Source organism: Bos javanicus, chromosome 19 (assembly GCF_032452875.1).
Source record: "Bos javanicus breed banteng chromosome 19, ARS-OSU_banteng_1.0, whole genome shotgun sequence".
Taxonomy (NCBI): domain Eukaryota; kingdom Metazoa; phylum Chordata; class Mammalia; order Artiodactyla; family Bovidae; genus Bos; species Bos javanicus.
In genome coordinates, this window is record NC_083886.1 from 35,353,603 (window position 1) to 35,456,360 (window position 102,758).

The 102,758-nt window shown below is 47.3% G+C and overlaps 1 protein-coding gene, 1 long non-coding RNA gene, 1 other non-coding gene and 1 pseudogene across 3 annotated transcripts; 1 reads left to right on the plus strand and 3 right to left on the minus strand.

Moving 5' to 3' along the window:
* Nucleotides 1-17,733: 17,733 nt before the first annotated feature.
* Nucleotides 17,734-37,619, minus strand: LOC133232147 (uncharacterized). The gene is made up of 3 exons (XR_009731321.1): nt 37,363-37,619; nt 19,486-19,571; nt 17,734-18,320 (listed from the first exon to the last, which is right to left on the minus strand). It is a non-coding gene; the product is annotated as an uncharacterized LOC133232147 (long non-coding RNA).
* Nucleotides 37,620-38,834: 1,215 nt separating this feature from the next.
* On the minus strand, nt 38,835-71,221 carry SLC47A1 (solute carrier family 47 member 1). Its single transcript, XM_061391166.1, has 17 exons — nt 70,646-71,221; nt 61,541-61,642; nt 59,905-59,973; nt 58,271-58,419; nt 56,880-56,922; nt 55,248-55,292; nt 52,343-52,440; nt 52,043-52,140; nt 51,823-51,936; nt 51,673-51,740; nt 50,735-50,843; nt 50,566-50,641; nt 46,944-47,013; nt 46,585-46,717; nt 43,345-43,439; nt 42,267-42,345; nt 38,835-41,328 (listed from the first exon to the last, which is right to left on the minus strand). Exons 1-17 carry the CDS (start codon nt 70,778-70,780, stop codon nt 41,102-41,104), a joined length of 1,710 nt encoding a protein of 569 aa, XP_061247150.1. The 5' UTR covers nt 70,781-71,221; the 3' UTR covers nt 38,835-41,101.
* A 12,114-nt stretch (nt 71,222-83,335) lies between these two features.
* Nucleotides 83,336-83,407, minus strand: TRNAW-CCA (transfer RNA tryptophan (anticodon CCA)). Its single transcript has one exon. It is a non-coding gene; the product is annotated as a tRNA-Trp (tRNA).
* Nucleotides 83,408-94,993: 11,586 nt separating this feature from the next.
* On the plus strand, nt 94,994-96,535 carry LOC133232148 (small integral membrane protein 15-like; annotated as a pseudogene).
* The last annotated feature ends 6,223 nt before the right edge of the window (nt 96,536-102,758 follow it).

Consider the following 102,758-nt stretch of genomic DNA (forward strand, 5'->3'; position numbering starts at 1 on the left):
TATTTCTTTGTATCATTTATTTCAGTTCAGTTCAGTCACTCAGTCGTATCTGACTCTTTGCGACCCCATGGATCGTTTATTTAATGCTTCCCTAATAATGGACATTTAAATTGCTCTTTTTTGAAATTTTTAAAGTAAACTATACTTGATTTAGTGTTATGTTAATTTTCCTGTACAGTTATGCATATATATATTGAGTTGGCCAGAAAGTTCATTCAGGTTTTTCCACACCATCTTATAGGAAAACCCGAACTAACTTTTGAGCCAACCCAATACATTCTTTTTAGTGTTCTTTTCCATGATGGTTTCTCCCCGGATATGGGATATGGATCCCCACGCTGTGCAGTAGAGCCTTGTTGTTTATCCGTCCTATACGTAACAGTTTACCTCTCCCAGTCCCAAGCTCCCAGCCTGTCCCTCCCCCACCTGCCTCGTCAACCACTGATGTGTTCTCTACGTCTGTGCTGCTTATGCACAGATAAGTTCGTGTCATATTTTAGATTCCACATAGAAGTGATATCATTTGCTCTTTGCCTTTCTCTCTCTGGCTTGCTTCACTCAGTATGTTAATCTTTAGCTGCATCCATGCTGCTGCAAATGGCATTATTGCGTTCTTCTTAGAGGCTGAGTCGTATTCCATTGTATATGTGTACCACACCTTCTTTATCCATTCCTCTGTTGATGGACCTTTAGGTTGTTTCAGTAGCTTGGCTGTTGTGAATAGTGCTGCTTTGGACATAGGGTTGCATGTGTCTTTGTGAATTAGAATTTTGCCCAGGAATGGGATTGCTGGATCATATGGCAACTCTAGTTTTTTGAAGAATCTCCTTAGATTCTTCTGCAGTGACTGCACTAATTTAGATGCCCACCAGCAGTGCTGGAGGGTTCCCTTCTCTCCACACCCTCTCCAGCATTTGTTATTTGTAGACTTTTTAATGATGGCCATCCTGATCGGTGTGAGGTGGTACCTCAGTGTCCTTTTGATTTGCTTTTCTCTAATAATTAGTGACGTTGAAAGTTTCCCCTCTCTTAAATAGCATTGTGATGAGCATCCAAGGTATATGAATTACTAATGACATTTCTGAATCTCTCCTTAGGATGTACTCCTAGGAATAGACTTAGTCCATCAAAGATATAAACTGTCTGTCCATCTGCTTCTGTCCACGCCCTGACCGCCTCGAGGCTCCAGGGCCTCAGGACTGCTCATAGGGACAGGTCACGTGTTCCCTCCTTTCATTGTGGTCTATAGAGACAGGATGTTAAGTTGGACCATAACCACCCCTTCGGTGATTGTACCATTTATCTTCAGACTTTAATCCTTTTATCTGGATTTAGGAACAGTAAAGGGCAGTGCAAAAAATACGTTAAGTTTGCAAATATGACAGGTAATTTTCCATTATGGAATCGCTTAAGCTGTTGATGTACTTTTAACATAAATTTTAATAAGAGTTTTCAAAGACTGTAACTAAAATAGAAGACTCGTGACCAGGCTACAAACTGGAAATGATAATCTTATACCGTTTTATGAAGCATGTTAACTAACCTTGTTATGGTTTTCTGTCAACTGCGGGTGGATAAATATTAGTAATGTTTTCTAAGTTATTTGAAAGGTCTATAGTATCCTATTGGTGATCAAGAAAGGAGCTACAGCTTTAAGTAAAAATTTCTCCAGGATGATACTTCATCATGGGTTGTAAATGTATAAATCTGATCATGGGTGTTCTTAACTTCTTATATTGAATATTTCTTCTTCCATGGCAGTAGGTCATTTTCCTATGAGATATTAATTGCTGATCTAGTTTTGTTTGTATTGACTATTTCTCTGTCAGTGGATTTAATCTTACCGTTATGTATTTAAAGGGCCTTTTCAAGCTCTATAACTGGTAATGCCATACCAGCTTTTCTGTTACTCAGTTTCTATGGTGGTAAAATACACACAACATGAAAATAACCCTCATCACCATTTTTCATGTGCAGTTCAGTGGATTAAATATGTTGATAATGTGCCACACCCCACCGTCCACCCCCACCACACAGTCAGCACGTACATCTGGAGCTCTGTCCCCATCACACATTCTCTCAGTCCCCCTCCTTCCAGCCCCTGGAAGTCTGCTTTCCCTGCTTCTGGTTCTTACTGCTCTAAGTACCTCATACAAGTGCAATCATACAGTATTTGTGTTTTTGTGACCAGATGATTTTACTTAGTGTAATATCCTCAAGGTTCATCCAGGTAGCATGTGTCAAGATGTCCTTCCTTTTTTAAGGCTGAATAGTATTCCAGTGTGAATACTTGCCGCATCTTGCTTTTCTGTTCATCTGTGGGCAGAGACTTAGGTGGCTCTCACATTTTAGCTGTTTTGAATAATGTTTCTGTGAACATGAGTTCTACAGATAGAGTTCATGCTTTTCATTCCTTTCAGTATGTGCCCAGAATTGGAACTGGTAGGCCATCTGGTAATCTGTTTTTAATTTTTTGAGGAACCACTATACTGTTTCCCATAGTGGGTGTACCATTTTACATTCTAACCAGCCTTGCACAGGAGACCATTTTTTCCACAATTTTTCTGAGTTTTGTTTTGTTTAATTGTAGCCTACCTAATTAATGGGTGTGAGGTAATTTCTCAATATAGTTTTGATTTGCATTTTCTTAATGGTCACTTGTGTTTAGTATCTCTTCCTGTACTTCTTGACCATTTGTGTGTATTCCTTGGAGATGTACCTGTTCAAGTCCTGTTTTCATTTTTTTTTTAAACAATGGTCTTTGGTTTTGTTTTTAGTATTTGTTTATTTGTCTGCACTGGGTCATAGTTGCATGTGGACTCTAGTTGCCTAAGCAGGGATTGAACCCTGGCCCCTGCACTGGGAGCTTTCATCTTAGCCACTGGGCCACCAGGGAAGTCCCCCTTGTACATTTTTTAGTCAGGTTGTTGTTGTTAAGTTTTTGGAGTTCTTTATATAGTCTGGGCAGTAGTCCCTTATCAGAAAAATAATTTAGAAATATTTTCTTCCATTCTGTGGGTTGCCTTTTTACTCTTGGATATTATCTTTTAATAAACAAAAGTTTTGAATTTTCTTGAAGTCTAATTTATCTATTTTTTTCTTTTATTGGTTGTACCTTTGGTGTCACATCCAAAAAGTCATTCCCAAATCCAGTGCCATAGAGGTTTTGCCTTATGTTTTCTTCTAAGAGGTTTATAGTTTTACGTCTTACGTTTAGGCTTAATCTACTTGGAGTTAATTTTTGTATGTGGTGTTAGGTAAGGGTCTAGCTTCATTGTTTGGCATGCAAATATCCAGTTTTTTCCAGAAACATTTGTTAAAAAGATGGTTCTTTCCCCACTGAATAATCTTGGATCCTTATCAAAAATCATTTGACACATATGCAAGGGTATTTTTTATTCAGGGGCCTTCCGTTATATTCCATTTTTCTATATATCTGTCTTTACACCAGTACCAAACTGTTATGGTTAGCTTTGCAGTAAGTTTTAAAATCATAAAGTATGATTCTCTAGCTTTGTTTTTCTTTTCCACAGTTGTTTTGGCTGTACCAGGCCCGTTGAGATTCCATGTGAATTGTAAGATGGATTTTTCTGTTTCTGCAAATAATGTCATTGAGATTTTTATAAGGATTGGCATTGAGTCTGTGGGTTGTTTTAAGTAGTGTTGCCATCTTAACAGTAAAAGGGCATCCAGTCCTTGAACATGAGATGTAATTCCATTTATTTATGTCTTTAATTTTTCTCTGCAGTATTTTGAAGTTTCCATTGTACTAGTTTTTTACCTCCTTGGCTAAATAAGTTAATTTCTAAATATTTATTCCTTTTGATGCTATTGTAAATGGGATTGTTTCATAATTTCCTTTTCAGATCGTTCGTTGTTACTGTATAGAATAGAAGTACAGCTTTTTGGTGTGTAGACATTCTATCCTGCCACAGTACTAAATTCCTTTATTAGCTCTAACAGTTTCTTTGTGGAATTATTAGGGTCTACTATATATAAGATATATTGTCTTTGAACAGAGATAATTCTTCATGTCCAATTTTATACCTTTTATTTTTCTTTTTCTTCCCTAACTGCTCTGGCTAGAACTCCCAGTACTATGTTAAATAGAAGTGGTTAATCTGAGCATCCTTGCCTTGCTCCTGAACTTAGAGGAAAAGCTTCTGGTCCTTCACCATTGAGTATTATGTTAGCTGTAGGTTTCTCATAGATGGGCTCTTATCACATGATGTACTATCCTTCTGTTTTTATTTTGTTAAGTGTTTTCGCCATGAAAGGGTGTTGTGTTTTGTCAGACGCTTTTTTTGCATCGGTTGAGATGATCATGGGGTTTTTTCCCCTTTATTTGTAACGTTGTCAGTGTCAATTACATTGACCTGTTTTCCTATGTTGAACCATCCTTGCACTTCTATAAATCCCACTTGGTCATAGTGTATAAACTTTTTGTATGCTGCTGAGTATTTTTTTTTTAAGATTGATTTATTTAGTTTTTGGCTGCACTGGGTCTTTGTTGCTGTGCCTGGGCTTTTTCTAGCTGTGGCGAGCAGGGCCTACTCCTGATCGCAGTGCGCAGGCTCCAGGGTGCATGGTCTTCAGTCGTTGCAGCACGTGGGCTCAGTAGTTGTGGTGGATGAGCTCAGTTGTCCCGCAGCACATGGAATCTTCCCAGGCTGGGCATCAAACCTGTGGTGCCTGCGTGGACGTCTAAGCACTGGACCACCAGGGATGTCCTGTGCTGGTGAGTTTGATTTGCTAGCATTTTGGTGAAGATTTTATCATCAGTGTTCACAGGGGATATCAGTCTGTAGTTTTGTTTTCTCCCAGTGTCTTTGTCTAGCTCTGGTGTCAGGTTCATGCTGGTTCCATAGAATGAATTAGAAAGTCCTCCTTCCTCAATTTTTGGGACAAGTATGTAAAGATTTGTTCCTCTTTATGTATGTGCTATATTGAGTTGCTGCACAAAAAGTTTTTTATTTTGATGAAACCCACCTTATCTATTTTTGTTACTGCTGGGCTTTTGATGTTATCTGAGAACCCATTCCCAAACTGTGAAAAAAAAATAAGTGGTGTTCGAATATAAAAATGCTATGGAAGGACTAATAATAATAAACTAAATAGAAGACTTGAGTTTTCAATCTGAAAACTGTAAGTAGCCCAGGAGTTATCATACCTGTAGGGGGAGGCAGAATTTTCCCTTCCCCTCTTAGGGTTTTTCAGCTGGACCTAATACAGGTTCACAGGTGAAAACATACGAACTTAATGTAAGGTCTGTGCGACATCAGAGCCCTCATAAGGAAATGAAGATGCAAAAATGTGGCAAAATCTACATGCTTTTCTACTAGTTTGAACAAAGAGGCAGTTGTAGAAAAGTAACTAAGCTCTGTAGAGAGGCTGAAGGAAGATGAGAGTTATTTTAACCAGGTCTGTGTAGAATCATTCACTTAGCTTTGACTCCTTTCCTGGAACAGGGATGGCATCTTTCACATGTGAAATTTTATGTCCTCTTTTCAAAAAGAGGAGCAGAGATTAAACTGCTCTTCAGTGCCTTTCTGACAAAAACATCTGCTGTTTTTTTCAGGTACCTTTAGTTCTGAATGATTCTTACGCCAAAGTCGCATATGCAGGGGTGGCATGTTCCGCCACCCTTCATTCCCCTTCAACTCACTTGGAAACTCCCCCAGCAGGTTTCACAGTCCTGAACTGAGTTGGTGGATTGCTTCACAGCTCACTAAACTAGTCTCCTAGTTTTGAGAACTAAGTCAGTGCAGTTAAACTCTTGTGTCTGTTTCAGGAGGCAGTGGTGCAGGTGGGAGTCCCTGTCCTAAGTTAGGTCTGTGTGTGGTGTGAGCAATCAGGCATTTATGAAAGGAGTGTCTGTGGAAACAAAAGAAAAAGATTCAGAGTTGGAAACCTAGTTTCTGAGTTCAGAGGGATCCAGTCAAGATTTCTCAATTTGAGCTTGAAGCAGCTTCAGATGGTGGAGTGAGGATGGCAGTTGTCATTAGGCTAATTTCCTGGTTTGCAGTTTGAATGGCTCTGTTTGTGAAATTGAGTATCCTGTGAATTTCCTTAGCAGCCTGGAGAAGAGCAGGTGAGAAGGTTGTCCACACATGACCTGTTGTGGCAATTCCTCTGAAGCTGACACCATGTCATGCAGCTTTAGCTTATGGTACTTCAGGGAGAGGATAGTTCTCATTCTCAGTGATTCCAAGTTAGAATGGTGGGACAGAAATTGCTGTTGTTAGTTTGAGTAGTTGTAGCTAGATATTGGAGGAGACTAAAATAATCAGGATCCAGTCCAGTTTACAGGTAGGTAATCTTGTTCATTTTCTTTGAAGTTTTGTTTTCTTATAATAACCAAGGGGGGTGTGTGGTCATTTTCCACTGAAGCCTAATTTTCTCTCTGTATTTACTCTGTTTTTCTCAAATATCATTATAGTAAGACTTGTTTATAAAATAAGTTTAGTCTTATCCTGACCTGATTGTTTATATAAATGCAGCAAGAATGGTGATTTTTCATTGGAATTATGACTGATTTATATAGAGTGAAAGTCACTCAGTCGTGTCTGACTCTTTGCGACCCCATGGACTATACAGTCCATAGAATTCTCCAGGCCAGAATACTGGAGTGGGTAGCCTTTCCCTTCTCCTGAGGATCTTCCCAATCCAGGGATCAAACCCAGGTCTTTCACATTGCAGGTGGATTCTTTACCAACTGAGCCACGAGGGAAGCCCAAGGACATTGCCAAATTGATCATTGAACTTCATTAAAAATTAAAAACTTCTGCTCTGCAATAAAAAACACTGTTAATAGAATGAAAAGATAAAATAGGGACTAGGGGGACTGCCCTGGCCATCCAGTGGTTAATGCTTGCAATGCAGGGAGTATGGGTTTGATCCCTGGTCAGGGAACTAAGGTCCCACATGCTTCACGCAGTGTGGCCAAAAAAAAATAGGGACTAGGAAAAAAATCTTTGTAAAAACATATCTGAAAGAGGACTGGTCTCCAAAGTGTACAGTAGAAAGAACAGTTTAAATTCAATAATAGGAAAATAACCCAGTTTAAAAACTGGGCAAAAGATCTAAGTAGACCTTTTCAAAGTATATACAGATGGCAAAGAAGCATATGAAGAGATGCTCAACACCATGAGTCATCCGGAGATTGCAGATTAAAACAACAATGAGCTCCCTTTACACACCTGTTAGAATGGCTAAAATCTGGAATGCTAACAACATCCAGTGTTAGCAAAGATGTGGAACAACAGGAATGTTCATACATTGTTGTTAGGAACCCGAAGTAGTAGAGCCACTTGGGGGAGTTTGACAGTTTCTTACAAAGCTAAGCGTAGGCTTGCTTCCTTGGTAGTTCAGATGGTAAAGAATCTGCCTGCAGTGAAGGCGACTTGGGTTCGATCCTTGGATTGGGAAGATCCCCTGGAGGAGGGCATGGCAACCCGCTCCAGTATTCTTGCCTGGAGAATCCCATGGACAGAGGAGCCTGGTGGGCCACAGTCCATGGGGTCGCAAAGAGTCGGACATGACTGAGTGACTAAGCACACACCCCCGAGTATAGGCTTACCATATTGTCCAGTGTTCGTGGTGCAGTTATTTACCCAAATGATTTGAAAACTTACACCTACACAGAAAACTGGAACACACATGTTAATGGCAGCTTTATTCTTCTTACTTGAGTTATTAACTTTGGCTGCATCGGGTCTTTGTTGCTGTGCAGGCTTTTCTGTAGTTGTGGAGTACAGACTGTACATTGTGGGCCCAGTGCTCGTGGCACATGGGCTTCCCACAGCATGTGGGATCTTCCCAGATCAGGGATCGAACCGGTGTCCCCTGCATTGGGAAACAGATTCTTAACCACTAGACCAGCAGGGAAGTCCAGCAGCTTTAATTGCCTAAACTTGGAAGTAGCCAAGAAAGTAGCCACTGATTGTTTATCAGTCAGTGACTAGATAAACAATCCCTTCTACATCCATACAGTGGAATTTTACTAGGCGGTGAAAAGAAGCCATGGAGGAGCCTTAGTGCGTATGGCTAAGAGAGAGCAGCCTGTCTGAAAAGACTGCATAGTGTATGATTCCAGCTTTATGACATGCTGGAGTTGGCAAAACTGTGGAAGGTTTATACAGATCAGTGGCTGCCAGGATCTTGGGTGTGGGGAGAGGTTAGTTCCTGAAGCAGAAGGCGTTTTTTGGCAGTGAAGCCAACTCTGTGATACTGTCATGATAGGTTCATGAAATACATCTGTCAGAGGAACCCATGGCTGACTGGGTGATAGCAAGAGTCAACCCCAGTGTGAACTATGGACTTTGGTTAATAATAATGTAGCAGTGGAAAATCCCATGGACAGAGGAGCCTGGTAGGCTGCAGTCCACGGGGTCGCTAAGAGTCAGGCACAACTGAGCGACTTCACTTCCACTTTTCACTTTCATGCATTGGAGAAGGAAATGGCAACCCACTCCAGTGTTCTTGCCTGGAGAATCCCAGGGACGGGGGAGCCTGGTGGGCTGCCGTCTATGGGGTCGCACAGAGTCGGACACGACTGAGGCAACTTAGCAGCAGCAGCAGCAGTGTTTATTCATCAGTTGCAACAAATTCATTAGTGCACAGTGTTAATAACAGGAGAAATTGTGTGGATGTGTAAGGAGCAGCATTTATGAGAACTCTGTACTTTCTGTGAAATTTTTCTCTAAACCCAAAACTGCTCTAAAAATTAAGTCAATTGTTTTAAATGGACAAAGGGTCTATTATACAGTTAAAAATAACATAAAAATGGACAATAAGCACTTAAAGATGCTCATATATTACTCTGTAGACTCATACAAATGAAAACACAGGCAGTACTGTGGGGAGCGAGCTCTGCCCGTGGCAAAGGTCATGAGGAAGGAGGCTTGGCATACAGTACCACATGCACTTGGTGGCAGTAATAAAAAGCAGATGACAAGTGTTGGCACAGGTTTGGAGAGATGTGCAGCCATCGTGGAAAACAATGTCACAGTTTCTCAGAGTGAGACCGAGTCACCACATGACTCAGCAGTTGTACTTTGAGAATGTACCCGAGAGAATTGAAAACACATGTCCACACAGAAACGTCTACATGAATACTCCTAGAAGCACTATTCAGAGTAGCCGAAAACTGCTTATTTCTGTCAGATCACTAGGTGACCACTCAATGTCCATACACAATAAAGAATACTGTTTTAACAACAATAAAAAAAAAAGTTTTAAAAAGTAAACAAACAACAGCAAAAACCCGGCAGTGGGAGTAGAACATATCTGACTCCAGAATTGCTGGACTGTAATAGTCAAAATTCCCAATTTTCAATACAAAGTTACTAGGCATGCAAGAATCAAAAATGTATGGCCCCCTCACAGGAGGAAAAGATAGTGAGCTTCCCTGAGAAACACTTTATTACATTTTAGAATGTCTGTGTATATATTTATTTGATTGTACCAGGTCTTAGTGTGGCAGGATCTTCCAACTTCAGTGAACGTGGGGTTCTAGTTCCCTAATCAAGCCTTGAACCCAGGGGCCCCAGTGTTGGGAGCATGGAGTCTTAGCCACTGGACCACCAAGGAAGTCCGCTCTGAGAAGTACTTTACATTAACAGACTCAAATATGCTGCTGCTGCTAAGGCGCCTCAGTCGTGTCCGGCTCTGTGCGACCCCATAGACGGCAGCCCACCAGGCTCCCCGTCCCTGGGATTCTCCAGGCAAGAACACTGGAGTGGGTTGCCATTTCCTTCTCCAATGCATGAAAGTGAAAAGTGAAAGGGAAGTCGCTCAGTCGTGTCTGAATCTTAGCGACCCCATGGACTGCAGCCTACCTGGCTCCTCCGTCCATGGGATTTTCCAGGCAAGAGTACTGGAGTGGGGTGCCGTTGCCTTCTCCGACTCAAATATGCACAGAGAGCTAAAGGAAACCAAGAGCCTGATATCTCAACAAGTAGAGAATTCTAGCAAACAAATGGGAAGTATAGGAACCAAGTAGAATTCCTAGGGGATCTGACACTGGCTGGGTGTCCACAACTTAGTTCTGCAGTTCTAATACCAGCTAACTGGAGTCAGCATCAGATGCCACCTGCTGGAGGGCAGTGTCCTCCACAGACTGTACTTCCTTCAGATGCCAGCCCACATGGGGGTTCCCAGGATACCCACACTTCCTGCCCAGGAGACTAGAAATTCATTTCCTGCAGTCCCCTCCCTTCTGTACTTGGCTGGAATGCATCACAGAACACACTGAAAATGCTACATTTATGACTGTGAATTTATGAAAGACACAACCCAGGAACTGCCAGATAAAGGACATACTTAAGACAGGGTCTGGGGGCCAGAGAGGATGCAGAGCTTCCGGGCCATCTCCTCTCAGAATCTGGGCCCATTGCCCTCCCAGCATATCAAGTGCTTACCAACCAGGAAGCTCCCTTGGGTTTTATAGTCCAGAGTTTTACATGGAGTTTTATTACATAGATATTATGATTGATTACACCATGAGCCACATGATCGACCGTGGTCTCTAGCCTCTCTCAGGGGGATCAGAGAGGTGAGGTTGAAATTTCCAGCCCTTTCTGTATGTGGTTGGTTTTTATAGTGACGGGCTCTTGTGCTGTAGCTGTCTACAGGCCCCTCCACGTGTCACCTCAGGGTACAAACACGCTTATCACTCAGGAAAGTCCAAGGGTTTTTAAAGTTCTGTGCCAGAAACTGGGGCCAAAGCCCGGGTTTACTGTCTTTATTCTGTCAGAGCAGATCAGTTGAGATTATCCAGCATGAGGAGCAGAAAGGAAAAAAGGATTGAGGATAAATAAGCAGAGACTAGAAGACCTGTAAGACAGCATCAAGCAGAGCAACATATCCATAGTGGGAGATATGGAGAGAGTAACATGGAAACATACTACCATATGTAAAATAGATAGCCAATGGGAATTTGCTGTATGACTCAGGGAACTCAAATCGGGGGTGTGGTAACAACCTAGAGGGGTGAGATGAGGAGAGAGGTAGAAGGGATGTTCAAGTGGGAAGGGACATAGGTAAACCTATGGCCGATTTGTGTTGGTATTTGGCAGAAACCAACACAATACTGTAAAGCAATTATCCATCAATTAAAAGTAAATTTTAAAAAATCAATTAAAAAGAACTTGGAAAGCTTAGGAAATGCCTGGAAACCCAACCTTTCCAAGGTTGTCGTTTTGAGATTAAGAACCACTAAGTAAAGGGAGAGAGTCTCTGGGGGGGAAAAAAAAAATATATATATATATATATAAATTGTATAACAAATACACAAATACACCCCACACATTAGTAGAATGAAGGGGTAAAAAGCCACACGAGCATCTCCACTGATGCAGAAAAGAAATTTGACAAAGTTCAATATCTTTTAATGATAAAAACATTAAACAGGGGCTTCCTTGGTGGCTCAGTGGTAAAGAATCCGCTGGGTTTGATCCCTGGTACAGAAGATCCCACATGCTGTGGGGCGACTAAGGTCGTGTGCCATGACTGCTAAGCCTGTGCTCTAGAGCCCATGGGCTGCAACTGAAGCTCACATGCCCTAGAGCCTGTGCTCCTCAACGAGAGAAGCCACCCCAATGAGAAACCAGCACACCGCAACTAGAGTAGCCCGCACTTGCCACTATTGGAGGAGACCGTGCACAACCATAAATGAGCAAATAAATCTTAACAAACAAGGAGCAGAAGGAAACGTCTTGATATGTTTCCCACCCTCAGGAATTCCCCCTACTTTGTTGTTGTTCAGTCTTTGCAACCCCATGGACTGCAGCCCGCCAGGCTTCTCTGTCCTTGGGATTTCCCAGGCAAGTGGGTTGCTATTTCCTTCTCCATGGGAGCTTCCCCACCCAGGGATCGAACCCCCATCTCCTGCATTGGCAGGTGAATTCTTTACTGCTGAGCCACCAGGGAATGCATTTTGTGTATTCAGTCTTTGAAATCTTATAGCACATGTCCTGAGTTAACCAAATTTGCTGACGTATTGAAGGCAGCACTTTAACAGCTTTATCTTTTAGGATTTTAAATAGCTCAGCTGGAATTCCATCACCTCCACTAGTTTTGTTTGTAGTGATGCTTCCTAAGGCCCACTTGACTTCCCACTCCAGGGTGTCTGGCTCTTTGCTCTCCTATAGAACTAGTGATCACAGACAGCTGCCCAAGCTCTGGGGGTGTGGGTGTGCATTTTGCCCTTTCTGCCCCAGGGACACCAGACTTCAAACATTTGTCCATTAAAAAAAAAAAAAACATTTTTAATAAAGAATGACCAAAATAATCATTGCTAACATTGATTTCTGCTTTGTGGTAAATAAGCCTTTTGCTAAAGAGCTTTCTATGACCGTCTCCTGTAATAGAGGCAGGGAATATGTTGTCCATACGTCACAGTTGGGCAAACTGAGGGCAGTGACTACCTTGTTTAAAGACGCAGAGTTAGATGGATGCTGGGGACCAGTCCCAGCTGATCCAGGGTATTCGAAGGGGAGACGGTGTCGGCGACCTATTCAAATAGGAATTAGAGATATAAAGAGTAATAGAATGAGGATAGCTCAGTAGGAAAATTCAGTGGAGAAAAGAGGCTGAGTAGCTTGGTTTACGCGGAAAATCAATATAACCCGTGACACCAGGTTAGCTCTGACCACGGAGGCCGCAGGCGCCCTCTCGAATAGCGGAAGGTGCCCCACCTTAGACACCTTCTCGAGTGGGTCTTAGAAGCCCAGGCAAATAAGTGGTCACAGAGGATATCCACGCTCCAGATGGAGACTTCAGCCGGAAGTTAAAGGAAAGAATGACATGGGGAGACCAAGCATTGGTGAGCAAGGCCCATAGCTTTATTTTTAACAGGGGCTTTTATACCCTAAGTTACACATAGAGGATAATAGGGGATGCAAAGTCAGCAGTCTTTGATTCTTATCAAAAACCAGGGTTTCTTTCCTGCAAATTTATTGTATACAAATGGTTTAGGTGATTTACATCATCTTCTGGCCAGAAGGCCTATTAACATTTTATGACTCTTGACAAGGACTTATCAACAAAGACTTATTTTCTCTAAGAGTAATTATTTTAAGGTTTGGCGCCATCTTCCGAAGATAAAATTGCATTCCTATAGGGCAGATGTGTAATGGGTTTACAACAAAGAAAAGAATTTATTACCTTAAGGGTCTAAAGTTACTAACACCAAGGCCACTACTTATTTTTTCTACATACCAACTATTAATACATATTCAAGGATACAATTCAGGGGATGTGAAAACTTGGCAACAAGCATTGGCTCATCAATGAAATCCTTTACTAGTTTATTCTGACAGTTTCTAACTCTCTGAGAGGCTCTAAGCTATTTGAATATCTTAAGCTTCCCGTGCCTCTCGAGGCTGGGAGACTGTAAACAATCATATGCATAGCTGCAGGAGTCCGGGTAAACTTGTCAGGCGAGTTAGAGAGCCATCTGAGGGGTTTGGATTTAAACACTCCTAATTGCCCAGGAACTTTATTAATTGGAGCTGTAAGTTAACTCTTTGACAGAGAGAGCGAGATGGTGGTAGGGGACAGCCCCCAGTAAAGTCAGAGGTGAGAGCACAAAGCAATAAAGTAGGCAGACTCTGGTTTTTTGGGGGAAGATACTCGAGAATATCCGGGGAGACTCCTGAGGCTCGATCCCGCCTTTGCGTATGCCGAGCCTCCTTCCTCATGACCTTTGTCACGAGCGGAATGTCTCTCGCCGGCTCCCGGCAGATGGAGTCAGTATTCTGAATCTTTGTGCAAGTTCCTAGTTCAGGATAAATCTTACTGTTTACTAAGTGACTGTACTAGCTGAGATAAAATAGAAAGGTGGGTGAGAGGAAGCTAACTCTTCAGGTAATTCTGCGCAGGCTATGAAATTAGAATATCAATACTTCTAATTCTGGAACAGCCGCTAAGACTAATCGAGACAAACATTTTCAGTAATTTTTCAAAAATCTATTTCTGGCTCTGTCGGGATCAGCTGTTTTCCTAAGAGCTTGCTTCAGCCCCAGTGGTGGGATTCGGTGTCTTCTGTGATGCTTGCATCAGTCAGGGTTCAGGCAGAGCAAAGCAGCAGCAGCTCATTTACCCTGAGGGGCTGGCTGGCACAGCTTGGCCACACAGCCCACGAGGTGTGACTGCACCTGCCGGGGAGCCCCAAGTGTGCAGGGCAGCTGTCAGAGAAGGAGACAGAAGGCAGGTTGGGGAGGAACGAGAACACATTTGACCCTGGGACAGAGAGCTGAGCACACACGCCTGGCTGTGGAGTCAGGGCCCCGGAGGCGGAGCCAAGGAAACGTGGGCAGCCGCCCCCTCCCAGGAGAGGAGGGCACAGCATCCACAAACGTGTCTTCTCGCGGATTTTACCTGCCAGGCCTTATTGGAGTTTGATTTTCTGTGGGTGTGTTTGTCTTCGCTGTTTTGAATGTGATCTTTAACCAGTTTCTACTTGGTAATTGATGACATATAGGAAAGCTGATGGTTTTTGAAAGCTGACCTCGTCTCTTAGGAGTTTTCTGAAACCTCTGATCTGCTCTAGTAATTTCTCAGCTTTTCTGTATTTTCTGGGTTGGTGATCTTGCCACCTGTAAACCATGGGGCTCTTGTTTCTTTCTTTCAACACGTGCACCTCACATTTCTTGCTTGTCTGACTGCACCGGAGAGGCTGGCAACTTTGGCTCCTGCTCCATTCATGCTATTACTCATTTAAATACTTTTTTCTTCCATTTGTTTCTTTTCCGAAGAACAACAGTATGTATATATTAGCATTAATTTTTCTGCCTTTCATATTTTCAATGTAGTACAATATATATAGCATAAAATGTCATTTTAGTAATTTTTAGTAGATTTCATTGGCATTAGATATGTTCAAAATGTTGTCTGGTTATCACCACTACCCATCTCCACATCTTTTTCATCCCAAACAGAAACCCTGTGCCCATTAAATAACAACTTGTATTTCCCCCTCCCCCAGCCCTGGTAGCTTTTATTCTACATCCTGTCTATGAATTTTCCTATTCCAGGAACCTCTTGAAAGTATAATCCTACAAATTTTGTCCTCTTGTATCTGGGTTGTTTCACTCAGCATAATGTTCTGAAGATCCATCCATGTTGTAGCAGGTGTCAGAACTTCATTCCTTTTTATAGCTAAATAATATTCCTTTGTATGAATATAAATCCGTTTTTCTCTGATGGACACTTGTGTTATTTCAGTCACCAATGGTGAGTGATGCTGTGACGAACACAGATGTACAGGCATTTGTTTTTTAAGTTTCTGCTTTTAATTCTTCGGGGTATAATCTAGTGGAATTGCTGAATAATGTGGTATTTCTGCATTTCAGTTTTTGAGGAACTGCCAAACTTTTCCACTGTAGCTGCACCACTTTACCTTCTTAGCAGCAGTGTGCAGGAGTTCCAGGTATCTCCGCGTCCTCACCAACACTTACTCTGAAAACATTTATCTCTGATTACAGCCACGGTGACAGGTGTGAGGTAGTATCTCATCGCGGTGTTCGTGTGCATTTCCTAAATGTCTGCTCACGCTGGGCATCTGAAGGGTCTTCTTGGAGACGAGGTTCTCACCTGTGGGGTAGGATGTTGACTCCCGTCAGCGTCAGACAGCTTCACTGAGCTGTGAATGCCCAGGTGGCTGCAGGTCCACTGGCTTCCTCCTGCTGCTCCCCTCTGCTGCCGTGACGCTTCCATTTCCGGTAGCGTGCTGTTCGGCGCCAGGCTTCCTTCTTGCTTCCTGTACTTTGTTTCTGTGTTGACATTTTCTCTCTTTGTTGAGACATCATGCCCTTTGGTCCCTTTACTTCTCTGGCCCTTGTCTGGGCACATTCGGGGATAATTTCTGTTATCTTTTCTTCCTGGTATACGGCCATACATTCTCAAGTCTTTGCATGAATAATTTTGTATTGAAAACTGGGGCATTTTGAATATTATAGTTTGCTCCTACAGTTTTTGGCTATTCTGAACATTCACGTAGAAGCTTCTGTGTGGACATGTGTGTTCGGTTCTCTGGGCGCACACCCAGGAGTGCAGTTGCTGAGTCACGTGGTAACTGTCTCACCTTCAGTGGTGGCTGCCCTGTTGAGGTTCCTCCCGCTAATGTCAGAGGGTCCAGTTTCTCCCTGTCTGCAGCAGTGCTTGTGTGTTTATTACAGCCGCCAAGCACACGCATACTCGTATCTCCTCGGGGTTTTCTTCTCCATTTGTGTAATGGTTGAAACAAGTGGAGAAGTAGACTGTACTTTGTAGAGCAGTTTGGGTTCAGGGTTTATGCTAATAAAGTGACTCTTGAGGGTAGCTACCCTAGGTAGCTTTAGGAGGGTGGGTAGTCATCAGAAAGACCACCAGAGCACCATCACCTCTGTACCTGCCCTATGCACTGCTTCCATGGAGCATATATTCCTAAGCCCTGTAAGCTGTTCCAGCCAACTGAAGGCAGGGGTCGCTGGAGGGGTGGTCACAGAAACCCCCTATTTATAGATGGTCTGTCAGGAGTATAGGTGGCCTGGACCTGCAGTGGCTTCTAAGTGGGGGCAGTCTTATGGGCCTGAGCCCTTGACCTGTGGGCCTGACACAAACCCCACATAGTGTCGGAGTCGAGTGGCTGGACGCCCCACTGGTGTGGGAAGGTCTAGAGCATCATTTGCGGTGTGTGTGAGCCCCGCACGTTTGGCGCCAGAAGAGACATGAATCCCGCTGCTCTTGTTTGAGGACAAGGTGATGCCTGCCAAGCTCCTTAAATGTCACACTAGAAACACAGAGTCTCTTACTCTTAAATTTCTTCTATTATATTCTATATTCCAACAGCACTTAAATCTTTTTCTGACAGCATGGCAATGGATTTTTAGATATGACAGCAAAAAGTGGAAGAAAAAATTAGGCTTCATCAAAATTAAAAACTTTTGTGCAAAGAGTAGACACTGTCAAGAAAGTGCATAGAAAGCTGGCAGAATTGGGAGATGGGGAGAATACTGCAAACCATACATCTGATAGGGGCCCAGTACCCAGAGGGTATGTCCCACAGCAGAAAGACAAGCCCATAGATGAATGGGCACATGTCTCCAAACCATCAGAGCCAGGCAGTAACCCTGCGAGAAGCTGAGGGATGTCATTAGTGACGTGCAGTGAAACTGTAATAAAGTGGCAGTGAGATACTGCACACTGTACTGGGTGGCATAATAATAAAGACCACAGACGCACTGGCTAATGTCGCTGAATTATACACGTGAAGGTTACTTTCCTTTTATGTGAATTTGACCTCAGAACTTTGTCTGTCCTGCTGCGTCATAGTCTGCAGCCTGCAGGTGACGTATCGGGGTTCTCCTGCCTCTCTCCTCCAGTGGGGTGAGGGGGGCAGGTGCGTGGCCCCGGGGAGGAGTGCTCTCTAGGTCAGCAGTGGGCTTCATGCTGGGGAAGTGCCAGTGTCAGTCATTTTTAGGACTTTCTGTTTGGTTGGTCAGATTCCCTATTAAAGGCTCTAAAAACCTCCAGCAGGCGCCGGGGCCATACCTGCCAGCACCTGGGAGCTCAGCAGCAGGACAGAACACAAGAGTCATCTTTTAATTAATACAAAAGTTTAACAAATTTCTTAAAAGGCAGTAAGCTACAAGTTAGCACTTAGAAATAGTCTGAGCACATATTTTAAAATGTTTATTTTATAAAAGCTTGCATGGCACTGCCCAAGGCAGGACTTCATGCACACTCACACACGAGGCTGGACGCACAAGAGGGCCACAAACACACCATGGCCAGCAGTTACTGTTGGAGGACCTGCTCTCCTGGAAGACAGAAGGTATTAAATGTAAGGTGGGATAAGGAACACAGCCAGCCAGGACACCAAATGTGCAGACTTAAAAACCACGGTAAGAGTTAACGTTTGGGAGAAAAGTGCACATAAAATTGTAACGCTTTTCTTGATGTCCAGAACGATAGTGTGAATCCTCAGAGTAAGAACATGAAGCTGGCATCCTCTCCCTGCTTGTCTGGGGCCGAAGCCACGGTCCAGGCAAAGAGCTCGCCTCCCATGCTGCACGTGTGGCATAGTGTTCTCACTGGTAGTTTGGGGCTGGGATGATTCCATTTCAGCCACGGTCGGTGAAGAGTCTTATTAAAATTCCCACTGCGAGGATAGCAACGGCCAAAACTGCAGCAGCCCTGCCCTACACAATCAGCTGGGTCCCCGCCAGGACGTCATGGCAGGGGCCGCCCTGATCAGCTGCGCAGTCTGGCTCTTGGGTCGGATGAGGTCCAGCAGGATGGCCCAGCCGGTGCTTCTTTCTCCAGGATGGACAGATCTGTTTGTGGAGAACAGGGAGATGATATTTACTTAGGTGGGAGTCTGAGTGAAGGCGTTCCTGGGTGTGACATGAGCCCGTGTGGTGGTTGGTCACTGGCTGTTAACACATGGGCCACAGTAGCCACACCCCATCGCGGGCCTGGAGCCCATCTCCTGGTCAGAGGGCAGGACGAGCCACATGGGCAGGCAGCAGGGGCTCCTGCACCAGCGACTCTGAGCTCCAGGTAGGAAAGACAAGTGAGAATACTGGAGGACACCCCCTCACCTATGGCACTGGATATGGCCTCTGTCCCCTCACATCCTGGCTCAAACCTGTGTCAGAGGTAAACGAAATACAGCCACGCTGGCCGGTTCCGTGGTCAGACTGTGGTTATGCTTCTGCGGGAGCTACGCCATAAGTTTCTGCTCCGAGCACAGTCTTGCTCAGTCCTGACAGTGAACACGACACTAGAGACCACTGTCATCCTCCCCAACATCAGCTCACGAAAATAACAACGCCCTCTACACTCACTGCCTCCGTGGACCACACCAAAGGGAGGGAGCACATGGCCTGTCCCCATGAGCAGTCACGAGGGCCCTGGCGGCGGTCAGGGCATGGACAGTGGTGGTCTGCGCCCCTCGGCTCCTCCTCATGTCCCCGTATCCGTGACATCTCTCCCCTCAGCCGACCTCCCACCATCTCACCCTGAACCTGACACAGTCGGCAGGGCTCACCCTTCAACCCAGAGACACCCCGAGTGTCAGGATCCCAGTCCTCCACCTGCAGGACAGGCTCTGCCCCCACAGACCTCCCTGACCACAGACACTTAGCATCTGCTTCTCAGGAAACCATGGACCAAAGATCCTTGAGACACTAGAACTAGACAGCAGATCAGGAAAAACGGGAGCACTACTGTTCTCCCAAGAGGACCTTACACACTAGTTTCTAAGCTAACTCTCTGGCTGTGCCTGCTTAGCAGAGGAGAAGTTAGCTCCGTATTAAGAGGACACAGGTTTCCTTTGGCCCTCACTCTCACGTCCGATGCCTCTTCACGAGTCACAGTGCGTCCTGCTGCCCATGGGCTTCTTACCATCCTCACCCTGGAAGAGTCCTCGCCTGCCCTGGAATCACAGCACGCACACACATGCACACTCCCCTCCTCCAGTGGCCCCTGTGCTAGTACCTGCGCTGCCACACGGTTCCAGTCGATGCTCCAGATGTACACCAGGTAGAGGAGGGTTTAGAAGACCATCAGCCCAGACCAGAGACCTGCGGGTGGGAATGAGCAGCCCATTTAGCTGTTCTGCACTTCTCCCTGCCACCATCGACATCCTTCTGTATCCACGATGGAAACTGCAGTTAATATAACTTCCCAAAAGTGAAAGTCACTCAGTTATGTCCAACTTTGTGACCCCGTGGACTATACAGTCCATGGAATTCTCCAGGCCAGAATACTGGAGTAGGTAGCCTATCCCTTCTCCAGCAGATCTTCCCGACCCAGGAATCAAACCGGAGTCTCCTGCATTGCTGGTGGAATTCTTTACCAACTGAGCTACCAGGGAAGCCCTTATAACGTCCCTAAAGTTTTAGATAATTACAGAACAGGATCAGACTCGGGCTTCCCACTGACCTGTCAATGGCATTCAGTCCATCAATAAACACGCCCAGAACTGTTGGCTACTCTACATGGGGATTTAACCAATATTTCCTGGCTTTGTTTGCGTCAGGTAGTGTATGAAGTGCTAGAAACAAAGAACTGAATTGACCACTGTTTGACATAAAGTGTAGCAATTTTTTTGGTCCAGCTCCTAAAACAAATAAGAGCAAAAAATAAACAAATGGGGTCTAATGAAACTTAAGAGCTTTCACACAGCCAAGGAAATTATCAACAAAATGTAAAGGAAAACCTACTGAATGGGAGACAATATTTACAAATGATGTGACTGATACAGGGTTAACATCCAACATATATAAATAGTTCATACAATTCAACATCAAAAAATGGGCAGAAATGAACAGAAATTTTTCCAGAGACGATCTGCAGATGGCCAACAGGCACAGAAAATAGGCTCAACATCTTTAACCATCAGGGAAACGCAAATCAAAACCACAATGAGATATCACCCATACCTATTAGGATGGCCATCATCAAAAAGAATTTAAGTGTTGGCGAGGATATGGAGAAAAGGGAGCCCTCCTGCACTGTTGGGAATGTGAGTGAGTGCAGCTACTGTGGAAAGCAGTACAGAGGTTCCTCAGAAAAACTGAAAATAAGATTGCCCAGTGATCCTGCAATTCCACTGCTGGATATGTATTTGAACAAAACAAAAACATTAATTCCGTAGGATCCATGCACGCCAGTGTTCACAGCAGCATTATTTACAACTGCCAAGATAAGGAAGCACCTAAGTATTTATCAAAAGATGAATAAAGGTTTGTGTATATATATATAATAGAATATTCCTCAGTGATAAAAAAATGAAGAAATTCTGCCATTTGCAGCAAAGTGGACGGACTTAGAGGGCATTACACTAAGTGAAGTAGAGCATTCAGAGAAAGACATACTATGTGATATTACTTATATGTTGAATCTAAAAAATATAGGCAGTGAATATAACAAAAAAGAAACTGGCTTACAGATAGAACAAACTAGTAGTTAACCCGTGGGGAGAGAAGCGGGGCGGGGGGGGGGGGGCAAGATAGGAGTAGGGGATTAAGAGGTACAAATTATTACATATAAAATAAGCTACAAGGATATATTGTACAACACAGAGAATATAGTAAATACTTAGTGTTCCATTTACAGCTATTATAATCTTTAAAAGTTGTAAACTACTATATTATACACCTGTAACACAATATTATACATCATCTACATACATTATATATCACCTAACAAGTAAAAAATTAAGAAATAAAAAAGGACTATTAGAGGAAAATATAGAAAAAAATGTTAAAATCCTATTGTAGACATTCTTGCCAGAGAAATGAGGCATAAAAATTAGGAAAGAGTAAAACCATTTCTATTTACATGACATGTAATACATTTGACAAAATGCTCAACCATTTTTGTTGGAAACTTTCAATAAAGCAGACTCCATGGATATTTCCTGAGCATCATTAAGAAGACATGCATACATGGATTTATTAATACGTGTTTACACTGTATGTGTGTTGTTGTTTAGTTGCTAAGTCATGTCCAACTCTTTGCAACCTATGGACTATAGCCCGCCAGGCTCCTCTGTCCATGGGATTTCCCAGGCAAGAATACTGGAGTGGGTTGCCATTTCTCCTCCAGGGGTTCTTCCCGTGTATATGTGTGTGTCAGGCCAAAATCCAGCATGCTACTTAGAACTAGGGCTTCTGATATTTCTCTACTAAAGTCCTGAACAAGACAAGCATTTCTACTAACACCACAACAATTTATTCTACTACAGGCATTAGGCAAGAAAAGAAATGCGTGGTATAACCTTTGATAAGGGGAATATAAAAGTATTATATGATTGTTTGCCTCAGTGGGGCTTCCCTGGCAGCTCAGTGGTAAGAATCCGCCTGTCAATGCAGGAGACACAGGTTCAATCCTTGGGTCTTTGATCCCTGGAAAAGGAAATGGCAACCCACTCCAGTGGGAAATCCCATGGACAGAGGAGCCTAGCCAGGCTGTAATCCATGGAGTCGCAGAGAGTCAGACAGGATTTAGCAACTAAACAACAATGCCTGTAATACCCAGGAGTCAACTGAAAACTACTTGAGTTCAGGATTTTAACAAGCTACATTCACATACAGTAGTTAACAGGCCTCATACATACAAACAACCGCCACTCAGATTATGTAATGGAAGGGAAGGCCTCCGTCTGCAATGACAACAAAAGGATTATATGTCTGGGCGTAAACAAGAAAAAGGAAGATGATGAAAAGTACACTGAGCAGAGCCTAACATTTCCATAATGCTCGTCAAATATTTTAAGAGCTGAGGTTGTCAGAGGGGCGGGGCGCCCATTTTATAAGAACACAGGTGTCTTCCAGGCCAAGGATCGCCGGGCAGCTGGACTTAGAGATCTCCTGGTGCTATCCTGAGATGAAACCCAGGAGGGGAGAATTTCCCTAAGGAAGAAATGAAGTGTCTGGAAAACAGAATCTGCCTCAAGCACCTCCCCTCGGCAGTCCCCCAACAGGAAACTGGGTACCGAGCAAGACCCCCTTAATGAGTGGAATGCACAGCACCTGAGTGGGTGCTGTGGTTACCGCAGGCGACCAACGCTCAGGTAAACGCCACAGCCCTTACAGCTCCCACCTCCTTGCCTCTGAAAGCGCCGTGAGGTCTCACAGTCAGAGCTGGCTAAGACTTGGCAGCCTGACCTGGGCAGAGTTCCCGCCTGGGGGCCTGAACTAAGACGTCAGTGAGACCGCCTGCGGACATCTGGGCAGCCAGGAGCTTAGGTACCAAGTCGGGTCCAGAGCTGAGAGCCCCGGGCACCAGGCTGAACCCCACACCTTCCAAGGAGGAGAGTAGGGACAGGACAACAAGAGGATCATCTCCGCCCTCAGGGAATGCCTGCACCCTAAGAGCACAAGGTGGGGAAAGTGCCAAAGAACAGAGGAGTAAACACCAAGAGCCTGGGGTGAGCTCAGAGCAGACGGGGATCCTGCCTGCTTATCTTTGTGTTCCCTGGGTTCCAGCACTGCCCAGGCCGCCATGCACAGGTGTCAGTGAGTCTGCGGGGTGAATGAGGGACTCAAACCTCGGGGAGACCACGCACACCATGGTAACTAGAGCGGCTCTAGGGGCAACTGTCTGGGCTCAAATCTTGTCTCCTCACCTGCTGTCTGTGAGAAACTGCTTCACCTGTTCAGGCGCCAGCTTTTCCAGGTGTCAGATGGCACAAACGGGAGATGGTATCTGATATCTTCATAAATTTCATAAACAACATAATGTACATAAACAGCGTATTTCTGCAAAGGCCCTTCAGGAAAAATTATCTCACATCCTGTAAATTATAGCTGTACTTTTTTTTTTTTTTTTTTTAACTGCACCACATGGCATGTGGGAATCTGAGTTCCCTGACTGGGGATCAAACTGGCACCCCCTGCATTGGAAAAGCAGTGTCTTACACTGGACCACCAGGGAAGTCCTATTTTTTAATTAAAAATTAAAGTACTGCTGTGTAATGACCTATTGCAAAAAAAGAATATGTATGTGTGTAACTGATTCACTTTGCTGTACAGCAGAAGTCAACACAACATTGTAAATCAACTGCACTCCAATAAAAACTTTTTAAAAATAAGTAAATGAAACTGAAAATTAAAAATGTTAAAATCCTATTTTAGAACAATAAGGCTAGAAAAAATAAAGGGCATTGAAATTGGTAAAGAAGGAGTAAAACTATTTGTATGTGACATGACTGTATACATAGAAAATCCTGAAGAATTAATACACACAAAAATACTAGGACTAATTAATGAATTCAGCAAACTTACAAGATCAACAACAAAAATCACCTGTGTTTTAATACACCAGCAAAGAACAATTTGAAAATGAAATTAAGAAAATTTTAGGAGCATCCAAAAGAATAAAATATCTAGGAATAAGTTTAACCAGGGAAGTCAAAGACATATACATTGAAAACTACAAAACATTGATGTAAGAAAGGCCTAAATAAATGGAAAGACAGTCTCTGTTCATGGGTTGGAAGACTTAACATGGCAGTATTCTCTCCAAAGCAAACCAACAGATTCAGTGCAATCCTAATAAAAACTTCAAAATTCTCCACAAAGCCATCTGAAGATTCAGTGCAACCCTGATAAAAATTCTAGAATTACCTGGAGGTCCAATGGGTAAGAAGGACTTGGCACTTTGACTGCTAAGGGTCCAGGTTCAATCCCTGGTTGGGGAACTAAGATCCCACAAGCTGTACGGCACAACCGAAAAAAAAAAAAAAAAAAAGCTTCCAGTGGCCTTTCAGGGAAAATGGAAAAGCTGATCTCGTATGGAACTGCAAGGGGCCCCGAATGGCCACAACAAAAAACTGAGAACAGATTTGGAAGATTGGAAGACTTCACTTTCTGATTTCAAAACTTACTACCTAGGAATCTTAAATATGACAAAAGTGAAAGTGAAGTTGCTCAGTCATGTCCGACTCTGTGACCCCATGGAATGTAGCCGATCAGGCTCCTCTGTCCATGGGATTTTCCAGGCAAGAGTACTGGCATGGGTTGCCTTTTCCTTCTCCAGGGGATCTTCCCAACCCAGGGATCGAACCCTGGTCTCCTGCACTGTAAGCAGACGCTTTACCGTCTGAGCCACCAGGGAAGCCCCATGACACAAAAGAACTTTCCTACAAAACAGGAACAGAGACATAGAGAAGAGAGTTGGGGTTCCTAGGGGTGGGGGCCTTGGGAGTTTGGGATTAGCAGACGCGAACTATCACATACAGGATGGATGAACAACAAGGACCTATTGTATAGCACAGGCGACTATATCCAATATCCTGGGATAAATCATCATGGAAAAGAAAATGAAAAAGAATGTATATGTTTGTATAACTGAGTCACTCTGCTGTAGAGCAGAAGTCACAGCATTGTAAATCAACTCTACTTCAATAAAAATTTTCATAGAAGCAACTTGCACAGCTACAGTAATCCAGTGTTGTACTGGCATGAGCCAGACAGAGACAAATAGAGCACAACAGAGGCCAGAAATAAACCCTCACATCTCTGGCCCACTGATTTTTGACAAGGGTGCCAAGAACATTCAACAGAGAATCTTTTCCAACAAATGGGGCTCACCTTGTCTAGTGATTCTAGACATGTCCTAGATCTGAGCTACTGAGTCATGACTGAGGGAGTTGTTCCCAGCCAGCTCCCTCCAGCCCATCACAGGTGCTCACAGTGTTCACATCACTTAACCCAAATGGAGTAAGTGTGTGATTACTTACTAGATCCTGGTCTCGTCCTGAGGGCAGGGTCATGTTTATTTTCCTGAAGTGGACATTTCTAGTGTTTTTGTGTGCTTAATACACAAACTGTTCTTGTATACCAAATATACAAAGTGTAAATGCTATATGCAAAATATTTAGGGAGGAAATAATTTTTCCTATTCCACACGGGTCACTTTGCAGATAACTGCTTTGTATCTCAGTTTACCTTAACGTGACAAGCAGGATCCGAGGCAAGTCACCTTGGACTCGGACGCATACCTGTCATCCCACGATTAGCAGCAGACATCAGAGATGTTCCAGGGAGAGAACCACACACATAGTAACTAGTGGCACTCAGGAAAGCACCCTGCTCCTCTCAGGACTCCACCAGAGGTGCCCCAAAGGGAAGGAAAACAGCTGATGTTGCAATCATTCATGTGTCACCAGGTCAAGTCAGAACACCACCTGGCACTTCACGCTCTGAGTACAGTCACACATCCTATCTCAAAACAGGGCCCCGCCTTAGAGACAAAGGAGAACATGTGCTTCTAAAGGTACATTATCAACAACTACAGCAGCTTTCATCAGAAGTCCGCCAGATAACAGCATTTAAATCTCTATATAGTTCCTAAAGGGAACTCCCTGACAGTCTAGTGGTTAGGACTCTGCACTTTCACGACCAACAGCCAAGGTTCAATTCCTGGTCAGAGAACTAAGATCCCATGAACCTCATGGTTTGGTCAAAGAATAACCTATCAATTGACCAATTTAAAAAAACATAAGAATAGTTCATAAGTGTTTAAAAAATGTAGAGGTTTCATGGATGGAACTCTCAGCAAAAACTAGTCTGATATCATAGCTGGAAAATATTAATGCAGTTGGGCTTCTAGAACGCCCACAGCCAGTGGGATGATGACTATCTCACTCTGTCACATTCTTGCCATAGCCAGTGTCCAGTCACGGGCACCAGGTCTCCAGAGTGACTGAGACACAGCAGAAAGATGGCAAGTGGACCCAGAAATCATGTCAGGAGGACCCATTGGTAAACCAGGAATAAGCTTCACAGGATGACTCTAGGGTTCAGGAGAAGGGTCTTCAAATACCCCTAAGCCTACAGAAGATCAGGCGGGAGATCTTCTCATTGTCAGGACTGACTCCAAGGTAGCACGGCCTGCCTTGGAGGTGTCACCACATGGCCAGAGTTACAGAGTGTCCAGGCCCAGACACAGTAGGGGAGGCCGGCTAGCCCGGGACTCTCCTACCCCAGATGCCACACATCACATCACCCACCTGTCCCTCCAGTGGCTCCAACCATGTGAAGCTAGAGCTCCCTCTTTTTGAAAATTAAATCATAGGCATTTAATTAAAAACCAGAAACACAAAGTGTGCTAGTGTGGCAGACAGTAAAACCACCAGTACTCAGAGCAAGTGCATCAAATAGATGAAAAGCAGCAAAGATCAGCATTACCTGGCTCACTAGGGAAATAATGTCCCTGTTGGAGGAAAAGAAAGTAGTTGTGACCGGAAACCCATGGCTCTGTGCAGTCGTGGTTACCTGGCAGAGTGGCCAGTCCACCCAGGCCAAACACTTCTTTCCTATTTGAGAAAATGAGGGCATCATAAAACCTCACTGGGCTTCCCTCCCAGTCAAGTGGTTAAGAATCCGCCTTGCGATGCAGGGGACACGGGTTCAATCCCTGGTCCAGGGTGATGGCACATGCCTTGGGACAACTAAGGCCATGTGCTGCTACTGCTGAAGCCTGAGGGCCCCAGGGGCTGCTCTCCAAGACAAGCACCGCAGTGAGAAGCCGGCCCACACACCACAACTAGAGCAAGCCCCTGGCGCGCATCAACCAAGACAGCACAGCCAAAACAAACAGACACGGTAATAGTTCAGCCAAAGTCCATCAGGTAGGACGAGGCACAGTGGACACAGTCCTGCTCTAAGTGGAGCTGCGAGCACTGCCTCCAGGTCTGTATGAACTCAAGATGGTGGAGGCCCAAAATCACACAGCTTCCCCAACTCCCAGCTCCATTTCCTCAGCCCAAGCACATTCCCCCGTCTGCACTTTGTCCTGGAAACCACTCCCCTGTGGTAAGCCAGGCAGCCACAGGCTCCCCTCCCTGCTGCCCCTTAGATCCACGTGTGCCGCCTGTGGTCCAGAGTCTGAGAGCCATTTTTTACAAAATAGATTTTGTCTAGATTTTTAGCTGCTTAGGAGGGTAAATCTAGTTTCTGCTCCTCCAGCTGACCACCTCCTTAGTCCTGAGATTCTAAGTTTTAAGCTCTGGTCTAAAATCAGTGACACGAGATGAGCACACTTTACAGCAGTAAAGCCAGATTTCTTCAAAAGCATAATCTGGGGCAACTGTGAAAATTATTGAGGTGTTTTCATCAAGATTTGGTTTATTCAGGACACTTATTAGTAACTATCTAAATAACTATGCAAACACATCATCACAGAAAATGTCGTGAAATTCAACCTAAGATTGAGTCAGTGGTCTGCGCAAACACCGCCCAGGTGATTCAGGAGGGCTTGCTGTCACAGCGTGCCCTGGACAGGAAACTGCCTGTCTGGGGGTGAGGTTTTTCCACACTCTGAGCACAAGAGAAACTCCACTTTGGTTTGATAAATGATTGATTGGAGGGATGGAGGGGGTTTCCTCAGGCTTCCTTCATTCAAACCTGTTCCAAGTTTAGCTCTGGTTCTCAGTCCTGGCTGCACTACAGATTTTCCTGTAAAGTGAAATGCCACTCACCTCTCAGAGTGAGAAAAGTACAGTGAAGAAAGCAGGCATAAAATCTACACTGTAGAAGATGTATGTACATCCAGAAGATGTACATACCTGTCCTTGTAAATGCAGAGGCAACCACATCCTTTAAAGCAGCAAGTAAGATCCCATTACAAGGGCACAGACACCTGGAAGATACTGAAGAACCAACAGGAAGTAAAAGTAATCCTAGTACTGACTTCTCACGGGACACCTCTGTCAATGACTTAAGAAATCTAAGTGTTTCTTCTGACTGTCCAGGAAAAGGCAGCTAAAGTAACCTTTAAATCACCTAAAATCACTGAAGTGATTCTGACTCCTTTTTCTCATAGAAAAGATGCTCAGTAAGATGACATCTTCTCTAATTGCTCAGACTCCAGAACATTCAGACTGCCCAGGGGTCGAAGTGCAGGGACCTGGAGGGCTGGGCACACATGCTCATCAGAAAGGAGCCTGCACATGGTCACAACTGCCTTTGCAATGATTCCCTTTAGGGCCCAGGAGAACAGTATTTAGTTGGCACCTGATAACAGAAAATCATAATCAGGAGTTTTATTTAACTGAGTAAACTGGAGACAACATGAATAAAATTTCAGTTGAGTTTACATATGTAAGCCAATTCCTGGAGAACTCGTGATACACAAATTGAACTCAGATAAAACTCAGAAGGCAGCCTCGAGCCGCATCACACTTACCATGCACGGGAGGGTGGTGACGCAGGAGTGTCGCTCCTGCACTTTGTTTCCCACCCCCAGGGCATTGCCCACCTGGACACTGGCCGCCACACTGAGGCCAGGGGGCACCTGGGAACGAACAACCACAAGTCACGAGAAGTCAGGTCTGAAAGTCAGAATACCAGCGCACTAGGGTCCCCCTGCATGGAAACCCGAGGTGGAGTCAGAGGTCTGGGATCCAGACCTGGTCCAGTGTGTCCTTGCTGTGTGATGTAAACAAGCGGTTTTTCCTCACTGGCTGTTACAGGCAGGTAACAGGCAGTGCCCAGACCACTCCCCCGTCAAAGGCAGCCACGTAGGGGCTTCCCTGGTGGTCCAGTGGTGGAATCCACCTTGCAGTGCAAGGGACACTGGTTTGATCTCTGGTCCAGGAAGATCCCACCTGCTGTGGAGCAACTAAGCCCCTGCACCACAGCAATTGAGCCCCTGTGCTGCAACTACGAAGCCCGTGCACCTACAGCCTGTGCTCTGCAACAAGAGAAGCCATAGCAGTGAGAAGCCCGAGCATTCAACAAAGGGTAGCCCTTGCTCGCTGCAACTAGAGAATGCCCTCATACAGCAAGACCTACCACAGCCAAAAAATAATTTAAAAAAAAAAAAAACGGGCAGCAGAATAGGAACCTCTTAAAGATGCTGGGTATGAGGGCAAAGCACCTCCCTTATTAGCTAAACACAGACTCTGAAAAGTCCATTCAACCTTGCTACATTCTACAAGATTTAGTGAACTGTAAATATAGAAATAATATGTAAAAATTAAATGAACCAGGAGTTCCCTCAAGTCCAGTGGTTAAGAATCTGCCTGCCAATGCAGGGAACACAGGTTTGATCCCTGGTCTGGCAAGATTCCACATGCTGTGGGGCAACTAAGTGCTACAGATGCTAAGCCCACACGCTGCAGAGGCTGTGCTCTGCAGGAAAAGAGCCGCTACAAGGAGAAGCCCAGGGACCACAGCTAGAGAACAGGCCCTGCTCACTGTAGGTGGAAAAAGTCTGTGTGCAGCAACAAAGACCTAGCACAGCCAAAAATAATTTTTTTAAAAAGAGGTTCAGTCCAGTCACTCAGTCATGTCTGACTCTTTGCAACCCCATGGACTGCAGCACGCCAGGCTTCCCTGTCCATCAGCAACTCCTGGAGCTTACTCAAACTCAAGTCCATCAAGTCAGTAATGCCATCCAACCATCTCATCCTTTGTTGTCCCCTTCTCCTGCCTTCAATCTTCCCCAGGATCAGGGTCTTTGCCAGTGAGTCAGTTCTTCATATCACGTGGCCCACAGTATTGGAGCTTCAGAAAAAGAAGTAAAGCCTTTTAAAAAATGACCCATGTGAAACAAGCACTCAGAACAAACCTGGCACTCTAGGAACATCGCAAAAGCTGATGAAATCTGACCCCATCACACATTATGTGTCCAGCATTCCTTGTGTCTAATTACCCACTAAACTGAAGTATGGCCCTTCAGATGCCAAAATTTTTAATTGGTTATAGAAATCTGAAGCTCTAAGCTTGCCTGCTTTTTAAATAGTCCATTACTCAACCTGCAGGATTATCTCTGTTGTCATTCCTGTGATATGGTTGCTGCCCTCAGGGGCTGTTAGTGAAACATGGATGGTAGAATAAACTGGCTTTAATCTCATGTCAGAGTTTTGCCAAGAGAACACACTGGTCATAACAAACACCTTCTTCCAACAACACAAGAGAAGACTCTACACATGGACATCATCAGATGGTCAGTACCAAAATCATACTCATTATATTCTTTGCAGCCAAAGATGGAGAAGCTCTATACAGTCAGCAAAAACAAGACCGGGAGCTGAATGTGGCTCAGATCATGAACTCCTTATTGTCAAATTCAGACTGAAATTGAAGAAAGTAGGGGAAACCACTGGACCATTCTGGTATGACCTAAATCAAACCCCTTATGACTATACAGTGGAAGTCACAAATATATTCAAGGGGTTAGATCTGATAGACAGAGTGCCTGAAGAACTATGGATGGAGGTTTGTGACATTGTACAGGAGGCAGTGATCAAGACATTCCCCAAGAAAAACAAATGCAAAAAGGCAAAATGGTCATCTGAGGAGGACTTACAAACAGCTGTGAAAAGAAGAGAAGTGAAAGGCAAAAGAGAGAAGGAAAGATACACCCATTTGAATGCAGAGTTCCAAAGAATAACAAGGAGAGAAAAGAAAGCCTTCCTCAGTGATCAATGCAAAGAAATAAGAGGAAAACAATAGAATGAGAGACTAGAGATCTCTTCAAGAAAATTAGAGATACCAAGGGAATTTTTCATGCAAAGATGGGCACGATAAAGAACAAAAATGGTATGGACCTAACAGAAGCAGAAAATATTAAGAGATGGCAAGAATACACAGAAAAACTATACAAAAAAGATCTTCACAACCCAGATAATCACGAGGATGTGATCACTCACTTAGAGCCAGACATCCTGGAATGCGAAGTCAAGTGGGCCTTAGGAAGCATGACTGCAAACAAAGCTAGTGGAGGTGATGGAATTCCAGTTGAGCCATTTCAAATCCGAAAAGATGATGCTGTGAAAGTGCTGCACTCAATATGCCAGCAAATTTGGAAAACTCAGCAGTGGCCACAGGACTGGAAAAGGTCAGTTTTCATTCCAACCCCAAAGAAAGGCAATGCCAAAGAATGTTCAAACTACCACACAACTGCACTCATCTCACATGCTAGCAAAGTAATGCTCAAAATTCTCCAGGCCAGGCTTCAACAGTATGTGAACCATGAACTTCCAGATATTCAAGCTGGATTTAGAAAAGGCAGAGGAGCCAGAGATCAAATTGCCAATATCTGTTGGATTGTTGAAAAAGCAAGAGAGTTCCAGAAAAACATCTGCTTTACTGACTATGCCAGAGTCTTTGACTGGATCACAACAAACTGGGAAATTCTTCAAGAGATGGGAATACCAGACTACTTTACCTGCCTCCTCAGAAACCTGTATGAAGGTCAAGAAGCAACAGTTAGAACTGGACATGAAACAACAGACTGGTTCCAAATTGGAAAGGAGTACATCAAGGCTGTATATTGTCACCCTGCTTATTTAACTGATATGCAGAGTACATCATGAGAAATGCTGGACTGGATGAAGCACAGGCTGGATCTAGATTGCTGGGAGAAATATCAATAACCTCAGATATGCAGATGGTACCACCCTTATGGCAGAAAAGTGAAGAAGAACTAAAGAGCCTTTTGTTGAAAGTTAAAGAGGAGAGTGAAAAGTTGGCTTAAAACTCAACATTCAGAAAACTAAGATCATGGCATCTGGTCCCATCACTTCATGGCAAATAGATGGGGAAACAGTGGAAACAGAGACTTTATTTTCTTGGGCTCCAAAATCCCTGCAGATGGTGACTGCAGCCATGAAATTAAAAGATGCTTACTCCTTGGAAGAAAAGCTATGACCAACCTAGACAGCTTATTTAAAAGCAGAGACACTACTTTGCCAACAAAGGTCCATCTAGTCAAAGCTATGGTTTTTCCAGTAGCCATGTATGGATTTGAGGGTTGGAAAGAAAGCTGAGCGCCAAAGAATTGATGCTTGTGAACTGTGATGTTGGAGAAGACTTTTGAGAGTCCCTTGGACTGCAAGGAGATCCAACCAGTCCATCCTAAAGGAAATCAGTCCTGAATATTCATTGGAAGGACTGATGCTGAAGCTGAAACTCTAATACTTTGGCCATCTGATGCAAAGAACTGACTCACTGGAAAAGACCCTGATGCTGGAAAAGATTGAAGGCAGGAGAAGAAGGGGACGACAGAGGATGAGATGGTGGGATGGCATCACTGACTCAATGGACATGAGTCTGAATAAACTCCAGGAGTTGGTGATGGACAGGGAGGCCTGGCGTGCTGCAGTCCATGGGGTTGCAAAGAGTCGGACACGACTGAGTGACTGAACTGAATCTCATGTCTGCTTGTAATAATTTACATGTCAGCTTTAACTTCTTGTTCCTACTAGAAGCAGCATCCTCCAAAGAACCGTCTAATTTGTTGCTATTGGAGAGCCAACTCAAGTGAAGTTGATAAAAACATATGTATTAAAAATCGTTAAGAATCTGAGAAACAATGGACCTCATTATATAGAAATTTACAAGACTTGTGGGTCCAAAGTATATGTATTGGCTTCAGCTCATGATGAACGGCCAGCTCACATGCTTATCCCCCTTCCTTCCCAAAATGCCACAAAAATGTCAGTAAAGGTACTTAACAGAAACGAAATCCATTAACAACACTGAACATAAGTGAGCAGCCAAGCTTTAGCAAGAGGGAAGGACCACAGAAAAGAAGGCTAGGTCCCACCAGTCCTTCCCAGGGGAGCCCCAGGAGGCAGTGGTAGGTGGTGCTGGGGACTCACTTCTGGGTCACAGGCAGTTCAGCCAGACCTCACTGCTGACCACCCCTCCCTTGAGGTCACTGCACAGAGACTGGGCAAACAAAAGCAAAGTGCCAGAGCTCTCTGGTTCTGTGAGCACCTCAGAGCTAAGCCCTTCTCTTCTCGGGGGATAGGAGGTGGGGTGAGCTGGAGGGGGAGGGCAGGGCTGCTGCTCTCTGCCACCCTGCCCCCCACCTAAACCCTAAAGTAAAGATGTCATGGGACCAAGCCCACCTCTGTACTGAGCTGCCCACTGAGCCTTCCTATGTAGTGGAGAGGTCCGCTGGAGAAAAATCCACAAACAGGACAGGAAAGCCATGTCAGCCATTCAGTTTCTAAATCAACACATTTTCCTTTTCTTGCCTAATTGCACAGGTTAGAATCACTAATACAGTGTTATTATTGCTGAATATAATATCATTACTATCACTTCAGTCTTCTTCTGGTCTCATCAGTGCCTGAATTCTGCATCCCCACCAGTAGAGCCTCTCCCTGTGGAATTCCTAGTATATGTAAAACAGGTCTCCATCTTTCACATATTCCAGTTCTACTACTTCTCATTTGTATTTATTGTGGCAAAATACATGTAATGTGAAACTCACCATGTTAGCCATTTCTCCGCTTCTTACTCCAGTCGTGACTATGTGGTGTATTGTTTTAACATCATAACCATTTTAAAGTTCACACTTCAAGACTTCCCTGGTAGCCCAGTGGCTAAGACGCCACACTCCCAATGCGGTGGGTGGGAGGTTCACAGTGTCAGGGCAAAAGCTCCGAGACACCTCTGCCTTCCAGGAAGAGAGAAAGATGAAGCATGTCAATCTCTCAGAGAGTTTTATATTGAATAAAAAGTCACACGTGAACCTTTTTTGGAAGTTTTTGTGTGTGTGTGTGAATGTTTAGTGGTTTATTTGTAATTATCCAAAACAACCAATGTCCCTCAGCTGTAAACAAGCTTATAGTTATTAAAAAGGAACAGATTACTGATACATGCAAAACAGATCATCTCAAAGGCATCATGCTAAGTAAAGAAACCAGATTCAAAGGCTACATATGGTTATCAATTCAGGTATGTGACACTGCTAAAAATCAAAACGGGGAAAGAATATAGGTCAGTAGTTACCAAGAATAAGAGGTAGAGAAGAGTGATTGACCATACAGGGACGTGGGGAATTTGGGAAGGGGAAAAGTGACGGAAATATTCTATACCATGATTGTGGTAAATAAACTGTTTTTTGGTAAACTTTATCAAAACTTGCAAAATGCTTTTTACAGGGGAAATTTTAATGATAAGTTGTAAGAACTTTAAAATATTCCGCTAACTTTTCTATTATTGCTTACTTGAAATATTAACATGCTCTTTGTTGTCACTGAGCACTCAAGGCTTGGTGATCCATGGACCTGCTGAAGGTTGTCCAAGGTATATGACAAACTCACTAATCTCACTCATTTCTATTAACAGCAGGACTATGTAGCATAACCTGTTTAGAAAAGAAACCCATATGATCCTTTCCAAGTTTTCCATTGGATCAGAGGTCAATGACCTCTCAGAAGCCATGTGGCAGTTTCCAAAGTTTTTTCTAAATCACTATCACCTGAGCAAGCAATGCAACTTCAATTGTGATTTTAACTAGTCTAGGAAGTTCCCAGAGGCCTGCAAACAGAGGACTCTGATGCCACCTGGGTGAGAGAACCTCTAAGTTTGGAAGAAAAAAGGACAGAAGTCATGAAAACCAAAACCAGATCAGGAAAAGTTTCAGGAACGTTGCAAATAAAGGAAGATACATTTCATTCCACCTTCTCATATGGAAGAGCTTGCTCTTCTCATCACAAGATTGAGAACTCATGCTGCTCATTCCTTTTAAGATACAAGGGAATAACTAATATACCTTTAATAATTCCCAAGTGACTATACATCATCTTGCGCATTTCACAAGGACATCTAACACCTATCAACAGAAAACATAAAGGGACATCTTGACACACAAGTTTTCATCCCTTTTCTAGAGCTGCCCATTTCAATAATTGTATATAGAGCCAGAAACAGCCTGTTTTTGGCAGGAGCTCAGTGCTCAACCTAACAAAAGGTAACCAAGGTAAATACATTTTAATAAAAATATCTATAGTCCTGTCCTGGTATTTATATACCCCATTCTGCAAATTACTAATAATCAAGCTCTTTAGTATATGCAATCTGCTTTTGGGCAGACCAGAACCCAACCACATGAATTGCTCATGCTCTTGAAAAAACCCCTGAAGCATAGTTAATCTGGCCAAAACTCAACTATACTGCCTATTCTGGGAATAGGATTAAGAATCATTTTTTCAGAAATCATACTGCCTCTCATATTCTGAAACCACACAAGAATTCCTGGGGCCAAGTTTCAACAAGATTCCATTTCAACAGCTAGGCAATTTTAAAAATGGGGTTTAAGGTCAAGCACCAGTTTGTTTTATAAATCTTTTCAGTCAGTTCATATTCAGAAAGCAACTGTATAAAAAACTGAGCAAAACATTCATCCTGAATCTAGAAATTCATGTTTTAAACTAGTCTGTAGTGACCACCAGTAGGTGGCGCTCACAGCAATTCTGTACAGACAAATCTATGGCTCCAAGCATGCCAACTGTCCTGCTCTCCTTAAACTTCCACTTAAAAGCTATTTTCTGCAATGAAACCTTCCTTGTGAAGACAAGTCTTCACCAGCTGTTTACTAGCTAGCAATCTTTATTCATATCTCCTTTAATCAGTTAACACCATACCTGTCAAAACGTTAAGGAACAAGCTAGGGACCAAATCCTTTGTCATTTTAGAGTCCCTACCAATGGCCATATAAATTATTTTTATCCTGGAAGTATTTTTATAAACCAGCTCAAATGCTTTGTGGAACAAGGTGGGTATATAGAAATGTTCTCTTAAAACCAAATACTCTTGTGAATCCTGTCATAATATATTCAGAATTTTCTCACAAGGTAAAAAAATAAAAAATGTTAACTGTGTCTGGCTTTCATAAATAGTTTTCTCAAAATGAGCCTTTCTCCCTAGCAATTCGCTATCTTGCCACTCATATAGAAACCCCTTATCTGAGACTGTGTCCACAGAAACGCCTGCCTTTGCAACATACCTGCTTCCCACATGCTCTTCTCAGGCCTATCTGTATAATTTTAGGTTTGTATTTATTGCATTACTGAGATGTAGTGTAGACTCTCTGGCAAGGGATGTAAGAGGACAGAGGCTAGAGAGGAGTGGACAAGAGACAAGTTTTTACAGAAAATGAGACCTGGATACCTTTATCATAATTCAGCAGGACTAGTTAAAGGGAAGGGGCTGGAGGAGAGAGGACAGTTCTGTGCCCAGGTGGCAGGCTGGTCTCAAAGAGGAGAGCGATGGTCCAGGTGGCAGTTCTTAAGGAAGAGGAAGGAGGGGTGGTCAGGCAATGACTGGCCCTGGGTTCTGGGAGGGGACCAAGCAGGGGGCTGCAGAGGAAAGAAGGGTGAAGGGATCAGGGCACAGAAGACCCCACGAGGGCAGAGGCCAGGAGACACAGGTATGAGGACTAGACAGGGCTCCAGGGATAAAAGGAGGTGAGTGGAGATGTAAAGTTCAAAGCTTCTACTGTGGGTGCAAGTGGAGGGCTGGGAATGTGCAGGGTGGGGGACCCAAACTGGATTCGGGGGTTCTGGAAGCCGGTGAAATGGAGAGAGGTGAACCAACACAGCCAAGGAGACAGGCACTCGGGTCCTGAGGGTGTCAGTGAACATAGAAGAGGCCACCCAGAGATCATCAATGAGGAAAAGTATAGGATGGTGCACTGGATGGACTGTCCAAAAATGGACACTGGGAAAGGGGAGTCCACGTGCAAAAGAATGAAACTGGACCCCTATGTCACACCACACACACAATCAACTTAAAATGGGTGAAAGAGCTGAAGCCATAAAACTGGAAGAAAACTTGGGCAGTAAGTTTTTTGGGATCTGACATCAAAATCAAAGGCACCAAGTAAAAGTAACCGAGACTCCATAAAACTAAAAGCTTCTGCACACCAAAGGAAACCATCAAAAAATGAAAAGGCAGCCCACCAAATGGGTTCACAATAACAGACGTGAAAAGAAGACGTCTGAGTCCATGTGCCAAGGTTGTCATGATTTAGGGCTGTACATCCATCTAGGTGGGGACAGAAGGGACATTTTCTGAGACTGGGAAAGACCACCTGCCATCACCAGCAGGAGTTTCTCACCTTTGAAGGCCTTGATGAAATGCAGGAGACAGGCAGCTGTCCACGACTTCACCAATAAAAAAGCAGGGATGTCATGGTGGTTTCTTGGTTTTGGCCATGCCACTTAGCTTGTGAGATTTTAGTTCCCCAACCAGGGATTGAACCCATGCTTCTGTAGTGAAAGGGCAGAGTCCTAATCACTGGACCATTAGGGAATTCTCCAAAATGCAGGTCTTCAAAGAAGGTATAATTTCAATCCATGGTGGATGGGAGACACTTTACTATGAGGCTGAAATAGGGACAACAGAGGATGAGATGGTTGGATGGCTTCACCGACTCAATGCACATGAGTTTGGGTAAACTCTGGGAGTTGGTGATGGACAGGGAGGCCTGGCATGCTGTGGTTCATGGGGTCTCAAAGAGTCCCACACGACTGAGTGACTGAACTGAGTAAACTAATTCTAACTAATGGCAGCCAGTCTAGATGTAGATAAGTTACCTAGTTTAACTTCATAATAAAGGGGGAAATGTAGTTCTTCATGTTCTACCTGCAGAGTTGTCTCATGGCTACAAATTTCTTGCGTAATTAGAGGTGGGGCCTCTTGGCAACCCACTCCAGGACTCTTGCCTGGAAAATTCCATGGACTGAGGAGCCTGGTGGGCTACAGTCCCTGGGGTCACAAAGAGTGGGACACGACTGAGCGACTTCACTTTCACCTTCCCCTGGGGCTGGTTTGAGAGTAAGGAAAACACCTTTCCTATGTAGGTAGGAACCCCATAGGATAAGGGAACCCTTGGGGCAAGCTCTGACCCCATAAAGGTGCAAGTGCCAGACAAGACCATTTAAATTCCAGGTTTTTCCTTCTTCTCAGTCCTAATGAAAGGAATGTAAAAACCTACCGAGACAGCTCGACCTTGCCCAGGTATCCGCAGAACACTGCACTCGCTGTGCGGCTCGGGGAACTGGTGGGCGAGGGCGGAGGCAGCGCGTTACACCGACCCCCGGGCCCAGACGGAGCCGGACACTGTCCACGGGCCGGACAACGGGGGCGGGAGGACATGGGGGTGCCGCGGGGGACAAGGGGTGTCCGCGGGGAGGGGCCATGGGACGAAGGACCACGTGTGACCGCGGAATAAGGGACAGCGGGGGACACAGGGTGAGCGCGAAGAGGGGAACCGCGGGGGTGGGGGCGGGCTGCACACTCACCACCGGCCCGGAGCGCCGCCAGCCCCGCCGTCTGGACCCCAAGTCGGGCGGCAGAGGTCCTTGCAGAGCCTGTAGGTGTTCGCGCCAGCGGGGGGCCGCAGGGGTCTGGGTGGCAGAGGGGGCAGGGGTGACCATGCTGGCGCCAGAGGAGCCTGAGCTCAGGCGCCTTCGTTAGCCCAGGGAGCACGTGGGAGGCGGGGCGGGGCAGGGGGTCGGGTGAGGAGGGGGCTCCACTTCCCGCCGCCACCCCCCGCCCCGCCGCTGCCGACTGGGGCGGGGGGACCCCTCGCAGTTCCGTGACCCCCTGGGCTTGGTGGAGGGGTGGCCTTCGTGGGGGCGCGTGGGAAAAGTACTGGAAGAGGGGAGGCCTGGAGTCAGCATTCGCCCGCCCCGCACCGAGTCAAAGCATTTTCTCCTGGGCTTGCCCTCCCCAGGTGCCAGCAGTTTGCAGATCGTTGGACTTGGCGCCCGTGAGAAACCTCGGCGGCTAGGGTGCGGGGTGGGGAGGGCACGACAAACCGGGACGGGGACATCGCTGGGGCCCCATCGCGAGGGCCCCCTTGGGTGCAGCCTTCGTCTGGAAGATGGCCTTCCACTTACTGACCCAAGAGGAATGAGGGCCTTAATAAGAGAACTCCTCCACCCCACACCAACACACACCGAAAACCTGCCCCGCGGTGTCTTCACTCAAGAGGCGCTCACTTTTCTCCTTTCCTGGTTACCTGGTCTTTCCCAGCAAAGGCCAGGTCTGGTTGTTGGTCCCCACCCCGCAGGCAGCGAACTTAGTAGGTCCTGATGCTCGCTTGGCTGACAGCACACCTTCCCCCACCCCAACCCCAGGCTGCATCCAAGCTTCACCCCTTAATCCAAGGCCTCTGTCTGTCCTCCTGCCCACTAAGAGTTAGGAGTAATGGGGTTTTCATGACTCCAAGACTTTCCCAACGATCCCCAAAGTTAAGGAGAAGGGCATGTTCATTAGAATCTCATCTTTTTGAGATGGGTCCACCCGGAATCTTCTGGATATATGCAAGTAAGTGTTAGTTGCCCAGTCTTCCCTGACTCTTTGCTACCCCATGGACTGCAGCCCACCAGACTCTTCTGTCCATGAGATTTTCCAGGCAAGAGTACTGGAGTGGGTTGCCATTTCCTTCTCCAGACAGTCTTCCCGACCCAGGGATCGAACCCAGGTTTCCTGCACTGCAGGCAGATTCTTTACCGACTGAGCTACAAGGGAAGCCAGCCAATAAAAGCCTGTGCCTTTTCTAAGATGAGAACCACCCAAACAAGATGAATAGGGCCTGTCCAAGATGTAGTGTAGTCACGTAGTCCTGTCAAACTCTTTGAGACCCCATGGGCTGTAGCCTGCCACGCTCCTCCGTCCATGGAATTCTTTAGGCAAGAATACTGGAGTGGGATTGCCATTTCCTTCTCCAAGGAATCAAACCCAGGTCTCCTGCATTTCGGACAGAGTCTTTACTGTCTGAGCCACAAAGGAAGCCCTCCTGGGATGTAACCTTCCCCTCTCCTGAACACTCTTCATTTTTGCTGCTTTTCAGCTTTTTCAGCCCTTCTTTCTGTCAACATAGGAAAAGGCCTGATTTCTCCCTCCAGTTTGCCTGAATTAGCTCTTTGAACCCTGTATTTCTGTCGATTGTCCACCATTTTAGAAAAACCAAGTGCTGGGACTACCCTGGTGGTCCAGTGGTTAAGAACCTACCTGCCAATGCAGGGGACACGGGTTCAATCCCTGGTCTGAGAGGACTCCACATGCCTTGGGGCAACTAACCCCAAGTACCTCAACTACTGAAGTCTGTGTGCCCTAGAGCCAGTGCTCCACAACAAGAGAAACTGCCGCAATGAGAGTAGCCCCGCAACTAGAGTAGCCCCCGTTCACTGCAGCTAAGCCTGAGCAGCAACGAAGACCCAGCACAGCTAATAAATAAATTAAAAAACACAGTACAGGTCCTTCATTTCCCTCCCTGCCTCCTTCCCCCACCCCCGCCACAACATATTGGTCTAAACCAATGATCAGACAGGCCCTGAATACGAGGCAAGCTAACTGATGCCACCTGACTCCTTTCTTCTTGGTAATCTGTCTTCTCCCCTAGAAGTTTCTTAAGCACATCCACCACCCTCGGTACCTGAGATCTGGAATCCAAAGGAATATTAACAAATATCGTTTTCTGCTGAATAATAATCTAAGGCATGAGGAAGACATATTGTAAAATATATTTTAAATAATTCAAATAGTAAGTGCTCAGTATATGGGTTTGTGGCTTAAAAAACAGTAAGCAGAAGAAACATCAAAGCCCTACATGATGCAGCCAGTACACAGTGGTCCTTGGTGGAAAGGATGGTGGATGTAATCTCCCAAATGTTGTCTTGGACTTGCACATACTTTTTACCTTCGTTCGTTTTCTTCATCAGAAATGTATCTTGGAACTCAGTTCTTGACATCCATGAGCACAGCTTAGTAACATTTGGGCCAATGAATTTCTGTTCGTTTAAGCTCAGAAGCATCCCTTGGCCTGACTTTCTCTCTCTCTTGCCATATCACGGAACTCTGACATAGACTTTCACTAAAATCCCCACCAGTAAGATGACAAGGACCGCCAGGAGCAGGAGCCCCCGCCGCAGCACCAGCTGTCTCCCGGACAACCTCCATGCGGCCCTGGGATGGACTTCGAGACACTCTTCTTGGCGCATCTGCTGATCCGACTGAGTCTCCTCTTTCTGTCCAACATCTCTTATCAACATTCCTCCACGGTTTTCAGGGCCCACTGGAGGGGAAAATGAACTCAGCACCTTAAAAGGATATTTTTCATCTGTATAAAAGGAAAAGCACGTATGCAGTACCTGCTGGGAGAATGATAATTCAGGAAGCAGTTGCTTCCTGACCATGAATAAAGAAAATCCTGACTCAGGTGTTGTCCATGAACCCACAGACACTGACTAGATCCTGGTGGGGTCAGCATGGGCTCTGCCCCATTGTGTACAAAGCCAAGTAAGGTAGCTCTTTAGGTTAACAGTTTTGTTGTTTAGCTGCTAAGTCGTGTCTGGCTCTTTGCAACCCCGTGGACTATAGCCTGCCAGGCTCCTCTGTCCATGGGATTTTCCAGGCAAGAATACTGGAGTGGGTTGCCATTTCCGCCTCCAGGGTATCTTCCCAACCCAGGGATCAAACCTGCGTCTCCTGCACCAGCAGGTGGATTCTTTACCACTGAGCCACCAGGGAAGCCCTAGTTTAACAGGCTTAGGGGAAATGTTCAAGGGGGCCAGCACCACCAATTAGCATCTCAGAAAGAAAATAAGGTCAGTGGAGGAAAGGATGACCTAAGAGGTGATTCAAGAGCATTCACAGCACGTTGGCAGGGGAGATGCAAGCCTTCCCGTTAGAAGACCCTCTAAAAACCGGGCAGGATAGTGACCCAGACCTAGGTTTAGTCTCATGGTACTTCAGAAGAGGAACAGTAAGGAAAACACCCTAAATGCTTGCACCTGTACTGAATTGATCACCTGCAACTCTTAATCATCTATGGCAGCATGTCTGAGTCAGCAATTAAAGCAAACAAACTTCAGCTGTTGACCTGAAGCTGGATGCTCCCTATCGTTTGTTTCGGAGGCATTATTTCCCTATTTAAATGGGAGCTCAGCACAGCAAATCTAGTTGTGAACACCTAGAGGGGCCTTTCCAAGAGCAGGGGCAGATGTATCATACCTGGGCAAAGTGGGTCCTGAGGGAGCGTGGCCATCCCATTGCCGGCCATTCTTCGCTTCAGATTGGCGTGTTCCTGAGCCTAGGAGAGGGGACGCGTCAGTCCATAGGCTCCATCACAGTGCAGCCACACACCTGGCCGTACCCTTGCTGAGGAAAAACCCAGCCATTTTCTCTCACTGACAGGTAACACAGGAGCCTCTCCAGTTAACAAGCATGGAATCCTCTTTTCTAATGATTGACGCGAGGCCAGTGCATGGGAAAGGTTGGCTGTAAAAAAGACGAGGAAAGTCGGGGACCAACCATAGGATTCTCCCTTCCTCTTCCTTCATTCATTTTCTCTGTCACCTACTTAACACACTGCCCTGACCCTAGAAAGTTCATAAAGAAAGATGCCCACAGGTATCTTAATGAAACTTTGTTGTTCGGTGGGTAAGTCATGTCTGACTTTGCAACCCCGTGAACTGCAGCCAGGCAAACAGGATATAGTTGCTGGCATCCCACCTTTCTCTCCACTTCTAAATCTTGTCCTGAAATGGGCTGTTCAGGAGCAAGGCAGACGTCTAACATAGGACCCAGGGGGGAAAAGACCTTCTGTTCTACTGAATGAATAAACAAAGGGGAACAGATGTCCTTCACACCTGAGTTAATAAGCCCAGTTAAAACAGCAATGATATATACTCAATATTTTGTATTAGGGAAAAGAATCTGAAAAAGAAAAGGGTCTTCTTTGGCGGTCATGGTTAGGATGTTGCACTTCCACTGCACAGGGTATGGGTTCAATCCCTGGTCAGGGAACTAAGATCCCACATGCCACGTGGTGCGGCCAAAAAATAAAAATATTTTTAAGATTTAAAGAGTATATATATATCTCTCTCTGTGTGTGTATAAATGAGTCACTGTGCTGTACACCTGAAACTCACATGACATTGTAAATCAATTACACATCAATAAAATAAAACAATGATAAAAAAGGTAGCATTTATAATAATAATAATAATAAACCTTCCAAAATAAGGCAAAGAAAGGCAAAGCTGGTTCTGTGTGTTTTCCAGGGCAGGATGGCAGCGTCCATAGTTACCTGCTGGCAGGCTTTTTTCCAGTTTAGCCGGGCAATGAAGCCGAGGAAACACGCAGCCTGAGAGATGGTACAGATGGTGATTCCTGACCACAGACCTGGAGGTGGGGATAATTAACAGAAGTTAACTCGGTGGAAAGCCAGCTGCCCTGGGGAGCGTGTTTCTCCTAAATCACTTCTGAGAATCTGTTCTTATAGCAAAGGAGGGGCCCACAGTGAGCCAGAAACCTCCACCCTGCTCACTCTTGGTTTCCAGGAGGTTCCAGGGAGCCCAGAACCCTGAGGCCACTCTTGGGTTTGTGGATCTCAGAACAAATATCTGGAGGCTGTTTTTGGCCTTTGCAACCATAATGCTTGGCTATTAGGAAAAGTGAATATTCCAGGACAAACTGCTTTCTAGCAGCACCTGCAGACTCCCAATACCTTGTATCATCTTCCTCAACCAAGCAGACTCTACAAACTCTGCCACTCTACAAACGCAGACGTCGAGAATTCCCTGGCAGTTCAGGTGCTAAGACTCCACACTTTGACCTAAAAACCCTGCCCCAGACACTCACACAGGACCCAGAGGGGGACCTGAGTGACGAGGGTTCTGCCCAAGAGTGAACCCACAGCAGAGTCAGAAACTCCAAACTGAGAGACTGAATATCCAAGCTGACAGTAGTCTCAGTTGTCAGGTCTTACACAAAAATAGACCTCTGACCCACAATCTAAAGCAACCTGTCTAGGAAGCCAATCCCTTACCTGTAACTGACAGCCGAGAAGCCAGTCTGCTTCACATCAGACTCCTGAGAGGCCAGATCATTCTTTAGGGATAAGCTAAATAATTTCTGCAATAACTGATGCAAAATGTCCAAGCTTTGACTTGTAACTGACAGCCTCCCTAATTTCTGTCCTGGTTTCCCACTTAAGACCACCCAGAGAAAAGCAAACGTGCCCCCTGACCAGGCACACAGGATGCCCCACTTCTGGGCCTCCCCTTTGTCCCACCGTGGCTCCCTCCCCTGCCCCTGCCATGTAGCCGGCTAGATCTGGGTAAGGTGACGGGCTGGATGGGACTCATGCTTTAAGGCTTGGGTGGCCAGATCTCATGCACATTTTTCAACTCTGCTCCTTGGTACCCATCAGCCCATATTGTACTTTACAGGTGTGATCAGCCTGATCTTTAGAACAGTCAACCTGTCACTCCTACAGTGGACCCAGTGAAAGCAAAGCCTTCCTCTTCTGAAAATTCCCATTACACAGAAACCACAAGCTCCTCCACCCATCTTAAACATTAGATAACCACCTACGTGTGTGTGTGCATGCTAAGTCGCTTCTGACTGTGTGACTCCATGGACTGTAGCCCACCAGGCTCCTCTGTCCATGGGATTCTTCAGACAAGAATACTGGAGTGGGTTGTCATGCCCTCCTCGAGGGGATCTTCCTGACCCAGGGACTGAACTTGTTTCTCTTGCATCTCCTGCTTTGGCAGGTGGGTTCTTTACCACTAACATTACCTGGGAGGCCCATAACCAGCTACCTCCAGCTGTATTTTGAAAGCTAGGAGTTAAATTTCCAAGGATTTCACTATACTATTGAAAAGATACCTGTTTGACTCAAGGAGGAATGCTGAAACGGGATGGTTATCAGGATTCCCTGGACAGGACCCAAAAAATCAATGTTGGGAAAGCCTCAGGGATTTAGGATGGCCATTGTGATTTTCTGGCCTTGCCCGTGAGAACCTGTAGCTCCTGACACTTCTCAGGGCTCCTGGTGTAGGTGGACAGCACGTCCTGCCAGAAGGGATATGAGTTTCAACACCAGTTGGTACAGGGAGTGTCCACTGTCTTCTCACAGAGCCCTCACTTCCTCAGAGTCCCCAGCTTTTTTTAAAAAAATTATTAATTTTTATTTGGCTACACTGGGTCTTAATTGCAGCATGTGGGATCTAGTTCCCCAACCAGAAATCAAACCCAGGCCCCCTGCATTGGGAGCAAGGAGTCCTATCCACTGGACCCCCAGGGAAGTTCCCCCCAACATCTTTTATATATGAATCAATATATAACATTATATTATTTCCAGTGTATAACACCATGATTCAATATCTGTGAAATGACCACCTCCATAAATTCAGTTAACACCCATCACCTCACATAGCTATACAATTTTTTTTGCTTATGATGAGAACTTTTAAGATCTACTCTCAGCAATTTTCAAATATACAATATGGTATTATTAACTACAGGCTTCCCAGGTGGCACAGTGGTGAAGAATCCACCAGCAAAGCAGGAGACGCAGGTTCAATCCCTGGGTTGGGAAGATCCCCTGGAGGAGGAAATAGCAACCCACCCAGTATTCTTGCCTGGGAAATCCCATGGACAGAGGAGCCTGGTGGGCTGCAGTCCATGGGGTTGCAGAGAGTTGGACAAGAGAGTGATGGAGCGGCTGTCACCATGCTGTAGATCACACCCCCACACCCCCAGGACTTATTTTCCAACTGCAAGTTTGCACCCTAACATTTTTTTAAGGTGATCCTTACCTCTGCCTATGCTGTACACTCTGTAGGTGAGCTTTTGTTAAACAGCAGAGCGGGCCTAGTACAGCTCTTGGGACATAGATCTATACTTCAAAGTGAATTTCTATAATATTAATATTTTCCTTAGCTATGTCACTGGCAAAGCCCAAAATATGAATAATGCCAGGAATTCTCTGGAGGTCCAGTGATTAGCACTTGGCACTTTGACTGCCAAGAACCCAGGTTCAATCCCTGGTCGGGAAACTAAGATCTCACAAACTGCCAGAAAATAAGATTTAAAATGACTTTCAAAAATATGAATACGGCCAGAAACTCAGAATAAATAATTTTCCACACCAATGAAGTTTGCCTTGGCAACTCCATTCTTTGGACATCTCCCATATTTTTCATTAAAATATTATTGAACGAGAAAAATGTGCAACATACAAGACACATTGATCTGAAAGCTGAGTCTCCTTATCAGATGACGCCTCTGCCTCTGAGCTAGCCAAGAGCTGAGGGATACAGATGAGCACTGTCTCCACTGCACCCAGCTAGTGTGCTCAGGTTTTAATGTAATCACGTATTAACGCTGATGTACACCCAAGTATTATTTTAGAAATCAAAGCTGGGCAGTCACCCGTTTCTCTGTTCTTTTAAAGCGGCGTCTCAAAATCTGTCTCCGAGCTCTGACAGCCACCTCCCAGGCCGTGATCCCGGCTCTTCCTGCTCTGGGGGAGGCTTACCCAGCAGTCCAAGCCCAGCAGCAAACATGAGGGAGATCCCGATGGGAAGACCGAGCACGTAGTACCCCACAGCATTGATGATGGCGCCCGCCTTCTGGTTCCCGGTGCCTCGCAGGATGCCTCCACAGGTGCACTGCGGGCAGACGCCAGTCCTGTGAACACGGCTCATGCTGCCCCACGACGCCCACCCCGGCACCCCCCACCTCAGGGGACTCTGCCTCAAGTCCAGGGCCTCGTGAAGTGGATGTGAGAGGAATATCCCACCTCCCCGCCGCTCTTCTCTGTTAAAATCTACCATCGTCAGCAGAAACTCGTGGATCGTAAAGGCGGCTGAGGTGGTACCACCGCTCAGTACTCACAGCCAGCCCTTCGAAGAGATGCGAAACCGCGTAAATCGGGACCACCTGGGCCACCAGCGAGACGATCTCTCTGTCAGGAGAACAAAGCAGAGCATGACTGGGAGGCGGACGTGGGCAGAGAGCAGGGCAGTGTGGCTCCTGGTGACCGTATTCTGACCGCCAGGCAGGGCTCCGCGTCTGTGTGGAGCCAACAGGCTCAGGTGTCCCGCCAACAACCTTTTCAGGGACAGTCCTACCTTGTTTTGGTCTGCAGTGGAAACTACTGTATCTCAAGACTTTTAGAAAACATATAGTCCCTGTGGTCAACATAAACAGTTCAGCCATATGATTTCACTAAAAAAGAATGCATATAATGTATACATGTAGCTGATTCACTTAGCTGTACACCTGAAATTTAACACAACACTACAAATCAACTAGACTCCCAATAAAGTTAAAATGAAAGTCAATCAAATGATTCTGTACTCCTCTCCTGCACCCCCCAAAATAAAATGGGGGTTATAGAGCCATCCTCCTTTTCACACAATTCCATGCACGTCCCCTCCAAGTATCTGAGTGACGCACAACAGGATCAGGGTCAGGCTCCCTCCAGGGAACCAGGCTGGCAAGTTCTAAAGGCCACAGATAGAGTTTACAGAGCTGGCCTTGACCCTCACCTCTACAGCTCGAGACAGAAAGACACTGCCAGGGGCCGGAACGGCCGAGTATTCCCAATTCCTTCAAGTGGTTAACGAAGAAATGGCTGTCTGGCAGTAAATGTTGGTTGAATGAATAAATAATTAAGACATCCAGCACGGAACAGGATGGTCCCCCCTCCCTGCCAAACAAGGACAGAAGTACAGTTCTTTTATTCAAATGTTATTTTGCTTTTAATAGGTAACATATGCCAATGGTTAAAAGAAATTAAACAACATGAAAAGCATATGGAGGAAAATCTTATTTCCATTCCTTCCCCACTCCTCCCGTGACGTGCCCCCAAACCAAGGAACAGTTCTGGGCACTGTCTTTGTCCAGTGTTCATGAAAATAAAAGCAAGCACAAATATATATTCTTCTTTCCCCTTCTGGACCTGATGTATGATTTCATGTTCTGACATTCTCTTCATGATGTTCTGTACCTTGACTTTTCTGCCTCGTGTATTACATTCACTTTTTAAAAATCTTATATATTTATTTTTGGCTGTGCTGTGTCTTCGTTGCTGTGTGGTATTTTCTCTAGTTGTGGTGAGCAGGGGCTACCCTTCCTTACAATGGGGGAGCTTCTCATTGCAGTGGCTTCTGTTGCAGAGCACGGGCTCTAGGTCTCGTGGGCTGGTAGTCGTGGCTCCCGGGCTCCAGAGCACAGGCTCAGTAATCGTGGTGCATGGGCTTACTTGCTCCGTGGCAGGTGGGATCTTTCCGGACCAGGGTTCAAACTTGTGTCTCCTGATGTGGCAGATGGACTTTCCACCACTGAGCCACTAGGGAAGCCCTTATATTCACATTCCATCAGGATATATTATTATGCTGCTGAATCCTATCTACTCATATTTTATTTTGGATTTTAAAATTGACATTAATTAGGAAGATTGGCCCGTGGATTGCTTTCTTTTTTTATGTGAATACTTTGTCAGCTTTGGTACTGACATACTTGCTTCCTAAACAGAATGAGGAAATTTTCTTTTTTCTGGAACAGTTAAGGCAGCATTGGGATTATCTACGTCTTAAAAATTTCATAGAATTCTCCTTTGAAACGCTCCAGAGCTGGTGCTTTTATTTTCATTTTTGGCTGTACTGCGAGGCATGTGGGATCTAGTTCCCCAACCAGGGACTGAACCCGGGACCCTTTCAGTGGAAGCACAGTCGTAACCACTGGACCACCAGGGAAGTCGCTGGAGTTGGTGTTTTTTAATACATATGTATATATATTTTTTATTTGGCTGCACTGGGTCTTAGTTGTGGCATTCGGGATCTCTTAGTCACAGCATGTGAGATCTAGTTCCCTGACCAGGGATAGCACTCAGGCCCCCTGCATTGGGAGCTTGGAGTCTTAGCCACCGGACTACCAGGGAAGTCCCCTGGTACTTTAAAAATAACTATTTCTTATTTCATCTAAACAAATTGATCTATTTAGACCTATGTTTTCTAGAATAATTTTTTAATTAAAAATTTTTTGTAATTTGTATTGAAGCAAAGTTGATTTACAATGTGTTAGTTTTAGGTGTTAGCACAGGGATTCAGTTATACAGATACATGTGTATATACTTTTTCAGTATATACTGAAAAAGTCTTTGTTGGTAGCATAAGTTTTGAGAAGTTATTTCCCCACGTTTTAAATGTACTTGCAAAAGTTGTGCAAACTAGTCTCTTCCACTTTAAGAAAACTACGGTTTTTCAGTCATTTCCCCGTTTCTGACTGCATAGAGGTGCACACTGCCTTTCTGCCCTTTGTTTGGGTCAGGCATCTGTGTCATCCTCAGAATGTGTCATTAGTTCTGCCAGTTTCAGCTGAGCTTGGCCATATCACAAATAATTTGATTTTGTGAGTTTTCTATGTCTCCTAATTCCATAAAAAATCCCATTGGTGGGACTCTTGTTTTTCACTCTATTCCCTGCTCTATTTGATTTTCCAAAAGTGCACAGATTGAGAATCAAACTTCCTACCAGGTTCTGCTGAAGCCATCCTGCAAGACAGACTTCTGATCAAGTGAAGAAGCTGAGCATGATCTCTGGCTACATCTGACTCACTCTGATGTGAGGGATATTCAAACATTTCACAGCAAAACGGCAAAGGCTGAAAGGTGATAACCCACCACCAGAAGTCAAAAGACAGATTCCCGAGGCATAGTCTGAGGGTCAGTTCCATCCACACCACCTGCTTTGTGAATCTAGGAGGGACAAGTCAATTCTGCATTTTGTAACTGCTGACGAATCCCAGTTACGGACTTCCCTGGTGGTCCAGTGGTTAAGACTCTGCACTCCCAATGCAGGGGGCGTGGGTTCGATCCCAGGTTGGGGAACTAAGATCCCACATGTCACATGGTTCAGCAAAAATAAATAAATAAATAAAAAGAAGCCCAAGGAAGGGGTAACAGCACAATATAGCTACCGAGTGAGCATACACTGTGGCCTCGTGGATGAAAGCTATCAAACCAACCTAACGGGATCTGCAGAGCACAGGGGACTTTGCTGGTGCAAGAATTCTTCAGTGATTGATCGATAATGTGATGTGTGGAGACAGCTCAGGGGTGAGAGTTCCACTTCAGTTCAGATGGACAAACACATTACAAGACTACTGCCAGCCAGGCACTTGGGCAGCTTCTGGGCCACCAAGATGACTCATGTTGTTGGGAAGGAAGTACTTTAGTGAAGATGGAGGCAGTGGTACCCAAAAGGAGTTACCATCTTTAAAAGATGTGAGTACTCCACTAGCAGAAACATACGCCCACCACCCAGGCCCACTGAGTCGGCTTCTAGATTATAAATTAGTTCCTACATCCTATCCGTTCTTGCCAGGTAACAACTGCATCTCTGATCTTGGAGGTGACTCAGGCTCCCCACCAAGATGCAACCATCCAGGAGGCCCAGTGTGAAAGCAGCTCCCACCGACCAGATTTACATCCCAGGAAAACCTCCACACTCACCGGTCCTTGGTGAAAACGTAGCCCACGACATCCTTGCAGCCTAACAACAGGACACAAAAGATGACAGCAAAGAGCCCTGGAGATCAGATGGCAGGAGAAGCACACGGTGAGAGAGGGGGTCTGCAGGGAAGGGCGTGGGGGCTGTGGGCGCATCCCCGAGTCTAGGCACCTGTGACCAGCAGGGCGACGGCGGAGGACGTCTTGGCCTGCTCGATGTCCCTGGCCCCCAGTGCATTCCCCACCCGGACGCTGGCGGCCACGCTGAAGCCTGTGGGGACCTGAAATGAGGAGGGCACCTGACGGTGATGCTGAGACTCAGTCCTCCAGTTAGTCCTACATGCACATGCACACCTGTGCGTACCCTGGTCCTTCCCACACCACAGGCCCTTCTGTTCCCACGTCCCAGGTGCATTTCTAAGGCGACACTTGGGGAGGACAAAGCCCTTCAGAATATCCAGCTGATGCTTTCAGTAAAAGAGAGTCAAAGGGAAGCCTTTGATGACCAGGGTTCTCCTCCAGAGCTTCAGCACCCTCTTCCTTCCTCTAGCTGAACAACATCCTGCCCACGCATGGGGTCCACTCAGCCATCCTCGGGCATGTGCCTGGGCACGTGGGACACTGCCATCTCTTGGCAGTCGTGAGCAGTGCTGCTAGGAACTTCAGTACAAACATCTGTTTTCATGCCTTGGGGGTCTAACCTACAAATGTCACCGAGTATCCACAGGCAACAGAGACAGGCGGGAGTGGAGCTCAGCCCTGCCTGCAGCACCGTCAGCTTTATCCCCCACCTGTCCCCACCACATCTGTGTCATGAAACAGGAAAAGAGTTGGCATGTTTGACAAGCGTGCCATCAAACCGAGTCCTTCGGATTGGGGCCGCGTTAGGAGTCAGAGGACCGGGAGCAACCCAGTCCTCTGGACCGTCTCCCCAAAGCCCTCCAGCTCACAGGGAACACCGCCTGCCATACCAAAAGGACCCTCCCAGGCTCCAGGGTGAAATGTGCCCTTCAGGAATCATTTTACAACCTGTACGCGCTGACCGCCTGTGCTCAGCAGTCTTTGGAGGGAAGCACACAGCCCCGCCCCAGGATGGGCTCATACACTCACCATGTACACGATGACGGCCAGCTCATACGCAATGGACTGGGCTCCCAGCTCGACCATGCCAAGGACACCTGTGGGAGAGGGGTGGGTGACTGCGTGCTTCCCACGGGCCCTGGCTGTCCCCCAGCCGCCACCGGCCGGCCCCATGCTGACCGCTCAGGAAGCTCCCGATCTCGTAGGCCCACCACTCGATGCACAGCATCAGCATGCTGGGGACAGCCAGGCGGAAGAAGGGGCCCCAGTCCTGCAGGCACTCCCAGGACCAGCCTGCAGGCGGGACACAGATGCGGTCGGTTGCGACACGAATGGCCACCGGGCAGGGGCTCGAGCCGAGACAGGAGTCGTGTCCAGGCAGGAGACAGGCGGCCTTTACCTCCCCAGGTGTCCTGGTGCAGCCTCTTGGCGAGGATGTACAGGAAGAGGAGGAGAGCCAGGGTGAACTGGGAGACCGTGTTCGCCAGCGCCGAGCCCCTGGGCAGAAGAGAACATGCTGACGGGTACCCCACCTCTCCTGCTGGTGACACAGCAGCCCCGGTCACCTCCTCCCAGAGCAGCATCCCCCCGCAGGGTCCAGAGCGGCCCAAGGAGGAGGGTCAGCGTGGACACCCCACCCCGCCCTGGAAATCCACAGGAGGCCACCCTGCTCCCTGACCCAGGACTCCCTGGGACTCACATAACCCCAAGATGCATCTGATAGAGGAACAGGTAGTTGGCGAGGGCGTTGACCAGGTTGGCAGCCACACCGGTCACCATCTGGGGCAGAATGATTCCCTGAAACGAGAGGCCGTGCTGGAGACCCATAGGGACCGCGACTGCCACCCAAACAGGCGCCCTCATGGCCAGCAGGGTGGCTGCCACAGCTGCCGCTCCCGTCCACTGGGCATTCCCTCCTCTGGGTCAGCCGGAAGGGCATCTTTCTGGCCACGGACACGCGGCAGGAGAGAGGGAAGTGGCAGAGAGGAAGGACGAGAGGCGGCTTGTGCACAGGAGCAGCGTGAGCACATCACCTTCCCCGGACACCTGGACCAACGCTGAAGGTCGGGAACTAAGGAGACGCTATGACCCTGGGATGGGCGACAGACCCGAGCAGGTCCAGGCCTCCCACATTTCTGACCGACTGAAGGCATGAGAGTGAAGCGACATGGGACCAGGGCTGACGTCTCTCCTTGCAGCATCAGGACGGAAAATGGACGCAGAGAAAGCCGGCTGTGATGAAGGCAGAAGCACTGCTTCCCCCGACTGGAAGGGGCCGCCCACCGCAAGGGGTCACCTCACTGTACAACGTCACCTTTCAGATGAGCAGAGAGAGAAGATGTGGTGTGTATATACAATGGATGATGACTCGGCCATGGAAAAGAATGACATTTTGCCATTTGCAGTGGACGTGGAAGGCATTATGCTCAGTGAATTAAGTCAGAGAAAGACAAATACTATATGCTTTCACTTATGTATGGAATTTTAAAAATAAAACAGACTCACAAGCCCAGAGACCAAACCAGTGGTTACCAGTGGGAAGAGGGAAGGGGGAGGGGCAATATAGGAGGAGGGAATTAGGAGGTAGAACCCGCTATTAATATGTGAGTTAAATAATCTACAAGGACATACTGCACAACACACGGAATGTAGCCAGTATGTTATAACAACGATACATGGGAATTAAAAATTATGAATCACTATATTGTATATCTGTAACTTATAGAATATTGTACATCAACTATACCCCAATTTTTAAAAAGTGCTACCTCCTTGTAAAGCATCATGCCCAAAATCATAGGCTGTTTGAAATTTTGCTCTTTGAAACCACAGTATAAATCAAACATCTTAGGACTCCCCTGGTGGTCCAGTGGTTAAGTATCCGCCTGTCAATGCAGGGCACACAAGTTCAATCCCTGGTCTCGGAAGATCCCACATGCTGCAGGTTAACTGAGCCCGGCCACCACAGCTGCTGAGCCTGGGTCCTAGGGCCCCCTCCCCACAACTAGAGGAAGCCCTCGAGCAGCAATGAAGACCCAGTGCAGCCGTCATTCATTAATTAATTTTAAAAAGCAGTCTGGATTTCCCACAGGAGCCACAGTGTCTCTGGACACAGCAATTGGGGAGGGAGGGCTTGGTCACTCTGCAGGGCAGGCGGACACTGGCCGCTTGCTTACAGCTCCTCTGCTCCGCCCTCCCTTCACACCATCCTTCAGATCTCCCACCCCACCTCCACCCCCACTCTGTGCCTGAGACCCATGCTCCCCTGGCTGCTCTGCATCCTGCGGGCTCATGGCTGCGGGCTCAGAGGCCAGACCAGGACCTTGCCAAGCACTCTGTTTACCGGGAGCCCTGGTCTGTTTCAGCAGGAGAGGCAGGTGACCCGATGGTCAGGTAGAGGCTGTGGGACCACCTGGCAGAGGGGGCCTGGGTGGGATCCCACTGAGGGAAAAGAGGAGAAACAGCAGAGACACTGAGGAGGGACTGAGGCTAAGGCCCGTTGCACAGCTCCCTCTGCATCCCCACAAGCCTGCCCCTCACCTTTCTGCATCCTCCGCCCTTTAGTGACCCCAGTAACCTGTCCTTCACGTGTCACATAGGCAGCGGCTCCATCCTTTCCTTTTCTCCTGCATCTAGTCAGCCTGGGCAACCCCCTTCCATGTCCAGGCTCCCACTGCACCCCCCCAGTCTGGGTTGTACCCCCCTCTCCTTCCCACCTTGGGAAACTCACGTGTTCTCCACCACTCGAGTCCCCTTCCTGACCCCATGGCTCAGGACTCCTTCTTCTAGGTCGTCTCCCCTGCCTCAGGGCCTTCAGGGAGGGGTCCTCATACCCACTCCTCACTCAAGCACTAAGGAACCCCACGTTTGTTGGGAGGCTGACAGGGCAAAGGCCCTCAAACAGGGTAACAAACTATGAGGGGACAGCCCAGAGTCCAGGGCACACGCTGGTTTCTGCCTCTTTACAGGCATTTCAAGTATACAATTCTGATACTAATAAAAACGTGGAACTAGTGGAAATCTTGTTCTGTTACGAGGATAGCACCTTAACTTTAAGGATGTTAAATAGGTAAAAAGCTTCCTTCTCCATCATCCTGTCCCTGTCACACAAGCCCGGGAGAGCCTGCCCTCATGGGCTGGTACCCTACCACCACCTGGCACCCTATTTATCTGGTCCTTCTGGAAGGAAGTCGACGGTCCCACACATGACTCCACACCTACAGAGCCAGGCTCTGGCCACTGCTGTTAGTCACCCACCAAGAGTCCTAATGACAGGAGGCACTTTCGTGGGGAAGCGGGTGCTTTCACATCCCCAGATGGCCGGAGCTGAAAGGTCGCCCCCAACCCCTCTGGAGCCAGGCGATGGTGCAGGGCCAAGAATCCTCCCTGCTGGCCCACCAATAACAATATTTCCAAATGGGAACCGGATCCAACTTTTCCAGTGCCAATAACAACCTATCCTTTCCTTGACTCCTCAGCCCTGCGAGCACCCCTCGGGGAAACGCCCCACAGGGGCTCCGGATAGGCAAGCCTCTCCACCCGGTCTCCCTGACCCCTGAAAGGAGAGATGTGCTCACCCCCACAGGACAGGAGAGTCGAGTTACCTGGTTGAGCAGGTACTTCACTTGTAACGTGTAGAGGAAGGTCGCCTGCAAGACAACATGGGACAGAGGTCAGCACCCTGGCCAGCCTCACAGTGGAGAGCTGGGACCTTGGCCAGCCTGCCCTCTGCTCTCACAGGAGGCCCAGGCTGGGGCCCTCTTGGGAGGCTCGGGGGCAGGACAGGAACCCCAAGTCCGGACATCTCTCTTATGGGTGAACATGATCTAAGCACCCCTGGGGGAGCTGGGAGAGTGGTTTCCTTGGGTGCTTGGTTGGGACTCTCCTGGGGGCACTGGGCTTTGCAGGAGGCCCATGCAAACTCTGGATGGGTGCCCCCTTCTATAGATTAGGCTGCAGTCCTATTTGGTGGAATAAACTCAAGAATATTCAGTTCAGGGACTTCCCTGGTAGTTCAGTGGTTAAGACTTCACCTTCCAATGTATGGGGTGCCAGCTTGGTCCCTGGTCAGAGTGCTACAATCCCACATGTCTCAGGGTCCCCCCCTCCAAAAAAAAAAAACCCAAAACATAAAACAGAAGCAATACTGTAACAAATTCAATAAAGATGTTAAATAAAAATCTTAGAAAAGAATATTCAGTTTAAAAGGAAAAAATAAAGACCACGATCTCAATTATGAGGGCAAATGAGTGCTTCTGAGGTCTGAATTACATCCCCTCCCAGTTCATATGCTGAAGCCCTCATGCCCAAAGTGACCATATTTGATAAAGTCTTTAAAAGTGAAAATGTTAGTCGTTTCTGACTCTTTGCAACCCCATGGACTGTAGCCTGCCAGGCTCCTCTATCCATGGAATTCTTCAGGCAAGAATATTGGAGTGGCTTGCCATTTCCTTCTCCAGGAGATCGTCCCAACCCAGGGATTGAACCTAGATTTGATCCTCCAATCTACATTGGAGGCAGATTCTTTACCATCTGAGCCACCAGGGAAGCCCAAAGTCAATTAAGTTTAAATGAGGCCACTGGGGGGGCCCTGATCCAGCAGGACTGGTGCCCTTTCTGGGCAGACAAGCAACACTGGGGGTGGGCCTCCATGCCAAGGAGAGAGGCCTCGGAGGAAACCAGCCCCGACACCTTGACCTTGGACCTGCCAGCCCCCGAGACTGTGAGAAATCGGTTTCTGTTGTCTAAGCCTGTGATATTTTGTTACAGCAGCTCAGCAGACTAATCCAGCCACGTGTTTAACTGAATGAAATAGCTGTGCTTATTCACCAAGCAGGTAGGCCACCCCCCCCGAACACTAACACACGTGGGTTCCATGCCTCAGGCTTAGCAAGCAAGAGCCTCAAAGTTCCAGGCGAGGCCCCTGGGGGTCCGTGGTGGCAAGGATTCACCGTCTACAGGAGAAGTCTGAGCTCCTCCCCGCGGGTGAGCAGAGGCCCCTTCTGCTACAGGAGCGGGGACCCCGGCCTCTGCAGCCCTCTTGACCCTGGTGTTTCTTGAGGGATAAAGGTTTGTGTCTTTCCCGAGTGTGATGAAAACTACGCTTCCTTGAAGGAGCCAACTCCTCATGTGGGCATCATCGCAGGGCTGAACCAGATCCCTGAGCTCAAGGCATCTCCGCTGCCTTTTTACCCATGAACCTCAAGGAGGGACCCCCTTACCCCGTGGACACTTACAGGAAGAGCTGGAATGAAGATCATGACGTAGGTCTGGGTAAGCCTGTACAAGGAAGAGGGAAAAGTGACAGAGTGCTCCGTTTCCAGGGGAAGGTAGGCAGGACACAGCAACACTACCTTCACGTGCTTGGCTCTTCCTAAACGTACAGGCTGAAGCTGCTGGAGCACTGTCAGAATCTACACAGAACATGTCATCCTATGACCCGAGTGGCCATTCTTGGTTCTCCCAAGTCTCTCCAGGTCCAGGACACGGGGTTCAAACTGGGCACCCTGGCTGGGTAATTCTTGCCGTGGAGGCAGTCCTGTATATCCCAAGATGGAGCATCTCTGGTTTCTACCAGCAGCGACACCCCCATACCAGTTCTGACGTCCAGAAACGTCTTGTAACATTCCAAGTGTCCCCTGGGTTCAGAGCCACTGGTTGAGCAGAAAGTCATAAAAGGTCTTTATCAACTAAACCAGCGGCTCTCAAACCTTGCGTCACATTTTAGAATCATCTAGGAGAGCTTTGAAAGACATGGACACCCCGGCTGCACCCCAGGCCAATTAAACCAGAATGCTAGGGACTTCCTGGTGATCCAGTAGCTAAGACTCTGTGTTCCCAATGCAGGGGGCCCAGGTTCGATCCCTGGTCAGGGAACTAGATGCTGCAACTAAAGATCCCGCAACTAAAGATCCCACAGGTGGCAACCAAGATCAAAGATCTCGTATGCAGCCAAATAACTAAATATTTTAACAAACAAATGAAAAGAACAACATGCTGGGGGAGGGCACCAGAGGAGGGGAGGGCGTTGTTTTTTTGTTTTTCTGCCACACCATGCTGCTGCTCCTGTTAAGTCACGTCAGTCGTGTCCGACTCTGTGTGACCCCATAGACGACAGCCCACCAAGCTCCCCCATCCCTGGGATTCTCCAGGCAAGAATACTGGAGTGGGTTGCCATTTCCTTCTCCAATGCCACACCATGCGGCTTTCAGGATCTCAGTTCCCCAACCAGGAATCGAACCTGGGCCCTTGGCAGTGAAAGCACAGAGTCCTAACTGCTGCACCACCAGGGAATTCCCCAGCGGTGGGCTTTAAAAGCATTCAGGTGATTTTAATATTGACCAGGGCCAAGAATCACAGAACCGGGAATCAACACCATGAACCACCATTTCATGTGGAGGGTGTTTGCAGATCATATTTCACCCAGAACTATTTACCTGAAAGTTACCCAAATGAGGACCAGGTATGTTATCCCATGGGCCAGGTATGGAGAGTCAGCTGAGGACAGCTTAACCTGCTCCTCATGCATGGCCTGTCCCTGGCCTTGGGAACCCCCAGAGTCTGAACCTGGCTGGCACCATCTTTCTGCCGGGATGGACCCATCCTGCCAGGGGGTGGCCCATCTCACCTGGACACGGCCAGGTCCTGCCTGAAGAGCAGCAAGATGAGCTGGGTGTTGAGGAAGAGCGCCCAGCAGGGCAGACAGCAGAGCAGCAGCACCAGCACGCCTCGCTGCAGGATGACGCCCACGTGCTTCTTGTTCTGGCTCCCAAACGTCTGCGTGCACAGTCAAACCAACACATTAACACAGAAACGGCACCCTCACTGTCCCCCGGAGGCCTCCAATCACGCCCCACAGAGAGACAGATGGCCCCAGAAACTGCTACATTTTAGGTATCAGTGGTTCTCAAACGTCGCTGCTCATCAGAATCACCTAAGGAACATTTCTTATATCTCTGATATTTCATTGTTAGGGTATAGAAACACAACAGGTTTCTGCATATTAATTTTGTGTCCTAGAACTTTACCAAATTCATTGATGAGCTCCAGGTGCTTTCTGGTGGCGTCTTTAGGATTTTCTATAGCATCATGTCATCTGTAAACAGTGACAGTTTTACTTCTTCCTTTCCAATTGGGATTTCTTGTATTTCTTTTTCTTCTCTGATTTCTATGGCTGGGACTTCCAATACTATGTTGAATAAAAGTAGAGCAAGAGGGCATCCTTGTCTGATTCCTGATCTTAGAGGAAAAGGTTTCAGCTTTTCGCCATTGAGTATGTTAGCTGTGACCTAATCATTGTTTGGTCACTCGGTCATGTCTGACTCTCTGCAACCCCATGGACTGCAGCACACCAGGCTTTCCTGTCCTTCACCATCTCCTGGAGTTTGTGCAAACTCATGCCTTTGAGTCAGTGATGTTATCTAACCATCTCATCCTCTGCTGCCCCCTTCTCTTGACTTTAATCTTTCCCAGCACCAGGGTCTTTTTCTGTATGGTCTTTATTATATTGAGGTACGTTCTTTCTGTGCCTATTTTCTGAAGAGTTTTTATCATAAATGGATGTTTAATTTGGGGAACATTTTTAAACCATTGATGACAGGGGCTTGATAAAGATAAGTCTGGACTTAACTGGTCCACAGTAGGTCCCAGACACCAATAATTTGTAAAATCTCCCCATGTTCATGTAATCCTAATGTGCAGTCAGGGTGGCCTCACCTGGAAACTGATTAGAAATATGATGTCCTGGGCCTCCCCCTCCCCAGACCTACTGATGCAGAAACTTGGGGATGGGGGGGGGCACTGGAGCCAGCCCCTATTGCTTACAAAACCCACCATGCACAGCCCTCCCCAGCCAGCTCAGTGACATCTTGGGCAGCTTGAAATTAGCCACTGGGACCGGCATACACAACCAGTCAGGACATTCCCCACCCCAAACCCAAGACCTGGTTCTTCAGGCTTATGGCTGGTGGGGGGCCCCCAAGTGACTCTGACACACATGCCCGTTTGAGGACCCCTGGACATACCAAGCTCCACAATGTTGGAAGTGATAAAAGGGACTTTTACAAAACATCCCCTATCTGTCAAGACGTAGCAGTAGGGCAGTCATGCAGAAAAACGCCACTTCCCAGAACAGAGAGACCTGTGGCCACACTTTGGAGCCAGCAGGAGAGCTGAGAAATGTGGCAAGGGTTTGCCCTGGGGGACTCCTCCCTCCAACTGGTGCGGGGCGGGGGAGTGACCTGACCTGGGGCTGCCACTCACCTGGGAGATGAGCGTGTCACAAGCAGAAGACAAGCCGAACCCCACTGAGACACCAGTAACGTTGACCACCTGGGAACAAACCAGGGAGGAGGCTGGGGGCAGGTTCCTCCTCTGCCCGTCAGAGCCCCGGAGCCCTCAGCACTCCGCCCAGAGCCTGTGCACAGACCTCCCTGTGCCCTGAATTAAAGGACAGACACAGTGTTGGGAGGAAAGGACATTCAAGGCCGTGGTGACAACACTGCATTAGTCTTTCTTAGACATTTGTTCCCCAGGTCTTGGGCACCTTTTTCCGAGGTTCCGAGGACCATGAACCCTTCTTAAGGGGCCTGCGGCATGGCACAGAGCAGTCCTGGGTGAGCCCACTTGCTAGTGACCAAGGATGACCCACATTAACGCCCTGAAGGACTCTGCAAGAGCAGGAACACGTCTCAGAGCCAAGACTCATGCCTTCCAGCATCCACAGCATCCCCAAACCAGGGAAGTCTGAGGCCCTGCCTGCCTCCACCTGCTGCCCCCTGAGTCTGCAGGAAGCACCAGGGACAGCAGTCCCCGCCAGGCCCAGCCCGGAAGCACCAGCTTTCCTGCACTTCCGTGGCCAAGAAGGATCTGTGGGAAGCTTGCTGAGTTCCCCAAATATCCAAACATCAGAGACCAAAAAGGATAATTAAACCAGGGTTGTCCACGCTGCTCCCTGAAAGCAAAGCAATCCACGAGCCCCTGGGGATGGTTCAGAGCACCTTGCAGGCTCAGAGGTGGCAAGTTCAAATGCTCGATGGACCAGGTGTGGGAGGCCGATGCAGGCATTTCAGAGGACACACCTGAGGCAAGAACTTGAGCGAAACATCTGCTGGCCCAAGTGAACAGGCTGGCAGGGCCCCCAAGCCAGCAACCACGGCTGAGGGCAATGACACCTCTCTGTGGCTGTGGGGCTCACGTCTGGGGTACAGAGAGGACTGGTGCCTCCTGATTTTTTTAATTTTTATTATTTAAATTTTTTAAAGTTTTATTATTATTTGGGGTTGGGGGGGGCGCGGTAGGCTGAGCTGGGTCTTTGTTGTGGAACAACAAGGGATCCCCACCAGGGATCCAGCCCATGTCCCCTGCCCTGAAAGGCAGATTCTTAACCACTGGACTACCAGGGAAGTCCCTCCTCCCAGTTTCAGGTTTGGACCCGGGCACCCAGGGTTTCATATTCTGGCATCTCGGGATAAGAGACAAATCAAGAGCTGGGGGAGGGGGGAGGGTTTCTACTGGTGAACAATTCCCTACTTCCAGATGTGGGGTCAGGGTGGGAGCCAGAGCTCCAGGGATGGCAGACTAGCTGGCGTGGCAGACAGAATTCTGGCCCTCCAAAGACGCCCCCTCCGGAGCCTGGCACCTGAGGAGACACATACCTGGGGCGGCTCCCTGGGGAAGGAGAGGTAGGCTGAGGACGGAAACACGGTCCCAGCCCTGCCCACACCTGGAGGTTAGTCCAGTGAAACCCCTTTCAGACCAGTTGCCTCCAACAGTGAGAGATTCAGGCACGTATGTGTCTTCCCTGAAGCCCCAAAACTCTGATCATCTGTAAGAGCCACAGGAGCAAATGAACACACAGACGGCTTCCTATCTCTCAGCTGGCCAGCCCCGTACATACAGCAATTGCCAGTGTGACAGCGTCCAGCTCCAGCTTCCCCAGGTGCCCGCAGAACACAGAGCTCACAAAACCGATGAGGAACACCATCAACTGGGCCAGGAACTGGGAAGAGACAGAAAACACGAAGCTGCAGGTGAGGGCCGCCATGGCAGTGGAAGGAAGGCGGGGGGGGGGGGCGCTCCCAGGTGACCCCGCCCTCCCCGGTGGGCTTGGACCAGAGGTAAGGAGGTCTGGCTTGCACGGAGCCTCCGCCAGCTCTCACAGGCAAACGAGCAGCCTCGGGTGGACTTCTTGAAAAATATGCAAGTTCATTTGCTGCCACCAGTATCACGTTTCTGAGAACTTCCAACTTTTAAAATTTATTTTTCACTGTAGATTCTCATACCGTAGACTGCATGCCTATTTTCCCTGAAATTTCTAGAGGCTGCCTCCTGGGATGACCCCGTTGTTATTTCAGATTCCTCCTGAGGGCTGAAGAGAACAGCTTTCAACGGCCAGCAGAACAGTCCACGGAGAGGAACTCCTGAGGCGGACCTGAGGCTACCTCAATGGAAGGCCAGTGGGGTCTGGAACGATGGAGTGAATCATCACCAGTCTGCCAAGCATCTCAGATTCCACAAAGCCTCCAATATGAGGGCAAATGCAGCTTGAGGAACACGGACTCATTCTCCCTCACCATTCCAGAACTTCCAGCCTCACCTCTGGACACTGACTTATCTCCTCAGGTTAATTTAAAACCACCTTCTGTGACCTGCCAGACCCGGGAGGTGCAGGACTTCCCGGGAAGCCCATCGGCCCCACACGCCCCTCTCAAAGTGCACACCCGGGGCTCAGGGAGCTTGTGCAGGTCCAGCCAGCACTGCTGCCGTTCAGTCCTTCGAGGGCGAAAGCTCCTCCGGTGATCTCAGGCGAGGCTCCCAGTGACCCTCGTCCTCACCTCTGTCGACCCACACTGCCATCGGCTAGCGCCGCAACCACCCAAGATTGCCATGTGGGCATCGGACCTGGCCCTGCTGGTGACGGTACAGGTGACCGCCTGCTTTCCCTCCCTGCACCTGGAGACAGACAGGTACATCTCCACAGGTGGACCCAGATCGACAGACCTTGAGAGGCCTGCTCTCAGCCGTGTGTGCACGTGTGCATGCGTGTGCGGCGGCGAGGGTGCATACATCTCCACATCGAATTCCAAACCTCAACCCAGTTCCTGCTTCCCCCACTGCAGAGACCAAAGTTTCACACTGCAACTAGAGAGAAGCCCCCACCCAGAATGCTAGAGAAAAGCCCACACAGCAATGAAGACCCAGCACAGCCAAAAATAAATAGAAATTTTGAAAAAGGTTGATATGAAAACCCCAATTCTGTAGACCCTAAAGTCAGAACCAGGGGCCCCCGTAGGCCTGTTCCCAGGAAGTGGCCATGACTAAATGCTGTCCCCACCCCACAGATATTCTGTGGTTTCATTCACAGAGTTGGTGTCTCTTTGATTGTGAATTTATATTAACTTTAAAGGGCACAGGGCCCTTATTTGGGTATATTCAGCATCACTATCAATCTTTTCGGTTTTTTTTAAGCCTTTTTGTGCATAAACTACATCTACTTCTGCTTTATTGACTATGCCAAAGCCTTTGACTGTGTGGATCACCACAAACTGTGGAAAATTCTTCGAGAGATGGGAATACTAGACCACCTTACCTGCCTCCTGAGAAATCTATATGCAGGTCAAGAAGCAACAGTTAGAACTGGACATGGAAAAATGGACTGGTTGCAAATCGCGAAAGGAGTATGTCAAGGCTGTATACAGTCACCTGCTTATTTAACTTCTATGCAGAGTACATCATGAGAAATGCTGGACTGGATGAAGCACAAGCTGGAATCAAGATTGCCAGGAGAAATATCAATAACCTCAAATATGCAGATGACACCACCCTTATGGCAGAAAGTGAAGAGGAACTAAAAAGCCTCTTGATTAAAGTGAAAGAGGAGAGTGAAAAAGTTGGCTTAAAGCTCAACATTCAGAAAACTAAGATCATAGCATCTGGTCCCATCACTTCATGGCAAATAGATGGGGAAACAATAGAAATAGTGAGAAACTTTATTTTGGGGGCTCCAAAATCACTGCAGATGGTGACTGCAGCCATGAAATTAAAGGACACTTGCTCCTTGGAAGAAAAGCTATGACCAACCTAAACAGCATATTAAAAAGCAGAGACATTACTTTGCCAACAAAGGTCCATCTAGTCAAAGCTATGGTTTTTCCAGTAGTCATGCATGGATGTGAGAGTTGGACCATAAAGAAAGCTGAGCGCTGAAGAACTGATGCTTTTGAACCGTGGTTGGAGAAGACTCTTGAGAGTCCCTTGGACAGCAAGGAGATCAAACCAGTCCATCCTAAAGGAAATCAGTCCTGAATATTCATTGGAAGGACTGATGCTGAAGCTGACACTCCAATCCTTTGGCCACCTGATGTGAAGAACTGACTCATTGGAAAATACCCTGATGCTGGGAAAGATTGAAGGAGGGAGGAAGGGGACAACAGAGGATGAGATGGTGGGATGGCATCACTGACTCAACAATGGACAGGAGTTTGAGCAAGCTCTGGGAGTTGGTGATGGACAGGGAAGCCTGGCGTGCTGTAGTTCATGGGGTCGCAAAGAGTCGGACACGACTGAGTGACTGAACTGAACTGAACTGTCATAAACTGTTGCAAATGATAGTCATAGATCTGTTTTCCCCTTTTTCATCAGACTTCAATATTTCCGTAACACAATGTCCGGTCACTCCGCAGGCCGCATGTAAGCTGTTTCTGTGGCTTCACAGGAAAATGCACTTGCCTCCTCCATGGTCAGGTCTCTGGGCTGCTTCCCAGGTTTTGCTGATACAAATCACACTGCACAGAATGTCTTTCTTACTTGGGTGGGGCCAGACATTTTCTTAGGGTGAATGCCTAGTGCACGGGTGGGATCTCTCAGAGCAGAGGCTGGGAAATCTAGCTGAGATAATCCATGAGTGCATGTGTGTGTGTCTGTGCGTGTATGTGTGTGTGTGTGTGCTCAGTAGTGTCTGACTCTTTGTGATCCTATAGACTGTAGCCTGCCAGGCTCCTCTGTCCATGGGATTTCCCAGGCAAGAATACTGGAATGCGTTGCCATTTCCTCCTCTAGGGGATCTTCCTGACCCAGGAATCAAACCCACGTCTTGTGCAGAGCTAATCCACTCAACTGTTGGGTTGAAGGTGGGTCATCCCAGTGGTGCAGTCCTTGGATGGCCAGACTTGCCACACCCCAGCCTCAGGGGCGGAGGGGGTCCTGGCTCCAGAGTTCATGTTTGCTAACCACACACCTGAGATCACCCAAGGGTCTTGGTCAGAAGACTCATGCCCAGTCCCACTTCAAGCGACAGAGTCCAGATGTCCATGGGCTGAGGGATCTGTTTTTCAGCATACTCCCCCCCGCACCCCGCTATACTTGTCCAATCAAGAGGGGGCCGTCAAGGACCAGACCTACAGAACCTACAGGGCTTGCTTTTGGGCCCACAGATTGTTCCCCCAGCACCTCAAGGACTCCTGCCTGGGGTTCAGACAGGGGTAAGTGGACAACAGAGATGGCCGGGCTGTCTGTGCATGTCTCTGCCTCCTGTCATGGAGACCCTCGTTTTCTGGCCAGGAGGCTTTGGGAGAGTGCCCTCTGGGGCTGGATGCCAGAAGGACAGAGGGTGTGAGCCTGCCTGGTGTGCTGTACCAGCCCAGTCCCCAAGCGTCCATCTTCGCCCCATCCAGAGATGCCAGGAAGGTCAGCATCAGCAGCAAAGGTCAGCCTGGCAGGATGCCAGGTCACTGGGTGCACATACCTGAGGTAAGTGCAGGCAGGGGGGCAAGCTGGACACCCAGCCCTCAGTCACGCAGCCAGGTCAGAAGCGCAGTCAGGACCCAATCACCTGACTCTCAGAAGGTCGATTCTCCAGTATAGTGAAAATGAGTATACTACCCAAAGCAATCTATAGATTTAATGCACTCCCTATCAAGCTACCGATGGTATTTTTCACAGAGCTAGAACAAATACTTTCACAATTTGTATGGAAATACAAAAAAAAAAAAAAAACCTTGAATAACCAAAGCAATCTTGAGAAAGAAGAATGGAACTGGAGGAATCATCCTGCCTGACTTCAGGCTCTACTACAAAGCCACAGTCATCAAGACAGTATGGTACTGGCACAAAGACAGAAATATAGATCAACGGAACAAAATAGAAATCCCAGAGATAAATCCATGCACCTATGGACACCTTATCTTTGACAAAAGAGGCAAGAATATACAATGGAGAAAAGACAATCTCTTTAACAAGTGGTGCTGGGAAAACTGGTCAACCACTTGTAAAAGAATGAAACTAGAACACTTTCTAACACCATACACAAAAATAAACTCAAAATGGATTAAAGATCTAAACATAAGACTAGAAACTATAAAACTCCTAGAGGAGAACATAGGCAAAACACTCTCCAACATAAACCACAGCAGGATCCTCTATGACCCACCTCCCAGAATACTGGAAATAAAAGCAAAATTAAACAAACAAATTAAAATTAAAAGCTTCTGCACAACAAAGGAAACTATTAGCAAGGTGAAAAGACAGCCTTCAGAATGGGAGAAAATAATAGCAAACAAAGCAACTGACAAAGAATTAATCTCAAAAATATACAAGCAACTCCTACAGCTCAATTCCAGAAAAATAAACTACCCAATCAAAAAATGGGCTAAAGAACTAAACAGACATTTCTTCAAAGAAGACATACAGATGGCTAACAAACACATGAAAAGATACTCAACATCACTCATTATCAGAGAAATGCAAATCAAAACTACAATGAGGTACCATCTCATGCCAGTCAGAATGGCTGCTATCCAAAAGTCTACAAGCAATAAATGCTGGAGAGGGTGTGGAGAAAAGGGAGCCCTCTTACACTGTTGGTGGGAATGCAAACTAGTACAGCCACTATGGAGAACAGTGTGGAGATTCCTTAAAAAACTGGAAATAGAACTGCCATACGACCCAGAAATCCCACTGCTGGGCATACACACTGAGGAAACCAGAATTGAAAGAGACACGTGTACCCCCATGTTCATCGCAGCACTGTTTATAGTAGCCAGGACATGGAAGCAACCTAGATGTCCATCAGCAGACAAATGGGTGAGAAAGCTGTGGTACATATACACAAGGGAGTATTATTCAGCCATTAAGAAGAATACATTTGAATCAGTTCTAATGAGGTGGATGAAACTGGAGCCTACTATACAGAGTGAAGCCAGAAAGAAAAATACCAATACAGTATAATACATATATATGGGATTTAGAAAGATGGTAACGATAACCCTGTATGCGAGACAGCAAAAGAGACACAGATGTATAGAACAGTCTTTTGGACTCTGTGGGAGAGGGAGAGGGTGGGATGATTTGGGAGAATGGCATTGAAACATGTATATTATCATATGTGAAACGAATCGCCAGTCCAGATTCGATGCATGATACAGGGTGCTCGGGGCTGGTGCACTGCGATGACCCAGAGGGATGGGATGGGGAGGGAGGTGGGAGGGGGGTTCAGGATGGGGAACACATGTACACCCGTGGTGGATTCATGTTGATGTATGGCAAAACCAATACAATACTGTAAAGCAATTAGCCTCCAATTAAAATTAATAAATTTATATTAAATAAATTTGAAATTGAAAAAAAAAAAGAAGGTCAATTCTTGTCCACTCCTTCGGAGCACAGAGTACAGGCCAAGCACGGGAGCATGGATCTGAGTAAGGGGAACACCATGGCTCCAGCCCCACCCCAGGGAACCCAGGGCATCACAGGGAAAGATGTTCAACACGGAGCAACACAGCGGATCACACAAGACGGGCACTGCAGACAACACAGGAACCCAGGAGTCACAGAAGTTTCTGCCGCAACCTGGCTGGTGAGCAGGCAAGTGAAGGGGGCCTGTCTGGGAGAACGTTCCAGGCAGGATGGGGTGGGGTGTGAGGGATGGCTGGGGCTGGGAAAAGGTGAGGGCAGGAGGCAGTTGGATTTGTGGGATCTTAGTTCCCTGACCAGGGACTGAAACTGGGCCCTTGGCAGTGAAAGCTCAGAGTCCTAACCACTGGACTGCCCAGGAGCTACCACCTTCGGCCAAGGTTATTTTCTGCCTCCAGCAAGTCTGGTCCTGCGACATCTTACATAAGGTCACTGAACACCCCTGGCTCCTCATTCCCCACCTACAGGGTAACAGTCAGAGATCAGCCTGCAGGTTCGTGGGCAGGAAGCCAGTCTCTCAGATGCCCTTCTGCTTGGGGGGCGTTGTCACTAGTCTTTGTCCTTCAGCCTTAGACCCTCTCAACTCTCTCCTGGGTGAGCCTGTTTCCATGGAGATGGAAACCAGTGCCCTCTGTCTGGACCTGGCTACCGCAGATCTTTTCTATCCTCACCAATGCACTGCACAGCCTGTGTCCCTGAGGAGCACGCAATCCCTCTTTGAGATTATTCTTCAGGACTGACAGTTCAGTCTGGTGAAGAGAAGCTAATGACGAGGAGAAAGTTCAGCTGAAATGCCTAAGGCCAGGTAACTTCAACAACTGCCTTCCTGCCCCAACAAACGCACAGTTTACCTAAATCTTTAAAGGAAAATGTGGCCCAGCCTCTGTTCAGATGTGCACAGCTCATCTCACATGCTTGCCTTTGTGTTCTGCATTATTCTCTCTTTACAGCCCTCATTTAAAGCTCACTGCAGGTGTGGTAAATCCTAATCCCTCAACCTGATTCCTACATTGGATCCTCATGGGTCAGTGTTGATATGAGAGGCCTGGAAGGGATAGGGTGAACGGGAGACAGAAAAGCAGAGAGAGGAACCTCAGACCAAGGTCCTACCTAATGGATGGTGGACCCTCAGAAAGCGAAGAGGGGGACCCTGAGCAGGCAATGAGGGGCACCTCTCCCCTCCCTCATGCCCCCAGGAAACAGAAAACCCAGAGGAGAGGGGAACAGAGACAGAGAGGGACCAAGAGGGGCCCATATACAACCCATGACCAATTAAACAGGTGTCAGAACTCTATGACCCGACTGCATAAAGTAGTCAGACAGAAACTGTCCCACAAACGGCTGCAAGGAACATTTCCCAACTCTCCGGTTATCTCAGATCATTTCAGAGATTTTTCCTTTCATTTGTCTCGGTTTTATTTTTTCTACAAGGAACATAGATTACGCTTATAATTAACATCGTCACAGGCACACACACACAGGTGTACAGAGAGAAAGGGCGGGGGGCTGCATGTCAGCCATGTGCTAACCATCCCTGCAGACCGACAGGTCCATCAAGGGGACTGGGTGATTCTGGGGGCCAGCAGAGACAGGGGCCTGCCCTGGGAGGGCTGCATCTCAGAGGCTACCTTGTTTAGTTATTCATTTTTGGGGGGCTTCCCAGGTGGTGTTAGTGATAAAGAACTCACCTGCCAATGTAGGAGACATAAGAGATAAGGTTTCGATCCCTGGTCAGGAAGATCCTCTGGGGAAGGAAATGGCAACCCACTCCAGTGTTCTTGCCTGGGAAATCCCGGGGACAGAGGAGCCTGGCAGCCTATGGTCCATGGGGTGGCAGGCTGGACACAACTGAAGTGACTTAGCAGAGCAATAGCAGCTTTGCATGTTTAGTTGCTCAAGTCGTGTCCTATTCTGTGACCTCATGGACCCAGGCTCCTCTGTCCATGGGATTTCCCAGGCAAGAATACTGGAGTGGCTTGCCATTTCCTCCTCTAGGGAATCTTCCCAACCCAGGGATTGAACCCACGTCTCCTGCATTGGCAGGCAGATTCTTTACTGCTGAGCCACTTGGGAAGCCTTACAGAGACCTTTCTCACAGTAACCTGTGAGATAATGTTGGGCCAAGCATGGTATTATTATCCGCATTTTATGGATGGATTAACAGAAGCTAGAAGAGGTTACCAGACGACTCAGGTTCACATAGCCGTTTCCTAACCTCCCTTCTGAGGCCAAAGCAGAGAACTGGACCCACAAGAAAGATTCCTAACCAGGTGTTCTTTTCCCTCTGGCTGCCAACAGCTCCCCGCTACATGGATTTTCAAGCCATGGCTTTCTCCCGGTCTCATCCATGCCACCTGGTACAACACAATGGGCATCTCAGGATCCCACAAACAGCGGGGTCACCATCAGGTCACTCCTGTCTGCCTCAGCCTCTGCAGGTGCAGAATGTCTCATCACCCCAGAGCCCAACAGCTTGTGTGTTAGTTGCTCAGTTGTGTCTGACTCTCTGTGACCCTGTGGACTGTAGCCCACCAGGCTCCTCTGTCCATGGGAATCTCCAGGCAATAATACTGGAGTGGGGAACCATTCCCTTCTCCAGTCCAAAAGCTTATTCTCCCCTTAGAACCATCCCAGGTTCTTCTTGTCTGAAGAAAGGGCTCCCCTACCCTGTTGATTTGAAAATCACCCAAACTGGCAGAACAATGATGAGATTCTGTTTTGTGGGTGTTGTGGTTTCAAAATTCTAATTACCTTTAAATAGAAAACACAGAAAGAGTCCTAAACTGACAATGATAATGGAGAAAAAAAAAACCTCAGCCCCAAAGAGAACCACATCAAAAACGTTTTAAGCACAAGAACTGGGGGAGGGCGTGTGGGGCAGGATGCCGCTAGTTTCCTTGGGCAGAGGCTGATTTATGCAACGAAGAAATGGTCCTGAAGATGTGTGTCTAAAAGACACCGCTCCCCACCTGGAGTTACTCCAGAGACGCACGTTCACGGCCAGAATCGACGGCTAGTTTTCGGTGTTCTCCGCAGTGTTTTGCGGTTCTGGTGGCTTCTGCCTGCTCCTCGGGAGCCCTCATCCAGAGAAGGCTCCGGAGCGGGAGATTGGACGCGGCCGGTTCCGTTCCCTAGCTGTCCAGCCGCGCAGGGCGGCCAGCGCGGCCCGGGCGCACGCGGAGGCGCCGGGACCTGCCCGCCTCCAGGCTCCCAGGACCGTGGCCCCGCGCGCGCCCGCCAGCCGCCTCCCGCTAGCTCTGCGCCCGGGGACCCCCGCCCCCGGGACCAGCCCCCGGTGAGGCCCCCTACTCACCGCGGGGCCCGCCAGGAACAGGAGCGCCCGTAGCTCCCGCCGGAGGTCGGCCAGCCGCAGACAGCGCGGCGCGCGGCGCTCGGGGCTGAGCGCCCGGGCTCCCGGCCCGGGTGTAAGCTCTTCGGACGCCTCCATGTACCGGGCGCCGGCCACGGGGAGCACGCAGGAAGCCGAGGGGAGGCCCGGCCGGGCCAGCCGCGCTCCAGTCCCCGCCCCGGGCCGCCCGCCGCCCACCTTGGACGCGCCCCCGCCGCCCGGCCCAGGTCGCCCGCTTAGCTGGCCAAGGCCTGCCAACTCCGGGACTCCGAATACACAGTTGAAGGAAGCTCCGGAAAGAAGCAGAAAGTGGAAAGCGCGGCGGGGGCTGGGTCCTCCGGCCCTCGCCGGCTCCACACCTCCCAGGGCTGGGGGTCTGAAAGCCGCGTGGAAGCGCTGGCGGGCTGGCCACTGAGAGCCCACGCCCGCACAGCCAGAAACCTCCGGCTCCCGCAGCGCCTGCTCTGCACGCAGGCTGGGAGACCGCACAGGACTTGACTGTGCGGAAGCTCTTCTTCCCGCCCCACCCAGCCCGCGTGCGCCCGTTCTTTAACTTAGACTCTGCCAGGATAGCGCACGAGGCCACATTTTCAAGCGTCAGGACTCAGGTTCTCTGGTCTTGGATGTTTATCCAACAGCTGGATAAGGGTATTGATTTTTAAAATGCTCCGTGAGAGAGTGTGAGTTAAGTTTTAGTGTGGGCAAAATGAGGACTACAGCCTGGAAGGTGACATTTCAGAGAGCTCTGAGGAACTGCTCCGAAAATGGGAGTAGGGGTAGAGGGGGGTCAGTATTATGCACTATTTTAGTGAAGAGGGCAGTGTGCAGTCAAGCACACTCTTTGGCAAAGGTTTCCTGCTGGTCAGGAGCAGATGTCCCCCTTCATGATTTTAGTGTTTTTCTCGACATGAGGAGATGCAAGAATTAGGCTCATAAAATCTTCTCCTGAGAATATCTTCTGCAGGCTTGTTCTGCCAGGATTTTCCCAGAGCAGACAGCCTCATTCCTGATCTCCACTCTGAAATCCTTTCAGGGTGTGATGAAGGTTGGGGCTGCAGTGGCCAGTGACTGCATCCTGGTAGAGGCAGATGGCCAGTGCCAAGTGTTTGTTGGCAAAGGGACCAAGAGGCTGTGTGTCAGCAAACCTGGGCTCAGGAGACACCACCAGGGTCTATGGGGAGAGCGCCAGCAACTTGCTGGTCCCTCAGAGCCTCAGTTTTCCCATCTGTGAACTCGAAACCATATCTACAACCGCCCTTTGTGGTGAGGATTAAATGAGATGGTGTGGTCCAGTGGTTGGAACTCTGCACTTTCGCTGCCAGTGACAAGGGTTCAGTCCTCCCCTGGGGAACTAACGTCCCTCAAGACAGGTGGCCAAAAGAAAGAACGTTGAGATGGACTAAGAGCTCTCAGCCTGGTTGGTACAGGGTAATTGCCTAAGAAAAGTTAGCCACCAAGACGAGAGTGATTTCAGTAACAGTCAAAGTTCCCTCTGTTTTAAGAGGCCCAATTCTAGAAAAAGGAAAACATAAATCCTGAGAGGGTCACACAGCTAGAAGTCTGGCTTCAGGGATTTACAACAAGGTCATGAGTGTTCTGCCTCCCCATCTGTCTTTCCCACCCTCTTCTCTCAACCATTTAAAAAATTAATTAATTAAATTTAATTTTATTGGGTGTATGGAGTCTTGCCTTCATTGAGGCATGTGGGATCTTAGTTCCACGAGTCTTTCATCATGGTGTGGAGGCTTCTCTCTAGTTACAGAGCTCGGCTTAGTTGCCCGGCAGTGGCATGCGGTATCTTAGTTCCCCCACCAGGGATCGAACCTGAGTCCCTTGCACTGGAAGGCAGATTCTTAACCTGGACCACTACGGAAGTCCCCTCCCCACTATTTGCTCTTCACTCCTCAGCCTCGTCTTTCTCTGTAGGCAGCCCCTCTTTGCTTATTCGGGAGGGTAGCCTCCCCTAATCCTCATTCCCATCTTTCCTACCTTGTGATCCAGATAATAAGACCCTCCCCACTTCTCTTCAGGACCAAACAAACCAAAAACGGAGAAAATTGGTTGGCCCTGTTTACGTTTCCTGCCTGCCTTTGCCACCCTGGCCGGGGAAATAGGGTCTTGTTTGGCTGGACCCGAAACCTTTGGCTCAACTCTATACCAGAAAGGTTGGGTGCTGTCTGTCACTGGCAAGAGTCCCACCAGAGTTACACGGAGGGAGGGTCCCGCCAGACAAAAATGCTAGGATGTATGCTACATCTCCAAGCCCAGCTCTTTAATGGTCTTCTGGTATCCTGGCCAACGTTAGAAGTCATGAAACAGACATGTGATGTATGACTACTGAGAAGATACCAAAACATTGTTCATGGTTATAATTCCAAATGGCCCAAAGAAATTACATGGGGATAAAGCTAATAGGATTAATTAAAGGAATTTAAAAGTTGCTACACTTAAGTCCTTCAACATATATGATCAGTCCTTTATCTTGGTAACAACATATATGAGAATACTGGAAGGAGAAAAGCCTCTTTCACGATTGTTGTTGTTTAGTTGCTTAGTTGTGTCCGACTCTTTGTGACCCCATGGACTGCAGCATGCCAGGCTTCCCTGACCTTCACCATCTCCTGGAGTTTGCTCAAACTCATGTCCATTGAGTCGGTGATGCCATCCAACCATCTCATCCTCTGTCATCCCCTTCTCCTCCCGCCTTCAATCTTTCCCAGCATCAGGGTCTTTTCCAATGACTCAGTTCTTCACATCAGGTGCCCAAAGTATTGGAGCTTCAGCTTCAGCATCAGTCCTTCCAATGAATATTCAGAGTTGATTTCCTTTAGGATGGACTGGTTTGATCTCCTTGCTGTCCAAAGGACTCTCACGAGCCTTCAAATAAACCCTCCTGTGACATGGAGCATTCCCAACTCTTTAAAGGACTGTGGGGACTTCCCTGGTGGTCCACTGGTTAAGAATCCTCCTGCCAACGCAGGAGACACAGGTTCAATCCCTGGTCTGGGACATTTCCACATGTAGCAGAGCAACCGAGCCCACTCACCACAGCTACCGAGCTCTCACTCTAGAGCCCGGGAGCCACAGCAGCAAAGATCCAGGGCAGGCAAAAATTAATTAATCAGTTAATTTTTAAAAATAAAGTGCAACGGGACTGTGTCCAGGGACTTCCTTCCAAAGAGCACACCATGGAAGGGTGTGTGTGTGGAGGGGGAGACAGTGACTTAAGAGCAGAGAAACCTGGCAAAGATGACCTCAGCCCCATGACCAAGGTTAACATCAACAGTGATAAATCAGGCTCATAGTATGTGCTTAAGTATGTATCTAGGGGTGCTGTAGCTGGTGGCTTAACCCAACAGCAGTGTATTCTCTCATAGTGCTGGAGGCCAGAAGTCTAAAATGCAGGAGCTGACAGGGCTGGTTCCTTCTCTGGGGCTCGGGGAGCATCTGCTCCAGGGCTCTCTCCTGGCTTCTGGAGTTGTTGGCATCTCTCGGCCTCTGGCAGCATAATTCCAACCTCTGCCTCTGTGTCTGTTTTCTCTCCTTAAAGGACACCAGTCACTGGATCAGAGCCCACCCTAACCCATGTGACCTCATCTTAACCTCATCACATCTGCAAAGACCCCAGTTCCAAATCAGGTCACATCCTGAGGTTCCGGGGGACAGGGATTTGGGGGGAGGAGGGCATCTTGATAGGATGTAATGAAAATGGCACTTTATCTCTATGGTCTTCCTCCCCAAAACCCATAACCCTCCAGTCTAATCATCTGAAAAACATCAGGCAAATCCCAATGGAGAAATATTCTATGAAAACACCTGATAAGCACTCTTCAAATCTGTCAATGTCAACCCAAACAAGAACATTCAGAGAAACTGTCACAGCCAAGGGGAGCCTAAGATAAACGAGGACAGAATGCGCCATGGTGATTGAGTGGGACCCTGGAACAGAAAAGGGACCTTAAGCAAGAACTAAGGAATCTGAGTTAAGTATGGACTTTGGTTAGTAATAATATATCCATAGCAATTCAGCTCCCGGAAGCTATTGTTTACACAGACCCATAGCAACCCCCCACTGCTAGAGCCAATACCTAGAAAACACCCTCCAAAGACTCACCTCTGACAGCAGGTAAAACCACTGTGTAGTTGTGGGGGATTTGGGGAACACTTTGAAGTTGTCTACTTGCAAAGCCACCCTTGTAGCTTTCACCTGTCTTCTGTGGGTTACATTTCATAGGGAATAACATGCCTACAAAACTGTTTACCTGTCTCTGTCTTGGTGTCTTCCATTTTTCATCCACTGGGATTAAAAGAATCAAAGTGAAAGGCTCTCTGGCCAGAGCACAGGCATTTCCGTGCTGTGTGTGCATGCGTGCTAAGTCGCTTCAGTTGTGCTGTGGCAGAGCTTCAGAAACAATGTCTGAAGGCTTCCCTGCCGGTTCAGAGGTTAAGAATCTGCCAGCCAATGCATGGGACACGGGTTCAGTCCCCAGTCCGGGAAGGTTCTGTGTGCCCAAGAAGCAACTGAACCCCTGTGCCACAGAGCCCTCGAGCCACACACACTGAAACGTGTGCTCTACAGGAGAAGCCACTGCGATGAGAATCCCATGCACGGCAACTAGAGAGTAGCCCCTGCTCACTGAAACTAGAGAAAGACCGCATGCAGCAACAAAGATCCAGTGCACCTAAAAATAAATAAATACATATCTGTTTTAATTCATAACAAGAATCTTATCATGAAATATGCCATGCCGAGTCGCTTCAGTTGTATCCGACTTTTTGTGACCCCATGGACTGTAGCCCGCCAGACTCCTCTGTCCATGGGATTCTCAAGGCAAGAATACTGGAGTGGGTTGCCATTTCCTTCTCCAGGGGATCTTCCCAATGCAGGAATTGAACCTGAGTCTCCCGCATTGTGGGCAGATTCTTTACCATCTGAACCACCAGAGAAGCTCTAGGAGAGGAGGTAATTTGGAGGTAATTAACGTGCCATGAGGTCACGAGGGTGGAACCTGACGAGAGTGGTGGCTCTAACAGGGGAAGAGAGATCTCCGGGCCCATGCGCGACCGAGAAAGGCCCTGCAAGGACTCAGCAAAATGGCGGCTATCCACACACCAGGAAGAGAGTCCTCACCAGGAACTGGGTCAGCTGGCACCTTCTCTGCAAATTTCAGCCTCCAGAACCACGACAAAGGTAATTTCTGTTAAGACACTTCGTCTTTGACGTGTTTTGTAATGGCAGCCCAAGCTGACTAATACAACAGCCATAAGCACGTCACACCACTGCCTGTGGTTTTATGTAACAACGTTCTCTTTCCATCACATCGCCAACCCCCACCTTAATCCAGGACTCTGGCAAGTGCATTCCTCTGGGAGTTCATAATCCTCGAAACAACCCTGGATGGATCACTAACCTATTTCTTCGGGGTAGTTTACAGAGTCTGTCAGCTGAGCAACTTGCCCAGGGCTAAGTGGCTAATGAGTGGCAGAGAGGAGTCTGCAAATTACTTCTGCCTGGTTCCAGAGAAGGTGGAATAAAAGCTCATAATTTTACATCAGGTGATGAGGAGATAGGACTATCCAACTCTGCTCATCTGCTCACCTGTCACCCAGAAAATGGGTTGTGAGTATCTGTTGTTTCTAGGAACAAAACACTGAACTTGAAGAAATTCCATGGAGTCAGATGGGAGAAATGGCTCAGAAATGAAGACGTCGTTTCTCTACTGCCAGGGGGCATCCTAGCCCCCCAAGTCTATAAAATGTATGTATTTATATTCATGTGGGTTGTTTCATTCTTCCCTCTGAGGAGCCTCAAGTTTATGTAGGAGAGCATCTGCAGATCACCAGGAGATGTTTTTAAAAAGCATCTCACATGTACAGATGTGAGAGTTGGATCACAAAGAAGGCTGAGTGCTGAAGAATCAGTGCTTTCGAACTGTGGTGCTGAAGAAGGCTCCTGAGAGTCCCTTGGACAGCAAGGAGATCAAACCAGTCAATCCTAAAGGAAATCAGTCCTGAATATTCATTGGAAGGACTGACGCTGAAGCTGAAGCTCTAATACTTTGGCTACCTGATGCAAAGAGCTGACATATTGGAAAAGACCCTGATGCTGGGAAAGATTGAGGGCAGGAGGAGAAGTGGGTGACAGAATGAGATGACTGGATAGCATCATCGAATCAATGGACATGAGTCTAAGCAACAAACTCCACGAGATAGTGAAGGACAGGGAAGCCCGACGTGTTGCAGTCCCTGGGGTCACAGAGAGTCAAACACAACTGAATGATGAACAAGGGGTCAGTGGCACTGGGGTGGGGTCTGGGTCTGCATTTCTCCTCCCAGGCAGTCTCTGCTGCAGGTTTTAGGACAACACTCAGAGTAACAAGGCTGAAGAGAAGACTAGAGTGTTAATGCTGGATGGGCCTTAAAGAGTATCCATTGTGTCCTATTTATTTATTTGGTTGTGCCGGGTCTTAGTTGTGGCATGTGCGATCTAGTTCCCTGACAAGGAATGGAATCCAGGCCCCCTGCATTGGGAACCCAAAGTCCTAGCTACTGGACCCCCAGGAAGTCCCTGATATTGAAACAGGAGGGAAGGAGCAGGGCACAACCTAGACGACTCAGAGGCCTAGACCTTGATCCTCAGTATACGCTCACTGTAACACATCAGCAAGCTAAATGACACACCCAGAGGCACCATGAGAGTTCTAAAGTCAACCAGCAAAGATCAAAAAGTCTGTGTATGAAGCAGGGGACCCAAAGCCGGTGCTCTGGGACAACCTAGAGGGACAGAGTAGAAAGGAAGGTGGGAGGGGGGTTCAGGATTGGGGGGGCACATATATACCTATGGCCGGTTCGTGTTGATGCATGGCAGAAAACAATCACAATATTGCCGAGTATCCTCCAATTAAAATAAATAAATAAATTTAATTATTTTTAAAAAAACAGAATAGTGAAGAACTTAGGGAAAAAAACAAAAACAAAAAGTGAGCAGTAGGCCAATCCCTGGAAATCTCTGCCCCTTCCTCAGAACAATTGGAATAATCTTCCCCTAATTAGCCTGTGGTTTAGCCTGTGAAACCACGCAGCCCTTGAAAGCTCACCACACGACATCTCAAGGCCATACTCACCCTCTGACACAGTCCATACTCTGTGGAGTGTGTATCTGTCTGAAGAAATCCACTTCTTATCTATCATTTTGTCTCTCACTGAATGCTTTCTGCGATGAGACATCAAGGACCTGAGCTCCATTAGGTCCTGAAACCAGGTCTATGATCTTAGTTGGAAGACCGTGGGTTTTGGCCGAGTTCAAGTCCCTATCTGAGGTAAATGGTTTCAACATTAAACTGTACTTGATTTTCTCGTGTTACTCTGTCTCTCTTAGACCAGCCAGAAGAACTTAGAAGGGCAGAGGAAAACATTTTTCTCCCTGACAGAGTCTTTTGTCAAGAAAAAGCCACTTCTCACCCAGCCATCTCCTCCCTAGAGATGCCATCCCAGCGTGTAAACACTTCTGAAGTGCCAAAGAGAGAATTCGTTAACACAACTTTGTTAATCAGCTATACTCTGGTATAAAATTTAAGATTTGTTTAAAGAGGCAATTTGATCATTTCTAATTTTACTATCAAAACTCATATTTGTACAGTTTGTATCAGTACTATGCTAACATTATTATACTGTTAATTCAATTCCAAAGAAAAATGAACACTTCAGATCTCTAAGGTCTCAGGAAATAAGATATTTTTTTAAGTTTTTCAGCCTTGCTGTGCGGCCCATGGGATCTTAATTCCCTAACCACGGATTAAACCCACAGTCCCTCAATTGGAAGTGCAGAGTCTTAACCAGTGAACCACCAGGGAAGCCCAACACATTTTAATTTTATGAAATTATGTTTTATAATTTATATTTGCATCTTGGTAGAGAGAAGTATACTTTTTAAAGTATATCATGTCATTATAAATTTATGGCAGGAGGGGACTGAAAATACAAAGAGAAAGAGGAAACATGCAAACTGTCTAATAAAGAAGAGCTTGTTCTTATGTTTTTTAATTCATCCTAGTATCAAATCCTGACGGTATTAATATTTCCTGGGTTATAGTTAAACTAATGATGTAGCCCTTTCATTTTAACACGTTACTATTTACAATATGCCAACCCCTGCAACGATCACATAACGGCGAAAGTGTTAGATGACTACTTGAAAAGAGGCGAGGCTCACGTCGCTTTCCAGAAATTTTCCCAGAGGCGCTCTAACAGGAAGGCTCCGCGTTCGCTTCGCTGGAGGGAAAAAGATGCTCGCGGTTAACGGCCCGCTTCGGCGGGGTTCGCCTCTGGCGCCCTCTGTTGGCCGATGCAGTCCTGCTTCCTCCTTGATTGGTTCCCACCTGTGGTCGGAATCCCCACCTGGGGGCCAGTTGGGAGGCCCAGGTGGGGGACCTCCGGCAGGGTTTTGCAGGGCCCTGTCCCAGCACATAGCGCACAGAGTGTCTGGGTCAGAGGGGAGGCAGGACACACTGTGGTTCCGCTGATGCAATCCTCTTACTGAGAAGAGGGTTTGGCCTTGGAAATAGCAATAACCTTAGAAAAGTCATTCTGATCACAGCAGGAGGGTCTGTAGTGTCTGAAGCTCCCTGCGTAAATCCACCCCCTCAGTTCTCTCGTTCGTCCTCCGAGCCAGGAGCCCTGGTGGCTCCCACTTTACAGACAAGGACATCAGGCACTGAGTGTCTGTGTTAGTTGCTTAGTCGTGTCTGACTCTTTGTGACCCCATGGCCTGTGGCCTGCCAGGCTCCTCTGTCCATGGAATTCTCTAGGCAAGAATACTGGATTGGGTAGCCATTTCCTTCTCCAAGGGATCTTCCCAACCCAGGGATTGAACCCGAGTCTTGTGTCTTCTGCATTGCAGGCAGATTCTTTACTGCCTGCACCAGGCACTGAGAGGTGGCAGTAATTGTCCAGGTCATACTGAGGCAGGGCCAGGCTCCAGATGGGCATAGTGAATTCCAGATTCTTTACTGTTGATGAAAAGTGAGAAAATGCAGGCAAATATCTCACCACCCTAGAGAAGCAGTGCTGACAATCCAGTGTGTTCTTCTCCAGCCTTGTGGAGCCGGGTGTGTTTTGTACAAATGAGATCTCCTTCTGCCGTCTGCTCAGGGCACTTGAAGGTATGTCCAGGTTTCCCTCGGCTGCTTTCATCTCCCTTCTCCGCCACGGTCAGTTCAGTGTGTCCCCTGGAGCACAGAGTCGGCAGACCTCACACTGTTTCTTTCAGCTTTCTAGAGTCGTCTTCACAAAGGGCAGCTCTAGTGAGCCGGGTCTCAGGTACCCCTCTGTCCTGGTCGTGTCTCCCAGGGCTGAGGTCACCCCTTGAGCCAGGCTGCCCCCCACAAGGTGGGGAGTGGCACTGACACCTGAAGATTGGGGTAACGAGTTTCAAGTTCAAGTGGGCATGGGGAGGAAAGAGGAAGCAGGTCAAAGACCTTGGTTTGTGCTGCTAAGACCTTGCAGGGCCTTCCTGGAACAGACCCCCTCCCCCTCTGCTGTGAAGTTCCCAGATCACAGCATCTCAGGAATACTTCTTGAGTTTGCAGATGTTAAAACCACCACCAAATGGGAGAAACTCACACATGATTGATTGCCCCAGATCTACAGGGCCTAAGGACTGATACTGTGAACCCCTGTGACCCCACCTTGTGACCTCACCATCAACCAATCAGAGAATTGCAAACGAGCTGACCACAGACCACAGACCCTGGGAATGCCCTCCCTCCCCGGGCCTTTCAAAATGCTTTGCTGGGACTTCCCTGATGGTCCAGTGGCTAAGACTCCATGCTCCCAACGCAGGGGGCCTTGGTTCGTTTTCTGGTCAGGGAACTAGATCCCCCATGCTGCAACTGCAACTTAAGATCACGCATACCGCAGTGAAGATTCCGCAGGTCCTGCATGCCACCACTAAGACATGGTACTGCTAAATAAATGAATTTTTTTTAAGATGTTTGCTGAAACCCTTCAGGGAGTTCAGTGTTTGAGGCCGACACAAGCCACCCATCCCCCTGGCTCAATCCTGCAATAAACCTTTCTCTGCCCCAAATGCCTACATTTTAGTTTGTTTGGCCTCGGGCACACAGACTCACACGACTTATGCTCAGCCTACTTACTGGGGGGCAGGTTCTGATGCCCAAAACCATTGCATCTCCTGCAGCCAAGGATGCCAGGGAGCATCCAGAGTCCTCTGGAGAGTGCCAGTCTCCTGAGTCCAGCAGCAGCGGCCCCCAGGGACTCATCCTTTCCAGGAGCCCCAGACCTGGAGTCCTGAACAGCACAGTCGCCTGAGGCTGGGAGCAGTGGGGTGCCTTGTCCACCCTGGGTGTGCAGATCTGAGGGAAAGCGTGGGTCCCAGCACTTGGGGACAGAGAGGGCCTGTGGCAGGATCATTCCACAGGAACCATGGACATTTGTCCAGGCCGAGGTTTCCAGGGACCCTGCAGGGAGACAGCTGGGGAATAAACACCCTCTGAGAGACTGAATATACACACGGATAATAGCCAAACCAGTATAAAAACAGAGCCCTACTCACAGTGGGCAGCAGCACGCCCAGGAAACCAACCTCTTATCGACAGTGACCAGCCCAGGAAGGCAACCTGTCGTCTCCTATAAAAACCTGGAAGCTAAACAACCCCAGTAACTGGGTCTCAAACACCCCACCTTTGATCAGTAACTGGCAGCTTTTCCAACTTTTGTCCCTGTTGCCAACTCAGGACAAGCCAGTGGTTACCGCTCTCCCAGAGCTGGTGTGTCTCCCACCCACAGTCCTACATGTTAACATGCAGAGTATGTGTTTACATATTTTGTGTGTTTAAAGTTTTTGTGCAACTTGCTTTATTTTTCCAGAAAGAAAAAATTTTTTCTTTGACTTAGTAATTCATTTTCTGATGTTTTTCATTTATGAAAATTTTTAAACAAAATAAATACAATATTGCTGCATATATTTGATATTCTATTAAAATTTAGGTCATGTTAATTCTATTAAAGTTAATTAAAATCTATTAATTCTGTTTCATGTACATCTCCTTTACTCAAACTGTACAGTAAAAACATACATAAATTTCACCGACAATATGCAAGAAGAGTTATTCAAAGTGGTATAAAAAGCCATTTTTGAGAATCACCTTCACCGTGTGTTCTGGTAATGTCCACAGATTATTAGCTCCTGCGACCAGGTCATTCTGTCTGTCTTTCCATGTTCCTTTCTCTTCTGGTCATGAGGGTAAGGGAAACTGAACAGCTGTAGGTGAAGTGTGGGTCCTGTGGGTTTTATTCTTTTGTCAGGAACCCAGAGGAGTCTTTTTACACTGTTTTTCGCGAAAATAAGGGCTACTCCCTTTGGATCTAATCTCTCAATTCTTCCAACCAGGTGCACAAGCTGCCCTGAACCCAGGCATGGGGAAATCTCCCCTGTACTCCCTTGGTCCCTCATCATCTCCTGTGAAGAACCCCTTGACATGTTTTTCCTTTCCACGTGTGATGTGCGAGATGTACAGATGTGCTCCTGGTGGCCTGCAAGACTACCAGCCTTGTGCTTGCCTAGTTTCAAGGCAGAAGAGAGAGCCAGAGTCAGCAACAGAGACATGGATGATTGAACATGGAGGAACTTTCGCCTCTGAAGAAAGTCCTGGAGCTACAGCCCACCGTGTGCAGTGGACAGAGAGGTGGACAGGCCGGCTGCCTTCTCCCTGGGAAGGGGAGACTGCAGTTATAGGGGAAACTGACCTCAGGTGGGCTCATTAGTTACCAGGGAGACCAGCAGAGGGCAGCCCTTCACTGCCCCTGTGATAAGCTGGGTCCTGGGGCCACTAGGTAGGAAGGTCAGTCCTGAGCGTAGAGTGTAGGGGAAGCGGGCCCTGGTCCAGCAGCGGATGGACAGAGAGTAAGAGAACAGCCACCCTAAGCTGCCTGAGCCTACAGCTCCTCAGGCCCTGCAGCTCTGCACCCGTCTGCAGGCACAGATCTAATCCTGGGGACATTTTCGTCATTTGAGATTTGAAACGCTGGCTCTTTATGGCTGGTTTTCCGCCCACTCCAGGGCAGGGCCAGTCCTGGTCTCCCTCAGGATCGCGCTCGCCACCCGCTAGCGGGTCCCAGCACCTCCGTGGAAGCCGGGCTCCACCTGCCCGGGCATCTCCGGGCATCCGAGCTGCGCAGAGTTCGGCCGTCAGTCCCCAGGTCCGGGGCGGGGGGGTTGGGAGGCGGGTGCGTAGAGGGGAGCACGAGCAGCCCCCGCCGCGGGTTCCAAGGCCACCAGACCTGCGGACTGGACCTTCCAGCCGAGCCCGCTGAGGGATCAGACACCTGCGGAGTCCGCGGGGACACCTCCCGCCGGGAGACCCTCCGGGTAGCCGGGTTGGGGAGGGGAGACGTGAGTCGGGCGGGAGGAGCTGACTTCGGGAAGGGGTGACTCAAGAGGCCCGGCGCGCAGCCCACGGCGGGTCCCGGGAGGGACCGTGAGCATCAGCTCTGTCTTCGCGACGAGAGGAAAAACGGTCGACGAGCCGTCAGGCGGGTATGGTAATACACCTGCGCGAGGTCAAATCTCTTGAGATGGAACTCGACTCCACTCCTTCTGCTGCCCCTGTACTTTGGGAAGAAAAAGAGCCAACCTGACCCCGACGTGACTTGAACACGCAACCTTCTGATCTGGAGTCAGACGCGCTACCATTGCGCCACGAGGTCACAGAAAACGGGAGCTGCCCGGGAGTTAAAGGCCTCGCTGAGGCTGCGCCTCCGCACGGCAGAACATTGGCGCTTCGTTCATCCCGCCCCCACTCAGGGGGCGGAGCCGAGTCCGTGCGCATGCGCGTTCCGGGTACGCGGTGCCGCGAGCGAGTCCCGGGCGGAGCGAATTTCTGGAGGGCGGGGCTCCTTTCAGAGACACCCCCGCCACCCCCCGCCCCCCCCCCCGCCCCCTCCGACTCCAAACAAGGAAAGAAAGCGGGTGGGTAGCCTGAGAGTCAGAACTTGATAAACGAGCTTGAAAAGCGCAACAACTTTACTATTATTTTTTACTTTGCAAGTTAGTTCATTGAATTTGCCAATTTTTAATTGAAGTACAATTGGTTTTAGAGTTTAGCTGGTGGCTGGCTTAGCGGTCAAGAACCCGCTTCCCAACGCAGGAGACCGAGGTTCGATTCCTGGGTGGGGAAAATCCCCTGGAGGAGGACCGGGCAACCTGCTCCGGTATTCTTGCCTGGGAAATCTCATGGCCAGAGGAGCCTGGAGGGATACAAGTCCATGGGGTCACAAAAGAGTTGGACACGACTTAACAGTTAAACAACAACATAGTTGATATATAATTATTGTTTCTAAACCATAGAAGTAAACTTTGAGGAAAATCAGAACAGTGCCTGGAAGAAAATTGGAATCTCTGACCATCCACCACCCAGAGGTATTGATTGGGGTTTTTTTGCAGATTTTTATCAGCTACCTCTACTTCCCAAATCCGTTATTGAACTTTCCAGTAATGGGTCGTATACACCCAGAAGGGCTTCCCTGATGGCTGAGTGGGTAAAGAATCCGCCTGCAATGCAAGAGACACAGGTTCAATCCCTGGGTCAGGGAAGATCCCCTGGAGAAGGAAATGGCAACCCACTCCAGTATTCTCGCCTGAAAAATCCCTTGGACAGAGGAGCCTGATAGGCTTATACAGTCCAAAGGGTCGCAAAGAGTTCAACAAGACTGAGCAACTAACACACACCCGGAAAAGCAACCGTGAATTTTCACAAAGCCAGCAGCAGCAGCAAACATGCTTCTAAGTTAAAAAGGTAGAAGTAAGAAAGAACGCTCTCCTGGCCTGATGAAGAACAAGCTGCTGCTGCTGCTAAGTCACTTCAGTCGTATCCGACTCTGTGTGACCCCATAGCCCACTAGGCTCCTCTGTCCCTGGGATTCTCCAGACAAGAACACTGGAGTGGGTTGCCATTTCCTTCTCCAATGCATGAAAGTGAAAAGTGAAAGTAAAGTCGCTCAGTCGTGCCCTTAGCGACCCCATGGACTGCAGCCTACCAGGCTCCTCGGTCCATGGGATTTTCCAGGCAAGAGTACTGGAGTGGGTTGCCATTGCCTTCTCCGGATTAAGAACAAGAGGCATCAGTTAATTCAATAACTAGGACATCCGAAGGTCCTGGCATTCTTTAGAGAAGGAGAGGGGAAGCCTTTGTGGGAGGAAGGAAAACTGTGTCTGGTGCTCCCGGGTGAAGCTGGGGGTGGGGGGTGAGGGGCAGTGTGAGTTGGAGGGAGCAGCTGAGACCACCAGAGCTTCTACTTGTCAATGGAAAGGGATTGCAGCAGTCTCTGTGTTTGTGGCCACGTATGACATTGGAAGCATTTGGGGTGGACCCAAGGCCATCAGGGCATCAGAGACTGGAGGCTCTGTTCCCGATCTTCCAGGGAAAAGGCCTGCCAGCCCGCAGCACCGTTGCTGGTTCCGTGTCCAGATGCCAGGGAGCCAGAGCCCCGAGTCACCTCCTTATCGATTTTGATGGCCCAGGGGTGAAGTGTACCCTGCTTGGGGTGGTGGGGGGATGGGGGGCCGAGAGAAGGGAGGGAGTGAACGAGATCTGGTCGCAGCTTCGGGCTGGTCACTCCCTCGCGGCCCTCCTCCCCGCAAGCCTCCAACCCCGGCTGCACAGCAAGGTCACTGTGAGGAGGAGCCAGTGCCTTTCCCACGGATGTCGAGGGCCCAGAATCTCCTGGAAAGAATGCCTCAACACAAGGAAAGGTCAGAGACATTCTTGAAACCCGGCTCAGAGTTCTGGATACTCAGGCCCCTCCTCCTGGGATGTGGACGCAAACCTGAAGTGTGATTGTGCTGTGCGTGCGCCCCTACAGGCCAGTGCGGTGATGCACTCGCATGGAGGGATGGCCGAGGTTTGTACGGATGGCGTCCGGGGGCCCTTTTAAAAGTGAGCGCCGTCTCCTCCAGGGCAGACCAGAGCGAAGGAGTGAGGCAGGCGTGCAGTTGTGCAGCATCGGTCAGGTCCTCTTTTACCCCTGGTCCCGCCTCGGGGTTATCGGACCCACGCCCGCTGCAATGGGAGCACGGAGCCTTAACCACTGGCGGGCTAGGGAAATCCTCCAGGGTCAACTCCTCTTAAAACTTTGCTTGTTTGTTCATCATGGGTTTTTTTGCATCTATTGGTATTTTTTGACCACGCCTGCGGCATGGGGGATCTTAATTCCCCCACTAGGGATTGAACTCGCAGCCCATGCTGTGGAGGCTGAGGGGCTTAGCCCCTGGACCCCCAGGGAAGTCCAACAATTTTTATTTTTCAAAAGACTGCATTTTTAAAATTTATCTTATTTAAAAACATTTTTTAAACTTAAAAAATTTAACTGTGGAGATAAGCCCTCACCCCTCGGAGAATGCCTCACTTGCCTCACCCTAGTTCCAGCCCTGCTGTTCACCAAAATTCTGCTGATGCCCAGAAATCAAAAAGAACTGCTTCCTTATTTTAGAACTAAACTCTATTATGCTGGAAAAAAAAAAAAAGAGAGAGAGAGAGAGAACAACAACAACAACAAAAAAAAAAACTCCTGCAAAATATAGAAATTTTCAAAATGACAAAACAGTCAATGTCCAATAAAATACAAAAAAAGGGATAACTACCATCAGTGACAAAGGTGTGTGGGGAAATAGATATTCTCACTCAGGACTGGAAAAGAACATGAACCAGCTGTTTGGATTGTAACGTGGCACATGTTTTAAAAATGCTTCTGTCCAAACATCTGCTCTTCTAGAGAATCGGTACTAAAGAACCAGTTAAGGATGGATGCAAAGATGTACCGTCCAGATTGTTCTCATCAGAGCTGTGTTGGTGACAGTGAAACCCAAGATCCACAGCTCAGTCTAATTTCCAAGGGAGTGAGCACAATGGCTGGCCTTGGCAAATGCTTGTGTTTATGAGCTCCCTGAATAAAGAGACATTGTATTGAGACTCCAGGGGTAACTGTTATGGAGGAAGAATGCAGGGATGGGACATTTGATTGTTCATTACAAGGACTTCCCTGGCAACCCAGTGGTTAAACTTTGCCTTCTAATGCAGCGTGTTGTTCTGCCAAAAGTTTTAACTTTCATCTCAGGTTCAAGGGGTTTGTTAACAAAATTAATCACTTGTTGCAAACAAATGAACAATACCCGTATTTGTTAGAGAATTATCTAGCTTACCCTCAATATATTAACATTAAAAGAGAAATAGAAACAGCAGAGGATACATCATCAGACTGGGTTTTAACCAACATCCAGACTTAAACAGCACTGGGAAATCCCATGTCACAGCAAGTCCAGAGTCTGAACTGGGAAAATGTCCCAGGCAGTGAGCCCACTTTGTGGATGAGGCTTCAAAACTTCAGTTCTGAGATTCCCACTTAAAATCTCAGGCCACAAATTGATATAGCCATCAATCTGTGAGCAAACTTCAGCTCTGGTTTCATGTTAATGCTGTCTGTTTTATCTTATGAGCACTGATACACTCCAGGCCTGGGAGACTGGTTGGATCTCCAGGGCTCAGGAGAATTCCAAGACTCACTCCCTATCTTATCTATGATGCTGCCCAGCTAGCTGGTAAAAGTCAGTGCAAGTGCAGGCAGGCATGTAGCCAGGGTGGCATCCAGGCAGATTAGGGACAAGTCAGAAGCCTGCTCTGCTTTCTTTGTCTCTGAAGCCTTAACAAGACTTCAATCTTAATTCCCCTAACAGTGGTGCAGGTTCGATCCCTGGTCCAGGAGCTAAGATCCCAGGTGCCTTGCAGCCAAAAAAACCAAAACATAAAACAACAGAAGCAATGTTGTAACAAATTCAAGAAAGGCTTTTACAATGGTCAAAAAAAAAAAACCTTAAAAAATTTTTTCATTAGAAATATTAGAAACCAATGTTGGGTAATCTGGAGGCCCAGGCCAAGGACAGGACTTCTCCAAGCTATGGCCTCCTGATTAATTGAGAAGAAAAGCCATTACATCCCATGATGGGAGAGGGATGCCTCTGGCCATGGCACAGAGGTAAAAAAAAAAAAAAAAAAATTAAAGTTTTAAAAATGCAGATTTGGGGAGGAAGAAGTTTTCACATACTGAGGTATGAGAAAGTCATTCTGGTTTATACAGGAGTTAACTTGAATTTGATGCTAACCAGAACAGCCTGTTTATGGCCTATCAAATGTACATTGTACATCTGCTTTGATCATTAACGGGTTCACAGACCAGAAGCAAAGAATGCCCATGTTAAAAATATATAAATATTAAAAGACTCCCCGCCTGGGACGTGTGTTGGTTTCTCCTTCTGTGGTAAAACTCCCTTCCCAGGCACCGAGGCCGTTCTGACTCGCTGTATATTGGCTCATCTGTTTTTTGAAACCTTGAAGGAATGTACCCCAGACTTGTTTGATGTCCTTTGTTCTGACAAGATATAAAACTGAGCTGAAAACCATGCTTCTCCGAAGCAGCTCCTCCGAGGCTGTCTCCCAGGCTACAGTCCTGTTTGACTCAAATAAAACTCTTGTCATTCCTGTTATACTCTGGTTATTATTTGTGTTGACAGGGAGTCTTGAATTTCAGGCATTTCTATTTTCATGATGACTTTGTATTATGCCAGGTTTTCCTTCTTTGCTCTGTGCCTCGAAAACCTTGGTTAGGAAAAAAAAGCCCTCCCTCAGCACAGGAAAATTCAAGAGGATTATAGGTGAAACCAGTCTGCACCTCCCTGCCTGTCCTTTCCGTTTAAAGTTTCTGTGACCCTCTTAGGTTTTGGTTTTGCTGAGGATGTGGTTCTGTATAAACCCAAGTAAGTCTGGCTGATCTGTCAGGGCTCAAACGTCTTCACAGATCTAATGAGAAGGTTGCCATGCTTGTTTGTGGTCAGGGGAGACTGGGGCAGTGTGGATGTCCTTTACCTTGGAGACGGAGAGCTGAAAGCACAAAGTTCTGTCTATGGGTCATCAGTCGTGGGTACAGCTAGTGAGGACCACGGTCCTGTCCAGTTACTCCATGTGACAGTAAGTGTGCCTTTCTCAAATTTGCCCCATGTGACAGTGCTGACTGTACTTGTTTCTGGAGATGTTCTTCAGTCTGGAGATCTTTTTTTTTTTTTTAATTTATTTGGTTTTAGTTGTGGCGTTTGGGATCATCAATCTTCTACTACTACTTAAAAAATTTTTTTAAGTAATTTATTTATTTTGTCTGTGCTGGGTCTTCATTGCTGCCTGGACTTTTCTCTAGTTGAAGCAAGTGGGGGCTGCTCTCTAGCTGTGATGCATGGGCTTCTCATTGTGGGGATTTCTCTTGTCGTGGAGCACAGGCTCTAGGGTACGTGGGCTCAGTAGTTATGGATCCCAGACCGGGGATTGAACCTGTGTTGGCAGGTGGATTCTTTGCCACTGAGCCACCAGGGAAGCCCTTCTTTTCCTTTAAAAAAAAATATTTATTTGTTTATTTGGCTGCATCGGTCTTAGTTGTGGAATGTGGGATCTAGTTCCCCAAGCAGGAATCAAACACAGGGCCCCCTGCATTGGGAGGGCAGAGTCTTAGCCACTGGATTACCAGGGAAGTCCCCAGCCTAGAGAGAGCCTTGGCATTTTACTAAATCAAAGATCCTCCTGGCTGTCACTCAGCAGATGCAGCTGATGGCAACTGGGTGCTGCACACACAGAGAGGCCTTGATGACAGACAGGGCCCTGAAATTCCATCAGCAGTCAAATGGAGACAGTGCCATCCTCTGGGAACTAAAACACCTGTCTTCCAACATGGAAGAACGATAAAAGGAAGAGCCTGTCCCTATTCATCAGGATTTAAATCTGGGTTTAAACTTAGACAAAGAACATCACTGTGGAAGGTTCCCTCTACCAAGGGGATGGCAAGCATACCAGTCCTGTCTTTGCCACCTACTATCTGTGTGACACCAGACAAGTCACCCAACTTTTCTTTGCCATGGAGTCCTCAATTCTAAGAGCTTCCCAGATGGCTTAGTGGTAAAGAACCTGCCTACCAATGCAAGAAACACAGGAGATGCAGGTTCCATCCCTGGGTCTGGAAGATTCCCTGGAGGAGGAAACGGCAACCCACTCCCAGTATTCTTGCCTGGGAAATCCCATGGACAGAGGAGCCTGGCGGGCTACATACAGTCCATGTGTTGCAACATGCCTCAATCTAAACTGTGATATAACCGGAGTAAAAGGATTGTAAGCCAAGTAATGCTTTGAAAATGAGCTCCAAAGAGCACAATGTTTCTAAAAAAATTTTTTTTAGTTGCAGCAGGGGGATATCTAGTTTCCTGACCAGAGATTGAATCTGTTCATCCCACCCCCCTGTATTGGGAGCTCAGAGTCAACCTACAGGACCACCGGGACATCCCTGTTTCCTGCTTCTTGGCGTGTCTACTAGGCTTCCACGGACTTGTCAGAGCTCATGACTGTGGGGCTGTCAGGACTGCCCAGGGCTGTGGGGCAAGATGTGATTTAACCTAATGCTGGGCTCTCTCCAAGCACAAGCAGTAAGCAAGCCTGCTGTCAGTATTTACTCAGAGTCATGTAAGCTGGAAGATGGCTACCGCACAGCCCCTATTCCACCTTACATTCTTGTGTTATTTCTCTCCCTCTCAAAAATGTATTGTTCTTCTCTGATTAGGCATTAATGGAGTCCAATCAAATCACCCTATTTGGGTCCCCAGGATAGCCAGTGACCTTGTATCATCTGACGGATATGTAAATCAGGGAATCATCATCACAAAATGATTCATAAACCTACTCTGAGTCATCTGGAAACTCAGATCTTTGCAATTTTATCACTTTTATGAGGACCTACCACGTCCCTGGCACCGTGGTACACATTTTACTCTTTGGCTGCATTGGGTCTTTATTGTGGCTGGTAGGCTTCTCTCGTTGTGGAGCATGGCCTTAGCTGCCCTGTGGCAATGTGGGATCTTAGTTCTGGGACCAGAGATTCAACCCTCTCCCCTGCGTTTCAAGGGCGAAATGTTAACCCCTGGAGCACCAGGGAGGTCCCAGTAGGTATTTTATATGTTACCTCATTTTGTCTTCACAACCAATATGCTCCTGAATTCTTCATGGAACTCTGCCTTTTCCTATGGTTGTATGGTCTGTCGGTCCCCATAAATGGCTGCTCTCTTGCTCTTGGTACATCCCATGCCCCACTGGCCCTGCCTCACTCTTACGCTATGCAAAAGATTGCTTCCCGTCTATTTTTTTTTTAATATTTATTTATTTAGCTGCAGCATACAGGCTCTTCATTTCACACAGGGACTCTATCTGTGGCTCATGGGCTTAGTTGCTTCGTGGCATGTGGGCTCTTAGGTCCCTGACCATAGATCGCACCCGAGTCCCCTGCATTCTTAACAACTGGACTACCAGGGAAGTCCCTGCATCCCCGTCTTAATCTGCAAGTTTAATCAGGAATTGCCAGCATGATCAGCCTGTGTGTGTGTAAGTCTCTCAGTCGTGTCCGACTCTGCAACCCCATGGACTGTAGCTTGCCAGGTTCTGCTGTCCATGGGATTCTCCAGGCAAGAATACTGGAGTGGGTTGCCACCGCCTTCTCCAGTGATCAGCCTGACCCCCAGCTAAAATTTGTTCCAGCCCAAGGACCAGAATGGCTCCATTATGTTTGGTCATCATCAGGAGACATCAGCCTTCATGACTGTTGCTAACCCAGAGCTGTGTGGGAGCCCCCCTGTTGACCAAGGGGGCTTCTAACATCACGCTCCCTACAACTGAGAGCAGCCCCCTCCAATGAAGATTGCTGCCATGTCCTGCTTGCCCTCCCCTGTACTCAGTGGGGTGTTGCTCCAGGACCTTTGCCTCTGACCTGTTAAGGTGCCCATCCAAAAAACACTGATGCCTCTGTCACTGTCTACAGGCTCTTTCTTCCATCTCACTGCTGGGCAGTTACATGTACTGCAGGACTGAAGGATACAGGTTAGCAATAGTCTTTCTGCATTTTCCTCCATTCATTTTCATGTGAAATAACTCCCCTGGAAGAGCCTTGTGCTACTTTTTAACTTTCCCAGAAAGATTTTTCTGCTTTGGGCTTCCATTTATATTGTCACAGTATAAGGACTCTGCCATTTTTACAGAGATATTTTTGAATGTTTAATCTGTTGTTCAGTCTATTTATACCTTCTCTATCTGAAGGGAAGTGTTGCTAAGAATAAAACAGGAGTAACTGTAGGCTCCCAAAATGCTTCCAAAAATTCCAGCCCAGGACTGAGGGCCTCAACCTACTCCAGAAAAAAACACCAGTAACCCAATCCCAGGGTTCCTCGCGAAAGAACTGCACTCTCCACACTTTTGGGAGCTGAGAGTTCTAACTCTACATTTTAAAATATTTATTTTTGGCGGCATCCAGTCTCAGTAGTGGCACTCCGGCTTCTCCCCACTATGGGGCACATGCCCAGGAGTTGCAGCCCACAGGGTTAGCTGCCCCACAGTACGGGGTATCTAGATCCCCGGGGTAGGGGTAGGGGTTAGGGTTAGGGATGGAACACGCACCCCCTGCACTGGAAAGTGGATTTTTAACCACTGGACCACCCAGTTCCTACACTCTTAACACAATCTCTTTATGGGTGTTTCCAGAGGCTCAGTGCGCTCCAGGCTCAATTTGTCCCCAGGCTGTAGAGCCGTCCCGCGGGCCATCAGTGTCCTCTTTGTGCCTACGCCGCCCGGCCCAGCCGAGCCGAGGGCAACTCTCCTCTGGACCGCGCCCCCGTCCCGCTCCCTGGGAGGGAGGCGGCAGAAGGTGCGGAGGCGCAGGTGGGCGCGCAGGACTCACATGCCACGCCCAGGCCTGGCGGGCGGTGGGAGGCAGGCGAGGCCGGGCCTCAACCCCGGGGCGCGAGACCCTCGACCGCAAGGAGGGCGCACGCAGGCGATGAGCTCGGCCTCTAGCGCCCGCCGCACCTGCCGGCAGCCAATCCCGCCGCGGCTCCGCGAACGCCTGGATGGGGCGCGGTGACGTCATGCACACACGTGCCCACCCCATAAGTCCGCCAACCTTTCCTGCCCCCTCCCGGCTCCATCCCCAGGAGTCAGCGTGTGTCCTGTACGGCGACGTCCCCAGTTTATTGTTCACTTCATCGTAGACCGTATCAAGGCCAGTTGCCCGACGACGCAGATGAGCTGGCTTAGGAGGAAAGCTGGGAGGGGAATCTGAGGGCGCAGAAAATGAGGCGCTGTGCGTCCAGATCAGGTCTAATTGGCTGCGAGTGTGAATTCTGTGAGTCTGCTCCTCGCAGCTCCCAGAGGAGAGTGAACACCGTACCCGCCGAGTAATTAAGACTGGGTGAGAATTGCAAATGTTGTCCCTGAGAACCCTAACCTTCTCTGTGTTCCCAACGGGAAGTCCACGAAGGGGCTCTGAGTAGTGAGCTGGGAGAGAGATGCAAGGTTTCCTGACGCCCCGGGACTGACCTGCTGCTCCTTCCCTCCACAGTCCATCTGAAGTCACTGTGCTGGAGGACGGGCTACTGCCCACGTTCTGAGAGTGTAATCGAATGGCTTTGAAGCTGGGCTGCCTGGGTGGAGTCCCCACCGGTCACTGGCCCTCGCGTGGGTCTAAGGTGTGTCTTAAACTCCCTCACTCTCACTTCTAGGTATAAAGAGGACCGACAGCGGGAGCCTCACTCAGGGCTACTGTGAGGTTAGCATAGGAACCAATAACGTACTCTGAACATACGTGTGCTGTCAGTTTTTTCATAATTTACTCAAATTCTTTTTTTATTATTTATTTGTTGGTCACACTGTGAGGCGGGTGGGATCTTACTTCCCTGACCAGGAATTGAACCCGTGACCCCTGCAGTGGAAGCACAGTCTTAAGGAACCACCAGAAAAGTCTCTATTCAGAGATTCTTGAATCAGGCAGCATTTATTTCATCCAGCACATGAGAAGGAGATTAGAGGAGCTGTACAGAATGAAGGCTTTTACAGGCAAAAGGGGACTAGGAAAAAAAGGCAGTTACTAACAGAGTGGATTGCTTTAGGCAGGGTCACCTTCCTTTGGCGGGGAGAGGGGGGTTCTATCATGCAGATACCTCACTAATTCCTGTTGACTGGTTAAAGGGTCACATTCTTGGGAGACACTGCGGTTAGATAGTAAGTATTCGTTTGCAGGTGACTCCATTTTGGGACCTGTAGTTCTTTTTTTTTTAAACAGACCTGACTCCCTTCTCAAGATCTGTGGTGGGATCGGGAATAGAAGTTACAACTCTTTGATTGGGAAGTTAGATCCTATATTAGATCTCTAGGGCTGCTGGAATGAAGAACCGCAAACTGGGAGCTTAAAACTCCAGAAGTTTATTCTCTCCCAGTCTGGAGGCCAGTGGTCTGAAGCCAAGGTGGCAGCAGGGTTAGTTCTCTAGGAGGCTCTGGGGGAGCATATGTTTCATGCCTCTTTCCTGGCTGCTGGGGTTGCTGGTAGAACTTGGCTTGTAGCTACCTCTCATGAAGATGTCTTCATGAGACATCTTCAATTCTGTGTCCCTGTCTCTGCTTTCCCCCTCCTTCCTCTTAGGAGGACTTCAGTCAATGGAACTGTGACCTACTTTAAATCCAGGACGATCTTGAGACCCTTAACTGGATTATATCTGCAAAGACTCTATAATAATTTCCAAATAAGGTCACAACTGAAGTTTATGGTGGGCATGCCTTTTTGGGTGACACTATTCAACCCACTGCAGACCCATCTCTTGCTTGCAGCTGGCCTTGGACTTTGAGCATTTCTGATCTTTAGTTTCCTTACTAATTAAAGGAGATGGGGTCTTTGTCTGGTCTGTGTCACTCATTCAGCCTTTCATTCAAAGTCTGTGTTAAGCACCTTTTAGACAACTGGGCTCTATACATCCTGGGCTTCCCTGGTGGCTCAGATGGTAAAAAGTCTGCCTTCAATACAAGAGATGCGGGTTCAATCCCTGGGTCAGGAAGATCCCCTGGAGAAGGGAATGGTTACCCACTCCAGTATTCTTGCCTGGAGAATTCCACAGACAGAGGAGCTTGGTGGACTACTGTCCATGGGGTTGCAAAAAGCCAGCCACAACTAAGTGACTGACATGCTCTATATGTCTTGACACCTCATGTGATCTCATGGTGATGAACAGAAGACTCAGGGTGGTGCCAGCAAGATGGCAGAATAGGAAGGCTCAGCCCTCATCCCCAACAGAGACACCAAATTAACCCTAGAAACACCAAAATACCTTTAGGAGAACTTCAGAAACCAGCTAACAAGTTGCAGTGCTGTGCTTAGTTGCTGTGTCTGACTCTTTATGACTCTTTGGACTGTAGCCCACTAAGCTTCTTCATCCACGGGACTCTCCAGGCTAGAACACTGGAGTGGGGGGGCCATTTCCAAGAAGTTGTAGTCCCCCAGGCAAATGCAGAGTCAACAACAGCTCCATGGAGAAGTGTAAGAAGACCCTTTCATTTCTTCTGTGACTGCCCACCCCCTGGCTGGCACGGCTCGTCCCAGGGGGGTGGGGAAGAGAACATAAGACGTGGACCAATACTACAGGCTTTCAGAGGGCTACTCGAGGGACTGGTGTCTGTCTCTCCTGACTCCAGGGCTAACAGAACCAACGCAGTTTGGAGGTCTGGAGGTTGCCTAAAGCTAGAAGGAGTGAGGGCAGTGTTCAGCAGCATCAGCACCAGGGGGCCCATGGTGCGGCACACGGAGGCCAGGGCAGCTTGGTGCAATCAGGAGAAGACGCCTGACTCAATAGCACCAGGAGAGAGAGAGAAGAGCATAGCATGAATCTAGCCAGCATTCTGAGGACTGGTATCTATCTCCCAGGCTCTGGGGAGCTAACGGACAGCTGGCATACTTCAGATGCCTAGGGGTTGCAGAGAACAGAGAGCCAGGGAACATGCAGTCCCACAGACACACGCTGGAGGGAGCAAAGGCTTACGTGCTCCGGGAGAAGAACCCGGCAAACCTAACTGGGAAGTCCTGTGGGAGAAGCTGCAGGCAGGCCCACAAAAGGTTTCATAGACACCAGAGTCTCTAGCTGGGCTAATTGGTGAGTGCATTCCCTTGTAGAAAGCCTGGGAGAGGTGACTTTTCTCAAAGCATAAAATTCAGCAAATAGGTCGGGAGTGGGGGTCCAAACCCACTGTCCCCTGTGAGATGTAGGGGAGGCGGGTGGCGGTGCTCAGTGGAGGTGGCCACGGCGCCAGTGGCCCAGGGTGTGGTGGGGGCGACCCCTGATTCCCAGACCGCAGGCTGTTCGCACCCCGCTGGGCCTGCTAGGGAGGAAGGGTGAACTGGGGGAAAACATAAGGAAGTGAAATCGCAGGTGGCTGTTGAGCTGTCCTTAGCTTCAGGTGCCATGTGGGTCTGGTCGGGAGAGCAAGCCTGGTGGATCCTTTTCTGAAGGAAGAAGAAGAATGTTTATTCCTTAAAGTATGGAGGGTGCTTGCACTTGGGGTCCGAAATTGAGGTGCACAGGAGTATAAGAATTTAAGCCTTCTCTCAGAAGTGTATTGGTAGAGTTAAAGAAGAAGACAACCAACCAAACGTCATCTGAAATTGTGACTGGCTGATAATCCCTGGACAAAATCAGAGATCACTGCTCAAGCATAAGGCCTCCACGAAGATGTGTGACTTAAAGGGTTGGGCTGAGTATGCTGTGGAATGGGCTGCAAAGGACCCATAGGGCTTCCTTAGTTATTTTGGCTCTGACTCCATCTTTTCTGAGCAAGTGCTGTGCTGTCTTGGAAATTGGCCAAGATGATTGAGACCAGGGAAAAGGAGCAAAAGAAGAATCAAAAACATCAAGAAAATATCGCAAAAGCTAAATGACTAAAAAATGATTGAAAGAATGAACAGGCTGTGCATCCAGAGAAAAACTGTTTGGAAAATTATGCATCCTTGAAAGGACCCATTAACATTTCCTTTCAGATCTTATGACAGTATTACTAATCGAAGTCTGAGTCTATGGAAGAATCATGTAGTTCTCACTTGTACTGTAGCAACTTTTCGGGTTTGGAATAGAAGTCTGTTGACAGTTACTGTAAATTGGCATTTATTATGCTACAAATTCTTAGAACTTTCATTTGCCTTTTTGCAGCTTATGTATGAATACTAAAATGAAAACATCCTATGAAGAAAAGTGGCTTTAGTTTATGAACTCTATTCAAATAATGGCTTAAAATGGGGTCCTGTTCTGGACAAAGGAGATTAAGAATGTAGAAATCAAAGTTGTTCTGAGCAGAAACATGTGCTTTGGCTTAAAAGATATATGGTGTATTAATTACATCTCTTATCATTATTACTTATTTCTTGGAATAGAATAGTTTCTGGTTTCCTCAAAGCAAAATAATATTATTCAATGAGTACTTCTCTATTTTCTGTATTTTTCTCATTTTAGCTTTTGAGATACTGGTAATTACCAAATATCCTGCATTTTTAAAAATCTAATTTTATAAAGAATTTTCCTGTTATCTTGACTATGTAGAATACCACCTACTGGATATAATAATTTTTGTACTTATGAACACTGCCATTTTCTTAGAGATGACTTGAGTAGAGTAACACTATGATTTAAAGCTTAAGAGTGGAAATGCCAAACCTCGTAGTATACATTCAGTTCAGTTCGGTTCATTCGCTCAGTAGTGTCCGACTCTTTGCAACCCCATGAATCGCAGCACGCCAGGCCTCCCTGTCCATCACCAACTCCCGGAGTTCACTCAAACTCACATCCATCGAGTCAGTGATGCCATCCAGCTATCTCATCCTCTGTCGTCCCCTTCTCCTCCTGCCCCCAATCCTTCCCAGCATCAGAGTCTTTTCCAATGAGTCAACTCTTTGCATGAGGTGGCCAAAGTACTGGAGTTTCAGCTTTAGTATCATTCCTTCCAAAGAACACCCAGGACTGATCTCCTTCAGAATGGACTGGTTGGATCTCCTTGCAGTCCAAGGGACTCTCAAGAGTCTTCTCCAACACCACAGTTCAAAAGCATCATTCTTCGGTGCTCAGCTTTCTTCACAGTCCAACTCTCACATCCATACATGACCACTGGAAAAACCATAGCCTTGACTAGATGGACCTTTGTTGGCAAAGTAATGTCTCTGCTTTTCAATATGCTATCTAGATTGGTCATAACTTTTCTTCCAAGGAGTAAGCATCTTTTAATTTCATGGCTGCAGTCACCATCTGCAGTGATTTTGGAGCCCAAAAAGATAAAGTCTGACACTGTTTCCACTGTTTCCCCATCTATTTCTCATGAAGTGATGGGACCAGATGCCATGATCTTCGTTTTCTGAATGTTGAGCTTTAAGCTAACTTTTTCACTCTCCTCTTTCACTTTCATCAAGAGGCTTTTTAGTTCCTCTTCACTTTCTGCCTTAAGGGTGGTGTCATCTGTATATCTGAGGTTACTGATATTTCTCCTGGCAATCTTGATTCCTACTTGTGCTTCTTCCAGCCCAGCGTTTCTCATGATGTACTCTGCATATAAGTTAAATAAGCAGGGTGACAGTATACAGCCTTGACGTACTCCTTTTCCTATTTGGAACCAGTGTGTTGTTCCATGTCCAGTTCTAACTGTTGCCTCCTGACCTGCATATAGGTTTCTAAAGAGGCAGGTCAGGTGGTCTGGTATTCCCATCTCTTTCATAATTTTCCACAGTTTATTGTGATCCACACAAAGGCTTTGGCATAGTCAATAAAGCAGAAATAGATGTTTTTCTGGAACTCTCTTGCTTTTTCGAAGATCCAGCGGATGTTGGCAATTTGATCTCTGATAGTATACCTTAGAACCAGTTTATTCTCACTTGTGCCAAGTAGAAATGTGAAGTAGTTAAAATGTCTTATCAGATAATTTGCTGATTATATAGATACCACTTTTGTTTTTAATTCCATTCTTTGTTTTAATTCATGTGGTAGTGATGTCTTTAATTTTTGATCAGACAGGTTCATGGTGAAAATTAAAATTTCAACTTTCTTTTAAGGAACTTTTAGAGAGTTACAATTATGTCATATGTTGTAAATGGTAAAGAAAGTCTTAACATTTGGAAAAATTTTGTTTGCATTGTATTAGTTGGGTGAAAAAGGGGTAAATTATGTCAAAATGAGAATGTTATAACTAGAAATAAAGAGGTAAAGGATATTTCCTTCAGTTGAATAGTATAATTGGAACTTTTTACTCTTTAAAATACATGGTTGATAATTTTATTTGTCAATAACTAATAGCTTATTAATGTTTTCCTCACCTCTATTAATGACTTTTAAATTGCAAAAATTGTCCAATAGCTTTAATTAAAAAATGAAACTAGATATTGAAATAAATTTGATACTTTAAAAAAAAATTCAGCAAACCATCACAAGGCACATGAACAAACCAGGAAAGATGCCCTAATCAAAGGAACAAAATCGATGTCCAGAAACCAAACCAAAAAGAGGGAGATCTCTGAATTACTTGTCAAATAAGTCAAAATAATTGTGTTAAAGAAGTTTAATGATCTACAGGAGAACACAGATAGACAACTAAACAAAGTCAGGAAAGTGATGAACAAAACGAGTATCAAAAAAGAAACTATTACAAAAAGAGAACTGAGCAAATTCTGAATTGCAAATACAATAACTGAATTTAAAAATCCACTAGAGGGCTTCACTGGCCAACTGGGTCAAGCAAAAGAAAGAATCGGGAAACTCAAAGACAGATCATCCGAAACCACTGCGCTGGAGGAACGAAAAGAAGAATGAGGAAGAGTGAAGAAGGCCATAGGAACTTATAGAACACTTTGAAGTTGACAGTAGAGACATTATGAGAGTTCCAGAATGAGGAGACACAGAGAGAAAGGGACAGAAAACCGTGGAAGATATAATGGCCAAATTCTGAGGAACAGAAGGAGCATCCAAATTTAAGAAGCTCAAAGGACTCCAACTAGGATAAGGGCCTACACTGAGACACATTTTAATCAAACTGTCAAAAGAAAAAGAGAGAATCCTGTAAGCAGCAAGAGAAAAGCGGCCTGTCCTATTCAAGGGAGCTCCCATTAGATGATTAGCAGAAACATTACAAACCAGAAGGGACCAGACTGTAAAATCGCTATGGACCTATCCTCAAGTTCACAAATTCTTTCTTCTGCCAGTTCAAATACACTGCCAAGCTCCCCTAGTTAATTTTTTCTTTTATTTCAGCTATTGTCCTTTCAATTCCAGAATATCCATTTGATTCGTTTTTGAAAACAATTTCAGTCTCTTTGTTTTTATCCTCTGTTGAATGTGGCACCATCATCGTGTCTTCCTTGACTTACTGAAAGTATTTATAATGGCTACTCTGAAGGCTTTGTCTGTGAAAACCAACATCTGGTCTCACTCACTGTCAGTTTCTATGCCTGCTTCCCCCTGCCCCCAACTTCTGTCCTGGTGAATGGGTCATACTTCCCAGCTTCTTTGCATGTTTCATAATTCTTCTTGGACCCTGAACGTTCCGGATAATACATGACAGCAACTCCGGTACTGGTCCTCTCCCTGGGGTTTGTTATCACTTCTTTTTTATTTGTTTAGTGACTGGTTGGATCATTTCAGTAGAGTCTGTTCGCATCCTTGCAGTGTTGAGCATGGAAGGTCCTTGAGGGCACAGCCTTGGATGTGCGGTGCTCACCTTGGAATGACACTGGTTTTGGCAGGGCTCTCTCTGTCTCTTTCCCTGAGTACATTCAGCTGTTAAACCTCACTTATAACATGCTGTTTCCTCCATTGTCTGCAGCAGTCCCCTGGGGGTGTAACTTGCCCCACAACCCGAACCCATCAAGTTCCCACTCATTTGAAGAGATATCTGTAGAGGTCAGGGTTTGAAATGTGTTCTCACCCCAAGTGGTCTCCTCCCAGCTCTCTCCCTTCCTGGTTTTGGGGCAAACCAACCAGGCTGCAGTTAGCTTGTGTGTCCAGTGATCCCACCAACCTCCCTCCAACCGCCTTTCACCACATCCTCCACCCCCGAGAACACCCTCGGGCTTGAACGTCTCCAATGTGTGCTGAGTTGCGTCAGTGTTTTCCAACTCTTTGCAACCCCATTTAGAGGCTTTAACAATTGTGCTTTTATAATTTTCACCAGATTCGCCGGCAAGCAGATCCACATTGTCCCTCACATTGCATATCTATCACCTGGCTCTTCTTGTACATGTCCTCCTTTCTTTTTTGGCGGGGGGAGTGTCTTATACTGCATACCCCTTGCTTTCATAACCCTACACAAGTAGCCCCCACTCCCCGGGTGTCTGTGTCAGTTGCCCACAGGTTGGCAGTAGGGACAATCTGAGCCCTGTAATCCTGGAAAACAGTGATCTGTACAAATTTTAGGGTCAGATTTTCCATTTTTGCACAAAAATGCTGATGGAGTTTTGAGAGAGTTGGTCTTGAATCAGTAAGTCCCCAGGGAATAACACATCTTACCAATATTAAGCATTCCAATCCATGGACACAGGATGTCTTTTCATTTATTTAGGTCTTTCAGTTCAGTTCAGTTCAGTTTAGTCGCTCAGTAGTGTCCGACTCTTTGAGACCCCATGAATCGCAGCACGCCAGGCCTCCCTGTCCATCACCAACCCCCGGAGTTCACTCAGACACATGTCCGTTGAGTCAGTGATGCCATCCAGCCATCTCATCCTCTGTCGTCCCCTTCTCCTCCTGCCCCCAATCCCTTCCAGCATCAGAGTCTTTTCCAATGAGTCAACTCTTTGCATGAGGTGGCCAAAGTACTGGAGTTTCAGCTTTAGCATCATTCCTTCCAAAGAAATCCCAGGGCTGATCTCCTTCAAAATGGACTGGCTGGACCTCCTTGCAGTCCAAAATTTAGGTCTTTAAATTCCCAGTTGTGGATGTGACTGGTGATGGAAGTAAAGTCTGATGCTATAAAGAACAATATTGCATAGGAACCTGGAATGTTAGGTCCATGAATCAAGGCAAATTGGAAGTGGTCAAACAGGAGATGGCAAGAGTGAACATTGACATTTTAGGAATCGGTGAACTAAAATGGACTGGAATGGGTGAATTTAACTCAGATGACCTTTATATCCACTAGTGTGGGCAAGAATCCCTTAGAAGAAATGGAGTAGCCCTCATAGTCAACAAAAGAGTCCAAAATGCAATACTTGGATACAGTCTCAAAAACAATAGAATGATCTCTGCTCATTTCCAAGGCAAACCATTCAATATCACAGTAATCCAAGTCTATGCCCCAACCAGTAACGCTGAAGAAGCTGAAGTTGAACGGTTGTATGAAGACCTTGTAGAAGGTATGTATGAAGGTCTTGTAGAGATGTTCTAGAACTAACACCCAAAAAAGATGTCCTTTTCATTATAGGGGCCTGGAATGCAAAAGTAGGAAGTCAAGAGATACCTGGAGTAACAGGTAAATTTGGCCTGAGTACAAAATGGAGCAGGGCAAAGGCTAATAGAGTTTTGCCAAGAGAGCACACTGATCATACCAAACACCCCCTTCCAACAATACAAGAGAAGACTCTACACATGGATATCACCAGATGGTCAATACTGAAATCAGATTGATTATATTCTTTGCAGCCAAAGATGGAGAAGCTCTATACAGTCAGCAAAAACAAGACCAGGAACTGACTATGGCTCAGATCATGAACTCCTTATTGCAAATTCAGACTGAAATTGAAGGAAGCAGGGAAAACCACTAGACCATTCAGGTATGATCTAAATCAAATCCCTTATGATCATACAGTGGAAGTGGGAAAAAGATTCAAGGGATTAGATCTGATAGACAGAGTGCCTGAAGAACTATGGGTGGAGATTTGTGACATTGTGCAGGAGGCAAGATCAAGACCATCCTGAAGAAAAAAAAATGCAAAAAGGCAAAATGGCTGTCAGAGGAGGCCTTACAAATAGCTGAGAAAAGAAGAAAAGCTAAAGGCAAAGGAGAAAAGGAAAGATACACCCATTTGAATGCAGAGCTCTGAAGAATAGCAAGGAGAGATAAGAAAGTCTTCCTCAGTGATCAATGCAAATAAATATAGGAAAACAATAGAATGGGAAAGACTAGAGATCTCTTCAAGAAAATTAGAGATACCA

What these genes read in the sequence shown, in the direction of transcription:
- SLC47A1 (XM_061391166.1), bottom strand. Translation starts at nt 70,780, where the DNA reads ATGGAGGCGTCCGAAGAGCTTACACCCGGGCCGGGAGCCCGGGCGCTC. An exon ending in GATCGGGAGCTTCCTGAGCG is followed by an intron (nt 51,741 to 51,822) that starts GTCAGCATGGGG and finishes CCTCTCCCACAG; the next exon opens with GTGTCCTTGGCATGGTCGAG. An exon ending in CGTCGCCCTGCTGGTCACAG is followed by an intron (nt 50,642 to 50,734) that starts GTGCCTAGACTC and finishes TCTGATCTCCAG; the next exon opens with GGCTCTTTGCTGTCATCTTT.